A 142452-nucleotide genomic window follows, 5' to 3' on the forward strand; every position below is an offset into this window, starting at 1 on the left:
TTATTAAAAAGGAACAAAGTGCGGCTGTGTTGGGGAAAAAAAAAAAAAAAAAAAAAAGCCAGTGTGGCGGAATCACCATGCGGTTACAGGGTGGGAGATCAACCTACAACGCCACCTGGGGGAGTTTCATCCTCCAGAAAATTAATGTGGAAAGTAACACACAACAGACACAGGTTCCAAATAAATCCCGCAGGGCAAGAGACAGTTGGTGTATATCAAAATTACAATTTATTAAAGAAAAACAATGGGAAAATAACCTATAAGACAGACCCAGTTAAAATCCATCCATCCATCATCTTCCGCTTGTCCGGGGGTCGGGTCGCGGGGTCAGAAGCTTGAGCAGAGAAACCCAGACGTCCCCGGCCACTTCCTCCAGCTCTTCTGGGGGGAAAATTAAAAACAAAATAAATGCAAACAGAGCTGGAGCTTACCGGGCGTTAGGGGAAAACCAAACGACAAAGTTCAGAGAAAACACCCGTGCCACTGCACTCACTTCCACGGTGAGACAAAACCACCACCAGGACGGGACTGCTGCCGGAGGCCCACAGCACCTGTTCAACAAATCAAACAACCAATAGTTAAACAAACCTTCCAAACTACATGACGTCACATAACACAGGGATATTAAAACAATAATTGAATATGTGTGGGAAAAGATACAAAGTACCAAAACAGCAGTGCGTCGGAGCACTGGAGGTGACATGACACCGGCCGCTTAGAAGGCTGAGCGCCACGCATTACTTTATTGGAAATCCAGGCGGAGCACCCAGGAAAGGCTTCTGGTAATGCTCCTCTGCAAAATAGAGATCATAAATATCACTGAGCCCATGCACAATGGAGGACTGACAAAAGTACTTTACCTGCATGAAGGAAGTTTTATACACAGACACGCCAACAATCACCGGTGGAGACGGAAGTGCAGCCAGAGGGGGACACACCAGTGCAGCCACTCCCATATGTATGTATGTATGTATGTATGTATGTATGTACACACACACACACACACACACACACACACACACACACACACACACACACACACACACACACACACACACACACACACACACACACACACACACACACACACACGTATATATATATATACATGTATATATATAGGTGCAGGCACCTGCGCCACCCCTTAATTAGGGTGCACATCAAATTGGGACAGTGCTGCAGGTGGGCAGGAAGGGGACAGACAACCTGTCATACTAGGAACACAAAAGAAAAAATAATACAACAACTTGACAATGGAGAAAAGCAGAGCAGGCTGTAACATGATAACAGTGACAGCCATAAAAAAAAAAAAAAAAAAAAAAGCAAGGACAAAGAGTGAGCAAAACCAATGAGCTTAAATACAGAGGGACTGATGAGACAAGTGAGTACAGCTGTGACCGACTGACAACAGGTGAGTGTGGAAGAGACCTGGGGAAAAGACAAAGGCAACTGGGACATCTAGGGGTAATGATAGGCTCTAAACATTGAAGACAGAAAGCTGGGACTGAGAACACCAAGTAAGAACCGAAATACTAAGAAATGTTTAAACCAGAAAAAAAGACAAAGAAAAATCAAAAACCATGAATAGAGCCTATGCTATCTGTCATTGAGGGAGAGACCGTGTCGCCAGTCTATCACAGGGCCACACAGAGACAAACGAGACAAGCAACCATCCCCGCTCACACTCATTCCCAGGGTCAATTTAGACTAACCAGTTAAAAAACATGCATGTTTTTGGATTGTGGGAGGAAGCTGGAGAACCTGGAGAGAACCCACGCATACACGGGGAGAACATGCAAACAAGAAGGCCCCAACAGGGATCAGAACCAGCAACCCTTATGCCGTGAGGGGTGACGGCGCTAACCACCACACCACCGCGCAGCCCCCCAAAGTTCAGAAAGATCTGAGTTCAAACAAAAATACCAACAAAGAACACAAAACGGAGTAAATCAAAGAGCTAAGAAATAATAAAACAAAATTTAAAGGACTAGAAAATTAAAAACGAAACAAAAAAAAAACATGGGTCATGACACGGTCATGCGATTTAGTCTTAGTGAACAGTCACAGGATTTATTACACTGCATCAAGAGTGAGCACCACTATAAAAGCAGACGTTTTGTTAGTTTGCTGGTCTGGAGCATTCATGTGTGTGTTAACACGATGCCAAGGAGGAACGAGATCAGAAATAACCTCCGAGAAACAATTGTTGCTGCATGGAGCCATGTTTGGACAAAAACTAAACACAGCACAGAAACAAAATAAAACCCTCATAGCAATTTTTCAAGCATGGTGGTGGAGGGCTGATGATTTGGGCTTGTTCTGCAGCCACAGGACCTGGACACCATTGAGTCCACCATGAAATCCTCTGTGTACCAAAGTATTCCATTTGTCTGACAGCTGAAGATTGGCTGAAACTGGGTCATACAACAGGTCAGTGATCCTAAACACAGCAGCAAATCTACAACAGAATCAAGAAAGAAAGAAAAGAGTCAAGAAGTCTGCAATGACCCCAAAGTCGAGAGCTCAGTCTGACTGACACACTGAAGCTTGCCACAAGCTTCAAGAAGCTTTGCATTAAAAGATACCCACAAATCTCAGTGAACTCAAACAATGTTATCAACAGAAGTTGGCCAAAATTCCTCCACAATAATGTGAGAGACTCATAATGTCATACAGAAAGAGATTAATATCAACTTATAACTGCTAAAGATGATTTTTACAAGCAGTTGTTCTTTGCTTTAGTTAAAAAAAAGACAAAGGACAGATTGTAATATATCATGTATTGTTTATCTAATTTTATATTTACTTATTATATATATATAAAGTATATATAAAAGTATGTATGAAGAACATACAAAAGTGTATATTCACACTTTTGTATGTTCTGATACATAAAACCTAGAATTAAATGATGGAGTTCCTTGTCAATATATATTCTCAAAAGTATTAACTACATTTTTTCATTTTGTCTCTCTTCGTGTCCTTAGACTCTCATGAGTTTGTACCTGCTACGTTCTTTAAGAAACGTGACTATCCGTGTGTCTCAGATGAGTTGGGCTAAGGAAGTCAGCCATGGCTAACAGATGAAAACATGAGGGTGCGGTTTGGGAAATGGGTTAATTTGTGTCATGGGGTGTTTAAAAAGGACTGCTGTGTTTCTTTGCCCCAATCTCTTACGTTAACGTCTCCATATCACTGCAACCCGTTTTCAAAGGAGAGTTTTTACATTATATTAAATTAAAGTGGAAGATCTTTTGCTCTCATGCTGGAAGAATTACGGTTGAAGGGTGGTTCGTCCCCTCACTCGGGATGAATCCTCAAACTACCCCTATCGACACCTGACTGACAGCAGCAGTAGGATTAGATTATTATCAAGCTTTCCACAGGTGCTGTGCAGGGAAAGTTTAACAGAGTTATGTTAATGGGAGATGGAAAGGCATGCTCATTGATACTATCTCATCATCAGATAAGTCACAGTTTGAAAAAAAAAATGTTTGTTTGACAGAAAAAGAGCCTAAAAGGCTTGTTGTCATTTTCATCCAAAGGTTTATCATAGCTGTTATGGAGAAACAGCGTCACTTTTTAGTCCTACATCAGTTTTTGTTTTGTATGTGGAAATTTTATTGACAGAAAGTTAAACCTAAAGTCCTTATCTTTTACTTGCGGGTTCAAACAATGACTGACAGAGCTGAGTTGCTCAGCTTTCTTGATTTGTTTGAAAAACAGATTTTTTTCTGAGTGCCTTAAATATGGCTTGCGTCTTTGAAAATAAAGGTATTGCTCCTCTTTTATTTAAAAAATTCCAGATGAAGTCAGTTAGAGTTATCTCTAACCCTACCTATCTCTATGTGTGGAACCCTGGCAACATGCCCAGTCTATAATCTGCAATCTTTATGCACTGCTGCTGAATGGTAGCATTTAAACAGATCAACAAACAATAATAAATAAAAAGACTCAAGCTCTAAAGTTTGTTTTATGTTTATGCATTTGGCAGACGCTTTTATCCGAAGCGACTTACACTGGTAGGCTGGTAGGGTGAGGGGGTCTTGCCTAAGGACCCCTACTGGAGGTAGTATCTTTGATGCAGGGGATTTTAACCCAGGTCAACCACATGAAAGGTGGCAGTCTCACCACTACGCTATCCAGTCAGCATTCATCTGTCAGAACCTTTACAATACATGGATTAGAATGCTTAAAAGGTTGGATTGTGTCAAACCACATGGTAGATATCGATCAGCTGTGGGCTTGGCTTTCTCTGGAAAATTCTCTGGATGCTCGATGGGATAGGGATCTTTGGGGGGGAGGGGGGTGTGTGTGTGTTGAATGTGAAGTCAAGGCCTCAGGCAGCTTGTTGTGTTCCGTGAGCCATTCCCTGCTGTTTGGGGTGTGGGTTGCTCTGTCTGCAACAATATTTAGGTGGGGGTGTCTGCAAGGGCAAATCTTGATATTCCATGATTTTTGTGGGCTTTTCACGAAGCACCACTGCATCAGGAATCAAGCAACAGCGCAGGTGGTGCGTGAAGACACAGTTCCAGATTTTTTTACATCTGGTATATGATATATGGGACCTGGTCATGTTAACAGTAGTCTGATTAAGAATCCCCAGACCTCCGTCTCCCCAGCTATCTCCTCCAGCTCTTCTGGGGGGGACAGCGAGGCATTCCCAAGCCACCAGAGAGATATAATCTCTCCAGCGAGTCCAAGGACTCCTCCTGTTGTGACATGTCCAAAACATCTCCTTGTAGGAGGCATCTGGAAGGTATCTTGACCAGATGCCCAGACCACCAAAACTGACTTTTCTCCAAGCCCCTCTCTGATAACTGAGCTCCGCACCCTATCCCATTCTTTCATAAGTGGACGTTGGAACATAGATCGACTGGCAAATCAACAGCTGTGACTTTTTACCACCATAAACATTGTCTGCCCATTGTCTTCTACACTTAAACTCTTCCAACTGACGCATCGACTCCAACCTTGAGTGGGCGATCTACCCTTTTCTGCCCGAGGACCGCATGGCCTGAGGCTTGGAGTAGAAATTTGCATCCAGGCTGTTTCACATTCAGCTGCAAACTGCCCAGTCCCTGCTGGAGCTCTCCATTCAATGAGAGCCAAAAGGACCAATTCATCCACAAAAAGCAAAGAGGCAGTCCCAAGCTGACTGAACCTAAAGAGCTGGTCCAGTGTTGTTTCTCATGAGGATAAGGTTCAATTATTTGCCAGAGTCTTCTTTCTATACTCTCGCTTGCAAATGTGTACATATTTCTACTTACGTAAAGATAGTGGGATTTGTAACTTCCACTGTTAGACAGTATGGAATCAGTGATACCGGTGATAGAAAAAGTTTCGGAAGACTCTTTCCTTCCCACAAAGAGATGGCTTTCTCAGTTTTACTGACCCACACAGACGCTTGATATGAAAACAATCAGACGTTTTTTTGAAAATATGAAATGCCAGCTCCTGCCAGCTTACTCATACGGAAAAGCAACAAGTCTCTGCAGGGATACTTTGAAAATCTACATTAGACCGGGAAGTTACCACCTGGAATTATCTAAGTGCCTTGAGATGACATTTGTTGTATTCGGCACTATATAAATAAAAATGAATTGAATTGAATTGAATGACATATATCTAATGTAGTTGTGTCAACTGGGGGTCCATTTGTCCACATTTTCTCTTTACATCAGATTTTGAGATATCTGCCAATAAACAACCGACTTCTTTGACAGCTGGGATGGAAGGTAACCTGTTTGTGAGAACTCAAAGCTGAGATGTGAGCAGTTAACCGTCGGAATTCATTGCTTGACATGTAAGGACGTTGTCAGGCTGTCAGAGCAGAGGCAGGCCAGGGAATGGGGACACACCTATCCTCTCTTACAACATGTTACAGCAAGCGTTGCAGACAAAAAAAATCAATGGGAGTGTGGGTGGGGGGGAAAAGCTGTGAGCAAAAGAAGAGGAAGAAAATATAAGATCTGCAACAGACTCACACATCTTTTCCAGCTCTCTGAGCCTTCTTTCCTGTGCCGTGATTTATCGTTGATGACCGGGTGAGTCTGCCTCATTTTCTTGTCTCTCTGTCACGAGTGTGTTTTGGTTTCTGTCACTCACAACGTGGCAGTTTCAACTGGCAACATGCCTTTGGAATCAGAGCTGTGCTGCTGCTTTTGAAGCAGAAACTGACATTTTCAGTTACTTTTCTATCATGTGTGTTGTGGCATTTTGGTCAGGTTCGTCTGACAGCTGCGATTTGTTCAGATATGAGCGTGTCAGATGTAACCCAATCTGTGCACGTAATGCATTCATTCTAAGTCTTGTGTAGTTTCTGGAAGAGTGGCTTTTCTTTGTATGCGGAACAGGTGCACATTTGCTGGCATGCCTTTGAGTCACAGTGCACACAAACACACCTTTTCAGTCAGTCAGGTTTTATAGTCTTTGGGTTCACTGTTTGTTCAAAAGATAATGGTAAAAGAATCCCAGCAAAAGAAAGAACAGACGCACAGAAAGCCCAAAGTGACACATCAACAACCTGGTTATTGTTTTTCATCGTTGAATGATTGCACAATAAGGAGGATTTTACAGTGTGCTGCTGCTTTCATGGCACTGCCAGTGTGGTTTGACCGGGTTTCTGTAAACACAAGCCATGTGGTCACATATCTCTCTTCATCTTCTGAAACCAACTGAAAGAGCAGCTCTTTCCCCCCTTTTATTCTTATGCCAAGTAAAAGCAAGAAACTGGTTCGCGCCAGGAAACAAGAAGGAACCATAAAAGCAAGAAACGGCGCCAAATATGCGAATGTCAGATGTTTAAAGTAAACTTTTTACAAGCTCTGACCTCCACGTGTTCTTCGTAAAATTAGAATTTCTTGCTCTTTCTCTGAAGAATCTTGTTGTTGTATGTGTTGTATGTGTATTTGAGCACTACTAAATATACAGTGCTGTGCAAAAGTGTTCAGCCACCCCTCATTTCTTTTCATATTGACAGAAAAAACAGACAATAGGCGCAGCAGCTTATTGAAACATGCAAACAAAAATGATAAACAGAGTGAGGTGAAAACCTTTTGTAAAATTCTAATGGGCTTTAAAGTCAATATTTGGTGTGAGCACCTTTATTTCACAACACAGCCTGAACCTTCTTAGACAAGCTTTCTTGTCATTTCTTTAAGCAGTCTTCTAGAACAGTTCTCGAAGGACATTCCAAAGCTCTTTTTTGGATGTTTGCTGCCTTTTGTTCCGTTCAGCCTTTTGTCAGCATGATCCCACACTGCTTCAAATATTGCTGAGGCTCTGGTGGAGGGTTCATCTCTCCGTAAGAGCTTTTGACACTGATTTTCAGTCCAGGTCTTGTGCCATTTGGAATATCATTTCTGATGAGGCTTCGATGAACAGTAGATGTTCACTTTAGGGCCCCTTTGTCAGTTCTTTGTTGGATTTTTGTCACATTTCCTCAGGACATCACTTACAAATGCCACTCATCTGCTGTGGATTTTTTTTTTTAGGCTTGTCACTTCTTCTTTTGTCCTCCACTTGTCCAGTGTCAGGGGCTTTTTACAGTATTGTTAATAAATCAGAAACTCAACAAATAAGGCTGTTCTGTCAACATTTTGCAGTGTTTTTAGCTGTAATATAACCGTGTGTGTGCTTCCCTACCACTACAAGCTATTACAGCCTGAATTACCTGTGATCATCCATAATTACAGCAAGAAAAAATCAAACGAGCTGGTTTAGCGAGATCTGGATGCGAACCGTTGATTATATGCTAAAGAGTACGGACAGTGCTCTTGTGGGCGATGGATGACATCGAATGTGAAGGATGTGGTATTAAATAAGTAGTCCAAATATGTAGAACAAGTGTTGACTTGCTACTTTTTAAAAAAACCTTCCAGTTACATAAAATAGCTTCAGTGCGCACAGTATGAACCTTCTACGTGAGCCAAGGATAAATAGGAGGAGCAGTATGAGCTGATTGCTCTGCTAGTTTAGAAATGCTGTGGTATTTTCTTCATCAAAGCCCAAAACAAACAAAGCCAACGCTGTGCTACTCCGCCTAGTTGAGAGTAGAAAACATCAAATCAAATTTATAACATCCTCTTTAATGCAGATGCAAAGCTGGGTACAAGCTACATCTCAGCAAACCTTTGCACTAATCTCAGGTCTATTCTCAGCCACGGACTGACACTGACACATATGGAGAGGGGGTTAGTATACCATATATGGTAGCAAGGTGTGTTTGTGGCCCTGCATCCAAATAAAGGAACACCCAACGACAACATTGCTTGCAGATATATTTTCAAAACCTTACACTACCTTCTAGTACATTATGACAGATTATAAAGTACTTCTGAGAAGGTTCCTGAGAATAACTAAAAGGATCTTTACAACATCACAAAGCAGCAGCCCAGTGTAGGCAAAACAACAAATCCACATTTTTACATTTAGATTTTCTGAGATGTGTTCGTTGCAAAAAGATGATCTTTAAACTCTGTCGAGCAACTCTTTTTGCTTGCACATTTATGATGGTTGAAATCAAAACACTGCACATGCAGCGCCACTCCGTGAGCGTTTCTCATGGAAAAGCCAAAGGGTTACATTTGCTCAAATAACAGCCTCCACTCCGCTGGAAAAAGATTGGTTCAAGATTTTTGATTGCTGCAGGCAGGGATTTACCCCCCATCAAACCACTGAAGTGAATAAATACTTTCTGCCACAGTTACTCTCGTCTTAGAGATAAAAAGGCATTTAAAGGTTGTAGCTGGTCAAGAAGGCTTTAATTCAACAAGATTTTTTTTCACTCCTCGTCAGTTGCACTGGCTTTACATCATTTATCAAATGAGCATGCTTTGTGTTTAAAGCATTGAACTGTAGCTGTCAGATGAAGTCCGATATCTCCGTCTAAAATGCAGTGAAATAAAAGCTCTGCAAAGCATGTGAACAAACAAGGACTTTAAAAACTTTCATAAAGGCATTGTGTGAGCAATTACAGTTTTCCTAGCTGATGCCCAAATACTTATCAAATGTTTAATTCATTTAACTTTTCTATCAATTTTGCACGCTGCAAAACACAAACATTGTCCCTGTTTTGTGATGTTGCTGAACATTTTGAGTCATCCAGCTTGGAGCGCACATCAGGAAATGTGAATTATTGTTTAAATCCTGACAGCACTAGCGACTGTTGCTCACCCCTCATGTCTGGTCTTGTCCGGGATAGTAAGTGAGTCTCTGTGAAAACCTGTTACCCTCGCGCCACACTCCCACTCTTTTCTGCGTAATGTTGATACATCGAACGGATACAAAACGGAGTGCGATATAAAACATGAAGGCGAGGGCCTTTTTTAGTCAGAAATCTCTAAAAATCTTGCAAAATAATTTTGTTAATTTGAGCAGTCTCAATGGTATCTTAACTGTTATCTGTCTGAAGTTTAAGTGGTTGCTTAGCATGGAGAAATAAAAGCAATAAGTGAAGCCCTTGACAAAATCATTTAACAACCATCTCTCTTGGACAGGTAACAAAAATGTCTCAAACTAACTCGACTACAGACAACATTAACGAGAACATTGTGGACAATCATACTGCCACCACGATGGGGGCCCTTATCCTCTCCATGGTCTTCCTCTTGGGATTACCCGGAAACCTGTTTGTCATCTGGAGCATCCTGGCCCGAGCCCGAAAGCAGTCCGTCACCACCCTGCTCATCCTCAACCTCGCTATCGCCGACGGCTCTTTGATGGCTCTCACCCCGTTCTTCATCGCCTACCTGGTTTTGATGAACTGGATGATTGGGAATGTGATGTGCAAGATCATCTTCTACCTCTGTTTGGTCAACATGTACGCTTCCATACAGCTCATCATGCTGATGAGCGTCTACAGATTGGTGTCGGTCCTATGGCCGCAGCGCATCAGCACCATCACCGGCCACAGGACCATCGTACGTGTGCTGGCGGTGGTGTGGGTGTTGGTAATGGTCGCCTCTGTTCCAGCGCTTATGTTCCGAGAAGTGAGGAGCAAAGGGAATTCCTCGGCCTCGGTTTGTGACTCATACCACGATAAAAACAGTGACGTGAGTGAAGAAGAACTCGATGAATGCCATCTTACTATAAGTAACTAGAAAACATTTTCCTCAAATGTTCTGTACTCTCTCCCATTTTCTACTGTATTTCTAATGCACAGGTGATTATACAGTACACCGTGGAGCTTGTGTTTGGATTTCTAATCCCCTATGGGATCATCCTAGTCAGCTACATTTGCATCTTACGGCGGATCCGACAGACCAAATTCCGTCGCCGCATTCGCAGTGAGAAGCTCATCCTGGCCATCGTGTTGACCTTCTGCCTCTTTTGGCTGCCCTACCATGTGATCAACATGGTGCAAGTATGTCACATTCTTCAAAGCTAGATGAGCTGCTGAGCGCAGAGTTTGCTCGGAATGCGGTTATTCAAATTCAATCAACATTGACTGTTTTTGTATCCTACTCAGGTTACATGGGCTGTGTGTCCAGAAGGTGCAATGAAAGCAAGGTTAGTGATGAAACAATGTCATTTCTATGAATCTTATTTATTAACATTCGAACAGGAACCAATATCAGCCATCAAGATGTAGATTAGGGAGGACTTTCTTTTTCATAATTGATCTTGAATTTAATGCTCTGTTCACATTTCCTTCCTCCAGACTGGCTAAAATATGGCAAAGGAGTCGCGCTGTCACCTCTGCCATCGCCTTCATCAGCAGCTGTGCCAACCCGGTGCTCTACTTCTTCGCAGGGAAGTCCTACATCAGACGAGAAGGACTTGCATTCATGGCTCGCTTATTTGAGGGCACAGGGCTGGACCCCAGCAGGAAGAGCCAACAGAACAGCCAGAACAGCCGTGAAAAAGACAAAGAGGCAGAGCTTGTTACACTGAAAGACAAAGATCAAGACTCTACCACAAACTCAAGCTCAAACATCAAACCAGTGAAAAATTATAAATAGAGGACGCACGAGGCAACAGGCCTGATGTTGGTACCGCTGGAACCGTAAACCATTCAGAGTTTTAAATCTACCTTCCGTCCAATCACAGAAAAAGTTTTGGGTTTTTAGCAATCTCTGATGCACAGTCCGTTCCTGCTAATTGACAGCAGCATCGACCACAAATGATTCAACTGCTGTCTGCCATGACTCAAAATCAAATGTAACGTCATGCTGTTGTAACAACATGTTTGCTCCTGGAGGCACCATGAAATGGAGCTGTTGTTTTATGTTAATCAAGATGTGTGGGCCTAACTCTGGTCTGAAGAAAAAGCAGCGGAGCTTAATCCGCGATGCTCACACTCGTCTCCACCAGCAGACCCCTCGTGGATGGTGCCAAAGTCTTGACTGTATGTCCACTTATTTTTCATTTGCAACGCAATTCGTCATATTTTGCTTCAAATGTTCATAAAGACTGTGGCTTGCGCAGTAGTTATAAGGCGAGTTGAGAATTGACATGAAAAGACTACATTTTACTAATAAAATGCATGCTTTTTAAAAAAAAAATAATAATTTGAATTCTCTCTCGGTTCCTGTGTTATGTTTAAAGAGATGTGTGGAATCTTTTATCACCTTCCGTCTGAAAAGGTCAATTATTCCTTCCGCCTCTTTAAGACACCTCAGAAACAATGGCAGAAAAGCCTGGACTACACCTATTTGTGTCTCCAATGGGTAAGAATTTGGAATGGATTTGGGGTTAAAAACCTTTTAGGAGACTGTACAAGAACAGTAAAGGCTATAACGCTACCAGGGGTAGAAAAGCGTGTATCATTTTTGGGCAATCTATTGGCAGAAATGAAGCGATGCCTGCGAGCTGGTTCAGGCAGGCAACTCAAGCTGCTCTGCTGCCTCTCACAGGAACTGCCACTCCCACTCTACATGCCACTCATCATCAAATGTGTGTCTAGGTCTAGGCGGTCTATTTAAGCTGCAGTTGCTATTTGCTTTCTGCCTGCTTTTCAGCCCCTCCACCATCCCAGCATCCACCTGTGGGCTCCAGTTTCCTCCAGAATCCTGTAGGATTCAGTGTATATCTGCAATTTACAATGAATGTCACCAGATGTCACTACACCCTGCAAACTGGACCTTTAATTGTTTAATCTATTCGTGTTGTAGCCACTTGAGGGCAGTGGTGAGCATATTTGCAGATAGTCTCTTCACAAAACCACCACCTCAACTCTCGGAATTTGAAGAGTTTCAATGTGTGAAATAATTTGGATCATATCTGTAGCAAATTATATACAGTGTATCAAACTCATATAGTGTTCATAGTTATATGCACTATGTGTGTTTACCTCACTTAGTGTTGAACTCACAATATCTTAACATCACCACCTGATAAAATCCTGTGTCCTTCTGCTGACCTGTTGTGTTACACATAAAGGATCTAAGGGTTTTGGCAATAGATCCTATTGAAGGAGGCTGCCACTGTAAGGGGTTGCTGTTGCCATGTGGGGGTGTGACACAAAAATGTTTGCATTGAGCCTCAAGCAATTACAGCTGTAAATGTCTTGGGATATTTCTCTTTGAGATTGGAACATCCAGCTCTGGGATCCCCCCCTCCCCCATAGCTCAAGGCAAAACTACTAAAGCTCCTTCAAGCTATATGAGTTCATCTGTTGTAAAGTGATCTTTAATTCATGTGACAAATTCTTGTTCAAACTGCAGTCTTCGCTTGGAGTAGGTCATTCCAAGACATTTACAGGTTGCCTTTAAACCACTCCAGCGTTGCTTTAGCTGGAAGCTTAAAGGGATAGTTCGCCTCTTTTGACATGAAGCTGTTTGACATCCCATATTAGCAATATCATTTATGAACATTGACCTACCCCCCGCTGCGTCCTGTGAGCCGAGTTCCAGCCTCGTTTTGGCGTTGACGAAAGTAGTTCGGCTAGTTGGCTGGGGCTTAAAAAAATAAAGCGTCTTGCTTCTCAAAACAATATGCGTTCAAAAGAGTAATACATTAGCATCACAAAATCGTCCATCCAGAAAAAGTCAGACCTCACATCGCTTGGCGCTATTTCTCTCTCCCTTCGTATCACTGCGGGCTGTGTAAACTGTGCAGACCGAAGTGCAGACCGAGCAGTCCCCTGCTTCCGAGCAGCAAACACAGTAACAGGTGCGGCTATCGCTAGGTGGCTGGACGCATTGATATGAAGGGAGGCAAAAAAAGCGCCAAGCGATGTGAGGTCTGACTTTTTCTAGATCGACGAAAAAGTCAGACCTCAAGAGTCGACACTCTTTTGAACGCATATTGTTTTGAGAAGCAAGACGCTTTATTTTTTAAGCCCCAGCCAACTAGCCGGACTACTTTCATCAACGCCAAAACTCGGCTGGAACTCGGCTCACAGGACGCAGCGGGGGGTCAGTCAATGTTCATAAATGATATTGCTAATATGGGATGTCATACAGCTTCATGTCAAAAGAGGCGAACTATCCCTTTAAGACTGTTCTCGTGCTCTGGAAGAATGAAGCATGTCTTCCTTGAGAATTTGCATGTATTTAGCATCATCATTGTATATAGCATATCTCCAAGGCCCTGAAGATGGTGAATATTGCCACAGCATGATGCTGCAACCACCACGCTTCACTGATGGGACGGTGCTCTTGGGACGATGAGTGTTAATCCCACCATTGAACTCTTTATTACTTCTTTGATTAATGTCCTGACGTATATATAGTGATACTGAGTGACACTTAGTGTCAGGATCTGTATTTTTGTTCTGTTTTGTGTCTTTGTGTGTTCCTGAGCTCCATGGGCGTGGCGGCTGCTGACTCCTGCATTTACGCTCCAGTTCCTCCTCTGATCCGCGCCCAATTGTTGTTTCAGCTTCAGTTGATTCTACGCCGGCCAAGTACCCCAGTGTTCTCTAGTTTAAGTCAAGTTTAAGTCAAGTTGTTCACGGAAAATATCTCTAAAGGAATCTTGTGTCTATTTTTCAGTCTTACGGAGAACCCACTCAGCACCAAGGAAAGTCAGTCCAAGTATCAAAGCCTCAAGTAAGTGATCAGTACAATTTATCCTCTCCCAAAAGCAAAGACCCAGAACTATCACAGAAACAACACTGGACAATGGAGCTCATTAATTTGCACACATACCTTTATTTGCACCTTTGTAAATAAATCACTTGTCCCTCACTTAGCAGTGGGTCTCAGTCTCCTTCTGGATCCTGCCTACCGGTTAACCGTAACACTTAGATCACATGCACCTGGACGGAACTGAACAAATAATGTAATCCTTACAAGATTTGTGGTTGGCAGCACCACATCTTGGGAAGACAGAAAAGAACGAGGTGAACTCGGTGATCATTTTTTGTTCTTTAAAGGTACAGATGAATCAGACTTTGCAAGCCTGAACGGTAATGTTTTCAGTGTAGAAATACAGAATGAAGTAAAACACGACACGTCACACGTGTGGATACAGTGGAATACATTATGTCCCTCAACTTGACACAAACAGGCTATGTGGAAAGAGGTAGGCTGTATGCCGTAAAATAGCTGCCAAAAAGTCTGACACATCACTAAGAACAATGCAGAAGGCAGAGGTAGGATTTAAAACTCTTGTATCAACAAGTTAGACACAGTTTACAGGAATATTCTCCCCCTCACTGATTCGCCCTTATGACGGCATCTCATGCTAATCGTTCCTTCATTCCTCCTTTACTGTGAGGTACCAAATCATGTGTGAGTTATTGGTAAAAGTCCGACTTTTTTTTTTACAAACAGAAAATGTTCAATTTTTTTCCCTCCATTGAATTGGTGTGTCTGTCAGTGTAGTGTAGCACAATTAAATGAATAGAATGAACAATGACTTCCTCCAAACACAGTGACCTCAGTCTAGCTTCCTGTAGTCAATGTTTTTTTTTCCCCTCACATGACCCTTCTTACTCAATATATTTAGTTGTTTTTTTTTTTTCTCTACACACAGAGACTTAAGAGTAGACAGGGGAGTGGATAAGTTTGGTCCACGTGTAAGGGAGACTGAATCTTTTGGAGTGGATTTACCGTTTCTACTGACAAAAACAAGATCATCAGGTGAAAGTGAGTTTGAGAAAACAGTTTTGTGTCAGTGGGCCATGTGCGTTTGAAGATTAGAGATTTGAAAGAGGTTTTAAAAGGATCTTATGTTTTCTCTATGTGCTAATAGCCTTAATTTAATATTAAGAATAATTCAGTAAGAGTTTCCGATGAGTTCTGCATTCAGGTTTAAATGGACAACTAACAGAAAATGTTAATCTGTACTGATGAGATTTCAGCTCGAAGGTATGAAAAAGAATAGTTATGCAGCTTGTTATTTTGACTTTTCAGCTTATTCACATGTTGTTGTTTTTGGCTCATTACATTTTTTTTGGCTTATTTTTTCATTTTTTATTTTTTTCCCCTTGTCCTGTCCAGCATTATGGCAGCAGAATTGTAATCTGAATACCGTTTATACTAAACACATGTGCTATCCCAAGGAAAGCTTTATGAATGTAAAGCTCCCCTTGATGCCCATCAACTCGTCATTTTTATTTATTTATTTTTGTTACAATACTTAACATGATATGATAGTGTGATAGTGCCGAACCGGACCGGGGGACAGAGAGAGAGGGAAAGAGAAGAAGAGAAAAAAGGAACAGAAACATGAAGAGACAAACATAAAAAAACAATGAAAAATCAGACAACCAGCTGCTACACCTATAAAAACAAAACTGAAGACAATTCACGGCTTTTGTGGGGAATCCAGTCTTAGAAGCACCAGGAGCACCTGTAAGCAGACAAGCAGAGAACAAACACACAAACAAACAAAAAAGCACAAGCAGCAGCAATCTCATACAATACACAGGTGACCTTAAACCACAGGACAGCACAACAACTGCTTTTTTTTTTGGCTTATTAACATGTGTTATTTTTTTTATCTCCTCCTTGGAATTATTTGGAAGGCCTATTAACAGACAACAGAAACACGTGGCTGAAAACATGATCTGTCGAGGCTTAAACTCAACTGTGTGTTTTTGATGGTTGGATGCAGTTCTGCTCTCCACCATGTTCAATTCAAAGTGTAGAAAAAAGTGCGAAAAGTTTTGAAAATGGCACAACATCTTGCAGCACTGTCGTATTATTCACATTTCACAAATGTTTGACGCAACATCCTGTTTCCTGCCCTTCTCTCGTTTTAAAGGTTGTGTCAGTTTCACAGCTGCTGATACCGAGCTCACATTCCTCAGAGGTTTTATCGATGGCATCCAACATAAACTCCACCACCTCTACCTCCTTCCAGCAGTCCTCCCCTGCCTCCTTCTCTCTGCCCATCTCGGTCTCAGCATGGGTCGGTATCGTCATTCTGACCATGGCGTTTTTGCTGGGCTTCCCTGGGAACCTGTTTGTCGTTTGGTCGGTGCTTTGCCGAGTGAAGAAGCGCTCCGTGACCTGTTTGTTGGTGATGAATCTGGCTGCAGCCGATGCCTTTGTGCTGCTCAGTGCCCCTCTTTTCCTGCGATACCTGGCTGGAGGACGGGGCTGGGAGTTTGGCTCAGCAGCATGCAAGCTGGTGCACTACTTGTCAAATGTGAACATGTACGTGTCCATCTACCTCATCTGTCTGATGAGCATGGACCGCTGGCTGGCTGTCACCAGGCCTTTTGTGTCCCAGAGAATGAGAACCAAGCGCTCCCTTTTGGTTCTCCTGCTGGGGGTCTGGGTGTTGGCGTTCGTCCTGTCTCTGCCGATGCCGTTCTATCGCAGGTGAGACTCTGACTACACCCACATGAACCTATTATTTCTAAATGTGAAACGTTTCTTCTTCTTTTTTTTTTATGGTTGCTGCAAAGTGATTTTAATGAGAAGTTCCTAATAGCTTGAATCACTTTCACGGGCTTGCTGAGACCTTTAAACGACATGACATCACAGTAGTAGAGCGCATGGAGTGGATACTGGTTGGATACATTGCCAGTGACCGATTTGATTTGGTGTGATTGGATTCTGATTCAGCTTTTAATGTTTGCTTAACAGATTTATTCATTTTCTCATCTAAATCAAGTCATTTCTGTAAACATGGCATTGGTTAGCTGCGGTCAGAAAAGAGAACTACATTATTTCTGGTATGTGGCAAAAAAAAATCTCTTGTTTGGCTTCATTCTTTATTTTGATGCGCAGATTTATCAGTGAAATATTTTTTTAATTTGGCATCCTTCACCATAGCTTTAATGTTGCTAACCTGTTTGTGACAGGAAAGCTGTCACTGTCATAACATAAGCGTTACCATAGCAACCAATTGGGCAATAGATTATATTTGCTGCAAGATTGTGGTTTTCAAAGAACTTGTTTTTTTTATATTGTGTGCTGTTATTGAGTTTGCCAGTTTCCACTGTTCTCACTTGGCTGAGTTGCTGTTTATCTGTCACTGGTGCAATAATGGTGCAGGCTCACTCTTGCACTTTACTAACACCTTTTTGTGGAAATTTCACACTTGTTGTGTAAGCAGTACCTCAGGACTTCAGTGAACTCATATCAAACAAGGAAATTGTTCAGCCGATTTATAGTGTTTGATTTGATTCAGAGGTTCCTCTTCAAATGCAATTACAATTTTAGCATCAAAATTGGGTTAATTTTGCTTTAGTTAAACTTTGCACATCTACAACCAACCACTGCCACCTTCATCTAACATATAGCTAGGTAATTCTGCCGCCTCTTTCCTGCTAATGCATTTTGTTTGAATGCCAGAATTTACAGAACAACTCAACTCCCAATTTAAATTCCAAAGAGAAGAATAACACATTTCTTTTATTGACCCAAGTTTACATGATGGGCTACGTATGTGAAAATATAGCTGAAGTTACCACTGGTGGATTAGATTGTGACAAATATACACAGATAGTGAAATGAGGAAACAATTGACAAGTTTAGTGTGCAGCCGTGGCCTAGTGGTTAGGGAGGTGGACTTAAGATCAGAGAGTTGTAAGTTCAAATCACACCATTACCTCTCCCCACACCTCTATCCATGGCTGAAGTGCCCTTGAGCAAGGCACCTAACCCCACATTGATACCCTGTATCTAAATAGCTGTAAGTCGCTTTGGATAAAAAGCGTCAGCTAAGTGTAATGAAATAATGAATAATAACAATGAACTGATGTGAAGAGATGATCTCATGTTACTATTAAACTTAGTGAAATAAGTGTACAACTTCCCCTTAGTGGACAGCACATGTCCACTAAGGGGAAGTTGCCTTGCATGCTTAGTTTATTTGGTTCGGGTGAAAAAAACTGATTTGAGCTGATTCAAAGGAAACTAATTACCCTTCATATTAAACTGGATACTTTTCTTTGGTATAACAAAACTCACTACACATGCTTTGCGCTCAATTGAAAATATAATAGAAGTGCATAGTAGTAAATGGAAGCTCCACACATCCAAACACGGTCGCTGCCTCTAAACCTTACCTCTATATTAGTGCAATTTAAATCATTGTTAAAAACTCATCTCGTTTCCTCACCCTTCCCTTTTATTTCCCAACTTGATCACCTCTGTAATTCTTATATTTTCTGTCTTTTTTTGTTTTTATGGTTGTTGTATTCTATTTCTGTGAAGCGTTTCGGTTAAAACGTGCTGTTGTAAATAAAGGTGACTTGACTTGACATGTGATGGGAAGGGATGTTTGGTTTTGAAAAGTTGCTGGCTCATTCCGTTCCTATTTGTCTGAATCTCCCACTGTCTCTCCAACAGTAACTTGAAGAAGATACTGAAAAACAACATCACCTTGAGCTTTTGTGTCCCATACCACTGGCAAAGTGTAGGCCACCAAGTCTTCCAATACCTGTTTGAGACCATCATGGGCTGCCTGGTGCCATTCTCACTCGTCAGCTCCTGTTACACCTCAGTCATGTGTCGCCTTCAGACTGCCAAGTTCCAGCGCAGAGGACAAGGCAGCCGCCTGATCCTGCTGATCATCTGCACTTTTGCAGTATTCTGGCTGCCTTATCACATTGTCAACATAATTGAGGTGATTCTATTTAACTACATAAGATATAAACTGTTACTGACTGACCTACATTTTCAGACAAAATTGGTTTCTATTGTTCCAATCCAGCCTCTGATTTCTCCTCTTGCTCCCTCAGGTGGTTGGTCGTTTGCTGGGAAGCAGTTCAGTGATCAAGGCTGCTAGTACAGCCCGGCCCAATGTTACAGCGTTTGCCTACTTCAGCAGCGCAGTCAACCCTATCCTCTACGTGTTCGCCGGCAGCTCCCACATCCGCCAGGCTGGGCTCAGCTTCATGGGCAAGCTCTTCGAGGCCACCAACTCTGAGAGCAGATCCACTTCCACCTTCAACCGCAGCTCGTCAAGGGACGAGAGCTCTGTTCTATACACGCTGTCGGTTAAACTCGGGAAGCCATTCAAAGGAAAGAGCAAGGACAGGAGCAGCAGTGTTGCCGACAAAGAGCCTGAGCTCAAGACGCTGGCAACTGTTCAACAGCTAGAATAACACCTAGCTGTTTTACGTGGACAACGTTCCAAAATCTATGAACTACCTATACAAAGACATTATCATTTTTGAGTATGTACTTCCATTGAGCTTTATTGTATTGGGTTTTAACTGAGCATGTTGTTCATCCAATCATGAAACAGCACGAAGTTTATATAAAAAGTTTATAACTGTACATATGTGTGTGTGTATACATACATATATATATATATATATATATATATATATATACATACATATATATATATATATATATATATATATATATATATATATATATATATATATATATATATATATATGTGTGTATTAGGGATGGGACGATATGCTTTGGTCACGATTCGATTGTATCACGATTCTTGATAATTGCGATTCTACAAGTATTGCGATTCGATATAATCAGTAATTGCAATTTTCTTCCTCCTTAAAAAACAAACAAGTCGAATCATACTCTTCTAAAATGGATGTCGTTCCAATAAACAATGCACATCAGTCTGTGTCAGTCAGTCCAGCAGCTGACATTTATTTCAACTGAGACAAAAAGAGGTACTTAACATGTACAGCATTCTTTAAAGTTTACAGTTACAAAATTAATTGAAATGTCCACACAGCACAAATGTGGGCTAGTTTTAACATAACTTAATGTAATGAATTGATGAAGTTTTTCTGGACACGGATGTGACGTAATATAATCGATTCAGGGGAGAAAAATCAATTTTTAAAATCATCCAATAAAAAAAAAAAAAAAAAAAAAAAAAAAAAAAAAAATCGCGATATGTACATGAATTGATTTTTTTCGCCCACCCCTAGTAAGTATGTATATAAATATGTATAAATAGTTTTTAAAGAAGGAAAGGTTTTAATGTAAAACAAACACCGAAATACACTTATTTATATTTACTTGTAGCAGTTTGAACTGCAGAGTTACAGATGTATTTTTTCAAGTATAAGCGTGTAACAATGATTCTGTGCACATATTTTAGCTGAGATGCTGTTTTTTTTTTTTTTTTTTTAAATGAATAAAGCTTTCTTAAAATTTCAAAGTCTGCCGCCGTATTTCTTTTGTACGAGGAAATCCTCACAGACATTTAAAATACTGGCTTATGAATTGTCCTGTTCAGTTTGAAATACCATGGTGAGGTTATGCTGTTAGTGAGGCAACGTTCAGCAGCATGGACAGAACATTTCACAATAAAGATTTCACTTAAGTATCCTTCCTGTCATCATTCTTAGCATCACTCAGCTCTGTGTTACTCAACACCAACTGACAGGTTTGTATTGCAAGATTTCCTGTGGTTAATCTAATCTAAGGGGGAGAGCGCAGGCTGTACAAAAAAGGTTGTGTCCTTTCAGTCGTGTCTACAGTCTGGTAAATGGGTTAGAAGCATTTCATCACCTTGTTAAAGGTTTTATCTTTTTTCCTCTCTAATGTTCATACATACGGTCAAGTGCTATGGTAGGAAGCATATGAATGGTAGGAAAAGGGAAAAGAAGATCTGATTCGCGCTGCAGGCAGCGGTTATAGGCAGGGGTGTGCTAAACAAATACCTATACTACAAGTATGGCTTAAATGATTCAACAGTTAGCAAAAGTGAATTTGATTTGATGCTGTGTTTTGCTCCATTTTGAAATGAAACTTTGTTTGATCTTTGCCCGTGCTACAAAATATCATCATGTTACTTGGCATTAAAACAATCACTCAGACCAGATGAGACACTGCACCATTTCTGTTACAATACAACCTACTACTGATTGACTTAAGGCTTCCAGTTACCATTTAGACAATTTCTATCATAGCTATATTGAGTAAAGGGTCCACACTTACTATTGTAGCTTTTTTAAAATTTGTTAATGTTCTGCAAAGTGTCACTTTGGATGCGTGTCTAAACTAAAACATTACTATGATAAAACAAAAGAACAAAAGAACAAAACTGACTTGACAAACTTGACTTGGTATGAACAACTGTGGCAAAGGAGCATGAAGGATCTGGCAAACTGAAGGAGGAAACCTGGAAACTAAATACTGAGGGAGTGATTGGTGAGTGAGTGCAGCTGTGGGGAAAAACACAGGTGACGTGAGTGAAGGTGATGGCAGGGCAAAAGAAGCATGGCAAAAACTAAACAGGAACTTGAAACTTAACAAAACTAAGGCCCTGTTTACACGATAGGAAGACGCGGTTTGACCTCTCATTTACACCAAAACCCCGTTTTTATCACAGAAAACGATTATTTCTAAAACCTCCGGCCAAAGTGGAGATTTCTGATAACGGCGGTTATGTGTTGCCGTGTCAACTGGGAGAAACGGCGTTTTAGGTTCTTAAACGTCACATTATGTGCCAGAAAATGCTTAACGTCATGCGAGCGCCTTATGTTTACAGTTTGTTTGGCTACTGATCAGGATTATCATGGATGATGTTAAAGTTCTACTAATTTTTACGTTTGTGCAAACGATTCTGGCCTTATTGCATTTGCAACAACTGCTCTACATGGAGGAGCAAAGGCGAAGGATTACACGGAGGTCAGCATTTTTACTGCATCTTTCCCTTCCAAGACGTGGGTACATTGCCTACCAACGTCGCCGCCGCCGGTTTTGGATCCGACCTGGGCGAACTGTGGTCTGGTGGGAAAACTCCGAGAAAGAAGTCGTTTTTGTTGGTGTCGATTCTAAGGATTTTGATTGGCTTGCATGGCTTTATTCCTTTCCCTACACTGCCGCCGATAGGTTTGGCATAGTTATTATGGCGCTTGACGGCGTATTTATGCGGGTTGATTTAAAAGACAAGTTTTTTGAAAACTATGTTGTGTGCACGATGTTATTATCGAAAACGGAGGGGGGGAAATATTCGTTTCTCTAAATACCCGGCTATGTGTAAATGTGGCCTTAGACATGAAAGAAACCTAAAACATGACCAGAGCTGTAAAACATGGAAAAACTAAACAGGACCTCGAAACTAACAGACATGACACAAAGTACTTTACAAAGTGTTTTTCATTCGAATATTCACACAAACACTCATATAGCACTTATTGCTTATGTATCATTAGTATGCAACGCTTTTTCTCCTCTGAAGAATCTCACACCGGTTATCATATCAGGGGCAGTGTGGGGTTCAGCGTCTTGCTGAAGAGCACTTTGTCAAGTGGGCCGCCAACCCTCTGGTTTGAGGTCGACGCTCTACCCACTGAGACAAGCGCACCCATTGCTCTGATTTTGGGTCAGTTAAGTTTAAGGGGATTTTTCTTTTTTTAAATTGGGTAATATGAGGTACTTATGAGCAGTCAGTGTTTAACCTACGATAGTAGTCAGGGTATGGAGAATAAGAAGTTTTATTAACAGGCAAACTAAAACTGTAAGCTACTCAGAACGGGGCCACCAGAAAAGCAACAAACAACTCAAACCTATAAAATTTCATATTGGTCCAAGTGAAGACCATGCCACTTCACCATCAGTGTTGCACAGGGTGGGTTTGCGTCACACTGTCCATATTGCCACATGATGTTGCAACCAGCATTGTTTTTGAAGTCAAAGAGTACATTGTTGCTACAGTACACAGACGTATGGCACTGGAGGAAGTGTAAAAAACTGTTTGATGCAGAAGCGACATCCTGTAACTATCCACAATATTTCTAACCACACATCTGGTTTTAGATGTTTTGGATTGATATGGTTGTCTGTATTGTTTATCTCTATGTGGTCCTGTGATGGACTCTCGACCTGTCTAGGGTGTACCTCGCTGCTCCAGCCCATCTGCAACCATGAGTTGGATTAAGCAGGCATAGAAAATGGATATATGGATGGATGGTTGTTTTAGATTATGAATAAATTGCTCTTCTCGTCACTCTTAGCTTTAGCTCTCACATCGAGAATGCAGCGGATTTTCCACCCTAAAGGCAGTCTGAGTGCTGTCTGCTTAAGATAAGTACTTCATACAACCCCACTTGAAAAAAAACTCTAAATAATCCTTTAAGGCTTCCTTTACTGCCACTGTAAAATAAACAATGCCACGCATAATCTTTTAGATTTCTCTTCACTTTCTTGGTAATACGATTTTATGGTATTTTAAGTCCGGTTTGCTATAAAAAAAGAAAAAAATTCAATTGTGATCTCTTTAGCTGGTACTCCCGTGACATTTGCAACTGTAAGATTTATACTCCACCCCTGAAGTAGCTAGTGGTTTATGCCGATCACCGAATCAGCAGCAGTCAGCCGAGTAATACACAAACATTCATGTAGCTATAGTTAGCCTAGCTTAGCCTAGCACTTAGCCAGGCTGTTTAATCAACAGTAAATGATAGACTTTAGAATTTCTTTTTAATTTGTGGGATGCCATCATATTTGATCTATTCACACTCAATCAGTTTATAACAAACACGTTGCCATACTTCTTAACAGTGGAGGCTAGCTCGAACTAAAGTCCCTTTTTCAAAGCATGTATTAAACTGCTTTGCAATCGGATGTTTCAAAAGACTGTACAAAAAGGATCAAAATATATTTGTGCAATAGGTTGTGTTCATGTGGTACTTCCAAGTGTCTGCAATAAAGTTACAGCTAATTAAACACAGTCGATTGCCATAACAAACCTACCAAATTGCCAAAAGGAAGCCATCTCATGAATAAATTACAATGTAGATGTAAAATATATTTGTACCCACACATGCACTTACTTGCTTGCTTTTGACTCAATATCATAAACATGGCTATTGAGATGATATTCAAAATAGATGTGATGTGAACTGTCTAACTTTAGACTGCTTCAGTCTAATATATCCTTCAGGTGTAATGTTAGATATTCTTAACTGAGAACAATGACCAAAGAACACAGCTCAGTAAAGGTAACTCTAAAACTATTTCAAGGAGATGTCTTTGGCTCAAATCATATATCATTATGCAATGCTCAGTTTCAATTAATATGCTGCGACCACAGGTGTCGCCGATCCCGGACGAGCTTCTTAAAAATCTATAACCGATCTCAGACGGAGAACCCACAAACAGATAAGGTTCCTGTAAAAACAAGAGAAAGAATGAAACAGGTGACCGTTGCTTCTGTTCAGTGCAGCTTCGCTCAGCAGAATCTATTTACTGGCAAAGTATATCGTCTTTTCTCTTTCCATATAATTTTCAAAGTGCCTATGTTCAAAAATATATATCAAACTATATCAATTTATCTACCAAGGTAATAAAATACTGTCCCAAGAACATATTTTCAAACCCGATTACAATATGAACCCTAAAGGTTGGCTTGCTCATAAATGTTACTCAAAATAGTTATGAGGTCAGACACCTTGCCTGTAGGCTATTCCATTGACTGGCATCGTTGCAGATATTCATTGCATCCATTCATCATTTTAACTGCAGTTTGTCATGACTATTTCTGCAGGCTGGCTGGTTGCGAAGGTTAGTGAATAGTTGCCAAGAGAATAACTAAGGAGTTTCAGGAATATGACACCTCAAGCTGAGGTAATATTAAAAACCAGAAAGAATCAGACAGCACTCAGGGCCCATTTGGAAGTCCTCCATTATGACATTTAAAAAAAAAAGAAAAAGAACAAAGAAGAACATGACCAGTAAAGTTCACAATATTTTTGAAAAATTCAGATATGGGTCATGTAAATGCAAAGAGATACAATTTGGGCTATATTTGCAGGTAATGTGAAAAGCCTTTTGGTCAGCATCATAAATGACGAAAGCTATTCTTAGTGTATGTATAGACTTAAAAAAAAAGTGCTTTCCAAAAGCCAATCCTTGCCTTATTGACATCACGTGCTTTCTTGTTAAAACAGTAAAACAATGTCACCAAAAACTAATATAATGTGATTTTTTTTTAATCAGAAGAATATACTATCCTTTGAAGTTTTCGTATTAATGTAAAAAATGTATCTTGTTCCTTGACTCAACTTTCTGAAGGAAAGTTAGTAGAAATGTAATTTTGATAAATTGATAAATTCAATAAACTTTTATAAATTTAGATTTTTCTTTCCTTTTTTGAGCATTTAAGACTCAATGACAAAATGAATATGATGAATAATAAAAAAGTTGTAAGTTATTATTTTTTTCCTGTCCCATTTCAGTGAAACAATAATATGGTTTGCATTAAAATTTTGTGATATTTCAAAATATCTTTTGAAATTGACTTTTTTGTGAGATCAGACAGGCGGTTAGGCCAATGATCTGCGTAAGGGGAAACCAAACGTCATCAATGACAGATACATTCAGCCTCTTTTTCTTATGATTCTGCTAAATCTACCTCTGATGTTTTTTTAACCCTCTTTGTTGAAATGATACCTTCTGTGACTCAGGAGATCAAACGCATTATTTAGGTTACCACTCTGTTCAAGTAGCGCTGCTCTCATTTCCATAGAAGTAGGAAAAAAACCCCTCTGTGACCTCCTTTGCTGAGTTTGCATGTTTGAATCACATTTGAAACAGAGAATTCACTGAAGCAGTAAAAAATTATAGGCCAAAGAGCTCACTTGCACTGATCACAACTGTGTTGTATTGTCCCTCTTAGAATATCCATATTAAATAGAAAAGGAAATGCAAGGTCTTTAAAGACGAAAGAGCAAAGTTATTGCAAAGATTTAAGACTTTGACAAAGTAGCATTTTTTTCCCATTTTGTTATCTGTGCATCCACCAAAGCTAAACATAAAGCTGCGACTTAAGCAGAAGTTTATCACTGATGACAGGAAGCTGTTTGTAAATCAGACAAAACTATGGTGCAATGCAGAATACTCACCGCGGTGGTTCGTCTGATCTCATTTAGCAACATCTGACTGAAGTGGTTGATTAAAGTTTTGGATACGCATTTGGTAAAACTATGTCATGTTCTTGGAATTTTTTTCGAGCTTCTACACGAATGTCAGTTTTTTCATGTTGTGCTGATCCCGCGACATGTGCGTTTGCATTTTTGAATTTTATCTTTCTCCCCAAAGCCACAGGTAAAAGTCTCACTAATACTGTGACATTTAATTTATTCACAAACCGATATTACATTCATTTTCATTGATATTCACAATGTACTCTATACATCTCAAACTTGTTTTATGATATTTCCTGTAAAATACATGTGAATTTTCTCTTACTGTATTTGCAAACTTTGTTAAATTTTGTTAAATTAAACCTTTTTCATTTCACAGGCTCATTGATTTAGCCAACTATTACTATTAAAGAATATTCAGAACGTTAAATATACCCTCCAGATTGCCAGATCACAGTCATTCTTTTGGAATAAACTGAAAACACTGCAATAATTTTTCCTTTTGAAATCCTGAGTGACATGCTTGTGACAATGACCAGGTCAGTTTCCATGAGGGATAACACAACAATTTGAGATCACACTCACACTGATAAAATAAATATTTGAAAAAAAATATCGCTAAAAAACCTGAATTGTGATAGGCTGGGATATTGTCATTCCCTTTTCCTGCGATGTGCATTGCATTCAATACTTTGCTGCAAAGTCTTCTACTTCTTCTTAGGAACGGAGAAACGTGGCCTGCCTTCTCTGCCTCTCACTGGGTAGCTGCTTTCAGGGGATGGGTTGATCAGGTTTATGCACAATTTTCATACGGTTCCTCACTGCATGATATCAAGCAGCAGAAGACATTCGACACTGCAAATACAGTACTACTGGCCCATTTTAGGGTCAGATAAACATGGCACAAGCTCTCATTTATCACTGCTTATAACACAGAGTGTTTACCCTTTGCTCACCATTAGATCTAAAACATACAAAAAAAGATCAATTGCAGATCCGCTAGATATGTGTAGCAGATCTGCACTGAAGACAAACTCTGTAAATTGTTTTTTCACTTAGAAATATATTCCTCATTGCCAATTCAAAATCATCCTAAAGCTCGTCTCGTACTTTGCTAATCAGGCAGGTAAGAGAGTGGCAAGGAACAAACAGCCAGATCAGTGTATGGGTGTGGCATGCCACCCAGGTTTTCCCAGCAGTCCTTTTTCGGGTCATAGCAATGCACCCACTTTGTCTCTCTAGCTGTGTCTGCTGAAGACCCCCCGACCACATACAACCGTCCATCAAGCACAGTTGCTCCTGGAGACAGGTGAGGTTTAGGCAGGGCGGGAAAGAAGGACCAAGAATCACATTCTGGGTCATACAGCTCACAGAGGAGTTGGTCTCCAAAGCCCATCCAGAGTGGCTGCAGCCCTCCAGCGACCACCAACTTCCTCCCCAAAGCTAACATGACATGACCTGCACGTCCAGCTCCAACACTCATGGGGGCTCTGGGAAAGCAACCACGGGAAGGATGATAGATCCACATGGTGGAGAGGCAGTGACGGTGAGGGTCACAGCCCCCTGAGATGTAGATTTGCCCGTCCAGTACAGCTGCGGCATGACCACAGACAGCTGTGGCCAGACGGTGAGCCGGCCTGCAGGGAGAGAACACTCCAGAATGAAAGAGGGGCGATGGTGTCTCGCAGTGATTAGTATATTAACAACAACTGAGTAATCATTAAACTTTCTTTTTCATCAGTTACATCGTTTATCAGAATATTATTCGATTTTCTAAATATCCTGTCCCAGTGTAATAGTTTTTCAGAAAGAAGAAATACAGAAATAGTTCTTTATTAATAGAGAAATAAGATGTGATGGTTAAATGTCTAAACTTGATAAAAATCTACCCCAATAGAATTAGGAGAATTTTTGTGCTAATGAAAACTTAAAAGAGGTTGAATACTGCATGCAGAACTTGTGAAATCAACGTCAGGATTTTAGGGTGATGAAATACAGTTCAGACATTCCTGACTTTTCAGATTTGCTCGGTATTCTCAGTACCTCCAAGTGTTCTCCATAGGACTGTAGTACTCTACAGCATCCAGGTATTCACTGTCATCATAGTTACCGCCGAGAGCATAAATCTTCCCATTCAGGCACACAGCGGAAAAGTAGTCCCTTTGGCAGAGCATGTCAGGAAGTTGTTCCCATTTACCCTGCATCACGTCAAACCTAAAGAAAGGGAAGATGCTCAAATCTGAATGATATTTACTCGTTTTTTTTATCACTAGTACCGTCCCGTAAAGCCATAATTATGCTTGCTGCGTTCGTCATTGCGTGAACGAATTGTGACAACATAACTGTTTATGTGAGAGCTTGAGGCTACAGAATTCAAGGTAGTCTTCATCTTAAATAGTAGGTGACACTGCTGCACATTCTTCCCTCCGGCTCCAAATGTTTTTTTCTTACGTGCCGCTTCTGCAGTGCGCAGCAGGTTGCAAAAGCTGAAAGGTGCACGACCGGCCAAAACATCGTCTGAGGACCTGATGCACCAGCTAATGTGACAAGTTTGGCGAGTGCCTCTTTCCACAAGGTTGAGAATAGCGAGCATAAACTTTGCATTAGGGTCATTAGGATATTCAAACTCACATTTTATGACCAATAAAAAACACAAATGTTTTTCGATGACTTTTGATCGGATTGAACATTGGCATAAAATATCAAATAATAGCGTGTCTATTCTTTGTATGAATTCCTGTTTTATCTCACACAAAAATACCTTGTGGCAGACTTGAGGATATCCAGTGATCCATAGTACTTACGTCCTCCCAGGACATATAGTTTGTTGTTAAGGAGACAGACACTGTGTCTGAACCGGGCCAGTTCAGGGATTTTTGTGAATGGTTTCCACTGTATGCTTCTTATTAGACCGGGCCCCCGGTGAAACTGTTGAGCGAACCACAAAGTCCGGCTGGGAACCCTCTTCCTGAAGTCATCATCAACAGTATCCCCACAAACCAAAACCAGAACCTAAAGAGAGGAAAGTGGGGTTTCAAACCAACAATCTCGAACACATATGATAATAGAGTAATTATGAACATCAATGAGAAGTAATTACAAAGATTAATGCGCCAACCTGGTTTGGGGTGCGAGGTCGACATTCAGGACCAGTGTATTTGCCTTTCATGAGGCTTTGGAGGGCTTCTAGTGTTCCCCTTGCCCCATCACTCCTGCATAATAGGCTGCAGCTTAGTGCCTCCTGCAGCTCAGAGTAGCTTAGGAGTGGGATACGAACATGGCAGAGCAAGCTGGGGAGATATGCGAGTCGTTCTTTTGGGTGGTCCTCTACCCAGCTCACCACTGTCCTAAACACCGTGATCTAGGGATGAAGAAGGGACACTAATGTGATTTTGTAGAGTCTGAGGATCTCCTTTTGATAAAATGCAGATAATGATGCTGTATCAAGTCAAAAAGATTGCTTTCAGACTACTTCACCGGGGGAAAGATGACTTGAGGGGTTTGAGCAAATATTTACCACAACAAAAATTGCTGTGCATATAAAACTAATCACAGTTAGACAATGATTGTCACAGCAAAGTCGTTGGTTTCAGCGAGTCCTCAAACTGAGGCTGTCATATTCCATAGGTCATTTCTTTATATCCCTCAGTTTCGTTCATGCTGTTGTCCCGTAAAGAATTGCCCCTACAGATGGCAGAAGAGAAATACGACCTAAAATACCAAATGAGGAATATGTTGATTAGATTCTTTTAATGTGCTTGATGTAAATTTTCTTAGATATCTACACATACTATATATGTACATACATACATATTACACATGCCCCGAATATGAAAAAGTAAGTATCACTTGATCTTAAGTAAGTACATTCACAAACTAATTTCATATTACCATCTTAAAACAATCAGTTCTGCAAATTTTTTATCACAATCTATTTTAATAAATTTTCATAGTATTAGTTTATCAAAATGGAGCGGCAAGGTGATGCGGTGGTTAGTGCCGTCACCTCACAGCAAGAGGGGTCCTGGTTTGAATCCCAGATGGGGCCTTTCTGTTGCACATGCGAGGGTTCTATCCGGGTGACTTTGTGATTCTAAATTGACCCCAGGAGAGCGCCTGGGTGTGCATGGTTGTTTGTTTCTGTGATGGACTGGTAAATAAGAATGGTGTGTTGAAATGCTTTGCGACGATCCTTGCATACAAATGTTTCTGACAATTTTTTTTCACGAAAAGGAAAAGTTACTGATGAATTTAAAGATCAAAACGAATGATCAATTTTGACTTTGGGCCACGCTGTTTGTAGGAGCCATTTGAATAGTTTATGTTTATCATTTATTGTCTTTAAATGTTATCATTTACAAATTCCATTCATTCACACTCACTCACTCAAACTCATACATACTCAAAACAGGAATTATATTAGATGTAGAGAAACAAATGAAGTTCTGAATGTAAAAAAATGGAATTTGTAAATGATAATATTTAAAGACAATAAATGATAAACATAAACTATTCAAATGGCTCCTACACACCGGCCCCTAATTGTATGCATGGGCAACAATTATCAAACATAAATACTTAAAAGGAGCCTAAAAATGCTTCAATGCATTATTATTCTTCAATGTAAACATTAACAAAACATCTATCAAAATCATAATTAATTATACTCAACTTTCTGCACATTTCAATAGCAGACAGATTTTTTTTATGGTCTGTCATATACACCTGTCTTCGTTCTGATCTTCACTGTTCTCACAAGCCCTTTGGAGTCTGGTAGAACATCTTCAATTCTTCACACCAATGAGAGTGCTTGTCAGATCTGGGCCTTGGAGGAGTGCAGCATTGAGAGATGTTCCATGGTATGTGGCGCCACAGTCAAACACCACTCTGATGGTGCCTTTCTTTGGATGGAAAACACCGTGATGTGGGACATTCCAGAGCCTTCCATCAGCTCGTTGACTTCCAGCTTGTGGTACCACTTCTGCATGTCCATTGCTTATCACATTTTCCATGAACTCTGTAGCCTGGGAATTCCCATGCTGCTTTGCGCTCGATTTCATTCTCACTGCAAAGTCAGCCTGGAAACCACCGCCCTTATTTTTGCCAGAGTTTGGGAACCAATCACAGAACGGGGGGGGGCGGCAGCAAGACGATGACGACGTCTATGCGCTACACCGAAGCTTGTAGAGTGTTAATTCAACATGACAGCGGACACAACGTTACCGTTCAATGCAGCCTTAGAAAGTGATAGTTCGGAGTAGATTCACCCTAGGGTCATTTGAACCGTGACATCCAGCCAAGTAGCCCACCCGAAGTTTTTCCGATATTGGCTGAACATCAGCTGAGTTACTGAGTTATCCCGAATAGCTTAGCACAAGCGCTAACGGACCCTGGCAGTATCTCCAAAATTACCACACTAAAATCACATGTCATGAAACCAAACTTCTACAGTAGTACAAATATGGTCTGTACTCACAAAACGATGCATTTGGAAGTTTGTACATAGTCCAGGAGTTTATTATTATCATCAACACAAGCCTGATAGCTTTTCTGCTGCTAAAGCTACGTCGACGTCACTTCTGGGAGCTGGGAGCTTCAAAGTAAGATGAGGGTTGAGCTACTACTGTAGACAACAAAGCAAGGCTGCTCAATTTCTCCATTATTAAAATAAATTCACAACTCTACAACATAAAAATTCATGTAGAATATAGCATATAGGCCTACTTTGTTGTCAATTTAAGTAGCTTAGAGCGCAAGTTTACTTTTATTTTCCATTTTTTTCTTCTTCCTCGTCGAATTTCTGTCGTCATCTGGTATAAGTGATACAATTGGCTATGAATCGCGCGCAAAGCAGCATGGGAAATACCTGATGTCATTTGATAGACATTCGTAGCGCCCAATAAACGGCTCTAGGCATTCGTAAACCACGCCTCAAATACGAGAAAATGCACACCTAGTTCCCAGACCACCATCTCATCGAGATTGTGGACGCGTCAGCCAGGCTATGAACTCTGTGTAATCAAGTCTGAATTGTTCATTTCTTTTGAATTTCCTTTTGAGGCTCATTAGCCGTTGTTCTGCAACCTGGTAGTTGTTCGGCATCACTGGACAGTCACTTCGAAAAGGTAAGTCTATGCTGTAATGACCATTTTGCAGCTTGACTGACTGTTCAGCAATTTTCACAAACTTTCTGTCTTCCATTGACTTTTCTTTGTCATCCACTGTTTCATTAAAATCATGATTGTACTGCTGTACAAGTAAATTCTCCAATTTCTCAACAGATATTCTGTTTACACTCACAGCATGACACTCACCAGCATCTGCAGTGGGCGTGGCTTCTAGGGGACCATTGATAACCCACCCCAGTAGGGTTTTCACTGCATAAGGTCCTTTTCCACGGCTGTTGATTACGTTCCATGGTTCTAGAGCCTTAGGAGCATTGTTTCCAATCAATAGCTCCACTTCGGCATTCACTGTTGGAATATGCACTTCGTTCAGGTAAGTCCATTTTCTTAGTTCCTCAGTTTTAGGTATGTTTGTTGTATCCACAGGCATGGAGGACTGGGTGTATGTTTCTGGGAGTGCAATGAAGTTGTTCTCCTTTAACGCACTGACCTCCAGTCCTTTTACCAGGTAAGTATCAACAGGTTTTTCTTGGTTCATTGTTTTTAGCAGTATATTGGTCCTTTTTCCAGGGATGTTCAATTTGTGCATTAGATTCTCTGTGCAAAATGTTGCAGAGCTGCCAGGATCTAAGAAGGCATAGGTGTTGATGACTCTGCTATCTTTGTTGCACTTGACCTGCACAGGTACAATTGACATGGCACAGTTCGATGTTTTGTGTGTGCTACCGGCCCCAATATGCTCACCCACATCAGATGAAGACTTGATGGTACTGGCAAATGTCTGTTCTGATGTTGACACTGCGGATTTGATGTGTAATGCACTGGGGTGTCGCTTGTTGCAAATTGAGCAGGTAAGGCGCTTTGCACAGTCTTTGCTAATATGACCGGCTTTGGTCAGGCATCCAAAACAAATTCCACTCTGCTTGAGGAGTGTGATTTTGTCCCTGTGTGGCTTTGTGTCAAACTGTGTGCATGTCTCCAGGTTATGCTCACCAGTGCAGAACAGACATGTGGTGGCTGATGGTACTGCAGTTGACGTCACATCCACCTTTGTAGCAAAGCTTCCTTTGGCAGGTAGTTTCACTGGCATTTTGGGTTTCATTTTAGTGCTCGAATCTTGGATGTCACCAAACACTGGGTCAGACATAATGGTGGCTTGTTTTTCAATGAAGTTGACTAAGTCCTTCATTCTGACTCGGATATTCTGTTCTTGAATTTTGCATGCTTCCACACACCACCTTTCTCTCCATCTATAGGGTAACTTTAGCAAAATGCTTTTCATGTTTGAGATGGTGTCCAGCTCCTCCATGTATTCCACATTTTCCATGGCATTACAGCAACTCCTCAAGAACAATGCAAAGTCCTGCAGAGCTTTCACATCTTCTGTTTTAACTGTGGGCCATGAGAGTGCCTTTTCAATATAGGCGCATGAGATCCTGTACTCATTCCCAAAGTGCTGGTCTAACAGCTTTCTGGCCTTCCTGTAGGCTCTGCTGGCGTCATCAATCAGCTGGCAACTTTTGACAAGCTCTTGTGCTTTCCCCCTAGTGTACTGAATGAGGTACAGCAGCCTGTCATGGTTATTGTCAGTTTTGACCTCAATGATGTGATCAAACCAGTGAATGAATGACTTGTACTGTAATATGTCACCATTAAAGTTCTCAATGTTGCCTTTGGGTAGAGTAGTCAATGTTTGCTGCTTTATGAGCAGACTGGTTAGCCAGTTTTGCATTTCCATAACTCTGGTGATGGCATCAGTGCCCTGGTTTCCTCCTGGTCGCACTAGCGGCGTTTGAGGCAATGGGGTTCGGGGTGCTGGCCCACATAGCCTACCACCACCAATGGCTATAGGTGCAGCTGGTGTTCTGGCGGTTGCAGATGGGATTCTACTTGCTGTTCTAGCTGCTGCAGGGGTAAAAGGGAACTGGACAGTTACATTTTCCTTGAGTCTCACTGTACTTTGTTCAAGGTATTCATTCATTGCATCTCCTGCACTGTCACCAAATGGTTTTACTTCAGCATCTTTAAGATATTGCAATTTGCCTGAGTTTGCATTTAATTCTGCTTCCATGTCAAGTTTTTCTTTCTTTTTCCTTAATTCATCTTTTTGCAGCTGCATCTGCACTTGTAATTGTGCTTCTTCATTTGCAATGCTGTGTCTTTTTTCTAAGACTTTGGCCTTTTCAAGTAACGCAACCTGTTCAGCTTCAGCGACTACGCACACCGACTTTGTGGAGGACTGGCTGCGTGCTGAAGTTCGACTGCGCATTGAGGCTACAGAACTTCTGTCTTCGTCATCTAAGACGGCACCTGTTTGCAGTTCTAAAGGCAACACAGTCTCTGAGCTGGTTACATTGCTTTCCACAGCATAGATCCATTTAGACACATTTTCCATAAACAGATTCATTTCCTCCATTCGCGGATTGTACCAGGCCTTTGTGTCGTCGGTTTTGTCCTTTGTCCTTAAAGTGTGTTGGAATGAGACATGCAATTCTTTGAATTCTACCAGCTGCTGATTAAACTTGATCATATTTTCTTTTACTTCATCTAAGCCGTCTCTGTCAGCCATCAAAGTATCAACTATTCCCATTCGTCTCGTCAGGTGAGACATTTTGCCTTGGCGAGACAAGCGTATCTTTGCTGACGTATACTTCATTTCCAAATTTTCTTCCTCTAGCTCCAAATCCGCCATTTCGATTGCAAACAATTACTTTTTCGTTAAGGCAAAAATAATAAATCAAAAATGGGTCGCTACTTTTCAACAAAACGTGTCCATCAAACTCAAAAATCCTTTTCAAAAAGTTTCAGAAAGGTATAATGGCGTTTTCTTCTCGACCCGTCAAGTCAAACCAAAAGCGGAGCTTAAAACAAAAATATAGGCATGCATACTCCTTAATTCAAAACTCAAAAGTTTGTCCGTAAAAGGGTATTCAAAAGTTCAATATGTCTTCTTTAAAGTCCGACAGTTCAATTAACTCAAAGTTTCCATACCTTCGAAGGGGCTTTGCTTTTAAAATGTTTGTTCTCCGCTGTTTTCCTTTGTTCTTCAAGTTTGCGCTTTCCAAGTCCAGCGAGTTCCTTTCCACATAAATCCAAAGAATGTTCAGTGTTCCACGAAGCAGTTCTTCTTGCGTTCATCAAAGACTACATGTCTGTTCTGCACTGGTGAGCATAACCTGGAGACATGCACACAGTTTGACACAAAGCCACACAGGGACAAAATCACATTCCTCAAGCAGAGTGGAATTTGTTTTGGATGCCTGACCAAAGCCGGTCATATTAGCAAAGACTGTGCAAAGCGCCTTACCTGCTCAATTTGCAACAAGCGACACCCCAGTGCATTACACATCAAATCCGCAGTGTCAACATCAGAACAGACATTTGCCAGTACCATCAAGTCTTCATCTGATGTGGGTGAGCATATTGGGGCCGGTAGCACACACAAAACATCGAACTGTGCCATGTCAATTGTACCTGTGCAGGTCAAGTGCAACAAAGATAGCAGAGTCATCAACACCTGTGCCTTCTTAGATCCTGGCAGCTCTGCAACATTTTGCACAGAGAATCTAATGCACAAATTGAACATCCCTGGAAAAAGGACCAATATACTGCTAAAAACAATGAACCAAGAAAAACCTGTTGATACTTACCTGGTAAAAGGACTGGAGGTCAGTGCGTTAAAGGAGAACAACTTCATTGCACTCCCAGAAACATACACCCAGTCCTCCATGCCTGTGGATACAACAAACATACCTAAAACTGAGGAACTAAGAAAATGGACTTACCTGAACGAAGTGCATATTCCAACAGTGAATGCCGAAGTGAAGCTATTGATTGGAAACAATGCTCCTCAGGCTCTAGAACCATGGAACGTAATCAACAGCCGTGGAAAAGGACCTTATGCAGTGAAAACCCTACTGGGGTGGGTTATCAACGGTCCCCTAGAAGCCACGCCCACTGCAGATGCTGGTGAGTGTCATGCTGTGAGTGTAAACAGAATATCTGTTGAGAAATTGGAGAACTTACTTGTACAGCAGTACAATCATGATTTTAATGAAACAGTGGATGACAAAGAAATGTCAATGGAAGACAGAAAGTTTGTGAAAATTGCTGAACAGTCAGTCAAGCTGCAAAATGGTCATTACAGCATAGACTTACCTTTTCGAAGTGACTGTCCAGTGATGCCGAACAACTACCAGGTTGCAGAACAACGGCTAATGAGCCTTGGCTGCGGCAAAAACAGAAGAGAATGTTCGTCCTTTGCAACAAGACGAACTTTGTCAAACGTTGTCCCAGTGTAACTTCATAGACGTGTCGTACAGATGTTTGTAGAGGCACATCCTCTCGGTCACCGCGGTCTCTGCAGTGTTCATTTTTTCTTTTTCTTGGTCAGCTGTTTCCGGTTGAGCGCGCACGAAGTCAGAAAAAAAGTTGTGTGCGCGCCCTTGCGCCGCGTGAGGATTTTCTAGCTTGCGACGGGGGGCGTGGCGGAATTTTGGGTCACGTGACCGTTTGCGCCATTTGCGACCAGCTAGTAAGAGCGAGGTTGCGCCGAGTAAGAATCAGCCTTAAAGGTGACGTATCTCTGCCCCCTGTTGAGTACCGCATGACTGTGCATATCTTTGGAGCAGTGTCCTCTCCAAGCTGTGCAAACTTTGCACTAAGACAGACAGCTAAAGACAACATAGGCACTTGTAGTCCAGATGTGGTGAGCTCAATTGAATCAAATTTTTATGTTGATGACTGTTTGAAGTCTCTTGAAACAGAAGAACAAGCAGTGGAGCTGATGAGAGAACTTACCTGTGTCTGCCACAAGGGAGGATTTCACCTTACCAAGTGGGTGAGTAACAGCCGCACTGTACTTGCACATGTACCCAAAGAAGATAGAGCCACTGAAATGAAAGAGCTGGATTTGGACGGAGACAAATTGCCCACAGAAAGAGCATTAGGCTTGCTGTGGTGTGTGGAAAGTGACACATTCAAGTTTAATATCTCCATCCCTGACAAAGCACCCACAAGGAGAAACATACTGTCAATGGTCAGTTCTATATATGACCCTCTGGGTTTCCTGTCTCCTCTAACTCTGCCTGCCAAGTTGCTCCTGCAGGAGCTTTGCAGACTGAAGTGCAGCTGGGACCATCCAATACCCCAGGCGTGTGTGGAGAGATGGAGAAGATGGGTGGCTGGTCTGGATGAGCTGAAAGACTTCAGAGTGGCACGCTGTGTGAAGCCAAGTGAAGCTGGAACGTCTGTGGAGGTTGAACTCCATCACTTCTCAGACGCAAGTGAGCAAGGCTATGGTACAGTCAGTTACCTGCGCCTACATTCAGAGACCCACACTGTGAACATCGCCTTCATGCTCGGCAAGGCCAGGGTGGCGCCACTGAAGCAGATGACCATACCTCGCATGGAGCTGGTGGCAGCAGTTGTAGCAGTGAGAGTGGACATGATGCTCAGAAGAGAATTGGAGATGGAGCTGAACAGCTCAACACTCTGGACGGACAGCCAGTCAGTGCTGAAATACATAGCAAACCAACACACAAGATTTCGAACATTTGTAGCCAATAGAATTGCTGTTATATGAGAGAATACAGACATCTCGCAATGGAGATACATTGGAACTAAACTGAACCCGGCTGATGTTGCAAGCAGAGGAGTGAAGGCAACCACCTTTGTGAAATGCAGAGAGTGGCTGAATGGACCAGAATTCCTTTGGACATCAGAGGGTGAGTGGCCGCAGAACCCATTACAGTCATTGTCACTTTCAGAAGATGACCTTGAGGTGAAGAGTTCAACCACATGCAATGCTGCAATCCAAAAGTGTGACAATCCCACATGGCAGTTACTACATCACTACTCAAGCTGGAGCAAGCTGAAGAGAGCTGTGGTGTGGTATCTGAAGCTGAAGGATTATCTCACATTGAAATTGAAAAGAAAACAGCAGTCACAGCAGGTTGTGATCCCAAAGACACGGAGCAAAAGCACAGCCCCCCGTGGATCCTGGGTTCTGGGAAGAATTGAAGATGTTCTACCAGACTCCAAAGGGCTTGTGAGAACAGTGAAGATCAGAACGAAGACAGGTGTATATGACAGACCAGTGACAAAACTCTGTCTGCTATTGAAATGTGCAGAAAGTTGAGTATAATTAATTATAATTTTGATAGATGTTTTGTTAATGTTTACATTGAAGAATAATAATGCATTGAAGCATTTTTAGGCTCCTTTTAAGTATTTATGTTTGATAATTGTTGCCCACGCATACAATTAGGGGCCGGTGTGTAGGAGCCATTTGAATAGTTTATGTTTATGATTTATTGTCTTTAAATATTATCATTTACAAATTCCATTTTTTCACATTCAGAACTTCATTTGTTTCTCTACATCTAATATAATTCCTGTTTTGAGTATGTATGAGTATGAGTGAGTGAGTGTGAATGAATGAGTACGTCCGCTACAGGCAAAGGGGGAAATATGCCGACAGGTATATAGGTGTGCCATCCGGATGCCAATAGGAGGGTTCGGTGATGCGCACACCATCAAAGACCGTGGCAAAGAGAGGAAGAATGAATGGACATATGAATCCAGAACATTAGAAACTTACAAAGACACTTGAACCCTTGAAGTGTGTAATTTACATTATTTCTGTTAATAAACCACAATCAACTTCATTTTCGACTCCTCGACTGTTTAACACGAGTCAGTGATCATCACACCGAACCCCAGGAATTGTCAAACAAACAAAGGTCAATGGGACACCAAAATAACACCAAGGTTTGATTTTCATTTATGAGAAGATATAAAAAATACAAGTGGGATCATTAAAGCACCAGCCACAGAGTTACAGGGGGGAATGGACTGGTTAGTCTGCTTGGATATCTCTATGTCATTTTTTATTCAACCCCAAGTCAAAGTACAGATTTTCAAATTCCGTACATACTATATCAACGCTAAAGGATGTTGCTCAATGGGCCAAAGAACTGAAGTAAATGACAAAATTAAAAATTAAATCAAATTACTTGGGTTACTTGGGTTTCTCTGTTCCACAATTTGCAATTTCACTAAGTTTCAAAATAACCCAAGAGAGACAACTTTGCTATTTTATGACAATTTTAAATATTTTTGTTTTAGACCGGTCATCACTAAATGCATTGCAGAGCATCTAATAAGTTACACGAGAGGGTGTTTTTCTTCTTCTGGATTAGTAGGGGTTAAGCCAAGACTAAAAAGAAGACGATTCAGAAAGTTGTGATGAAATAAAGTACCACTGTACCTCTCTGTCTACACATAACGAGTCCTGCTCCAGCAGCCCGTCCAGGAGAGGAAAGGGGACGTCCTTGAACCTCTCCCCAGCCGAGATGCACTGAAAGTGGGCAAGAGTGCATTCCTCTGCAGCCTGCCTCAGCTGCTTCAGCCCATATGTCTCAGCCAGGACCAGCACATCCAGGCAGGTGCTTTCATCCATTCTGTTCAGCAAGAAGTCCATGCAGAGAGAGAGCGCCCCCTCCAGCTGAAACTGAAGCATTGCATCTGTCAACTCCCATATCTGGCTCCAGCCGAGCCTGAGCTGACCCGTGTAGAAGAAACAGAGTATGGCTTGGATGACCCAGGATGGCACGCCTCGCAGGCACACCTCGTCTTCTCTGGACTCCCGTAAGCCTCCACACAGCAGTGCCCGGAAATAGTCCCCACCGGCTGCTAACACTACACGGTGAGCTGAAGACAAAGAGTCAGAACTAAACAATGGATGACAGTGGAAGGTTTCATACATACACCAAGAGGCTTTCCGCAGAGCAAGACCGAGCCATGAAGAATGACTCCACCTTCTGACGTCCTTCCAAAAGACTAATTCATCAAAATGTCCTTTTCTGATCGCCTCTGTCATCATAAATAAAAGAGGACTATTTATCAACCGATGTCAATCACAATCTTGCATAAGGGGGCGTTTTTCACTCTGACCTCAGGACATGCTGCATCAGCATGTGTCATGGACAAGTAAGAGTTTCCCCCCAAGGCTACACATTCCTTTTAAATGCCTCTGTAAAAGGATTACACATCATTGCATGTGGAAAATTTCTCACTCTTTTTATCTGTGACACCACCCTCCCCTTTCTGCATAACCAACAGGTGAAATCTTCTGTCCATACTATTCTTGGAAAGGGAATCTCGGAAGTGCATGAAGCACAAGTGGATGTATCGCCCCATATGTCAAAGTGTGGTCAGATTTGGGTTTTTGTTGACCAAGTTTCTATAACAGTCTATTTTAAACGAGCAAAGTGTAACAAAGTCTGAAGTGACAAATGTTTACAGCGGTGGGAGGTCACATTCTTCTGTAATTCTAATTCTGTTCAATTTTGACATTGTTATGCTGGGACAGTTCTTTTTTATGCAATGTATTGCATACACTGATCACTGAAGGGAAACATATTTGACTTTATATGACACTACTTAAAAGAACACCACAGTGACCACAGTATATTATTATGCAAAGATTGCACATCAAACATTTTGATAAAATGTGTTAAAGTAAATGTGTTCAGTTTTCCAAAAGTCTGTCTAAAAAGCATTCACCTCGACACTGGACGATTTCAGATGAAAATAACATAAAGTAAAACAGGATGGAATAAAATCCATGGCATACAATAGCTAAACTGCTGCAAAATGAGCTCTTTTATTTTTGAAGCTTTAACTGTGTTTACAGATAAGATGTATGTACTTATCAGTACAGGTCCAGACCATAGGATGTAGTCAAAATTAGCAGCAAATATGAAGGACTTCAAACATCTGAATTATATATTATCTAATCTGTGCATTATCACGGAGAGGCCAATGACCAGCTGGTGACCCACTGATTTAGATACTCTCTTGGTTTAATATTAGCATGCAGAGGCTATCCATAAGCTTATCCAGCTTGGCAACCATCATGCCGAGGCTGACAACCCAATGGATTGAATGTTTTTGATTACTAGCATGTCGAAGCTAGCTGCTTATTTGGCTAATCTGTTTTGTTTTTGTTTTTTGGCCCTTGTACACATTCAGGAATCTCAGGAACAGTATCCCTTCTTTGAGTCAATAAATTCTTTTGGTCTGGTCTTTCCTTTCGGCGTGGGATTGCCATGCAACCACACAAGCGCACTTCCTTCCTTTTTCCAGGATAATGATTACATTTTTTTTTAAATTAAGAAAAAAAAGCAAACAACCTACAACAACAATTTTAAAAGAAAAATAAACAAGCAACTCATATCTGTGCCTTCTGATTTGAAGACCTTTCTATAGTTTAGTATTGCCTTTTAAAACATAAAGTGATCATTTGATTGTTTTCTGATCAGGTTTCTGTGAAATTAAGGCAAAAGAGAATATCTGAAAGTTTAAAGAAAAGTTTTGTTTACTAAGTTGCATGTATTTAAAGCCAGCTGTGTGCTCAGACTCTCAGTAGGGTTACATGGCACTGAAAGGATCAAATAATTGGTTAAATTACAATAAGATTGAGTTATTAAGTGCATGTAAACACCTTAATCTGACAAGAAATTGGGTCGAATCGAGTTACTCGCGTTTATCGGATTAAGACACCGAGATAACTCGGTTGAAAGTCAAATTAAACGTGTTTGCAGACGGGCGAAGCACGTGGTGAATTAGACTTTACGTTCTGCGCATGCTCGAGGTTTTTTCCCGGGGTCTGGAACCGGAAGTCAGAAGAGACGCTATTACTGTTGTAGTGGCCATCGGAAAAGAAAAACACCGCGATGGAGAATGTGTCGTTGTGCATCGTGTTTGTGCAATAAGCAGCTCACCATGAACGAAATGTAGAGGGACGTAGCTTCATCTTGCTCTTCATTCGCCATTTTCTCGAATGCCTGAGTTTGTCGTTGGTTTTGAAGAGGTCAACAGGAAGTGGCTCTATTAGCAATAGTTGAAATGGGCACAGCGCCACCTATCGTATCGGAGTATGACATGCTTTGGATATATGGCGATTCATTCACAGCCATATATCCAAGGATAATTACCCTTGCTCAACTCATTCTTATTGTATTTTGGCCAATAATCTGATCCTTTCAGTGCCATGTAACCCTACTGAGTAAGGATGAATAGGGACACATGGGTTTTTGTGTGTGGTTAAGTGGCCTTGCCTGCAAAAAAAATATTTTGAAGCTGTTATCTCATGATCATGAGTTACTTACTAAGTTGCCTCAAGATAACAAAGTTTGTTTTCTTTTTGTTTGTTTGTTTGTGATAAGAAGTTAATTTAGCATGTTTTCTTGAGACAACAATAAATAGTAACCTGTTCTGAGAAAGGGAACTTCGGTTTCTTAAGAACAGATGGTTTTGGTGATCTTGAAAGTGGGGGGTTCCTGCATTACACCTAATTCCATGTCATGACATTGTGTCTCATCTGTAACTAATCCATGTGTATGCGTCTTATTGATTACACAATGCAAATCGCCTCATTGTTCATCTCCTAGGGGATTTTAGTCCATTTTTAAACCTGAAAATGAATCACATAAACTGGGGGAAGACTGGGGCTTAAATGTGTTCTTCTTGTTGCTGTCCATCATTAAAGTTGACATATAACTTATTTGTGAAGGCCGATTGTATCAGTTATCATAGTGATGCTCAATGTATTAACCTTTGGACTCCTTTAGAAATGGTACATTATTCATGTGCTTGTGGTGTGTTTGGGTTAAACATAAATGTGGGCCCCTATAGCTTACCTGGGTATCTCTCTCCGGTCTCTGCTTGTATTGTGATATCACACCCTACTTCTCTGTCCCACATGTCCTTGATGAACCCCAGGCTCTTTTCTCGCTCGGCTGCAGCAGCGCTTTTGACCCCTGACGTGCACCTCTCCCTCAGCCTCTCCATCCGTAGACGCTGACAAGCATCCAGCACCTCCTCTGCTTCCCTCTCTTTACTCAAGTCCAAAGCCACTTCTCCGGAATAGGCGAACTGAAGAACAGCCCTTAACCCCACTGGAGTCAAACAGGAAGCTAGTTCTTCCACTCCAAGCTCAGGTTTTTGTTGTGAACCCAAAAATAAATTTGGGGTTTCAGTGGCTGCCGCCAGGATGAGTCTATGAGCTTTGAATGTGTTTCCTTGGATGGTAAAGTTGCAGTCCAGCAGTAGCTCTTCTTCCATAAGTCTCTGTAAGTGAGTGAAGAGGATATCCGAGTGTGAGGGGTGGACATAGGAGAGGATACCGGAATCTTTGGGGAAAGACGAAGAGGGGTGGGGGAGAGGGTGATGGGCTTTTGAGTTATGAGCATCTTGTTGATGCCTTGGTCCTGTAACGCGTTTTTTATTTTGAGGAAGAGTTTTGGGGGTTACTTTTCGTCGAACGTCACCCATATCTTCCAAACTTGATTGTGACAACGTCCCCAGACCTATTTGCTTGCCACCATAGAGATTTCCTGTGAAAGCACACTGCACAAGGAAAGAAGGGAAGAAAAAGGAGAGCCAAGATAAGGAAACAAACAGTGACATTAGGGACGATGATGTATTCCTGGAAATGTCACACTCAGAGTCACAGCACTTATTTACTGTGACATCAGACACGCGTCAGTTGCCCTTGTGACCCCTGAGGTGTCTTTTACGCTTTGTGAATGTCACCCAGCCTACAGAATGAACGGTAAACAATGTCCTTATGATAATCAGTCATAGCACCAGTGGCTTTCGGCAATGTTTCATGCAAGTTGACACAAGCATCTATCACTTACTCTTAACTTACAATTCTGACGAAAAAAGTTCCGAAAAAAAAAACCTTCTATACCACAAAATATGACAATGGTAGCACAATCTGTTGTAACTTTACACTTAAAGGAGTCTCTGGTTTCCTAAAAATGGTTAGTATTTCATTTCAGATCAAGACTCAGCACAGACCTACCTTGCTTTCTCCCCCTACAGTGTGGGTGTAACAAGGGACTTCGACCAGAGCACAATGGCATGTACGGCGCTGAAGATATTAGAGCAGGGTTTAATTATAGATGGGCACTCGCGCTTGGAAGAATACACTGCAAGAAGTTTCCACCTCGAACAAGTCCCCCAGCAGAGAGTCTTTTCAAATCGTCTATTTTTGCCAGACCAAAAGGAAAAGAAAGACTGCATCTTAAAGGGATAATCCGGAGTAAAATGCACTTTAGATCAATTTACGGGATGTTGGGAGTACATACGTTGAGTTGACATCAAAATCATGTCATTCGGATGTGTTTTGAGAATTTCGATTTGACCGTTTTTAGCCAAAAGTCGTTAGTCTGGAAGTGAATGGGGCAAATCATGTCACCGCTACAAAACGGTGTAAAAACAAGGTGTAAAAATAGCGTTTTGTAGCAGTGACATGATTTGCCCCATTCACTTCCAGGCTAACATCTTTTGGCTAAAAACGGTCAAATCGAAATTCTCAAAACACATCCGAATGACATGATTTTGATGTCAACTCAACGTATGTACTCCCAACATCCCGTAAATTGATCTAAAGTGCATTTTACCCCGGATTATCCCTTCAATAACTGAAGAGGGCACAATTTATTATCAAAATAGTAGTTGATTAGATTTCACCATTTCAATGAAATGTAGCCCATTGTTTCGGCGCTTTGATCTGACCATAGGCCTTAAAATGGAGTATTTGAATCTATAAAGCACAGCCAATCTATCTGTTTGTTTATGTGTCCTGTAAATGTGGCCAATGGAAGCTGAATTCTTTTCACTTTCCCTCACCACCTTTTCCATGCACAACACTGCATCAAACCAGACAATCTTTAGCTTGTTTTTGAATAGATATTGATCGCCACTGTCTTCTTTGGAAAATACAATTCACTGAAGTCCACGATGGTCACTGCTGAGAAGTTGGAGCATAACAGATCAGAATAGAAAGTCATAGGGGACCCTGATGCCGATGTATGCCATTAGAGTTCTTTCCCATTTCTTATATATGCAGACACTACGATCCCATGTACTGTCAACAATTCTGAAAAATAAAATGTAGGTTGAGTCTCAGGGCAACTCTTGCGTCATCCTTAAGTTGAATTATTTCGAATTACCACTTTTTTGAAAAACAGCAATTTTTAAGCTGTGCAAAAACACTTTTGAAACTTCAAATATTGATAATAAACTATATATGTAGATGTTTATAAGAGGAGCAAATTCATTTGTCATATAGTTTATTCCAAGCAACAGATTTGAGCCAAACAGCCTCTGCTATCATTTCCAAGAAAATCAAAGAAAAATCCATGCTTCTGTTTACGCCAAACATTGCTCCTGCCAAACACAGAGCACGCCACTTCTGCTGTTGTGTGAGTAGGATTTGCATTCCCAGAGAACGTCTTCTGGAAACTAGTTATGAAACAAAGGAAATAATCATAGTCTAAGTGTAGATTTGTGTGTGTGTGTGTGTGTGTGTGTGGGTTATGAGATGATAGGATGTGCAAGCGCGTGTGTCTGTGAGGAGGAGGGAGGAACATGAGGTACATGGGAGGAGATGTAACCTACCTCACTGAAGGTATAAATTACAAGACTTTCAAAGTGAGGTGATAAAAAGCACACATTTCATCTATTGACGACAGCTCCTTCACCAGCAAGAGAAAGCAACTGTGAGTATGGAAGATTTTGTCTTTTTGCTATTCATGTTCCATGTACCTTTATAGTGATGAAATGTTTTCATGTAAAAAAAAAAAAATGTCAGGGGGCAATATCTAAGGCTAACCCTTGCATAGAAAAAATATATATTAGTGCCACAAGCATTCGTAGAGTAAAAGTACAGCATTAGTTGAACTTATGATAACATAATGTATTACACAACTTATCGTTGCCTTATTTGGATTTACTGTATCACAGTATTATGACCAATTTAGATTAGATACTGTACAATCGTAACATTTAGTTCAGAGGGTCCCCATGCGGGAGTAAATGATCACATAATTAATCACGGAAAAACAACATGTGGGTTTACTTCAGTGAATGTTTCATATGCGAGCATCTTTCAGGCTATAATTCATTTTTTCTTTTGGGAAAATGGGACTTTCGCACGTTGACCCTTCATTCAAGACTGACTCAGCAACTAGCCTGCATCTGTTATTAGTCAAAGGAAACTTCCTTTTAACAAACTTAAAATTAACCTTCACCCTGCCAAATTTACCTCCAAAGCTACTCTAAAAAGTATTTCCAGAAGAAAAAAAATCCTTTGTTTCAAATGACTGTAATGTGAAATGTGTTGCTCTGAGGCTCCATTCAGTTCTTCTTGGAGCTTTCTGACTCTTTCAGTAGTTTGATTTTTATGTTTATTGTTCACTGTTCTTATAAACCTTATTTTCAGCACTAGAAGATAAGTACTGAAATAAAGATATGTTCAAAAATGCAAAAAATAAAGTCTAAACTAACAAAGTTGTCTGTATTTCTCATCATTAAGTGGCTTCTTTTTTTTTCTCTTTGCCCATTACTGCACAGGAGGCTGTAAGGCGTTCAGATGGGGCAGTTCACATCCAAATGTCACGGCTTGGGTGCCCGCTTCTCAAACAATGAATCGGGGCCGCCCATGTACTCCTCACATCAATTCAGTGGCAATAGCATGCGAGATCGTAACCTCCAAGTTCCTCCAACCATTGTTGTCTCTGATGAGGATTCATGGTGTGTGTTACCTACTTGTCTGTTTTCAGTTTTCAAAGCTAGATTTATTAATCCAGTGTGTAAGATTTCGGTTGATTTCTTATCTTTTCACGAGGACAGAATTACAAGGGAAAAACAATGGAGTTAAGGGTCAGTTAATGCAGCGGGAAACGTCTAATGTGAATTGATCTGATTTAGAATTTGAATGATCTAAAAAAACAATTGATGACAGTTTTATCCATCAGGTGAGTAGATATCAGCACCACCTAGGGGTAATTTAAGGAACAGCAAACTATGAGAATTGCAAACTAGTTGCAGCACTTGCCACATTATTGGCTTTTATATCTCATCATTTATTTATTTCGGATTTTCCTCAAATGACTCTGTTGCTTGTTACTCCTGACTGGCAGTACATCAGAGCGTCGGGGCTCCAGGGCAGAGCTGCGCAGACCTTCCCTGTATAGCAACATGGACCTGGTGCCGCAGCTGGAGAATTATGCCAGTACCCTGCCGCGCCAGCAGGCGAGGAGCAGACCATCTCTTGAAGCTCTCCGCAGGGCATTTGAGGTAAGTTTTTGTACCCTTGAAACAACAACTTGCCCCAAGTTGCAACTTTTAACCGAGCAAGCTGCTTATTAAGTACAAGTTGTATTATCTATAATAATATCATCATTAGGAAGTGGAGGGAGGGGATGGAACAACCAACACAGACTCGGGCAGCCTACATGGGCCAGATATTGGAAACGAAGAGTCTCAAGATTCTCAAACGAAAGCTCCTGTTAGATTTGGCTGGTTGATTGGAGTCATGGTGAGTCGAGCTTGTCTATATTTGAGTCTACTGCAGAGGAAGGCTTGTTAAATGTATGCACATGTATAAACTGAATGAGCTGAACACCCAAAATCTCTCACTGTCATATAAACATTGCACGGGTACTTTCAATGAACTTTGGCCACAGGTTCGTTGCATGCTGAATATCTGGGGGGTTATCTTGTTCCTCCGCTTGTCATGGATCACCTCCCAGGCAGGCATTTGTGAGTCACACCTTCATATTTTTTCTTCTTTCACATATTTATTCCTTTTAAGTCTATTTTTATACCCCTCTAACGCTCCCTACCTTGCTCCTGCTCTACTGCTGCCCTCTTATCTCTGGCTCATAATGATTTACATTGCTGTGGACTGATAACAGTCTGTGCACATTGCTGCTTTTGAGCATTATCTTAGACACAGAGTAAAACTGGAAATACTGGTGAGGGAAAGATTTTTTTCCCTTTAAAAGACAAAAAAGGCTGAAAAATTCCAGGGCAAATAAAAAAAAAATCAAAGGCATCTGAGACTTTATTAGATATTGACAAGTGGTTTCCCCGTCGGTATCCTTTAATCACGTTACAAAAAGTTCGTTATAAGATTCTGATCTTGGGATAGATACTATTGCATCACTGAAAAATTGCATGGGAATTTAGATAGCCCCTAAATGAAACCTGAGAATTAGTTGTGGGAATAGAAGTCAGATGATGACACGTTTTGGAAGAGTGAGTGGCTTTTAATCTACAAGAACTTGAAGGAAAGTTCCAGGATTTGTCAACCCAAAAGCCTGATTTTCCTTTCTATTGGAGTGTAAATTGGACATGTGCAGAAATCCATGACCATCCACTGCCAGATCCGAATTTTTAGTTTAGATCTACTGTTCGGATGAGGCACTTCATTCGAGATGGAGTGCTGAGAATAACAGGAGGAGGCTTGTGTGTCATGCACATTTACACTTTCTTCTGCGAGAAACAGCTAATTTCACCGTGAGATTTTACTAGTTTTTTTTTCCTTCTAATTATTAGCAGACACTTATTGAGATATCTGGCTCAGTATGGGTCTGGTTGCTCCAGCTAGAAAAACCAGCAACTAGAAAAGAGTGAAAAACCATGGAATTTCCTATGATACAGTGCAGTAACTAAGGCATGTGAGCTCAGTGAAGACATAAGATAAGATTGATCTGTAGCTGGGACCATAATTGTCAAACACAGGCAAAGTAGCAGAAACAAGCCTTTTTTTCTGGCTGAAGAGCACATGCAGGCCTCATTTATGACTAATATCTTTACTCTTCTCATGTCAGTGTTGACTTGTGTTATAATCCTGATGTCCGTGGTGGTGACCTCAGTGACTGCCCTCTCCATCTCTGCCATTGCCACCAATGGGAGGGTGGTCTCAGGTAAGTCTCCACACAGTCAGAATTCCAACTATCCTCCGTCATAGCAGCCTTGTTTGTGAATGTAAAATATTTTTCAGGTGGGGCGTATTTCATGATCTCCCGTTCTCTGGGTCCTGAAATTGGAGGACCGATCGGGGTGGTCTTCTCCTTTGCCAATGCTCTGGCTTGTGCACTCAATACAGTCGGCTTTGCGGAGGTGGTCCGGGATCTAATGCGGGTACACCTTTATTTTCCTTTCAAAAATGGGAACGTCATTGTGCTGTGTGAAATGAATTAAAAGTTTAGCAACTGAACACTACATTTTGTGTACAATCCCTTGATTGAGTTATAGGACAAAATAGTTTTGGATAAATGGAACTGCTACATTAAGCTGTTGAAAAACATGAAATTAGGAACATTAAATGTGGGCCCACGTTCAAAAATATCCAGGCATAAACAAAAGCGGTCGAATGATCACAGGTTAAAAGACAAGCAACGGGAACTCTCAGTTGTCTTGCTCAGCCTAAAGTTATAAAGCCTTAGAGTGCGACCTTTCATTCACAACTTGGAGAGGGTTGTGAATGAATGGCTGTGCTTCCTCAAGCTGGACCTCTATCTTTGTTTTCCGAGTTCACTCACACAGATTTCAACACATGCAGTGCTCAAAAATGTCTGGATGAGTCAGGGTGTATGAAAGTGTATGAGAGTCACTCCCGCTACCGTTTCACTCAGATTAAAAGCTCATGTCGGTGTCCTTCTGTGATCCAATTTGGTTGATTAACGCAGGAATTCAATGTCGTCATCGTGGATTCGATCAATGACGTCCGAATAGTGGGTGTGATCACTGTGACGGTTCTTCTGCTCATTTCAGTGGCTGGAATGGAGTGGGAGTCCAAGGTCAGCACATCTCCATGCATTTTGCTTTATTACCAGAAAATGATCAATTCATTTCGATGTCTTCACCACAACTATTCCTCTATTTACCTTTGCTTCTCAGACGCAGATCTTATTCTTTCTTGTTCTCTTGGTCTCCTTTGCAAACTACTTTGCGGGCACAGTAATACCTCCCAGCCTTGAGAAACAAGCTGTTGGCGTGTTTGGATACAGAGGTAAAGTACTGTTTTTAGCGCAGCGTTTAGGAAGCCTTACGCAGATTTATTGCAGCGGTATAATTAGTTTGAGCCAGTTTTGTGATGTTTTGGTGAGACTGTGACAAATCCGGGCTCATGTCTCATGCACACACAAATAGGTTTATTACTCAGAACAATGGAACTTTCCAACAACCTCAGACATGCAGTAGATAACGCAAGACAAGAGAAAAGAAGATAGAAATAGACACATGAAAGCATGTCTGACTCACCAATGGCCTTCTCTGCAGGTGACATCTTCCTAGAGAACCTGACACCAAACTGGAGAGGTGCTGAAGGCAGCTTTTTCCAGATGTTTTCCATTTACTTCCCAGCTGCCATTGGCATCTTGTCCGGAGCCAACATCTCTGGAGACCTAAAAGTATGACGATAAGAAACTGATAGATACACGCTGCATTCACTCAGAGGAACTACACGGTTGCTGATATGTCGATCATTTCCCTTTCCCAGGACCCTGCTGTCGCTATCCCCAAAGGCACCCTCCTGGCAATATTCTTCACTACTTTAAGCTACTTGGGAGTTAGTATAACCGTTGGTAGGTTACCCATTTATCATACTTTATTTATACTTAATCTTTCATTTTTCTGCCCGTGATTTGACTGGTTAATTATTAGTTTCCATCTAACAATGCCTGTAACTCACATTTGCGGCAATGCATGAGTGTGAGAGGAAAGTTGACAATATGGGATCGTTTTTATCTGTTTCAAGGATTTATTATTATTTTTTTTTAATGGCTGGAAGCAGAAGTTGGACAGTCTGTAACAGATGTGAACTTTTATGACAACAGTCGACGAATGAGGTGTTGGTGTTTTCCTCTGCATAAACAGGACTCTTCATTTTCCTCTAGGGGCATGTGTTGTGCGGGATGCTTCTGGAAAAATGAGTGACTATTTTACTGGAAACATCACTGATGGTTGTGTGGGACTTGGATGCAAACGGGGATGGAACTTCACAGACTGCATCCAGTCACAGTCTTGTGAATACGGGATCGCCAACAGTCCAAAGGTACAGGTCTATTCTGTTTATGAATTGTAATGGCAAAGTGTGCCAATGGAATAAAGGGATCTTTAAATGTGGATTGCAATCCTTGTTTACAAATCTATGGTTACCTTTAAAGATGGTCTTTTAAATACACATCTCCAGTGTGTCGTGCTCTTCATGAGTATTATTCTAAACAGGTACTGGGGCAAGTGTCTGGTTTCAACTACCTCATCACCGCTGGCGTGTTTGCAGCCAGCTTGTCCTCTGCTCTCGGATTTCTTGTTTCCGCTCCTAAAGTCTTTCAGGTAAGACATGCTTAGCTGCCTGCTAATTGAAAAAAAAAAAAAGCTTTTTTATCTCTGATAACACTCTGATAAGTGTTTGACATAAATGATTTTAAATGCAGAGTATTCCCATTTTTGATTGACCAAACACACATAAAAGACAACTTGTGAATCTACCAACACAAGCATAGCGCGTGTAATTTCATGGTACAGGCAGGCAGAAGACGATCTGTGAAATAGTCTTCTGCTTCCCACATGTTGTTCAGCTCTTTTATTAAGGCTGAGATTTCAGAAATGGATAAAAAGTGCAGCATCCAAGAATTATCGGGACATTTCTTAAGGATATAAGTTGTTACACTGACAACCTAAAGGACCAGAGTCATGCAGCAAATGTTCTGATTTCTAACCAAATTATGTAACATATCTTTCTTCTTTTCTGTCTTATTTTTCAGTGTCTTTGCAGAGACAAAATATACCCGTACCTTATTTTCTTTGCAAAGGGTTATGGGAAAAACGATGAACCCCTCCGAGCCTATCTTCTCTGCTACATCATTTCTGTAGCTTTCATTCTCATAGGTGTGTGTGTGTGTGTGTGTGTGTGATACAATATCTTTATGACAATTAAAAAAAAAGCTTCTTGACTCATTTTTTTCCAGCTCTGAAGAGATGTTTGTTTTGATTAACTTATTCATCTATCCTTTTCTCTCTCTCTCTCCTCTGTGTCACCACAGCCGAGCTGAACTTCATCGCATCCTTGATCTCCAACTTCTTCCTGTGTTCCTACTGCCTCATAAACTTCAGCTGCTTCCACGCTTCGATCACGAACTCCCCTGGTGAGTTACTTACAGGCGGAGTTGGCATCGGGTCACAACTCGCAACCGCACATTTCTTCCAGGATGAAAAGCAACACAGCTGCTTCAGCCAAAGCAGGAAGTGAAGCTGACGAAGACAGAAATAGCATGCTGACAAAGGGAATTTGTAACTCAATAGCAAGTAGTTCGAACGATTTACAACATGCGGCACACTCAAATTAAATTCATATGACTTGAGAATGTCTTTGGTCACATACTCTCTCCCCCCATCGGTGTCACTCAACATCTGTGTGACCTTGCGTCAACAACGACAGCCAAGTCAAGTGCAACGTTTGAAATGTACCTTTTGTTTATTGATAATGTTGAATGGGCAAGGCAATTTTATTTATAGAGCACAATTCATACACAGGGCAATTCAAAGTGCTTTACAGCTACATAAAATCACAAGAAGGCAATAAAACTATTAAAAAGGAATAAAAAATAAATAAAAGAAAGAAATTAAAAAAGAAAGAAATTTAAAACCCATTAAAATAATCATTAAGTAATTAAAAAGTGAAGAGTGCAGATAAAATACTTTCAGGTGTCATATGCACAGCTAAATAGAACTGTTTTCAGCCTGGATTTAAACATTGTCAGAGTTGAGGCCTTTCTCACATCTTCTGGAAGACAGGCCGTGTATTGCGAGAGCAAACCTTAGTGTCCTGCTCTGTATGATGAGTAAGATGTCTTAAGATCTTAAGGTCAATGCCTTAAGCCCCAAGTCCACGGGAATAATCCTTGTCAACTTAGATTAATTAATCAATTCTATAAGAAATGGCTGTACCTGCATTTCAATCCCCTCATCTAGATAAAATTGTGTTGGACTGAGGTGTGTTTTGCCAACCTCAAAACTCTCTTGTTGCTCCTTTTAGGATGGAGGCCGTCATTTCAGTACTTCAGCAAATGGACGGCTTTGTTTGGCGCAGTGATCTCTATCGTCCTGATGTTCCTTTTCACCTGGTGGGCTGCTCTCGCCACCTTCTGCATAATCTTCTTCCTGTTTGGATATGTCAACTACAACAAGCCAAGTGAGTCAAAAACCATCACTTCCAAGCTAAAATTCTGCACATGAATATAAGCTTGCAGAACAGAATCCCAGCTTTTATTTGAGGTCATTCTCATGCAGACTCTTTTTTTCAGCAGGTTTAGATATAAGTAGGCAATTAACTCAAAGCAGTTTCATGGACTGGTGTGGGCTCTTCCTTTGTTACTTATTCATGAATGAAATGAAATGGAATGAAATAGGTGATATATCACAGCTTGATTCCGAGCGTTGTAGCAGTTTTGGTTTGCAGCTTGCAACCAAATAAATGCTTCAGTGTCCAGATGTTTTTTAGGTCCAACTGTGTGTTCTCAACAGGCTTGGCTGGCTTGGCTCAAACAGTGAAATAAGTCAGAATTATTTAAAGCATTCGTTTTATCTGTAACATTTATCTCATGTCACAGAGGTAAACTGGGGTTCTTCAGTCCAGGCAGGCACATACAACATGGCTTTGTCATACTCTGTCTCTCTGTCTGGTGTGAAGGATCATGTTAAGAATTTTAGGTAAGTCATGTAATGTATTAGGTGTATCGAGCATAAGTAATATTACATATATTAACCACATCTTATATATAGAATAGTGCTTATTTGAATTTTCTATTAGAACTGATGATGGAGATTTATACAGAAGTTTTTGCTCTCTTCTGTCCTCTTTTAGGCCACAGTGCCTCGCCTTGACCGGGCCCCCAAACCAGCGGCCCGCACTGGTGGACTTTGTTGGAGCCTTCACAAAACACATTAGCCTCATGGTCTGTGGAGACATCATCATGGTAGGTGACACGGTCGACGGTCTTTTTTAAAAAGAAAACAGGATAAGCACATGAGCTCCTGAATCTATAAAGACATTATCGATTCCCTGACACTTCAAGGAGGAGGACAGGAAGACACGACTGCAGGATGCTACAGACGGGCTGGTTATGTGGATGAACAAGAGGAAAGTGCGAACGTTTTACACCCCTTTCACTGCCGACAGCCTCAGAGCCGGAGCTCAACACCTCTTACAGGTACACCATTTCTTTGAGCGGCAGCCTAATTCCTCCACAAAGGTCAGACAAATTAACACTGCTGTGTTTTTTATTGTTTTTTTTAATCCTCTACTTGGGTTTGTTAGCAACATAACACAAAAAAGACTGGGCCAAATTTCATGAAACATGGTTAAGAATTGCAGCAAGGGCAACCAGTGATGGACATGCTCTCTGTGCGCTCGAGTTTTGAATGTATGTCAGAGTTTAACTTTGATCTCTATATGGCGGTGCAAATCTGTCCATTCTGAATAACCTGCTGTACTAACATTTAAACAAAAAGTCATACGACCTAGACTGTTGATATTGAATATCTACACACACAGGATGTTTTGATTTGTCTTATTTCACTTTATCGTCATCTAACACAGTATTTTTCTTGTTTTTTTGGGTTAGGCTTCTGGTCTTGGCAAGCTGAAACCCAACACTTTGGTCCTGGGCTTCAAGGCAAACTGGAGGGAGAGTGCTCCTGAAAGCATTGAAGATTATATCAACACCATCTAGTAAGCTGGTCATTACATACTGTGTATTTTAAAGCCTAAACAGTTATTTTTACAATACACTTTCCCATGTGCAAAGCAGCACATTGTTTGGCATAAACAAAAGAAATTCCCTCATAATCCGATCCAACCACAGGCCTACTGCTGAGATGTAAAAAGGAATGAATATACAAGTCATTTCAAGATCAGATGGATTTGTTTGCTCTATTCTTTAAAACCTCCCCCTGACGTCAGTTCTCTTCTCTCACCGTTCTCCAGCGACACATTTGACTCCAACTACTGTCTGTGCATCTTGAGGATGATGGACGGACTGGATGTTTCGAACGATTTTGAATCAGGAGGTGCGATTCTGGACTTTTTTTTTGTATTTTCTTTTTCTTTCGCTACAACATGTCGAGGTAAACCTGAACAAACCAAAGGGGGAAAAAAGGCTTGATACTGTTATGTGTGTCCCTCAGTTAACCCTGGCTTTGAATCGGATGAACCTGTGGAAAAAGATGACCAGCACGAGGAGGAACCCGGTGAGAACTAACTCTACCCGCAGACACCTTCACATTAGGTTACTCTGCTGACTCATCCTTTTAGGAAAATGGGGAAAAAATATTTTTATGCCATCTTTTCCTCAGCTCAACATATTATCAGTGATTCTTATGCTTGGTTATGCTACTGCTACAACAATGCACTCCAAAGGATGTTAATGGCATGTTTAGATTCTTGATTAAACCAAACATGGCCACATGGTATTGTTTGACACCATCAAATTGATTCGTTATTACACTGGCACACTTCAGGGTGCATTTCCTCCTTCCTAATGAATATCTTCCACGTGGATTTTCAGCCGATGACGTCTCTGGTGAAGGCAACGCTGATCAGATCAAGACAGTGTTTCAGAATGACCAAGGGAAGAAGACCATTGACGTCTACTGGATAGCAGATGATGGAGGTGAGTAGTATAGAGTGTAGTAATGAACATAGAGTATTGGGACTGATTGATGAAATAAAACCTCAGTTTTTCAAAAGTTTTACACGGCTTAAATTTTCAGTAAATGTAAATGTACCTTATTTATACAGCCCTTTACAAACAATCATTACGATGTACCAAAGTGCTTTACAGTAGGTAATAAAGAAAGAGAAGAATAAGTAAAAACAAATAAAAACAATAAAAGAACAGTGAAAGCAATAAAATACAACAAAAGTGTCATCATACCACTGGGTATTAGGATAGTAACACCAATGAATAAGTTAAATGAAAGTAGAAAGTAGACGACACACTTTGAATCCCGTATTTCATGAATTTCAAGAAATCGCAGAACCACAGCTGTTCAAGTGACACCCAAAGCTGTATCAACATCTCGCCTGCTCAGTTCAATGGAAGCTCAGTGCAGCTGGATACCCTGGAAAGGCTGATGTCCACGAAACTTATTCTCTTCCCCTTTAATGTTGAGCGAGGTGGTGCGAAGACCGCAAGAAGAAGGAAATGGAGCGGAGGAAGAATGTTGTCTTCTCTGACTGACCATCCTTAGAATTTAAGTATGGGGGACATCGAAGAATCCTTTGAATAAGGAATTCTCTCAGTTCTGTGATCACACTGCATGGCAGGGTTACTTCATCCATTTTGGGTGTCCAATTATTTCTCAGTGAGGGTGCCATGCTGGGCAGATTTACACAACTAAAAAGAGCACAGCAGCGATGTGGAACACTTTGCTCCCACAGTCACTGCATCTGAAGATATGAACGTCTCTGGTGTAATTTTGAGCGGCAACTAAGGAAGTGGATTAAAACTCTGATTGGTTATGAAAGGCGATAGTTATTTATCACTGAGTCAATATTATTTTGTACAGCCCCTGTGTGTACTTCTTTAGTTTCTGGCACACTTCCTGTACTGGAAGAAAAGAAAGAAAAAAAGAAATTAGATTTGAGCTCGCCTTAATGTTTACCGTCCTTCTTCTCCTTTCAGGGCTGACGTTGCTGGTGCCGTACCTGCTCACCAGGAGGAAACGCTGGAGCAGGTGTAAGATCAGGGTTTTCATCGTGGGGGATGAACAAAACATGGAGGAAGGCCGCAATGAGTATGTTTTCATGTTTTCCGATCATTAAATTTCAACACATTTCTTTGGGAATTTCTCAAAACTGGTGAAAAAAAGTTTGGATGCCTTACGTTGAGTTATGCAGCTTCTGGGCCACGTGCAACAAATGGGCCACGTGCTCCTTTTGTGCACTTTTTGAAAAGTCATTCCTTCACAAGAAGGGGAAATTATGCATTTGAATGAGAATATAGATGTAAATACAAAGGGAACAAAAAGAAAGAAATCATCATAAAAATGGCAAATGATAACACGGTGCACCTAACTGTGCGTGTTTGTTGGATGAGGGACAAAATAAACCGGGTGAGTGACGATCTGTAAGGATGCTCTGACGAGGAAGATTCTGGTTCTTTTAGGATGATCGCCCTGCTGAAGAGGTTTCGTCTGGAATTTAATGATGTCATAGTCATGACGGACAGCGAGAAGCGCCCTCAAGCCAAGAAGTAAGTATGGATGGTCTTTGCAAGTCACAGCACACCTCAAAGGTGTGTCAATGTGTGTGGCTTTAATTCTACAAAGAAATCTCTAAGTGCAGAGTTTCAAAATGTCTGCACTATTATCTTAAGTGTTTGTTTAGCATGTTTGTTTAGCATGTTCAGATAATAAGTTCAGATAATAAGCAATAAAAACATAAATACCAATACATTGAACAGAAGATTAGTATAAGCAACATCCCCAGCTCTGGAAATTTCACCAAAATGTTTTCAGATATAAGCAACATACAGACTCATTTAGTGACATTTCAGCATTTTTTTTTTTTAATGACATCCTTTTCTTTATGGAATACTGACTTGCTTTTCTTGATGCTTTGCAGTATGAGCAGGTTTATGGACAACGTCGCCCCCTTCAGGCTGTACGATGAGCAGCAGGAAGGAGCCTCAGTGCAGGAGCTGAGGCAAAGTGCTCCGTGGAAAATATCTGACAAAGAGCTGGAGGCCTTCAAACTTAAGGTGTGTTTGGGCATCCTTCTTTTGCACTGTGGTTTAACGTCAAAGGCCTTTTGATGTCATCCACTCGGTCCACTGTCTATGTGCACGCGAACAGGCCACACGTCTCTTTTCCTTCACGTGATGCTCTTTTTCTTTTTCTTTACTTTCTTCCTTTTACAGTCTGAGAGGAAAGTGAAGCTGAATGAAATCATCCGGAGGTATTCTCAACATGCTGCTCTTGTGCTTGTGTGAGTACACTTTATCAGAAAAGTTCCCATTGTCAAAGGCTCATGAAGTATCAACATGTTGTTTGCAAATTGGGCATATTTTCAAATGGCATATTGCCCTGACACTATTAAAGTGAGCATACAAACATATACACTGTGCTGTCTATTCATCAGATGGCAGCATGCACTCTTTTAACATGTTTACAACAAATCTTTGCTCTTGTTGTGCCATTTTTTTTTTCATGTTCGTGTAAATGTGGTGCGGTTTTCCAGGAGCCTTCCCGTGCCACACAGCGACTGCCCCAGTGCTCTGTACATGGCCTGGCTGGACACTCTGACCTACGGCCTCCACTGCCCCATAGTGCTGATACGAGGAAACCAGCAGGACGTCCTCACTTTCTACTGCCAGTAAATCCCAACCTGGAGGGTTGGAGAAGTCTGAACAAGAACGAATTCCTTCTGTCAAAGGATTTGATGAATCCCAGCGGACGTCGAGAGAAACAATCCAAATTTTGTGTGGCTGTTGCAGAAAGACTGACAGAAATATGCCAGTAAACGGTGGCACAAATCTATTGACTTGTGCCACTGTCGAGAGAATTTTTATCGGCATAATGCCCATGCCATGTTAATTGGACTGCCCTCATTAACAATTGTGACAACCAAGAAAGATCCTGTGACCGAAACTGGAATTGAAAGCGATACAAGATGCGTTCAGCTTCAAGGATTTTTCTTCCAAGAAGAATGATTCTCCAGGATGCAGACTGATCATACAGAACGCCTCGTTCACTAATTCAAGGCCTACATCGGCATCTGCAGTCCCCTGACTGTACCAAAAATCATCAGGCAGCGTCTCGGTGGGGTGTTCAAAGACCTCAAGCTCCTTTGCTGGATCTCTGACAGACTCACAGAAATTTCACAAAAATAGAACTTTCTCCGAAAAAGACTTTGCATTTCGATGGTGGTATTGAACATCAGTTTAGAACACGTTGCTACAAAATTTCCTATTAATATATGGGTAGTGATGTGGCATCAGCGGAAGCCTTAGTATATAAACCATAGCCTAAGTCTCACGTTCAGCACATCCTCATCATCCTTTGTCTCTGAGCTGCAGATTACAGCATGCTGATTGTGAGATAAAATACAACTCAAAGAGTTTATGTTATTCACAGTTTATTCGTCTAAATCTAATCCTACAACGGGTGAAAAACAAGTCATGCAGCACTTTGAAACTATTTATCATAATCTAAGTTTATTAATTCCGAGTATATCAAAATAAATAAAAGCAAATAAATGAATATCCCTTAAGTTTTTGGACCACCATGTGCCACCTTAGACTGAACATGATTCTAACAAAAAGACTCTCCCTTCTTTAGTGTTCTGATAGCCGTAAATGAGGGGCTTTGAAGGTCACAGTGAATGATTCACATTACGTATTTATTAAGCCAATCAGCGACCTTTTGAGGCCCCAGATGGGAGCGCTGACATCCCGGACAGAAATGTTTCCTCATAAATAATCATTGTGATCATTGAGGACAACCATGTCAGAGAAGTGCAGCGTATCAGAGGCACTGTGGGGGTCGGGGTTCAGGCCTGGGTCTTTCTTTTGATGTGTGCTACTCTTGCACTTTTCCATTTGGCCATAATAGTGCATAGTCTGTTGACCGAGGAGGAAGAGGAGGAGTTTCACGCACTTATTGCACTAATTGCACATTGAGTTGCCTGTGGTATGAAATGCGCTATATAAATAAAGATTGATTGATTGATTGATAATGCGCACAGCACCACATTCACCACGCGTGTGGTTCTGATCATTTTCCCGCACACTGAAATGCAAACGTCACTTTAGTGAGCAGGGTAGAGAGACTCATGTTTCCCCCTTCGAAAACAATCGATGTCACAAAAATGGCAGTCCAGGTGATTTTGGGATGTTTTTGCCGGTTGCGTCCCTCCCAGTTCTTTAGCGACGCTGCAGCGATGAGTTTGTGAGATGGAAAGTCGCTGCAGGAATCTGTACGATCCATCAAAACCCACGAAGGTAGAGAAATTGTAAAAGTTGCAAAAAGATCAAAAATCTATTCAAGTTGAAACAAAGAAGTTCAAATTGTGTCTCTGTATTAGTGTATGCATATTGTACATGCTGTATGACATGTTCTAAAGCTATTCTCGCGGTGTTGGGAGTGCCATTTTCACAGAAATGAAAGAAGTCAGTGTCATCTGTTTGAGCAATTTTTCACATGCCACACGGGGATAAAGAATGCACTGTGCTTGTGGGGAAGCATCTGCATTTCTTTTCTACCTGCTCATTTATTTGAATTCTTTTCTCATGTGAACTTTATTTAAATGCTTTATGTCGCTGTAAAAGTCAGATAATTTTGCTTATCGGTTTAGGAGGTCTGCATGCACAATGGCTGTAAAACAATTGTGTCTGAAATATGAAATCATGTAATAATCTGATGTGACAGTTCTGCTAACTCCGTACAAGGACTGTTTGATCACTTTAGGATATGAAATTCTGCACAGTGAATATTAGATTCCTTTGGTGATTTATTCCTTCAGATTTAATTGAAATGCACTTTTTTGACTTGTGTAACACAGAGTTTTGTTTGTTTTCTATGTCATTAAATTAAGCGACAACTCTGCTGTCAAAAGACACTTTCCTGTCAGTGATTGAGATTCAGTGCTTTACGATTCAAATACGTGCATCAGTGCTCACCATGGAGCATGTATGAAGAACAAGCTCAGTGTACCACTGTAAACAGACCTATCAACAGAGAAGGGACCGGAGGATGTAAGTTAAAGGAGAATTCCGGCATTTTTACAAACATATCCCATCTGTTGGAGACCAAGGAAAGTTGGTCAAAGGGAAAAACGCGAGAAATTTTCATGCCGCTGCGCAAAGTTGTCCGATTGCGCTGATTTCCATGAAAGCGGGCTCTATCGGGCAATCTTTTAACCTTTCCTGAGGCTCTTAACGTGTATCAAAATACTTTTTACCGAATTGGCCGTGGTGTTAGTAGCAATACAATTCAACCCAGGGGCTAACCATACCATTAGCTAGCACAGACATTATACATTTTGAGATTTCAAAAACAGCGTACTTACCTTTCTCAGCTTCCGTGTTCCACAGGCGCGCGCACAAATTAATCGATCGCCGAACCGAAGTCATACACTATAGTATTCCAAAGTACTGTCTTCCTCTGTGGTCAGTGCAATACAATGTCCACATCTGCACCACCATGTCTCCCCAATGCGTGACCTAGCAGCAGCTCCCGTTTCTGGATCATCGTTTTGAGCCATCCTCGCTGCATCCTCTTCATCAGTGTATTCTGGTTCAAAAAGATAACCCCGACCATCAAACTCGTCAAACTCTTCCATTCCAACATCAGAATCTGACGAACTATCCATGTCTAAATTGCTTCCAATAAAATCCCGAGGGTTCTTATCTCCCGCAGCTGAATAATGGGCGAAGGTGCGCTCTTTCAAGCAGTCATGTGACACGTCATGACATCACGGCGAATATGGGTGTTGAAACGAGTCAGCTGTTCGATAGGAAACAATAACAAACATCGCAATGTGTAGTTCGGTTCCCAAGGGTCGTTTTTGGTGGACAAAAAGACAATTTTGGAATACTATAGTGTATGACTTCGGCGATCGATTAATTTGTGCGCACGCCTGTGGAACACGGAAGCTGAGAGAGGTAAGGTGCGCTGTTTTTGAAATCTCAAAATGTATAATGTCTGTGCTAGCTAATGGTATGGTTAGCCCCTGGGTTGAATTGTATTGCTACTAACACCCCGGCCAATTCGGTGTGTTTTGATACACGTTAAGAGCCTCAGGAAAGGTTAAAAGATTGCCCGATAGAGCCCGCTTTCATGGAAATCAGCGCAATCGGACAACTTTGCGCAGCGGGCATGAGAATTTCTCGCGGTTTTCCCTTTGGCAAACTTTCCTTGGTCTCCAAAAGATGGGACATGTTTGTAAAAATGCCGGAATTCTCCTTTAAGACTTGATATTTTCCATCCTGAGGTTTAAAGTGTTTTTTTGTCATTTTTCTTTTCTAATAACAAACTGTTGCAAAACCTGAAGACAGAGGAAGGAACACGGCTTAGGTGTAAAGTTAAAGGGAAAAGTATCCCTGATATGCTTTCCTGATTAAACTTCATAAACCTTTTCAGTTAAAAGATAACATATTTACAACACATTGGTGCAATTCAAAACCACTCTTAAAGGTAGGGTAGGAGATCCTGGATTTTGAGTCCAGCGAAGCTGCATTTTGAAAATACACAGGTAAAAAGTCCCAACCCTTTTCTTCACTTTCCCCCCGAAGGCACGCCTCTAGAGTACATGAACGCGCACGAGCACGAAGGTGCACGAGCGCTGTTCTGACAGGAAGCATCGATCGTTGTCGTATTTAGTATTTAGTTCATGCTAACTATACGTTTAATAATGCTAGGTGCTAGCCAAGCTGGCTCTAGTTTAGCTTCCTGCCGAGCTTCGTTCACGGAGCAGGGTACGCGCACAGGGAGAAGGAGGGGGAGGGGGAGGGAGGAGCAGATTGCAGTTTGATAGACGGCATCAGTATCCAATCATTGTGAACGGTCCGTTCACAATGATTGGATAGTGTTTTTCCTAGATTGTACGTTCTAGAGGCCACTAAAACTTTTCATATTTGTGTCAAAACTTTTAATTAATTGGTTGCAATGGGGGTGTGAAGAGTATTTCAAGCAATATGTAAAAAAATGTTCCAGAAAAAGATCCCCTACCCCGCCTTTAATAATGTACGATGAATGTTTTTTTTTGTTTTTTTTTTAAGATTTTGTAGATTTATTTTTCTGCTTAAAGGTGGGGTAGGCGATCTTTTTCTGGAACATTTTTTTTACATATTGCTTGAAACACTCTTCCCCCTGTGCGTGTACCCTGCTCCGTGAACGAATTATATGGAGTAAAGTAGCTTTCAAAATGTTCGTGTGCATAAAGTAGCTTTCAAAATGTTCGTGTGCATAAACTGGAAATGCATGCATATGTTTTGATGTTCGTGTGAAATGCATGCATATGTTTTGATGTTCGTGTGCATAAACTAGAAATGCATGCATAAATGAGTCCAAAAGTTTTGACATCAAGAAGTAAGTTGAAGTAAGGGGATGATGATGGTGGTGGTCGTCATTTAGCTTTCCACCTGCGAGATGTAACGATAACGTTGGCGTATTGCCTTAATGTACAGTGTTTGTGAAACGTTAGAATTGTGCAGTAGTCGCAGATAGGGCTGGGCGATATACCGGTAGTTGGCGATATACCGGTACAAATTTGAAAGCGATATGAAGTTGAGACAATATCGCTTTACCGGTATAGGAGGGTTTCACTTGACGTCACTTCCGTATTTTTCTAAGCGCGCGAACCCAGGTGGTGGGCAACCTGAGCTGGAGCCCATTGAAAACACTGTGTTTTGTCTGGCACTTTTTGCCCAAAATGCCTCAGTTTTGTGCCGTTTTTGGATGTAGCAATCGGTCTAACCGAGAGAAGGGAAAGGGTTACTATCGGGTACCGAAGGTAATCGCCCATAGAGGTGAGAAATGGAAAAAAAACTCACAGAACAACGCCGCAAAAAGTGGATAGCTAACCTACGTTTACAGACTGGAGGGGCTGAATCTGCAAATGCTCGTGTCTACGGTGACCACTTCGTCAAAGGTATGCGCGAAATCTAACTGTTTTGTAGTAGTGCAGTAAAGTATTATTATGGAACAGTCTTCCAGAAGATGTGAGAAAGGCCTCAACTCTGACAATGTTTAAATCCAGGCTGAAAACAGTTCTATTTAGCTGTGCATATGACACCTGAAAGTATTTTATCTGCACTCTTCACTTTTTAATTAATTAATGATTATTTTAATGGGTTTTAAATTTCTTTCTTTTTTAATTTCTTTCTTTTAATTTTTTTATTCCTTTTTAATGGTTTTATTGCCATCTTGTGATTTTATGTAGCTGTAAAGCACTTTGAATTGCCCTGTGTAAGAATTGTGCTCTATAAATAAAATTGCCTTGCCTTGCCTTAAATGCCAATCAACAGTAATGTAATAAGGGCTACGTTTGGGCTTTGTTTTGAAGGCTGTCCCAGCGCGTTGTTGGCTACTGAGTCAGTGGACTGGGCTCCGACGGTCAAGCTGGGTTACCAAAACACAGAGCTAAAGTCACCGCCATCGGTGTTTCATGCGATCTCTGAGAGTGGTTGATCTAAACAAAACAAATTTGTCACGTCGTCACAATCTTCACGTTTCAGTAGTATCCACGAAGTGCTTAAGTGCTAACAGCGCACATTATCTCCCAGGTTCTTGACAACAGAATCGCTCTCTCTCTCTCGTGCATTACGCTAACAAAGACACAATGTCAGCATTTGGATATTTGGATCTCGGCATTTTATGAGCCGCGGTATGAGTTTGTTTAAATCCACTGTGTCTTGGTTATTGGTTACTTTGGTCACACTGATGTTAAACGTTGTCTGTTTAATAGGATCCAAGGGTATATTGCAGTAAATCTTTAAAGAGTAGCGTCTTCACATCACACGAGTATACTTCCTGGTTGCGGTGCAGGCTGGGTAATGTAGTCAAATGACTTTACATAGATAATGGTTCGCTATGCTCAGCATTGCTATGTAAAACTACACTCACTCACCAACATACTGAGAGCACTGTTGTGGATCGGGCTTTGGGTTTAATGTGTAGTATTGATATACAGTTGTTTTAAGCATTTAATGTGCATTGTGGCTTTTGTATGGCAGTGCAGTGGGTTGGTGTATGCTCCAGTATTTGGTGTGCAATGTTGCTTGTGTGGGGAAAGTTGCAAAATCTGCAATTGTTGTGATATATTTGTGAGCAAAAATTAAACAAAACGAAACCTAAATAAATGGTTCATGGTGATTAAATGTATCGTGGAGTTACATACATATTGTTTATTATCTTCTCTTGTATATATCTGTGCTTTCTTGAGCAAAAACAACTCAAAACGACTTGTGGCTTGGAGTTAGAACTGCACACTTTACCCGTTTTTTTTCTCCTTTTAATATCGTTATAATATCGGATATCGAGATATTGAGATAAAATATCGAGATATGAGTTTTGGTCCATATCGCCCAGCCCTAGTCGCAGACACTGTTCGGTTCAACACTGTCTCGCACAGAAATCCCCTGCTACCGTCGTTGACTGGGCAACTTCAAGTGTTTAGTCGGTTGTAAGCAAGTGATTGTAGCTGGTTTGATGAACTTGCGCCCATGGTTGTACCACAATAGGCTAATATTTGATTTGGTGGCATTGTTTGTGCGGAACAGTGTTCTGCCCAAACTTGGCACAGACTTGCACACATCACCATTGACAGTCGTTAAATCACATTAAGAGACCATGGGCTGTTTAATATGCGTACTCCTGGTTCATTATTAAAATATATATATATATAATAACAATAACATAACTATTTAACATGTAGCTTATGGGGACATATGATGCATTTTTGTCTAACACCTTAAAGGAAAAGTAGGCAAACAGAAACAGCCTTGTCCCAACTTCCGCCTCCCCGTTTACTGTGAATAGGCTTGTAATGTATTTCATATACATAACCCTATTAATACATTTTTGTTAGGTCCACGACATCCTCAATACAGCGCGAAGCCTCCTGAATTTGCTGAACAACAGCAATGTAAATGCACAGCCTCAGGGTCAAAGACAAGCTGACGGACTGAGACAGGCCACAGGACAGAGGCAGGTTGAGGGACAGAGGCAGGTTGAGGGACAGGGTCATACATCAAATAATGTGCCGCCTCACAGTGTGTCGGTCCATCAGGAAATGGCAAGGTATGTCTTGTGGCAGTAGCACTGAGCAAAAATGCATACAGTTTATATATTATAGCTGGGAAAGTAACTACAGCAAAGTTTAAATTAAAGCAGTGTTTAAAAAACACATTTAGCATTTCAAATAAGTCATCAATCTCTATTAAGAATTACATGTCTTGTTCATTTGCTATGCTTTCAACTCATTTCACTGTCTTCCAATTAAATTTGTCATTTCTATGTTTCAAACAACTAAGTTTGTATGTTCGTGTGTTCAGATCTTTTCCTGGATTCTTCCGACGGGAGGCCCGGGGAAAGAAAAGATTTGCGCCATACCTTAAGCCACAAAAATCACTTGCAATCAATTTTTACTTGCTGGATGAGCAGCGGTCAAAGACTCCGAAAGGAGATGAGGAGCTTCAGTTCATACTGGCAGGCCTGGGAAAGCGCTCTGTCACATTGGCAGAAAATGCTACACATGCTGAGGTATCTTTTAGTATTTTGTTAGTTTGTCACTGCTGTTGTTATTTTAATTGTATTTCAACTGAGTGCATTGCCCAGAGAGATGAGCAGTGGTATGAGAAATGTGTAAATCCAACCATATGATGAAATGTGTTGTGCAAGTTGACAGATTCACTCCTGGAGGCATATCCCAGGCTTGCCAGCATCTCTGGGGGCTGGATGCTTCATAAATCACCAGGTATGACTGCTTCTCTACACTCAGTTCAGAGGGCTGTACTGTTTTATGGGTGAATAGGGCAGAAGTTTTAATTGATAAATATCCCCTGAACTTCACCAGCTGATTGTCATCATGTAATCAACACTTTTTTTTGTATGGAAACTTTTCTGAAATAGTTTGTACATACATATAGATGAGCCATTATCTGCTGACATATGTGATAGTTTGCACACACTGTAGGCCATGGACTAGGGCAAACAGACCTTTTGTAGCATTGTTCATGGTGCGGAAGAATGTGGCACTTGTCCCACTGCATATTAAATCACATCTACAGGATGTAGGCTTCTAGAAAATGTATTTTTTGTTAGGCTCTTTAACTTGTTTACCCTTATGGTACAGTCCAAAATTCATAGAATGGTTGCTTTTTCTGCATTCAAGCATATAAAACATAATTTGCACATTTATACATGACATTTCTGAAAATTTCCATTACAAAAGATGTAGCTTTAATTGGAATCTACCTTGAGTAGTACTAATGGGCCAAAGTTGGCAGTCTGGTTTAAGGAGTATAATAACAGTGGCTGTTTTACCATTTTTTTTTTAGGCGGTGGTGGGCAACGGAAGTTGCTTGTAATTCCTGCTGACGCAGAAGGGTACAGTGGGAAACAACTAAAGGGAGTTTCTGGAAACGGAAAGTGCACACTGTACATAGCACCGTTGCAGGATCATATTGATCTTACTCCGCTACCTCCCGATGCGAAAGAATTTAGGCTCATGCCCAAATCTCCATGTGCCATTTGCCATATGATGATACCTCTACAGATTCTTCCAAGCCATGTCGAAAACTGCAGGGAGAAAATGGATCTCTGCAGTTCATCAGCGGTTGTATGCTTAGCCTTGTGAAATTCTGGTGCTAAGAAAAATTGTTTTTGTGGAATAATCTTATCTTTTACATGTTCCGTACATAGGAAAGCATCACTCATGACCTGCGTCCAAATCAGGCAGAAATGGTGAGATTTCTATGTTCATTAAATTGGAAATGAAATGGAATAGTTGTTTACTTTGAATTTTTTGCATTAGAAAAATTGGGTAGCAAACCAATTAGCATTGTTCAAATTTACATTTCATCATGCTGTGTTAAATAGAAGGTAAGTATTCATCTTGTGTCATGCAAATGTTTTTTTTGTTGTTGTTGTTGTGTTAGTTAGTTAGGTTGTTTATTGGTCTCCACCAGGGAGAAATTTGTCTCGGAGATGGGGTACAAAATACAGAACAAACCGTACAACATGCAGCAAACATAACATCAAATAAAAAAGACAGAAGTGGAGTAGACACAGGATAACATTAGACATTCTCACTCACTGTGGTTGTTGTTGTTAGACTGCAGACTGTCCTGTGTGCAGAGAAAGCTTTGACATTAAAATCATTGAGGCCCACGCATCAGACTGTGGATTAAGGTACTTTAACAGAAAAATGTCTTAATCTTAAAATGGCTTTGGCTCTGGTAATAGGTTTTTTTAATTTTTTTATTTTAAATCAACAACATTTTGTCTTTTTTTTTTAAGAAATGCAACCCATGAAGCAAAGAGCAACTTCTCACGAGATGCAGTGACTACTTTTCAAAGGTAAGGCCTTTGTCCCTGTTACTCTGCAAAAAATTTTTTCGCAACAGATAACGTGTTTTGTGTATTACATTTATCATTTCAAATAAGTCATCAATCTCTATTAAGAATTGCATGTCTTGTTCATTTGATCAGTACCAGTCAGTCAGATCAGTATCTTTCAAAGGTAATATTGTACATTAGGCAATTATGGTGGCAAATTATGACATCTAGATAATATACACTTTAAAGAGATACTGCGGTATCAATCATCTTTTTCCTGTTGGAAAGCTTTGTCATATGTTGGAGTGTGATCACAGACAAATGTGGTGTGTTTATGAAATATTTTGCTTGCACCCCTTAAGAATTTCACCAGTACAGGAGGTGTCTATTTTAATGGTCAATTTTTTTCTATTTTAATGTTCAATTCCAGTTCTGAGGAAATATTGGATTGGATCGCTTGTCAAGTGAATGAAACAGACACATTTTCCATCTGTGTGTCGCGAACTGACCTCTTCAGCAGAGGCATGCAACAGTGGCAACGGCAGAAGAAGACATCTCCCAAATGTAGACTTAAAGTCACATTCTTTGGCGAGGCAGGCATCGATACTGGTGCCCTTAGCAAAGGGTTCCTCACAGGTATAAATGTTTGTCTATATTTAATTTCACAATAAGAGAACATGTGTGCACATCAAACTCTTTCAAGGCCAGGTGCAGGAGAAAAGATAAACGATAACAAAAGAGAAAGGAATGATTTATTTCCAAGAAATTTTATTGGACTGATGCACAGATAATTCCTCTCCTTCCTATAGTCAAATCAGACACACTTGACACACTGTCAACATGGGTCCACTGGTGGTGTAGTGAGCTCAAATGCTAAATAAATGGGGGGAGAGACAGAAGAGACCTTTTGAATCTCCTGTATTTGCTGTTAAGCAGAAATGGTGGCAGAGATCGAAAACAGACTCTTTGTTGGAGGGCCAGATAAGAAAGGGAAGAATCCTGTGTATTGTCTCAACAGTTTGGACTCTAACTACTTCAGGTGCGTAGTGAAACTTTTGCTTTTAGCGTATTAATTGCATTACTACTTAACCCTGTTTTTATATAATTGTAACTATATTCAGGCAGTTCATATGCTGTGTTGTTTTGTTTTGGTTAGGAGTGCAGGAGAGGTCATGGCAGCTAGCCTGGCACAAGGCGGACCTTGCCCTAACTTAATGCGCAAGTGGTGCTTCAGATATCTCTGCTCCGGTGACTCTGATAGCATACAAGTGTCTGCCAGTGATGTAACAGATTTTGAACTGTCAGAGCTTATTGAGAGGGTAAATACAATTTTATCAAAGTTAGTCATTAACCTCATTATGATATGGCTTGCTTTACTTTACTTTTTTGGTTTGTTGCCTGTAGAGAACAATGATGCAATGCAACTTAATTTTACTTGACACCTACTGTTTTCAGATAAACAGCGCCAGTAATGACAACATCAGTGATTTAGCTGACCATATTGTGACCTGCGGATACACTGGAATCGTGTCTATGGGGGAAAAAAGACAGCATGATAAGGTATGTTGGAGACATTTTTGTTTTCATTAAGGCAAGGGTCTATTGTACAATAATTTATGACTTGAATTAGGCTACTTGTTTGGTCATGTCTAAAACATGGATTAAAAGTAACATGGCATTTATTTCATGCTACAGGTTTAACACTAAAGCGTTCCTGATCAAACATTTTGTCCATTAGAACTGTTGTACTTCACTCCACCATGAGAGTCATTCCGATACTAGACCAGCTGAGAAAAGGCCTGCAGCTGTATGACCTACCAAAGGTCATGAAGACCCATCAAGATCTCTGCCTATCACTGTTTGTTCCAGGGGAAGATGATAAGGTATATTCTTACGTTTTTAGACTGCTTTTAAATTGAACATGAATGTCTTCTGCAAGAATTACAATGTTGATGCAGACTGAAATGCACCTCCTTCTTAAAGGCAGATGCAGCCTTCCTTCTGGAGAGGAGCCGCCCGTTTTCAGTGAGATGGGTACGGCCAAGCACCAAAAGGAAGTAATGATAATGAACTTTTTCCAGGACTACCTTCAAGAACTTGAGGATTCTGGTATGTTTAAGCCAAGAAAGGGTAACTTTTCTGCTATCCTGCAGTACATTTTATACAGTGTAGTAGTTAATGGTTAATTGATTCCAACTATACAACCCATGAGGCGTTTTTGGAAACTTGGTCCCAAATGAATAATAGATGAAATGCAATATTGTGACCTCTAGGATAACAGTTTCTTGAAACTAGACATGAAGGGCTTACAGATGCATAGTTATAATGACAATAACTGGAGGTGTCTGAACAATTGCCACAACACAATGCCTGTCATCCAGTCACTAACATTTATTATTTTTCAATTCAAACTAACATTGTGTTAATTTTTTCATTAAGAACAAGAAGGGGGTCCCAGCAACAACAGTGTTGCTCCCGAAAGCTTGAATGTAGGACGCGTCATGCAATGGATGACAGGACAGCGGCACAAGCCTGTTCTGCCCAGCGACAAGAGGGACTTTGTCGTCAATATAAAAGTCTGCCATGACTGTGACACGCAACACACGGTTTGCTTTCCCACTGTAAGCGCCTGCAGTCGCACGGTCACATTCCCCTCAGCTCACCTGGGAACGTACAGTGAGTTTAAAAACATTTTGACGCTGGCCATATGCCACGGGCAAACGTTTGACAGAGTGTACCCTTCCTGTTTTTGTCAAATTTTTTAGTTTTTCATGGCTACAAAACCATTGCTTTTCTGTTGGTGCATGTTACTCTTCAAAAGCACTGTTGGGCATTCTGAAAAGTAATGGAAATTTCTTTTTTCAATAAACATGTGTGGGACTCCTGTCTCATAAAATTGAACAGATATCTGAGCAAGTGTTTTTTTTTTTTTTACAAGTAGACCGTCTGCAAATGTTAATAAATATACCATTCATTCTTTTGCAAGGTTTTACATCTCAGGCATTTCTTGTGCTGCCATTAGACTTTCAACACACTGAACCATTGTTACATAAACGTCTCTGCCAAATGATTCTGATGATGCCAAGGGATTTATCATGGACTGTACAGTATCCATAATATCTGGAGTCAGAGGGCACTCAATTTCCTGGACTTGGACTCCATATGGTTCCTCATCCACAGCATCAAACATCTCCCACAATTTCAGCTTGGGTCTTACCCAAACCTTTGCCAGCCACTTTTCAATAAGGTGCTCCTGCAGTCCACTAATTAATGACCTGGAGATCCTTTTCTCGTAACTGCATACATAGGAATAGTGTATGGGGCAAATGAAACATTGAGCTAGTAAGGTAGAGCACCGGCAGTTAATGAATGAATTAATTGGTTGGGCAATGGTGTGTGCAGGGACACATGCAGTATGTACTATAGCAATGCAGTTTGCCATTTTGGAAAAGGCATACTGTGTCTGATCAGACGTGAAGAGGTATTGTGTATTTGTAGAGCAACAAACCCATCTTGCCCAGTGAGAATAGGGACTTTGCTGTTTTTGTTAATTTCAAACATGATTGTGAAGGATTAGGGCTGGGCAATATGGACCAAAACTCATATCTCATTATTGAATCTCAATATCTCGATATCCGATATTACGAGCACCTTCGTGCTCGTGCGCGTTCATGTACTCTAGAGGCATGCCTTCGAGGGGAAAGTGAAGAAAAGGGTTGGGACTTTTTACCTGTGTATTTTCAAAATGCAGCTTCGCTGGACTCAGAATCCAGGATCTCCTACCCTACCTTTAAAGGTGAAGAATGGTTGACTGGGGCATTAATACTTGTTCTGTGATGTGATATGTAGCCCAAAAAGAATTGGTTGGGTCTGTAATGGCTCAGAACCTCTCTAAGGCTATGTACACACGTAGCCGGGTATTTTTAAAACCGAATGTTTCCCCCCCTCCGTTTATAAAATAATTTGTATCCACATTACCTCGTTTTTGAAAAAAACACCTTCCACACAAAACCGAACATCTGCGTTTTCATCTGTCTTGACAAGCCAAATGCATTTGCTGTTTTGCGCAATCTGCCGTCGTCAGGTAAATAATAAAGTGTGCACGCAACTTTTTTGAGCACACTGACAGGTGATCGTATGACAGTGGACTGCCCCTCGATATGAGGACGTAATAATTCCGACAGCGACAGGAGTGAGTACCGGGACATGCGAAATTGTCACGCCATTCCTCTGGGAGTACGACTTGGGCGTGTAAAATCAAGGCAGTAAACAGCGCCTGCACAATAATAACCACCACAGTTCTCAAGGCATCCATGCTTCTTCAGTAAACAAAGGTCGAACTTTAGACTTTAAAGCAGATTTATTGTTGTTTTGGCGCATATTGTGACGTTCGAAAACGCAAATCTCCGGTTATCTCCGTCTATACGCAGCTGCATAAACGGAGTTTTCAAAAATCTTCACTTTGCCCGGAGTTTTTAAAAACATTCGTTTACGATGCGTTTTTATGCGTTTTCATGTGGATGACAGGTCCAAACGTAGAAAAATATATTTGTTTTAGCAGATACCCGGCTACGTGTGGATGGGGCCTAAAAGGCTGTCTGAAACAGCTATGTTACTATGCTGGGTTTAGAATGCGTCGTTTGCCCTTATTGGCGTCGTTTCAGAGCTTATCTGGCAACCTCATTATGAAATGCAGGTAGGTGTTGGCGCTATTCGGTTGCCGTTGCTTGATTGGCTGCCCTTGCTCTCACTGAAAACAGAGCTATAGAGTAATACACTGACTGAAAAGAAAGCTCATCAGAATTCGTTTTATTGCCATTGTTAGTGAACAGTGTTCACTAACTAGGAATTTGCTGCGGCGTAAGGTGCAAACATGTAACATAGGATATAATGATACAAAATAAAGAATAAAAATATATGAATATAAAATGTACAAGGTGTGTACAACAATACACAGTATCCAATATACAGAGCAACAACAGTGCAGCTTCATTAGTGCAATTTTAATGATGGTAAAGTGACTGGGGCAGGTTATGAGGTGATTATGAAGTGTTCATAAGTCCAACTGCAAGGGGGAAAAACTGTTTTTGTGACGGGAGGTTCTGGTCCGAATGGACCGAAGCCTCCTGCCCGAGGGGAGTGGTGCAAATAGAGAAGGGTCAGCTGTGATCCGACCTGCTCGCCCCATAGTCCTGGAGACGTGCAGGTCATGGATAGATGGGAGGCTGCAGCCGATCAGCTTCTCAGCGGAGCGCACAGCTCGCTGCAGTCTGTCTGTCCCTGTCGGAACTGACCATCTACTGAGCAAAATTCCGACTGAAGCCTGCTCGGAATTGTGTGAAACCGTACTCCGTGAAATGCGCAGCGCAAAGGAAAAGTCGGCGGTTGGGGATGCTGTTAAAAATAAATAAAAGCCATTGATCACAAACATTGCTTTCCGGGGGGAAGAATATGTAACAATCGTAGTCCGCTTTCACAGCCTTGGAAGGCTTTTTCACAAAAACGGATTGGCACTTTTTCTGGGGGATATTCAAAAAAGGGGAGTACTTGAAACAGAGGTTCTGAAACTTGCTGGCACTTCGTGTGTACTCCCCACACTCAGAACTAACACCAAAAACGTAAATGATAAACGTGAAAATATGGCTTCATTCTCCTCATATGACTCTGCAATAAAAGGATAAAACACATAAATTACACACCCACATAGACTTAAAATAGAAACATTAGTGTGCCGTCACTTCAGAATCTGAGTACTTCATCCCTCACTGCTCTTCATGAAGCCTGTGGAGGGGGAGACATTGTTCACAAATACACTTTTGCTGAGCAGCAACAGGACTACAGGCAGGGCCGTGCAGAGTACTTTGGAGGGGCAGGTGCTCAAAGTAAAAAGGGGGCACATGGAGCACGAATTTGAAACACTCCTTTTTGTTTTCCTTTTAACGTCCTCTCCGTCAGGATTTCCTGTGTGTCCTGACCGGAGGTTGGTCTGGAGCTGGAACCAATTACCTACACACCTGCAATCAATGGAGCCTCGTCTACATCTACTCTCTTCACCCACAAAGTCCTGGTTCAGTCCTCCACTCGTCACCAGATCGTCTGCTTGCCTTCAGTGGTATTGTGCCTTGACTCTGGTCTTTTCTGCAGTGTTTTCTTTGCATTTTACTGATCTTTATTTCCCTGTCTTCAGCTCCTGGTCTCAGCTACTCACCTGCTCCTCCGTGTTCTCCCTGGAATCCTTCTTCTACTCCACCAAGCCGCCAGCCTCCCTCACAGCAGATCTGTCCCTGTTTTCCCCTGGATTCCCCACCTACTGGTTACTGGTCCATCTCCACTGTCCTGCGCCTCTGTTCCCACCGTGTCTTGCCAATAAACCGATTTATCACCACCACCTCTGAGCCTTTTGGTTTGTGTCTGAACTAGTGTGTCCAGTTATACAGACTGTATGACACTCTCCTTACGAGGCATCTCTGCAGAATGAAATATGATTGATAAACTATAATCTAATGCACATAAAACACACACACAGGGACATTTCAGACTTTTTTTAAGACATATAATGTATAGATACGAATTTCCATGGTGCTGATTCATAATCTGCCCTTTATTGTTCATAGTGCTGATAATAAGGTAAATAATTAAATGATATAGAAATCATGTATTTAAATGTACTTGTACTTGACAATCTACTTTGCACAAGACAGCAAGGTTATAAAAGTTACATTTTTTTTTTTGCATATTATATTTAATTTGTGCGTATCCAAATATTATAAACAAGTACAGATTTTTTTTAATGAGGTTGAGAAAATCACAATTCAAATTCTTCTAATTATTATTGTCGTTGTTGTATTTATACTAATATAGTCCACAATTATGGGAATAACCATGTAGGCTACATTGCATAGTTTTAGTGAAATAACCTGTGCCTCATTGCCTCTAGAAATATACATGTAGGAAAAGCACTGCAACTCACTGGACAGTAAAATTGTACATCTCTCTAATGCACTTTGCCCATGACAAAAGAAACATAGAAACAAAAAGAAGCCATTCATACAGGCATACAGACACAATTTTACCCCTCAGCACGCTGTGTGTGGTTAATTAGTGGCTATAACTTCTGAGAGTGTGTGCAGAGTCAGACGCACACACACAGGATGCTGCTCGCTTCACTAACTTCGTCAGTCATCTTGCAAGAATACACCGTGGCGTGCTCAAACAAATACCGCTGCAGAACCTACTCAGCGGACCGTCAGTTGTGCTCTCTTCGTCTCTCTCGCAGCTTAGCAGCGCCAAGCTGCGGGACAAGTCTCTGTGGATCATGTGACCGACCGAGGGTAGATCTAAATTATTATTATTTTGGGCCACAGAGACAGACTTTCCCACACACTTTAAAAAAAAAAAGTAGTATGGCACAGCTCCATTAAAATAAGAGAGGATCACTCCATGCTTGAAAGGTTTATTGAAGATTAAAGACACAAATCTAATTTGGAATTGTACAAGATACAAATAGCAACTTGACAGATTGAGTACACACTTTTGACAAAAAAGATAAAATGGCAACTTGAAAAAATAATCTTGAATGGTCAGTATAGGTTGTTGGCGGGAATTTTTACTAACATTGCAAAACTTTGTAACGGACTTTAATGTCAATGTAGAACTTTGTCTTGTTTATACAATATATAAGCAAGTTTACGGATAAACGTAAACTTGCTCAAAAAGCAAAAGAGAGATTTAAGACTTAATCTCTCTCTACAATACATGACCTTATAGAACATAAACATCACCATTTCAAAAACTAAGCTAACATTTATAGTTAAATATCCATCGGTAAATTTCCCTCAAACAACTTTACCTCATTGCTTTGAGAGGGCACACATATGACATGAGAGCATATACTCATGGAAAATAAAGCCTAACCCATAAATTCAACTCTACGGTTATTGACTGAATTGGCTCCACTTCAATTCATTATTTCTACATTTGCCAGACAACTTTAATAGAAATTTAAGGAACACACAACCAAAATCACACAGAATAAATGAATAACAAATCTGGTACCAGTGAGCAGAGAGGGATTTAAGACTTAGAACAGAGGAAATGAAACTCCTCAGCATCATTCTTTTTGAACCACTTGTGCTGTCCTCCCTTTTCCATGGCTCCAGACATGTTACACTCATCCATCTCTTCACCGGAGGCCCAGTTCTTATAGCTGACCGCCTCGTCGCTGACCCAGAACCAGAAATCCAGGGTGCAGGTGTAGCGCACTCCCGTCCAGACAAAAGGAGTCGTGGCGCTCTTGGCTTTCTCCTGGACCCATCTCTGCTCGTCAAGGTTACTGATGGTGACCAGGTCATGGTGGTGATCTCTGCAGTAGTACAAGGCGTCCTCCCAGCTCATCTTTTCCTTGATCAGGATCACGTTGTCTGTCGTGGAAGTTACAGAAACAAAACAAAGCATCAACACTTCAGTTCAGTTCATTACTCCAAACTCAGGCCAATGGGAAGGCCTTAAGTGTTGTCTTCATTGATAGAAAACCTCTTACCTTCATAACAGAAAAAGGTTTTTTTTCCACCACAGTCAGCAATCTTCCACCTGCGTTGCTCGTTCAGTTGGATCATAGCACATTGGTTCTTGTTTTGCTGAAAACTTGTCAAATGATCTTCAGGATCCCAGTGTCTGAAAGAAAAACTGCTCCCATCTGACCACTTCCAGGTGTCTCTGAACAGACCGATGAAAACCTGTTTGTCATTCCTTCCTTCCCCATTGTTATTTTGCTGCTGGTGCAGTTTGCTGATCATTCCTTTCACTTTGTCATCTTGCAGCTGGTGCAGTCCGCTGATCAGGTCTGTGTGCTTCTCTCTGCAGTAGCGCTGAGCTTCCCACCAGTTTTTATTTTCTTCAACCAAATGGAATTTCTCAGGTGTTTCACTTTCTGTGGAGAAGACAGACAAACTCACATCACAGTTTTAAACAGCAATTAAAAAGTGTGCAACATCAACAACCCTTGTTAAATGTGAGTTGTTGTTTTTTTTGTTGCCTTCATGCCCGTGACATAAATAAACAAAGAAGTGCCACAGAAAAAGTTTTTGCAAGATTTTAAGTGAAAAATGTATTTTTTTTTAACTTGTTAAAAACTTTTTGAAGCATTCATGTGAGACATATGATAATGTTGCCACAAGTACAGTTGCTTGCTGTTCATCACAAATTGTTTGAGAATTGAAAAAAAACGTAGGCACGTTCTCGTCAGACTTAATGAAAATGTGGAATTATCATCGTAATTCTGGGAAAATCCCTTTTCCTAAAAGGAAATTGTGATGATAAAAGATGGGATCCCTTTACCAGTTGTCTTTTTTTTTTTTTAAGATATTGATGATATTATTTATGTTAACACACACATTAGTAATATTTGCCAAATATTCTCACCATTGTAGCAGATAAAACTGAATTTGTTGGTACATTGTACATCGTTCCATCGATTGTTCTTCCGCACAACCCCACAGTTCTCATCATTACCACCCCCATTCGGCTCTCCGTCGTCCCAGGTTTTATTTTTTTTTTTATCATTATCATACTCCACCCCTGGCAGAGACCAGTGCCACGTTTTGTTGCCATTTTCTTCGATGTGCAGCCCAATCCAGGCTTCCACGTCGTTCTGTGCAGAGTACTCTAGTCTTTTCACATCCGTCATATTAGACAATGTAGCCAGATCTGTATGGTGCTCTCTACAGTATTTTCTGGCTTCACTCCAGGGTTTTTTCGTCTCAACATAATGGTATTCATAGAGTTCCCATGCAAAACAGGTCATCAGGCCTAGAAATAGACAGACAGATTGGACAAACACTTGGACACACATGCACATTCAAAATGTACAGGAACTTGTGTCCAGACGTGACTGGTGATCTCCAAATTGAAAAATACACCCAGAAGTGTTTGAGTTAGCACAATTTTGGCTTATGGAAATTCTAGAGACATATAATGGTAAATGGACACCATATATGTGAATCTTTACTCATTTTGCTGACCACCCTTAATGCTGCTAAACTACAAGCCACACGAGGTGACATGTTTATGCTTGGTGCAGATTTCCTTTTCATGTTGCATAACCTAATTCAGGACTTTCTTTAGTTTGGCCTGTGTAACCCTTTGCAAGTCAGCAGCTCAAAGAATTGGCCTCATTTTTTAGATAGTCTTAAACTGGAGATGAGTACGGAAGATTAAACCTAAACTGAGATCAGAATGAATATTACTCCTATCTTCTCAGAAGATTGCATGAAATCTTTTGAAAGACTGATAATATTACCACCAAAAGTACTGATAGACTCATGGAATTACTCCTGGATAATCATACTTGAATTTGTTGAAAGACGAGTTGTGGGATCAAATCTATCACAGAAAAATGTAACACAAGCCGGTGAGACATTCTACTTACCCATCAGGATGAGCAGGTACACACTCCGCTGCATCTTTGCTCTGTTGAATGAAATTGCTGTTTTATTTCAACAGATTCCTTGTGGATGATGATACACATAAGATAACCTCAGGTGGATAGCCCAAAGGTCTTCCGCTGACATTACAAAACATTCATGAACACGGACGAGTCTGTTACCGGAAGGCAAACTTCAGATAACGCTATCTAAGGGCTACATTTGTGAAGCATTTGTCCTTTCAGATTGCTCCCAGAATGTTTCCCAAAGGTTACATAAAGGTTTTACAAAATCAACCTTTCTAATCATTCTCCCAACACCTGCAAATAACAGAAGAATCAGTTACTTTCCAAAGATTGTTTTTATTAACGATGAGGAAGGATTTTGTGTTTAACAAAGCAAATAACCATGTTGCATGAGCTCCAACATTTTAAAATGTTACACCCTCAATGTCACATCATAAGAATGTGTTACACAGCTTATTCTATCGTATTGTTTATATCGTGCAATTAAATAATTGTCACAAAATTTGATCTGACTTCATTAGTCGGAAAAAATTGTTATTAGTTTGTTAAAAACTTCCAAGCTGAGAAGAAAAAGTATCAAGTGTCACCAAAAGATGAGCTGAAATGCTCTGATAGATTACTCAAAACCTGAAACAAGCTACAGTTCTGGCAAAATTCTCTGTAGAATCAAGATATTTTCAATCTTTCACCTGTTAGTTTGTGTTTATCATGAAATACAATACGATAAAATCCTAGAATGTCTGTGTGCAGAGGTGCAACTTTAAAATGGTGATAAAGATTTGAAACTTACATCTGCATCTGCTTCGTCTCTCCACTCAGTGCACAGTGAAGGCAGGTCCCAGTAAAATGGAGCTTTATGCTGTCTTATTAAAGCTTCCTCGAGGATTTGCATCCCAAGAACATCCCAAAAACAAAAGCCACACAAAGCTGTAACTGCAGTCCCATCCTGCTTTGCTTACCAGAGCTAAAAGCAGAGATGGTAATAATTTGCAACAGCGACCACAGAAAATGATACCATTGATTCAGTAGTCCAGTAGAATCCCACCAAAAGAAGATTCTGAATACGGCCCATTCAAAGAGCAGATCTGGGTCCCAAAGTCAAGAGCTATAGCGTGGAGCTAAATGACTAGTGTCATATCAAAAGGTCTGTTTATTTAGGAAAATGGGATATATCAGGTTTTTAATTTAGATTAATTGACAAGGTACTCTCTCTCTCTCTCTCTCTCTCTCTCTCTCTCTCTCTCTCTCTCTCTCTCTCTCTCTCTCACTATATATATATATATACATATATATATAAATCATATATATATATACTTTGCAATAATAGAATATTGTATAACGACTGTGAGTCTGTGTTATGCAAAGTTATGCAAATTTTCGTTGTGCTGCTGGTGAGGACGGACCCGGACATACAGTATGTTAGGGAAATTTTTTGTTTTGACCCTACCCGGTGCAGATATTTGCATTGTAAATATGTACCGAGGTGTTATGAAATGACAGAGTCCACTGCCGTATTTTCTCTGACGTCTTGTTTATAATGATTTTTTATCTAATTTCTTTTTCTTTTTTTTGATACTTTTTATTTAGTTCTTTTTAGTTTAAGGGGACACAGGTTGACAACAAACTGTCAAAAAACATAAAACAAAACAACATACAGACAGGAACATGGGGGCTCCTCTGTCAATCTTGTGTTTAATGACCAGTGTCTTTACTTGCTAAACGTGTAGCGTCCTCAATTGTTTTGATGAAAGCAGTCCATTTCTCCCATTTCCTGGGAAAGATCTCTCCTCTAGATCTGAGAGAGAAAGTTATCTTTTCCATTAAACATATTTCCTTCACTCTGTCCATCCATTCTAATTTCTTTTTCATCTGTTTGCCTCATTCCCAGAGCAGCGTGACTGCTGCCAAAGCCGGTCAATATTTCAAAGCTGGTTAAAAAAAATAGTGCTGACATTGCACTTTCATAGTATATAGAACTATTGAACAGTAACCACAAATTGGATTTAATATGTCTTGTGGTAAATTAGTCTCATATCCAAAAAAATGTCGGTACATTTCCAGGTTATTTTGAATATTGTCAGGATCTGGGTGTTTATTGGTGTTTTTGTATTTAGTTATTGGTTATGTTTTTGCTCAGTGCTCTCGGTTCTTTCTGTTTTAGATCAGTCTTTGTTTCACCTTAGTTCTGTTTTTCCTCATATTCAGTTCTGTTTTATTACTGCTTGTGTGTTCTTTGTGTTAGTTGGATTATTTCTCCGTTATTATTCTGGTATGTTTTCCCTTTGCTTTAGATTCATTTTCATAGTTAGTGTGGTCTCCCTCGCCCCCTGTGCCATCTTTCTCTCTCTCCTCAGTCCGTCTTCATTAAATCTTCATAACCTACCCCCCCCTCCCCCCCCATGTGTTCTGCATTTGGGTCCAACTCCACAACTCAGCATTATGACAGATATAGTGGATTATATCTTCTTTAACTTATTATGACTCGAGCAAACAGTTTAAAATAGCACCAGAACCTAAGCAGTGTTTGAAAACTAGCTCCTGAAACCTGAGGAGTCTCTGTAAAACTTGACAGAATTGGCAATGCGCACTAAAAATCCTCCTTTCTCAGCCTCCGATTAATGCGTGTCTAGTTTGACTCGAGTCCAAGTTATGTGACCCTCTGAAAGTCCTTGCCTCAACCCTATCAATACTTTTTTGACCAAGTTTAACCATTCAACGTGCTGCTCTACCATTTGGTAGAGCACATTTTTCACTGACTGTACTCTGTCTTATCAAAGATTAATGGAGGTGAACCTGCAAAAACCATCTCTAAAACTTAGTTTAGGTATGTAATGCCAAAAGAAAGCATGTGTTATGATGTTAGTTTTTCAAAATGTCATATTCTTACCAGAAAGTGTCACCCCAACCATGTGTGAAAAAGGCAAAAAACAGTTATACTTTGATAGATTATACGGTAAATGGAGTTTCATTCACCACTTTGAAAAGTGCCATTTAAGAAAGAAGGAGAGGTTTTGTTGGTTGGTACAAATCCTGTCCAGATTAATCCTTTTTACAGTCCTTTCACTTTTCTACTTCCCTCCTGACCCACTAATGGCTCTTCTTTAAAAGAACATGTTTAATTTGGATTTAGAATTGGAGGTTTGGATATTCAAAATGATATGATTATCGTTAAATAAATATACATTGTCACGCACAACAGTTTAATGCTCATTTGTCTCAGTACCTATCACATGAAGCTATACAAATCCAACACAAAACATCCCCCGAAAACTTGAACTACGAGGTATTGTACAGGTGGACAAACATTCCTATCTCCTGTCCATTCTAATATTCAAATCAAACTTCCAGAGATTGATATACAATGTTTATTCTCAGCCCACATCAGCCACTCAGCACAGTTGGTCGAGACAGGTCAGGGCATCAGACTGAGGCCAGTGAAGACGGGGAAACAGAATGTAAGTCAAGATCTGTTGTCGTACTTTGGATATGAAGTTGATTTAGTTTACCCAATATTTTCAAACGTTTCTATAGTTTTGAGAAATTCTTATTCAGTACTCTATTAACCCCTTTTCACCTGATGCAAATGGTGTCTTGTGCAATGCTGAAGTTTTACAAGAGCGTGTTTTATATTTAATGAAAACATGAAACCTATGTCCCCTGAGGAGAATAAATACAACCTGCTCTATCAGGGGTTTGGCAGTTAACTTGTGTATCTAAGGCAGGGATCTCAAACTCTGGTGTCCTGCAGATCTCTTCATCCAGAGACACTGGCTGCTTCTCTCTGCTGTAGCTTTGATGGCCAAATGCTGGCTCTGATCCCCTAAAATGACTAAATGTAAATATATCTACTGGGATAAATAGAATTTGTCAATTAAAAATGTCAATTTAATAATAAAAGCATTTTAGTTGTGTATTAATTTAACTGAAATGATCTGAATATTTGCATTTAGGAGACGCAGGACTTTTACAAACCTGTAAAGAAAAAAAAAACCCTGCTCTGCGTTACTGAAAGATTATTTGGACTGTAACCTGTCAAACCTCCACACATTAAGCTTGTGTCTGTCTGTCGACTGCAAATATCCTTCGACGATTAAAACACATCACTCCTTATGCTGATGTGAAATGAAGAACTCAAACTTTAAAATTTTTATTTTTATTTTTTAATTTTTAACCCCTTGTCCTGTCCAGCATTATGGCAGCAGAATTGTAATCTGAATACTGTTTATGCCAAACACATTTTATATGCCAAGGGAAGCTTTATGAATGTAAAGCTCCCCTTGATGAAGAACTCAAACTTTAACACTTAACATGACTAACTGAGGCCTGTGGAATCTGAAATGTAGCTCTTGGTTTTTTTGGCAGCTGTCTTCAAGGTTTTTTTCATTTGTGAGTAATCTTCCTCCCTGTATAATTGGTCTTACAACATTTCCCAGACTGATGGGGCAACAATTACTTCTCTAAGACCCTCGCTGATGCCTTTCCTCCTTGGCTTTGTGTTAACACACACCTGAATGCTCCAGACCAGCAAACTGCTTAAACTTTTGCTTTTTTAAGAGGTGCTCACACTTGCTGAGGATCATTTAATCGGGTGCGTTTGATCAGCAGCACCCAGCGGCTACTTACCCTCCTAATTTCTATAGAATCAGCGATGCTGGACTTAGTTTTTCTCTCTGTGATTTTGCATTTTGCGGTAGCTTTTGTTACTCGCATGTGTTTAACTGGAATGAAAAAGCTGGCAGATTTAAATGCTCACCGCTCGTTTTCCTTTTCTCTAAGGTTATCAGCCTGTTGCACACCTCTTTTAAACAAACGATAGGTTTAATGCAAAGCCAAGTAGTTAACATAACTGCATTTTCTCTCCTCAGTTTAGAATATAACTGACTCCATCCAACAGAGCAAAGATGCAGCTGAGTTTGTTTCTGCTCATTCTGATGGGTAAGTGGATCTGCAGCAATGCTACAGTTGAACACTGTCTGGAGTGTAAAAAAAAAAACAATGCTATCATTTACTAAACTCAGAAGCTGATATATTATTTTTGGTAGAACATAGAAAAAAATACCAAATGCTGAAAGTGAGACATTTGACTATTTTATGCAAAACATTAGCTCATTAGTATTAGTTGCCATTGTGAATGATATTCTGGGCAGTTTTGTTTTACAATCAGCTTCAATGGTTTTTCTTTATTGGCTTTTAGGTCTGTGGTGTTTCACCACATGTCAACTCTACAACTATCACTTTATTAAAGAAGAGAAGAATTGGTCTGACGCCCAGAATTACTGCAGAGATAAATACACCGACCTAGCCACAGTGTCTAACATGACAGACATGGGCAGACTCCTTGCGAGGGGGAAAGGAGAGAAAGGACCAGCTTGGATAGGTCTGTCCAACCAAACAGATGGCAACAGAACTTGGCACTGGTCTCTACCTGGGATGGAGTTCAATGAAAACGAAACTGCCTGGAATCCCGGAGAACCGAATGCTGGAGAAACTGTAACCGCATGTGCGGCCATAAACTCGGACCTCAAATGGGTAGATGTGTTATGTGTGACTAAACAACGCTTTATCTGCTATAAAGGTAAGAATAGTTTGCCTGATGTGTAAATTCAGCGCTGCACCAGATAAAAGTCTTTAATAGGCATCGTGTTTTATTTTCACACCTTTTCAGAAATTCAGTAACTGAACCAAGTAATGCTAAGATGAACATTTCTGTCACACTGGTATCACAGGCAAAGTTTCATAAGGGTTTGTTGATGCCAGTCCTGATGTTGCACACTTTTTAAACTGCTGTTTAGAAAGAAAAAAAAAAACATGTAAACTGTGATGTGAGTTTGTCTGTTTACTCCACAGAAAGTGAAACACCTGAGAAATTCCCTTTGGTTAAAGAAAATAAAAACTGGTGGGAAGCTCAGAGCTACTGCAGAGAGAAGCACACTGACCTGATCAGCGGACTGCACCAGCTGCAAGATAAGAAACTGAATGGAAGGATTAACGGTAACAAACAATATTTAATCGGTCTGTTCAGAGACACCTGGAAGTGGTCAGATGGGAGCAGTTTTTCTTTCAGACACTGGGATCCTCAGGATTATTTGACAAGTTTTCAGCAAAACAAGAACCAATGTGCTATGATCCAACTGAATGAGCAACGGAGGTGGAAGACTGATGACTGTGACAAAGAAAACCCCTTTTTCTGTTATGAAGGTAAGAGGTTTTCTATCAATGAAGACAACACTTAAGGCCTTCCCATTGGCCTGAGTTTGGAGTCATGAACTGAACTGAAGTTTTGATGCTTTGTTTTGTTTCTGTAACTTCCACGACAGACAACGTGATCCTGATCAAGGAAAAGATGAGCTGGGAGGACGCCTTGTACTACTGCAGAGATCACCACCATGACCTGGTCACCATCAGTAACCTTGACGAGCAGAGATGGGTCCAGGAGAAAGCCAAGAGCGCCACGACTCCTTTTGTCTGGACGGGAGTGCGCTACACCTGCACCCTGGATTTCTGGTTCTGGGTCAGCGACGAGGCGGTCAGCTATAAGAACTGGGCCTCCGGTAAAGAGATGGATGAGTGTAACATGTCTGGAGCCATGGAAACGGGAGGACAGCATAAGTGGTTCAAAAAGAATGATGCTGAGGAGTTTCATTTCCTCTGTTCTAAGTCTTAAATCCCTCTCTCCTCACTCCTCATTTATTCTGTGTGATTTTGGTTGTGTGTTCCTTAAATTTCTATTAAAGCTGTCTGGGAAATGTAGAAATAAAGAATTGAAGTGGAGCTAATTCAGTCAATAACCGTAGAGTTGAATTTATGGGTTAGGCTTTATTTTCCATGAGTATATGCTCTCATGTCATATGTGTGCCCTCTCAAAGCAATGAGGTAAAGTTGTTTGAGGTAAATTTACCGATGGATATTTAACTATAAATGTTAGCTTAGTTTTTGAAATGGTGATGGTTATGTTCTATGAAATCATGTAATCTAATAACAGTTTAATGAGTTTTGTTCTGACCAATAATGGAATTCCTCTTATGCTATACAAACATAGTTTCCAGTGAAGAAGTTTTACAAACTGCAACAACACTCGTTTTTTTTGTGAATGACGTTTTTCTGAAACAAATGTTTCTCTTTGATACAAAAAGCATTTCCACCTGGACAACCAGCTTTGGCAGCAGTCACACTGCTCTAGGAATGAGGCAAAGGGATGAAATAGGAATAAGATGAAAATGAATAAAAACAAGACTAATACCAGAATAAAATACGGCAGCGGGCTCTGGATTTTGCAGCGCTGTTACAGAGTCCATGGAAGGCTGCTGATTCTCATTCATAGGCTGATGCTTACGGAGGCTAGACATTTGCCATAATATCTCCATGTCTTAATGTACATTTCTCTTGCTAAATAAAACTACTTCTTTTGCACGTTACTTTGTTGTCATCTCTGAAATCGAGACGCTCAGTGGCTGCTTCATGACATAATAAGATTAAAATCATTATTAAATTAAAGCAGCAATCAATGATCTTCTGTACATTTGCAAAATGTTCTGGCAAAATAGTGATGATTTAGATAACCTTTGATGCTTAATATTTGTGGTTGTCATAGGCAACTGTGTTTGGCATTTGTATCTAAACCCGGCAATTGGTCTACTTTCAAGTCTGTTACATTAAAGCTTGTAACGTCAGAAAAAAAGTAATAAACACTGTTCAAACTGCACAGAACAGCTGATACTGAGAGAAGACCACAGATAGACACTGGACAAACATGTCACAACACCTTGCTACATATTTACAATGCAAATATCTGCACTGGGTTACGTCAAAGCAAAAAGAGTCAGGGTCTGTCCTCACCTGTAACATTTTGTGCTAAATGAAAATTTGCATAGCTTCTCACATTATACCATTTTCCTAAATAAAGAAATGAAACGAGTCTTTGAGCTCCACAAAGTATCTGTTGAAATTAAACAGTAATTTCATTTAACAGAGCAAAGATGCAGTGGAGTGTGTACCTGCTCATCCTGATTATGGGTTATATTGGGTTATATTTTGTGTGATAGATTTGATAAATAACCTGAACATTTCATCTCATAAGCATGCATCAGATGGTAGCACAGCAGCACCCAGAATCCATTTGAATAAAGGCAAATGGTGGCAGTAGCACCCAGACATGCAACTGTTGCTGTCTCTGCTGCTATTATTTTAAACTTATTTTAAAGTTCAACAGCTTTGAAAGGGTCAGTGTCAACAGGCAAAGCTGCTCTCGTGCTCTGCAAGTTTTCTTTAGTTTGTTTAACAGGATCAGGAATCATTTGGCGTCTAAGGCAGATTTTTAAAACATCATAATCACCATTATTCAGTCAGCAAAATAAATCAACTAAAACGGTGCATTTTGGCAGTTTACTGGTGTGGATCATTCAGATACCAACTAGATTATATTAAACTGGCAAATGGGTTAGGGTTAGAATGATCTGAAGCAGGAACTATTAAAGCCATTTTCTTTTCACTCAAACAAATCAAAACATTTGTTACAACCTCAATTCCCAAAATGTTTGGACCCAGTGGAAAATGTCAAAACAGAATACAATGACTTCCAGATCTCTTAATCCAGGGCTCTTCAACGTTTTTCAGGCCAGGGACCCCCAAACTGATGGAGAGTTGGAGCAGGGACCCCCCTACTATTTATATGGCATACAATTGTGTTTTATATTTAACGGGGCCTAGTGCCGTGTATAAACATAGCTACTCTGTTATTGTACATTCAATACTAAGCTATTCAAATAATACACAGGTTAATATATTCATGTTTTTATTTTAAACATGTGCAAGGTACAGGGTGGCCGTGCCACTGCCATTTATAAACAAACATCTTGCATACAACACTGAGCTATTCAAATAATCCACAGATTTTTAAACATGCATGTAGATGGGACAATGAATCCTCAAACCATCTGTGGATGGCACACGTTTGCACACAATTTGTGAGAAAAAACTGTTTGAAAAAAAAAAGAAATGTTAAAAATTGTCTAATCAACCAAAGATTTCGCGACCCTCCTGCAGTACCTTCGCGGACCCCCTGTTGAAGACCTCTGTCATAAACCAATGCTTTATTCACAATAGAACGTAGAAAACAAAGCAAATGCTGGAAGCAAGACGTTTGACTTTCTGATGAAATATATTACCTCTACTTGACTTTAATGGCAGCAACAGGTACATGACAGTAAAAGCAACAAACACTGGCAGCCCGGGAAATCACGACTTCAGGTGAGCAGAAAATTATGTACAGACGGACGCATTTTATTTTTGATATTCTCCTCCATGTTTCTCTCCCAACTCTCTTTACGGGCCTGAAATCAAGTGAAAATAAACACAAGTATGTATAGAGAACCAGTCAATAGTACAGAATACACAGTCTAATACTCTGTGATATTATCACGGCTGTTTTCAGCCAGCAGTAAAGGTTTATCAGTACCTGTGCCTGAATCTGGACTCACGTTACAAGTCAGAGCTCCTCTGCTGACCATCACATGTTTCTGTAAAGATGAACACAAGGGAAAAAAATAGTACACAGATTTCATTCATACCACATCCTTTAAGCAGGCTACTAGCTGAAAGGAAAATCTCAATACAACAATGTAAAGCTTTACTGCACACCAAACTGCGCACAATCGTTACTCTTCTGCAGTTTCACACTGAGGGTACTCACTCCTCTGACCGACCCCTCTGAGCTGAACATGAGGTCCAACATCTCCGTCCTCATCTGCCCCTCCACCTGAAATCGTGACAGTTTACGTGCTTGGAGGTCAGTTACCGAGTTGAAATCGGTTTTAAATGCAGGCCTTCATCATCAAATACAAGTACTGTACCATTTCCAGAGCCTCCGATTGACTCGTAAACGCTAGCATCACCTGTGGGCCAGTGAAAATAAAGGAATTTGTCACCCAGAAGCCCATGACATTGTTTTACACACTAAAAACTAGAACTATTAGAACGCAAACTAGTATTAGACTGAAAACTGACCGTGTAGAAGAGAGGAGTATATTTGCTGCGGACTGTCTCCTTGGTTACCAGTTTGGACTGTAGCAGAGGCCTGATGGGTTCTCTGAGACTCAGTGACTCTGGCACATGAAATGAAATTTTAAAGGAGCATTACTTTTTTTTTTTAAAACCTGCTTAAAGTTAGGCAAAATAACAAGGAATCTGTTGGGTATTGCTGTTATGCAGACAATTAGGACGGAAAGCGTTGCACGGACCTCTTGCAAAATGTCTCTGTGGAAGAGAGAGTAATTATTACGTTAATGTGATACTGAAATGGCAACTTTAAGAAACAGAGTGAAACGACTGCAGCATCTCACCGTTTGATTTTGTGCACCAGCAGATAAGCGACATTGTTAGGATGACGGCCAGCAATCCACCACTGACCAGTCCAACAATCAGTGACACAGGGGTGGATGCGTTGAGTTCATCTGTCAGTGGATGGCATGAAAGAAGACCTCAGTCATTGTAGAAATGAGACCTGTTCTGATCGGTTTTTATTTGGCGGTTCATGGAAAGACTGATATTCAATTATATTGTCTCTCATTAACTTAGACAAAAAAAATGTGGCAACCTTCCAAGTTTAGACTAATAGTCATACTCACATTTCACTGACATCCAACTCTGTGGGGAAACCTCTCCTGAATGCTCACACTTGTAGAAGCCTTCGTCTGACTTTGACACTGCAGAGATCGTCAGCTCCTCTTTGTCGCCGTTTTGAATCACCTCGTCATTTTTGTAGAAAGCAACAGCGGAGGTAAAGTTTTCTTTCCTCAGCTTGCAGCTCAGCGTTACGGATGATCCCTCATTCACTGGATGGACAGGACTCACCAGGAGAATATGTCCGTCTGCAGAAGAGTACAGCAGCAAACACGCATTCAGTGTTGTACCGCGCATTCGAAAGATGCATCTTTGTGTTTTTCGTCTTCTGTTTTGAATGAATCCATTTCTTTCTAAATGTTTCACCAAGGATTTGTCGACAATTGGTATTCATTTTTACGGCAGTACAAAACTAACGAGGTATCACACTAGCACTTTTACAGTTAAAGTTTAGCCATTTAATAGATAAAAGAAAAAGAAAACCTGCCATGTATGGTGATGTTGACTGCATTGCTGAACTCCCCTGATGTAGACTCACACCAGTACAGTCCATTATAGGGAGAGTAACTCTCTATGTCATACATGGATAGATACATTTCCCACATGTTATGTAATAATTCTTGGAAATAGTTGTGTTCTATTGGCGACCTCATACAGCTCCACTCAGCAGAGTCTCCACCAAACCCCAGTGAGACAGACTCAGAGGTGAAGTGCTGCACTCTGCCAGGATTCACTGTGATGGATGCTGATGGATGAAAACCTAAGGGAAAAAAAGCAGTGAGGAGCAAAACAAAGAGCCAAACAAAAATCACAAGCGGTCCTTCGATGACACGATGACACCCAGACAGTTTTGTACAATGTGTGTGACAGTTACTGTTTGTTGCCTGAAATGTTTGCCCATAGGTGCGACTGTCTTTACTGCTGTATGGATGAACAAGCTGAGTCTTTGTTCGACATGAGTCAAAGGAAAGAAAGCAAACGACAACAACAAAAAAAAAAAACTGACCTCCAGACCACACAAACTGCGTTTTGCTGTAATCAGTGTAAAACACTGGGTCTCCTCTTCCAGCTCTACATCCGTACCCTGCCGTTTCTGCTTGTCCGTGAATGATGTAGGAACTTTCTTCAGTCTCCCTCGTGTTTCCAGGTAATGGCTCATATGTGTACAAGTAGCCATGTCTATGTCTATGTCGAGCAGCATGCCTGCCAAACCAATCAGGAACAGCTTTGTACCAGTAGAACCTCCATCCTGCAGATGGATGTTCCACCTGACAGCTCAGAGTTACTGAGGCTCCAGGACTCAGCCACGATGGAGACACGGTGAGGACAGGGCTGGGGTGATCTGCTGGAGAGAGATTTGGTTACATGCAATGCTTGAATACACAAGTTGCGATATATAAAACTACACCATTGCTTCAAATTTGAGAAGAAACTGTTAATAAAACTGAATTGTCCTACGGTCAAATCTTGGCAGTTTGAAGGAGAAACTCCACTCGGTCGCATGTTGCGGTGCACTTTTCATCCTGCCTTTGCACCAGTAGTGCTGACCGTCTGATGAATAGTCTGCGGTAAACCTGACTTCACTTTGGGTCGAAAGTTTATCCGACCCGGTCGTCAGCCATTCATAGGTCCACTCCGTGTTTCCCCCGTGGATCTCACATCTCAGAGAGATGGTCTCTCCATAGTAAGTGGCAGGCCAGTTGGCCTGCCGCATCACAACAGGCCGATTTGTGTCTGTGTTCAAAATTCACCAACAAGATACAAAATTGCACATGAAATATCAAGAAAAAAAGTTAATCTATATGTAAAATTCACAGACATAGTACTTTAAAAAAAAAAAATTTTTTTCAACAACAACTCTTTGCCACACACCAATTCTGTTAATACTGATTGAATCACTGTACTCTGTGTAGTACAGACGGTCTCCCCTTCCTCCTCTGCACCAGTACAGTCCTCCCTCTGAGACACTTATTTCCCCAGCAGAGGAGGATTCTACCTCTTCAGCTCCAGAGGTCTTCCTGCCTCTGTACCAGTAGTATTTCCAACCAGATGATGACGGTCTCACAGAGCAGATCAGAGTCACACTGCCCCCTACTGGAACAACTCCTCCGGAGGCGCTGAGGTGTGCCTTTGGTCTGCATTCTGTTCAGTTCAGAAGAAATAAAAGACCATTGCTATTGTCCCTGTGTCTTAGCACATTGACAGGGTTGAATAAACTCTCTTAGTTCTTTGTAATACCAAACCAGCAATTCTACTGTGTGTTAAATATTCAATTCTTGCAGATTTTAACACATATAGTTAACAGTAATACGCAGGGCTGTAGTGGTCAAATTAGAGGTGGGTAAACTATGAATTTTTTGATCAGACAGACCGTGACGCGACGCAACACAACGTGACGCGACACAGCACAAAGCAACGCAAGGTGTCGCGAATCTGTATGGCTGTCCTGGCCATATTCCATGACGTTATCAGTTAAAGTCATATTAAATCAATGACAGTCAACAAATGTGTTTGTAGTTTGTAGTTTATTAAATTTCAAATTTCAACAGTAAAGAAAAGTATGTGTAGAGTAAGAACTATCTACAGTAGATATAGTGTGTGTGTGGTTGTTTGTGTGTGTGTGTTAGTATGCATGCTTTTTAAAGTAGTGCCCAGAGGGCCTCCTTGTCCGCTACGTCAGGTTCTGCCTTGCAGGGGCGTGTTCTGGGGTCCATGGCTCCCCTGTGCTTCACCAGCCAGGACTTCATTTCCAGGACACCAAATTTATTTTGGATTACAGTGAACCCTCGTTTTTCGCGGGGGTTACGTTCCAAAAAGAACCCGTGATAGGCGAAATCCGTGAAGTAGAAACCTTTTTTTTTTTTTACAATTATTATACAATGAAATACTGCATAATGCATTGAAACCAAAGAACAAAGCCGTTTTACAGGCCCAAGCATTTGTTTAACAAATAAAAGTACTGTATAAACGTTTTTTTTTTTTTTTTTTTTTTTTACAAATAACTACTGTAGCCTACTGTAAAATAATCATTTTCATCATCAAGACGAACTGAAGGCTTCAAATTGTGGAGATCAGCACTGCCCCACCGCGACCCGAGTCATTGGATTAGAACGGGAGAAAATGAAAAATTATTTTGAAAAAAAATACAAAGTACAGTGGGACAAATAGTGACTCATGTGTATTTCACTGCTCTTCTGACTGAGCCGCTGCATCCTGACTCCGCTCTGTAGCGTTTTTTTCTTCTAAAGCCCGCGGTGCAGGTGTGTTTTTTTCGAGAGAAGAGCATAGATCGGTAGTTGTTGTCGCCCTTTTTTTCTTCTGGGCAAAAATATTTATATATACCGACATGCCACCATCGATTATGTTTGAGAACTGTAATGAACGTGTACGTGTACATATTAAACCACAACGTTATTGACACACAGGTAGAGAAGAAGCGGAGAGACCGTGAAAGATGAACCGCGTTATAGCGAGGGTTCACTGTATTCCAACGGCAGATTACAAGGCGCAGGGAACTTTGACGTGCGGAATTGCCATTAAGAGCTGCGTAAACGCTATTTAGAGGTGGGTAAACGCTATTTCCTAAATTCCAGAGGTGCGTAAACGGCGTTTACGTGCGTTTACCCTCCACTACAGCCCTGGTAATACGCATGAACTTTGGTTATGGGTGAATCATGGTTTTGGTTAAATGTTGATGAACTCATACTGTAAGTCACTGCGACTGAATTGCAGAAAACAAACATAAACAAATACAATTAGTCTTGTGCTGCAATTTCATCAAACCTTAGAGTCTCTCAGCACGTGTCTCATGACACAAACAACACATCAATAGGTGATTCAATTTAGCCTTGGCATCAGTCAATGAATCACCGCAGAAGGCGTATTTGCAGAGTTTTACAACAAGCACTCCAAAATGATTAAATTACTACATTTTTAAGGTAAAAAAAAACATTGCAAATTATACTGTAAAACTGTAACAAAATCATTAGTTAAACGGGTTAAATCTGAATATTACTCTTAGAAACTTTGAAAACTGGGCTGACTGGGTAGGTTTGGGCAACAATACTTTTTCAAGGTTGGCTAAAGACCGCAGAGACCAATCCTTCGCTGGTTCCAACAGTGTCATTATGTTTTTTATTTGTTGTGACCGGGCATTTTTATTTAAAAAAATCAAATTGATTCCCGCTTTCAAGATTTGTTAATTATCAATGCTTCCTCGTCATAGTGACAGAAAATGAAATCAGAGCAGCCGCTATTTTCTGCTGCTTTGCATCGACAAAGAACATCACAACAAGATTAAAACTTAACATTTCGATTTGATATGAAGTCCTTCTCACCCAAAACTGTCAGTGTGATGGCGTCACTCCATTCTGTCGTGGAGAACAAGTCCTGCTTGTGTCTACCCATACAACTGTAGTTTCCACTGCTGGAAGCTGAGGCATTAATGATTGTGAATCCCTTATTTGTGGGAACTGTGTCTGAGTTGGGTTTGCTCCATCCCACCACCCAATCAGCGTTTCCACCTCCATAGATCTCGCACGTAACAGTGATTGTCTCACCAGCAAATATCAGAGGGCAGTTGGGGTGCAGGGACACAGCAGCCCTGTTGGAAACTGTTTCAGAAAAGAGGGGTACAGTTTTTAGAGCTGTTTCCGAAACATGGAATTCTCAATCTAAAGCCATGGCACTCACCTCTGTTTTCAATGGCGACAACATCACTGTCGTCTGTGAAGTCAACCGGCTTCCCTCTGCTTCCTCTGCAAGAGTAGAGGCCTCCCTGTGAGATGCTAAGAACTTTATCTGGTTTTCCACCTCCATTAACCTGAATTTCCGAAAAGTTGGAGGTATGCCGGAACCAGTAGAATTCCCACTCAGCAGAGTTTTCCATGGAGCAGGTCAGTGTTGCGTTGCCCCCGACTGTTATGGTTCTTCTGTCGGCCATCACTCGTGGTCTAGGTTTATCTGTTATTAGTTTGGTTGTGAGAAAGAAAAAAAAAGTATTTTTTGTTGATGGCGAGACGAAACCCAAAAGGAAAAACATGACAGTTTACTTACAGGATACTTGGAGTGTCAAGGCTTCGCTCCAGTCTGTAGAGGAATACGAGCCCCTTCTACCCTTACACCTGTAGTCCCCGCTGTCAGAAACAGATACAGTGATGCTCTGTTCTCCCTGTGTTGGGGGTGCGTTTGGGCTCGTTGTTCTCCATTCATACTCCCACTCATTGTTTCTTCCTCCCTGGATCTCACACCTGATGGAGACCATCTCACCACTGAATACCTGAGTCCAGCTGTGTTGCAACTTTACAGCGATGCGGTCGGACACTGTTCGTATCAAAAATAGAGTTAATTGGAAACATTACTCACCCTGCTCATCGTGAATGCATACTTTCCTGTTTTCTATCTTAAAAATCGAATAAACTCACATTTCTTTTCAATGTAAAAGGCTTCGCTGTGCCCTGTGAAGAAAGCCGGGTTTCCCCTTCTTCCTCTGCACCAGTAGATGCCTTCCTCTGAGATGCGGATGAAGTTTTGAGCAGCATTCGTCCAGTTTGCAGCTTTGTTGGCATCTGGGGCTCGTGTGAACCAGTCGTATTTCCAGCTGGCGGAGTCCTCAACAGAACAGGTGAGTTTCACCGTGCCGCCTTGTGGAATGGTGGCCATGTTGGCTGTCACAGTGGCTGTGGGTCTGTGGGCTGTTTTGTGTCAAACATACCTCACATACATTACTTTGTTAAACCTCTCACTTCCTCTTTCGTTTCCAACATTTTGAGTATCAATATAGAATAAAAAAAAAAAAAGAAGCTTTAATGTAAAAACAACCACAGATGAACAGCAAGGCATTGCATGTTACACTCAGTGGGGTTACATGGCACTGAAAGGATCGGATTATTGGCTAAATTACAATAAGACTGAGTTATTAAGTTCACAGTCAAATTAAACTTGCTTGTAGACGGTGTAGCACGTGGGGAATTAGACTTTGCGTTCTGGGCATGCTCAAGATTTTTTCCCGGGGTCGGGAACCGGAAGTCGGAAGAGACGATATTACTGTTGTAGTCGCTGTCAGAAAGAAACAAACAACGCGATGGAGAATGCGCCGTTGTGCATCGCATTTGTGCAATAAGCAGTTCATCACAAACGAAATATAGAGGGACGTAGCTTCATCTTGCTCTTCGTTCGCCAGTTTCTCGAATACCTTTTTTTGTTGTTGGTGGTGGTGAAGAGATCAACCGGAAGTGGCTCTATTAGCAATAGTTGAAATGGGTACAGCGCCACCTATCGTATCGGAGTATGACATGCTTTGTGCCTATGATTCGATTCATTCAGCGCCATATATCCAAGGATAATTACCCTTGCTCAAATAAGGAGCAACTCAGTCTTATTGTAATTTAGCCAATAATCCGATCCTTTCAGTGCCATGTAACCCCACTGAGTGTGTCATTATTTATCTCATAAAGTCTAAAATGTAGTAACAGTGTCAAGAACTAAGTATACCCCATGATTCAGTAGCTTATAGAACCACCATTCGCAGCAATAACTTGGAAGTAATCATTTTCTTTATGACTGTATCAGTCATTTTGGAACATTATTTTTTAAAGCTTTGCTTTTGTACATTTAGGCACACCTAAGGTCCCAGCACAGCATTTCAATCAAATTGAGGCCCAGACTTTGACCGGATCACAGACAACACCTTCGCTCTTTGTTTCTTCGTCCTTTTTCAACCATTCAGTTTTAGATTTTGCTGCTGTGTTTGGGATCTGTGTCCTGTTGAATGACCCAATTTCAGCCAAGCTTTAGCTGTCTGACAGATGGCCTCACATTTGACTCCAGAAAATAACTTAACATTTAATGGACTTTAACATTTGACGTGTATTTAACCGTTTCATTGACCTAGCCAGGAGCAGATGATTTTTAAAGGAGACATATTTTACCTATTTAAACAAGTTAGAATTGGTCTATGAACTATACAAAACATTTTCATGAAGTTCTTTGCACAAGATCACTCTCACATAAAGAGATTTCACCAGCCCTATTCTTGCCAGTTTCAGTCTCTCCCAAATTGAGCCGTTTAAAGGGCTCTGTCACTTTTATGCAAATAAGCTGTTTTTGGCCACGCCCCGCCCCGCTCATGAGAAGCCTCTGGCTGCGTGTACTGTTTACCCTTTTGTTTTGAGGGTCCAAACGTACATATATGTACTCAAGTGATAAAAGGTACATATATGTACCTTTTTTGAGGGTCCAAAAGGTGCATATATGTACTCAAGTGGTAAAAGGTACATATATTTATCTTTTTTTCTACATGCTGGGGTACAATAGACATTCTGTGTTTGGCTACTTCAGTATAAGGGTACAAAACTATACCTTCAGAGGGTACTGCCCCAGTGACAAGCCATCATACCCCTAAAGGTACAATTCTGTACTTTATTTTCTGAGAGTGTAATTTTAAACTGTTTTTTTATTCTTAGATTGTTTTTAAAGTGTTTATAATTGTATAAACATTTTTATTATTGCTTTATTATGTCTTGCTACTGGATGCTTGAATTTCCTTCGGGATCAATAAAGTATCTGTCTATCTATCTATCTATCTATCTATCTATCTATCTATCTATCTATCTATCTATCTATCTATCTATCTATTCCCTATGAATTAAGGGTTCATTTGTTTTCAGTGCAGAGCTTCTGCAGTCTCCAGCCTGACTCACCTGTGGTGCGTTTCTGGAGCTCCAGTCTCTGCCGGTGATACCTCCCGGTGGTTTTCACAGCCGCGAACAGGTCAGCCTGTGTGAGCTGCTCCACCGGGGCCGAGGGGGAGCACTCCTCCACGCCGGGCCAGCCGCCTGAAATAAGTTGAGAAAACATCCGTGCCCCCTGCAGCCGGCAGCGCCAGTGAGCACGAGAATCCCGGCCGCCAGCAGACAGGTGACCGCGGCGACAGCAGCGCGAGGTCCCGCTGAGCTGAAGGCGAGCCTCGGTCCCCCGGCAGGCTTCCACAAGTTCACTGCCTGGATGGGTTCACCACTTCGCTCATGGACAGGAAAGAAGTGTTTTCTCAACAGCGGGACCTCGCGCTGCTGTCGCCGCGGTCACCTGTCTGCTGGTGGCCGGAATGCTCGTGTTTTCTCAACTTATTTCAGATGGCTGGCCCGGCGCGGAGGAGCGCTCCCCCTCGGCCGGTGGAGCAGCTCACACAGGCTGACCTGTTCGTGGCTGTGAAAACCACTGGGAGATATCACCGGCAGAGACTGGAGCTGCTGCTGGACACCTGAGTCTCCAGAAACGCACCACAGGTGCAGCCAACAACACAACACTTCATGTGTGATTTTCCTTTCGTAGCCATTGCGCTCGTATGCTCGATTCACGATGGCGGATCTTCAACTAATGTAGAGGGTGGGGAGCGGGTGGGGAGTGGGTGGGGACTCGACAGGTATATGCAAATTCCCCTATTGTGACGTCACAATAGGGGAGCCATCCAAATGGCTCACAGAAGCATTTTTTTCTTGACACCAAAGTCTTTCTACTGACCTACAGAAAATGGATGGATGGGTTTTTTCGCGCTTGGAGTGTTTAAAGGAACAGTAGAGACCCAAATATGAACACAAAGTTCGCAAAAAGTGAGTTTTGCATAATATGTCCCCTTTAAAAAAAAAACTTTCCCTCTTCCATTTTCCCAATCCTCTCCTTCTGAATACAGACACAGTCAATTCAAATTCAATTCAATTCAAAAATACTTTATTTATCCTAGAGGGAAATTAAATGTTGATGTAGCTCAATTAAATCAAAGAGTTATTATAGATGCTGATGGCTGTGGGCAGGAAAGATTTCCTGTAGCGGTCCGTTTTGCATCCAAACTGAAGAAGCCTTTGACTGAGGAGACTCTGTTTTCTGATAACAGTCTCATGGAGAGGATGTTCAGGGTTGTCCATAATTCTCTTGATTTTATGCAAATTTTATGCAAGATGTCATGTGACAGTTCATGCCACATGCCAACATGTTGTAGTTGCTGATAACCAGTCACTTTTCTTTTCAAGCTTCGCCCCAGTCTGCCACTGCCTTTGAAAATAAATTCCCTTTGAACCTGCACCAGCCTCGGTGTCTGGATTTTGGGCATAAGTCTTGCTACATTATATTTTCTTGATACGCACTGAAACTTTACTGAAGTCGTTTGGATAAAATGACTTGTTTTTCTTATGATACAGATCTAAAGAGAGGCCACGTCTCCCGCATCACCGGCTTTTTTCATCACTGCATGGTCTTGCCATCCGCTGTTCACACATCTGTGGTCACACTGCTCTCCAAAAATACTCACAGTGCTGATCACGTCATCACTTGCCTCAACCTTCTTTTACAGTCTTTCAAATGCTCCACCTCCAGACCAGCTTTCACAGATGGGTCCTGAGTCCACATTACCCTACAAGGCAAGCCGTAAGCAGTGCCGCACCCCTGCTCTGTGCTGCACTGAGCGTATCTCGATGATGACGATGATGATGCCAAATATAAACTTTGTAGTCAAATAACCAAAGATAAGATACAAAGAATGAATGAGAGCAGAAATTTGTCATAGCACTGAGTTCTTGTGCCTTGCACAAAAAGTTCATTTTTAGCTCATTTGCAGTTAACACGACTCCCAACCCTTCTCTTACATTGTTTTCTCTTGATAATGTCTATACCACTTTTTAGGTGTGGCTAAGCTGCATTTGATGATAAAGTTAGCAGCGGTGACAGAAAATGCTTACCTGATACTGACAGAGTGAGGTTGTTGCTCTCTTTTGTAAAACTCTCTGAGCCCTTCCGGTGACCAATGCACTGATAATCCCCCCTCAGGTCTGCCGTTAGGTTCATCGAGAAGGAGTTATTTGCCATGATGGGAGCAATTTGTCGACCATTCCGGTTGAACTCATAAAGCCAGTCTGTGACACTTCCATTTCTTATGTCACACTTCAAGGTAACGGACTCTCCAGCAAATAAACGAAATGAGTCGTGTTCGAGGGACAACTCAGCATCTACACTCAAATGAAAACATACAGGCCAACTGCAGTGAATGAGTTATTGATATAAGCCTTAACGAGAAGAAATGTGTTCCTAGGAGTTAAATGAATAGAATGCCATAAAAAGATTAAAAAAAGATTTTCAATCACCTTGAGTATGTCCACAGTAGAGGAGTGTGTTCAGCGCTAAAATCAAAGATTGATATCTCAAATTATCTACGGTCGCATACAGAAAATCTTCAACCGAAGCTTTTTAACGATGCAGACATTTCATCACAGGAGGCTGCAGTTCAAACATTTGACATTTTGTTATTACTACATTTTATCGAACCTGTTTTATTGAAAGAAAGTAACTTCTGTACTCACAGAATAAGGTCAGTACACAGAGCACAGCGTACCTCATCCTCACATCAGACACTTTGCCTCTGAACGTGAGTCACATGAAAGAGAAGGAAGAGAAATGGGGAACTGCAGAGAAAATAAGTAACATGTCATTTAAAGAAGAGAAGAATTCAGCCCAGCCTCTTTTTCATCTCATTTCTGCTTCCCTTTTTTAGAGTAAACTCAGTACTACGCCGATTAAAGGGGCACTAGGTAGCATTTTCACCTAAAATTATAGCCTTCAGGAGTTTAACAAAGGTTAAACAAGTCAATAGTAAGCGAATGAAGCCTGTCTCGCTCCCAACAGGGGTCTGTATGCTGAAAATCCCATATGTAACTTCGGCAGGAGCGACCCGCTTCTGAAGTGTCGTGATGCGCGAGAAGAGTCGTTTGTGTTTACGGCACTTAGCTAGGTACTGTATGCTAGCTGTAGTTGTAGGCTATGTGTTCGCTTGCGTTGAAGAGCCAACACCAAGCGTTTCATATTCTGCCTTTCACAGACTGAATATGAAACGTTCGATGTTGGCACTTCCCATCTTTGTGAAATTTCTCCAAGCGTGATCTTGTTCATCTACCATAGTGATCTGCGTTTTAGATCGCAAAGAGACAGGTGATGATGGTGCTCTAATTCCTCCTGAGTTCGAGACGTAGCCTAGCTTCAGAAATACACGGACTGACCTGATTAGAATAAGAATAGCGTTTTGATCCAAACAAGAATTGTTATGTACAAATGAAAATTGATTAATTTGTGATTGTAATCGGAATAGTGTAGAGCTAGTCTGCGTTTATTGCGGCGTGTGTTGGTAGTGCTTGCGTGCATCTGTCTAAGATCTAACTTTTGTAAGTGTCTGCTAATACAAAGGAATCACTCCACGAATACACCATGATGAGGGAATAATCCCATTCAAGATCAGCAACAGTCCATCCATACATCCATTATCTGCCGCTTGTCCGGGGATCGGGTCGCGGGGACAGCAGCCTGAGCAGAGAAACCCAGACGTCCCTGTCCCCGACCACTTCATCCAGCAACAGGATTATAGCATATTATCTTGAGTTCTCTCTTCAGAAAAACTCTGATTATAGTATCTTACGTGGACAGTCTACACTTGTGAATCAGATGACCTAACTGCACTGACTAAATAACACAACAGCAGCATTCGCCACGATGGTTAGTTAGTGGGTGTGTACAGGTGGGCATTTTTACGACAGTGTAGAATTTCAGTTTGACCAATAGAGATTGCTATACTGCCACTAAACTACCTTGTATCCCTTTAAACAACATGCTTCTTGCACAGTTTCTCAGAAGAGAATTTAGTGTCTTAGTTTCCCATGTAATGTTCACTTTGCTGTCATCATCGCTTTATTCAGTTTCATTCTGTTAGTTTTGGATCGCTTTCTCTGCTTCTGTTAAGTTTAACGTTTTGGCTTCCACCTTTGTCTCGTCAACCAATAAACACAGCAATTCATGCAACCTGCTTTCATTCCTGGGGTTTTAAATCAAGTGTTTTTTATGTTGCTTGCCTCATTGCGATGAGGCATCGCACAGTTTGGAATTATGTCTCATCATACAGGAACTGCTTTTGTCACAATGAGACTGCCCCAATTAAAGGCTGCCTATGTTAAACAGGAGATTTCACAGTGGCTTCATTCACTCCTTGAATAAAATTCATGATTAAGAGCTGATAAAACATCTTTGCCAAAGCGCTATCGTATTTTGGTTTGGCTCAGAGAGTAATTCGTATTTCACTAATGTATTGTTTTAGTACAGTCAAAACATGTTATTTTCTCCTACTGCATGGTACTACTGGGATGTTACACGGAACACAGGACATAAAACATCAGGGGCAGAAGTCTGAAGATTTAAATGCAATGCCCGTCTCCTAAAAACCCCTAAAACTTTTTTTTGTTGCTGTTGTTGAAAAAAAAAAGTTGATTTTTCATAGGAATGCTGCAAACTGTCGCATTTAGATGAAGAGGGAAGATGATTCGGAGTGACACAGGTTTGTGATCGCCTCAGTGAATAATCAAGAAACAGAAATTGTGTAATCACAATGAGTGTGTTCCTCCTTGAAGCGTTTGTTCGTCTCCAAAAGTTTGTTAATGAGTCAAACTAAAACGTAACAACCACAATAAAAAGCTTGCTTACCTTGCTTAGACTTTATCAACATTAAGGTGAGGCAAATAGGTGCCAGAATTTTCAGAATTCTACTTCAATAGTAGATGAATTATGAGAGCAAGAAAAGATGAAACCATTTTGTGAAAAGTGAAGCTGAAATATGGCACCGGCACAGATCATTTTCTGTACGTTACTGTTACAGCCTGGCTCACTGGCTGCAACAAAGAGGGAGACGGACACGAGGTGGCGGGCTAGAAAATTTAATTCATTTGAATAAAGTGATAAAGAGTTGAGAATCACTACCAACACCTGCCTCATTTTTTACCAGGTAGTTTTGCAAACTTTTAACTGAGACAACTGGCATAAACACATACATCAATGCATCGCTGAGACTGCTACACTGAGTCTCTTTCTCCACCGGCGCTGTGCTCACATGCACTGACGTATCTTGGCTAAATCATTGGCAGGGCATACCAACCAAGAGAATGTAAGCTGCAATTTAACAATGGTAGTAACAAAAGCTGAAAAGTGACCCAAAAGTAGCCTTCTGCTGACAGAGGTTACAAATTCTCATACCAGTCATAGACCATCATGCTGAGAAATAATGGATACATTTATTCAGTAGAGTACATTGAATTGAACTTACATGCATACTAAAAAATTGCTAAAATATCATAAAGGAACAGAAACACAGCGTAATGCTAAACAGAAGCTTATTACTGCATAAAATGGTGTAATAAAAAGCATTTGAAATGCTAACTAAGCTGTTATGTTCTAGTAAAGTTTATGCAGAATACACTTTGAAAATAACATTTCTTCGAAACAGAAAACAGGATGCACTCCTTTTATTGGAACTTGAAAACTAATATACAGAAAGGCGAGAAATGCAAAGAAGTTTGGTTAAAGAGGCAAATCATAACTTGTACAGTAGCCTACTGGCAGTATCATTACCAAGAACCTTTCCTATCGTTTGACTCCAGAATAAACTGTTTCAGCAATGTCGTCGGGAGAGCCGTTTCCTGTGAATGAAGACAAGATTCATTTGAAGAGCTGAAACAATCGTGTTCCAAAAAGAGAGGTTACAGATCACAACTGCAGATTTCAAACAAAGAAGCCAATTTACAATTAATTTGGAGAACAACCTCAAACAATAGCATGGCATTTGAATTTAATGTTGCTTTTAAATACCTTTATCATTGTTGTGCGTATCTTTACTGATGAAATTAATCTCAGCATACAGCAGATTGTCCTCTGGAACAGAAGAAAGACTTTTTGAGGGTGCCAAAAAAAAGTAAATGTTTTTTTATGTTAGTTAGAGCTGCGTATCACTTTTCTTCTTTATATTGTGCATCCCACCCAGAAACGACCATTTCCTGTCATGTAGAGATGAGTGATAATATTCCCTTCGTCTACAGCATATTTAGCAGTCGGGCCGGTCTTGCATCCATGTTAGTGCATGTTAGTGTCTGCCATGCATTACGGGTTAAGCAAACATAGATTTTTCCAGCTAAAAGTCTTGTTACTGTATAAAAAAACAGGGTTTGAGCAGTGTTTTTCAATGCTGGCCCTCTGCCCCCTCTGCCCCCACTGCCCTGCATATTTTAGAGGTTTCCTGCTCCAACACACCTGTTTTAAATGAGTGGCTCGTTATCAGGCCACTGCAGAGCTTGATGACGAGCTGATCATTTGAATCAGGTGTGTTTGAGCAGGAAACCTCTAAAACATGCAGGGCTGTGGGTGCCGAGGACCAGCATTGAAAAACATTGGATTAGAGCATGTATGAATCTTGAATATTCACCCTTCTCTCCAGTGCTTTCGGGTTTAAAGTGTGTGACATTGTATGATTGATCTGCAAGTGACATATCACAGTACAATCAGTCATCAAAATTGAGCATTTTTATTAGCCTGATAAACCAGCCTAAATGGATTGGATGTCTAATTTAGTCTGGCTCCGATGAATGGATACAACGGAACATTGTTGATGAGCACAACCCGTTGTCTTTCAAACCGTGTCTGTGCCTATAGGCCAGTGCTTCTCAAAGTGTGGGGCGCGCCCCACTGGTGGGGAACGGAGACATGGCAAGTGGGGCGCGACAAACGGGAGGAAATTTTAAATTTTATGCCCATCTTAAATGCTTTTCTTTATTGACAATAAAGATAATATTTGTGGCTCGGACCAAAAAGGAGCCAGCACCATCACAAACACTATCTTGGTCGAGGATTCACGGTTGCAATGGTCGGTGCAGAGGACAGACCGATGTGTGCTCTGTGTCTGAAGCCGTTAGCAGCGGACAGCATGAGGCCAAACAAATTAAGGAGACACCTGGAGATAACACGCTAGTGATGTGCGATTCGTGAGTCAATCGTTCAAAACTCGAGATTCTTTTTACTGACTCAGGAGTTATGAGTCATTGTCTCCATTAACTCGTTCACTGACTCACCGCTGCTACTGTCAGCTAACTGTAAAGAGGAGACATGCCACACAACTATTATTCTAACTGCAATTGCGTAAATGTATAAAGCTAATTGCTGTATTAGCTCCGTGGCTGAAGCGGCGCTAATACAGCTCGCGCTCCCTCCCAGCTCGTAGAGCCCCTCCCATACCCGAGAAACTCGCCAGCTCTCTGCTCCACACAGTTCAGGACTCATGATTTACACTCGACTCACAGTTCACAGGCAGCTCACAGCTCCCTCTCCCTTCCGGCTTTATTTTGAAGGAAGCGGGAGTTCATTCAGTCTGTACATAATTATTTTATTCTAATGGTGCAGTGTTGAATGTTAGAATATTATTATTTTTGCACTATTGTTTAGGTTATTTAAATGTTCTATTCGTGCACAGTTTCATACATTTTATTATAATTTTGCACTGTTTTGCAATGAATGTTAATTCATTGGCTATTTGGGTTATTTGAATTTTTTTAGAGAGAAAGAAAGAAAAATAAATGTTTGGCCTTGGAGACTTCTTGATTTTTAGCCTTTTTCACAATGATTTGGGACGTGGTTTGGAACTTGTTTGTACCTTCCGTGGCGCACACTCTGGGTGATTGATTCAAGTGACTCGAAAACCCGATTCATTTTAGTGAGTGACTCATACAAACTCGAGTATCCCATCACTATAACATACCCCTGTCACGTTAACAAGCCACTGGATTTCTTTAAAAGAAAATCTACAGCAGGAGCAAAGCACGGTTAACAGTCAAGCACAAATGGCCTCATACAAAGTTACATACAGAATCCAGAAATGCAACCACATGCTTCTCAGCTTTGGCATCTCTGAAAACAAAATACAGATCTCAGCTCAACATTGAGCATGACTTGAGAGTGGCAGTTTCAAGCCTGCAACCACGTTTTGAGAAGTTGTGCAGTGCAAAACAGGCTCATTGCAGCCACTAATGCAGGGATACATTTTAGTTGTTTTTGTTTTTTGCACAGATTGCAAATTAAACGCTTTTATTTTCTCTTTTTGAACTTTGTGTTATTTGATGTTATTGATTTTGATTCATTATAAAATATGATGTTACTTGGTGTTAGTTCAATCGAGTTGAAATGTAATTTATCAATATTTTTGTTGGGGCGACCGGGGCAGGTGGGGCTTGGAAATCCCCACTTGTTCAAAGTGGGGAATGACCAAAAAAGTTTGAGAACCACTGCTATAGGCCAACGCTCTGACCCTCTGCCCCGCCCGCGTTGATTCAAAACACATCTCTGCGTTGTGATTGGTTTAGTTGCCATCTGCCAGATTCAGGGCAGTATTTTCAAAATGAAAAGTGGTTCGAAGCCAGACCCAACCGCAGGCAAAACATTTTGCCGTCCAGCAGGTGGCGATGGTTTTCCAGGCTACATTTTTATGGTATTTTTCATCACTAAATGTTTGTAAAAGTCTACTCCACCGCTGTTGTAATGCTTTTTTTGGCACTATTGGGGATTTAGAGCGGCACATTTCACCAACAGGACAATAAATATCAGTCAGGGTATGATTAATGTATCTAATACCAAGACGAATTCTTAGGCGTAAGTTTATCTCTTCTTAGAAACTTTAGAACCTTAGAAAACAACAAAATAACACAATAATCTGTCAATAACAAGCAAAGAATCATTTTAGTTCTATTTAGTTAGTCAGTGAACAGTGAAAATCTTTGTCCTTGTGTCTGGTAAATTAATTTTTTAACTTTCGGCTGCATGTTGGAAAGCTTCCAAACTTTTCTGGGCATGGGGTTTGTCATTTATAGCCCTCAAGAATCTTCTATCACCTTTTTCCATCTCAGATAAAACATAGTTTCCTCAACCCATTGTCAAAGCCACCTAAAAGCAATTATTTCAACAAGATAGCAATTTCCATGCGAAGTAGTTATATTATTACTGTTTCAAGAATACTATCCAATAAATATATATTTAGTGTTACATTAAATTTTTTCATTGGAACTGGAAAAATAAGACAATGGAATTTTAGTGACAGCTTTGATTCATAGATGTGTATATTTAATACATCAGATGGAGAAGAGCTCACCCTTTGATTGGCTGTGGCGACAGAACAGCAGCAGCAGAATCAACACAAATCCACTGATCAGTAAAATTCCACAAACCAAGCCGATGATTGGCTGTCCACAAAAAGATGAGCTTTCATGCCTTGGTGCTGCTGCGATTAAAGAATTCCAATAAATTTCAAGTAAATAGCTTTTAACTGAAAGTTTGTTTTCATGTAAGCTATAAGGGGAGTTACATAAATGTCAAATAGGTTGACATAAAGGTTCTTATAAACATACTGTTCACCTTTACTACACTGCTACATACTCCATGACTTTCACAAAATGAAAGAGCTCAACAATACCAGTATCATATCAACTTGAGAAAGTACTTCAAACTTACATTTTACTGACATCCAGCTCGTTGTTGATACATTTCCCGAGCACTCACACTTGTAGAAGCCTTCGTCCGACTCCGACGCCGCACTAATGCTCAGCTCACTCTTGGAATGATTTTGAATGAGACGATCGTTTCGGTAGAAAAACACATTGGAATCAAAGGCTCCATCATTCAATCTGCAGATGAGAGTCACAGCTTCACCCTTGGTCACCGGTTGAACCGGGCTCACCAATATAATATCCTTTCCTGAAGAAAAAAAACAGTAAAGCAAGCAAAGTTTCATCCAAAGATCAGCTGCTGTAGAATTTGTAATGCCTTTTGTGTTTTTATAATATGAATGGATTGCAAGTTATTTAATTTAATAACCACACAATCCATATTGATTTAAACAGTGTGACATTTTTCATTGATGATCTTACTGTCTACTGAGGCTGAACCTACAGAATAACCGTTAATGGAAGTTTCCATGTCACATTAGTATTCAATTCCTTCCCAATAACATGAAAGAACAATAATATGATGAGTGAAATCACAAGTAAAATGTAACCCTGAACACCTACTTTGAAATGTGATGTTGACTGCATTGCTGAAACCGGATCCACACTCACACCAGTACACTGCCGTTTTCCTCGTAGTGTTTCTGATTATGCAGGTGGATCCGGTCATCGTCCCCCAGGCGGAGCAGTTTGAGGAGTGACCGGTTGCGGTCGACCTCATCACTCTGCACTCAGAAGATTTCCCCTCGCAGCTCAGTGAGATGGTCTCCCTGGAGAAGTGCTGCACACTGTCAGGACTCACTTTGACCGATGCAGATGCCTGAGGAGAATCTACTACAACAAATAGCATGAATATTTGAGTGGGAGACATATTTTTAAATTTGTCATTATGGTTTACTGAACGTGTCAAGAGACTAATGAGGAAAAGCGCAAGTTTTGTCCAATTACTCCAATTAAACTTTTAACCTTAAAAATGATTGAGTGTTTAAAAAGTGTGCTGTGTATTGTGGTGTATATTTCTACCACTGCATCCCAAAGACAGCAAACAAACTTACTTCCAGACCAGACAAATTTGGGGTTCCTTTGCAGAGCGTGATTCTTTGTCCTCGCAGCTCTACAGGCATAACCCGCTGTTTGTTTCTGTCCACGAATTATGTAGGAATCCTGTGCAGTGCCGCTGATACTACCAGGCAACAGCTCATAGCGATAGGAGTTGTTTGAGTATACGGGAACAGCTTTATACCAGAAGAATTTCAGCCCTGCAGACTGAGCTACACTGCAGTTCAATACTACTGAGGATCCAGCATTCAGCCATTGCGAAGACACTTTGAGACAAGGTTGGGGTTTAGCTGTTGGAATAAAAACATGCTCTATTAGTGTAATCTTTCGCAATGTTCACTTCCTACACATTTAATATCTTACTAAATATTTTGACCTTGTGTGATGGTGATCATCAGTATTACCACCAGTCCACCAGTGCATCCAAAAGTGAAATCTTTGTATGTGTTGATGGATGCTCCTTATTCTGTCAAAACATTCCTATAGTGTCATCCCTAAGAATTTTTTTTTTTTTTACATGTGCATACTCATGGAAGGAAAAGATCCTTTTACTCCCCAGGTAACCTGCTCGGTCTTTCTCACTGCACTTAGCATGGCTGCTTTGGACTTGCTCCCATAGTAACCGGACAGTCATGTGTCATGCTTAAGGAGTCTCTGGATTTCATCACAAATATAGCCAGCTACGACAACTGATGTACTGAAATACTGTTTTAACAAGTTGCAATCCAACAGTTTTGCAATTTAACCCAACAGTTACTTTTTCAGTATACAGTTACTCTCCAGAGTTTGAAAATGTCATGGTACTTTTGTGCCCATAAAGCAAACTGCTACAGGTAATTGTGCACAAGAGGTATGGGAGGGACTGTGTGTATATGGAGCTTAACTACAACATGGAAATGGAGCCAGCCTCCATGATGGAAATATTAGCATCGATTTTAATGAGTAAAAATATATATATATATATACATATATATATTTGTTTTATGAGTGACTCAGTTTGCAAAGAGAACAACTACTAATTTGAAGAAGCCCCTGCAAGCTCAGCAGAGCTCCACAACACTGGCTGTAAGGCCCACTGAAGGAGGGATTTGGCACTGTACTGATCCCAAACAGTAACCTGGGTGTCTCTGCACAATATCACCAGAATGTGCCATGAATTGCAGTTGTTCAGCAAGTCAAACATGAGTGTTCTAAAAAGTTAATTTCATCAATACTCAGAGAACATAAACCAGGATTTTAACTTTGGGGTTTGGTTGAACATTGGTTGGGTCGCAGTCTGGACATCAAAGAACGTTTTTCATCTAGTTTTCCGTCGCTGAAAATGTAGTTACGGCATCAGTGTGTCAAAAAGACATAATCGGTTTGTTTGGTTGTGAATTGAAAGAGAGACAGTCAGAATGTGGCTCTATGGCAACAGAAGCCTTTGGGCAGTACCATCTTCTTCTTTACTCTGTCTCTCTTGCCGGGACATTAACCACCTGGGTCCAATTTTGTCTCTTTGTCATCGTCTTAGAAATACATAGGACTGAAACAATTAAGTTATGGCCAAAAAAAGAAATGTTGTGTGGAAACATGATGACTAAACTGCGGCCCAATCTTGACAATGGATGGTGACATAGCTGGCTACGATAGGTCTATTATCACACATGAATCATGTAAACCCAAGGCAAACGTTGGGTAGGTTTGTCTTTACGTTGTTTGATTTCACAAGTCATATTTGCTCATGGCCACAGCTCACTATCCAATTCTGATGCATTCACTGATAACTTGTGGCCACGCAGTAATATCTCATCCCCATGCCTAAATATCTAGTGTCAACACAATGAAACATTTTCTATCCGTGTCTGTGGAGAAGTTCCATAGATAAGTTCTGCATCTGCCACCTTTTCTAACTTACCTCCTACGGTGAGATTGACTTTATTGCTCTCTATGGTAGTATTTGTGTGATGAGCAGTGCACTGGTATTCACCACTGCAGTTCCCAAATAGCTTGAGAGAGCAAGAGCTTTCGGTACCGCATAAATCAAATTGTTTGCCATTCCTGCTGAATGTATATTTCCAGTCTAACTCTTTCTGCTTGTGCAGGTTACAGGCCATGTTAACAGAGTCTCCAACAAAAAAAGGGGACCAGTTTGGCCTAAGGGTCAGCTCAGCATCTAGAAACCAGCACGAAAAATTATAATTAGAGCAAGAGAAAACAAGAAGGTGTGAACATTGTCATTTTGATCTGCAGTAATTAAATGGTATGGCTATTAGTGTGGCACATGATGATCTGCGATGCAAATGTGAATTAATCTGCAGCGATGAAGCAGAAAAATGAGCAAGACTCACGCTGAACAGGTTCACAGTAGAGGAGAGTGCTCACAGCTGGAATCAAGAACAGTTCTGTGTTAGAGTGCAGTAAATATAAGCAAATATATTTAAGAACTGCTGGAGTTTTTACTGACGGGAGCTATTGTTTGATGAAGAAAATCATGACTGCTTTTCGATCAAAACCATTTCAACACAGTCCTCTGCCAACTTTAAGAATTTTTACTATGTAAAAAAAAAAAAAGACACGCCGACAAAAGGTGTAAGACTTTGAAACTTTTTTGTTTGTTCATTTTTAAATATATACGTATGTTGTTGTAAAGAAATTACCATGCCCAAAAACTAACATAAATGAACAAAATGTAGAAATGCTGCTGCCTTCTCAGGGCCAGACTGAGCAGAAGTGGAAATCTGCTGACATGTGACGTGTCAGTTGCGTGTTGTCAGTGATTAACAATCATGGATGACAAACAGCAGAAAAGGAAGTGGATTATGAAAACAACGCTGCTCAGATGATTATTAGGGCTGCAGTTTCATACAAGATGTCAATCAAGTTGATCAAATCCGTTGACAATCCGCCACTGTTGAACCACCCCACGAAAGACAGAATTTATGTCATGGGGAAAATGACACGTTGCTTACATCATTGTAGAACTTTTGAAATGATTGAAAACAAATCAAACCCCAAAAATGCCATCGTGGGCCAAGCAAACACCATGTATAGTGAATTTTATTAGTGAAGCGATTTTGAATGTTTTCTCAATCACAAGAGCGTCCTTCTTGTCACTGCACGCACAGTGACTTAACGTCCCCTGCTGCTGATCAAATATGTGATACAAATCTAAAGTATATATGCAGTAAACAACTTTTTTTTTAAATTTATTTAAAATAACCGAAGAACACAATACAAATCTATCGTTGTCACCATTTTTCGAGTTGGTGTTCTGCAATTTTTTAAAAATTTAGGGTTTGAAATATTTACAAGTTGCCAAATTGTGTTTTCATCCACATTTTACACTAATAAACCCGCTGTGAAAACTGTGACAAAGGACTACAGCCCTTAACCATCAAAAAAACATGATCAAAACTTACAATTCCCAACAAAACCTGGACACAACACTTGGAAATGATCGTTGATGTACTCACAGAAAAGCAGCAGCACGCAGAACCAGTTGTGTCCCATCCTCACAGCTGGCCCTGCAACCGTGTCAGTCTGCTTCTGAGCAGATGAGCAAGACACTGAACAAAACTGGAGATAAGACGCAATGCCTCATACCAACATGAGATCATATGCTTTCTAAGCAATGCTTTTTTTCTGTCAATAACGTCTCTCTGCTCTTCCTTCCGCTTTGTTGAAACACATCCAAAATTAGTTTGACGTGTTCACTTCCTGCTAAGGAGTCACAGATGGTTATGACATCTATAGTCTGCTAGACATGCTAATGTTAAGTGGTGATTTCGCAGATGTGATGTGGGCATAGTGGCGTGGAAATATTTCATTCCAACAAAGCTGCATATACGTCACAGGATAATTCGAGTCAGTAGTCAAAACTGCTTCTTGTTATTTTTAGCCTCATATTTACTGTGATGGTTGAGATGAGCAGACAAACTGAGTCACAAACTGATCTGTCGGGGTTTTCCCAAGTGATGGAACGAGTCGATAAAAAATTAAACACACCATATTCTGTATACTGTGCCCGTATGACTTGCAATGATCAAAGTTAATTCCACTGTATAGTAATGTAGTATAGTAGTGAGAAAATCAAAAACAGATAGTGATGTAACAATTTACACCAGTGCAACCAGTGTTTGTGTGTGTGTTTTAGTTTCAAAGCATTTGCCTGCTCATGATATCCTGGAGTTACAGTCTGAACAGTGAGTGCCGTCCTCATGCGATGTCTATATTCTGAATTTACTTGTTGCAGTGTTTCATTTTCAAAACGTGTAAATGTGACGTAAGCTTTATGAGGAAACTGCTCATGAGGAAGTGGGAGGAGGTGACAGAGGCTCTTGAAATCTCCGTTGACACTTAAGAACCTGATTTCAGATCAGGTGTTATGCTGAGAAGTGCATGCCTGCCGAGAAATGCATCCCCATTCGTGGGACCAGCAGGGGATGCATTTCTCGGCCGACTTTTGCCGAAATATGCATCCCCTGCTCGTCATGCTTTAAAGAGAGTCTGGATTGGAATGATATAACTACATCATAACTTTGTTTATCTGATTGAATTAACAGATGCGAACTTCAACAAGTCCAAAATTGTCTTCATAGTTTTAGGTTGGTTTTTATATTATTTAATTTGTGCTATACTGAGTAAAGACAACGTCTCCAACCGTCTTACTATAAAAGTGTTAGTCACGGCCCTTACTTTGGAATATTTGTACAAAAATATAATAATAGGTGAAAGAGATGCTCTAAACTGTATAATTGTAGGATTATCATAATTGTACATGTAATATTCATCTACATGAAGAAATGAGAAAAAAGATTAACAAAATGAAACACCATTGTCAGCTCAATATCGTCACTGTAACTTTATGGGTTAAATGTAATAATCCACACCTAAAGCGGTTTACACGCGCTCCAGCGAATGGGGATCATGGATGTATTGATTGGGGATGCATTTCTCGGCAGGCATTCACTTCTCGGCATAACACCGGCACTCTTCTTTAAAGCTTTGATAGATCAATGTTTGACTTTGTGGTGATACTGTCATCGATGTTTCTTCCCTCTTTATTCTGTAAAGACTTTTCTTTGGTTATGTTTCCTACATGTTGAAAAAAAAATTCCGTACCTGGTTAGTTTTATTGAGAAAAACAAAAAGCTGTCCAGAACTGGTGTTGCACCCCATTTCCCAGGAAGTGAGGAGATGGTGTAATATCCAAATAAAAACAGAATGCAATGATTTGTTAAATCTATAAACCGATATTTAATTCAAAATGAAAGACAGAGAACACATCAAAGGTTGAAAGTGACGCAAAGGCCCAGCTGCTGTTGAACATGCAGCTTCACGTATACACAGCAACCCAGAGAGGAGACTCCTTAAAGGAACAACAACACGATGATATAATACAAAAAAAAATGCAACAAACCAGAAACTCCCACAACTTGGAACAGTTCAAATCTTCTTTTCTTTCATAAGCAAATTTTTTTGTATGAAATAGTACATTTGACCATTCTTTCATTGACAGAGGATAAACGTAACACTTACAAAACACTGTGAGGAGGCCTATCTGATTTAAAGATGACAAAAAAAGAACAGCTGAAACTAATGACTGAGCTGAAAAAAGTTGCCATTGATTCTTCTCATTTGGTGGCCTTTTCAACCTAAATTTGGCTACAAAGGTGTTAGGTTGACAATATTCCATCAAATGAGTCCTTCAAGGAACACAATTGAGCCATTAAAGTCGTTCATTTGTCATTTTTGTAATATGCAACAACTAGCATCTAAAGCTTCTCGGTGTCATGATAAATATCATTCCTCATAATGTATGCTGTCCCATAGATAAGCAGTTAAAATGAAATAAATAAGATGCATTTTCATTTGTAAAATCTGCATCATATGCCTCAGAAAAAAAAGAGCAAAAAACAAAAACGCTAATAACAAGTTATTAATGAAGAATAATCTATGGAGGCATAATATTTTCAAAACAACAATATATTCAAAAGAATAATAAAAAACAAGACCTATCTAACATTTCCTACATTTTCACAAGAAGCCCTTGATATACAAAGCAATGGTAAATGCTGTCTATGGAGGAGCTTCGTGTCACGTCTGGGAGTTTTTGCCATGTTTTAGGTCTCTCTCATGTGTGTGTTTTTAAATTCAGGTCTAGTCTTTAGTTTTTCCATGTTCCCCATTGTTTCTGTTGCCCTGCCATCACTTTCACCCACAACACCTGTGTTTTTTCCCCATAGCTGCACTCACTCACCAATCGCTCCCTCAGGATTTAGTTTCCAGGTTTCCCACCAAAGCCAGATCCCCCCCGCCACCCATGATAGCCACTGTAAGTCAAGTCAAGTCACTGAGCCCACATTCCGAACTCGTCGCTGCTGCATTTCTCAGCAACATGCATTCACAGATCAATAAAAGCCCTAAACTATGTTATAAGTGGAAGTATACAAACAACAATTCCAATTCCAAAAAGGTCAGGACAATGTGTAAAATGTAAATAGAATTAAATGATTTTCAAAACCATAAACCAACAATCTGTTCACAGCAGAACATAGAAAACATATCAAAAGCGGAATGTGAGACAATTTACTATTTCATGGAAACTATTAGCTCATCTTGAACTTGTGGCCTGTAGCACATCTTATAAAGATAAACCTAAAGAGAACCAGCTGGAGAAAAATGTCACAGCTGATGAGGATAACTGACAACAGGTGAGTAACATGACTGGGTATAAAAAGAGCTCCGAAGAGGGGCAAAGGAAGCCATATGTGAACATGATCCAGAAGAAGAAATGGCACCTTGAACCTCTGCAAAGGTACCATCAATGTTGAAAGCTATACACAGGTTTTAGAGCCACATATGCTTCCATCTAGACAATGTCTTCTTTGGGTTTGGCTTTCCATATTTCATCAAGACAATGCTTAACAGCATACCATATCTATTACAACAGGGTGGCTTCGTAGTATCGTCCAGGTCTTCTGTCCAGACCTTCCACCAACTGAAAAAATGTGGTGCATCAAACAAAACGTATGACTATGACCCAGAACTGTTGAGCAGCTATAATCCTATGGGACAACATTCCTTTCTCAAAGGTCCGGTAACTGGTCTCCTCAGTTCCCAGACGTTTATATACGGGATGTTCCACAGTGGAAAACATGGCCTGCCCCAGCTTTGTTTCTTAACGAAATAGTAAAATGACTCACTTTCAGCATTTGATGTTTACCAAGTTCTATAGTGATTGAAATATTGGTTTATAGCTTGCACATTCACAGAGAATGGTTTAAGACAATGCTTCGGTTTGGTTTCATCAATACAGCGTGCAGGATAACCTTGTCGGAGAATCCCAGGAAAACTGTAGACTCATCTGAGATGTAAGGATGTTCTTAAGAGTCGTAACACATTTGATATGTTGCAAAATAAACCACCACAGCACGCAGCCTACATCGCAGCATCGTTATCCAGAGCTGATCTCGATCTGACCTCGGAATAAACGACTGCATCGGATGATGCAGGAATCGATTTGCCTGTGGATGAGGAGACGGGTTGAGTCAAACTTTTGCCGCTAATGTCACCAACATGACTTGGGGTCATATGAAAAGATCTAACCAAAGCAGTTGGTTAAATAAACTGCATGCTGACCCGTTTTTCAGTACACACACTGAGTGTTTAAATGACTTTACCTGCAGCTCTGGTCTTCACATGGGAGTAAACAACAGCCTCATCTGGTTCATGACTCCTCCCTGATTGGATCATCACATCAAAACGTAATTATTAATACTTTGAAGTCAAAACCATTTGAAGAAATTGCCTTTTTTTTTTTATTTGCCCAAACTCACTGGTCTTTCCAAAGTTGTTTGGATCAATGAGAGAGTATGTGGCATCTGAGGATTCGTCTGCAACTGAAATTTCAAGAATTTATATCAGTCATTTATATCTATTGCTTTTCTAACTGCTTAAAAAAATATAATTTTTTTTTCCAGGGTTTATGGGGTGTTTGACAGATCCACAGAGGTTAATCATACACACAGAAATATAGATACAAACAAATTGAACAACATGAAATTAAGTCAGGACAGAGTTCATCTTAAATGCCATGAGAAAATGAGCAGGTGTGATCCTGGAGACGTTGCTGAGAAGTAGCATCTATCTAACCCTACCCTAACCCTAACCCTAACCTTATCCTAACCCTAAATCTACCCTAACTCCCCGGATTGACTGATCAATTGATGGATGGCTGGATTTTTTCTCAATAATTCATTCTGCATTAATATAATTTTCCTGTGGCAAATGATAAAGTGTTATTTCATTCAGTTCAGTTTATCATGATGATAGGGAGGTACATTAATATGGTCGATCGTTTCTGTCAAGTTGTTCAGCTTCAGTTTTAGTTAAATCAATGTAAAACTGGAAGAAAAAGTTTCATTATACAAATTATTGAGACAATTTGTCCAACTGATATTCCAAGAACATGTTCCAGTCTGGTGAATTTTGGCTTCTGAGTAATGTTCCTTAAAATCATCGAGTTTAAGAAATGTTAACTTGAAGAAGAGTTCGTGGAAGTTCTAAATTACTGATTAAAGTAATACGGTATGATAATAGCAACCATAATGCTAATGACTGATGATCATAATGATCAGTTGAAGTCCTGACCGTTGAGAGGAGAGCTGTGTTCATGAGTTTCTCTCCGGCTGACTCCATGACATGCCGTTTCACTGCTGCTCTCCGACTGAATCGACCTTAAACATGACAAACACAGTATATTTAAAACAGAGTATGGTTGATTTCTGTTTGAGACGAGAGGAAATGAAAAAGTATTGTACTGACCTGCTGCTGCAGGAGCCTGTAAAGAAGACATGCATTGACAATGATTACATATCCAGAAGACAGATAATAAATTATATAATACAGCATAAGAAGAAGAAGGTCTCACCCCTGTGCCTGAAGTGGCACAGCAAGAACAGGAAAATAATGAATATGATTCCACCAACTGTCCCAACGATCAACAGCACGAGAAACAAAGAGCTTTCTGGCCTGGACACATCTGTCTTTACTGCGGTAATTAACAATAACTATTGATTAATAAGACCAGATCATATTAGACTTCCACAACAAATCATTTAATGAATAAAAACCGTTAAAAGTTTTAATCCTACTCACCCCTAACTGACATCCAGCTCGGTGGTGAAACCTTTCCTGCATGTTCACACTTGTAGAAACCTTCGTCTGACTTTGACACAGCAGAGATGTTCAGTTCTTCTTTGTGATCATTTTGGAGGAGTTTGTCATTGTGATAGAAAGATACATTGGAAAGTGGAGTTTGTCCTCTTTGTCTGCAGCTCAGGGTAACAGAAGCTCCCTCGGTCACAGGATGGGCGTGGCTCACCAGCATAATATCTTTGTCTGTCAAACAAGTCAGAAAATACTAGTTTTTAGCCGTAGCAGAGCTTTGGAAAGCTCTTATGTTCAATTAGAGTTGATTACACACATGATTTTTTTTATCAATATTTGACATTTAAACTTGTGTACCAACCAACTACTGCATGTCTAAAAAACCTTTTACCAAATAAACAGCAGATTTTTACAGCATCCTAGAGTAAATCAGAATGTATGCAGAACAGTATTTTCATTTAGCTGAAAAAAGTCACATTGATCTAAGTATCAGTTTCTGTAGATAAAAAAGTTTAATTCCAGAGGCTGAAATTACTGGAACGAATACAAACAAGTTTTAAATTGATCAAAATATTTTTTTCTGTAGTTCATTCTGTTTTTTTTCATTTTTACTTCTTTTCGATATGTTGTTATCATGGTCGGTGGGTTTGTTCTATCTTTTGTCTTTTGGTTTCAGTGATTGCCTGTTTGCTCTGTAGTTTTCTTCACTTCCTGTTTAATTTTGTAGAATGTGTGTGTTCATTTTCTTTCCTGCTTTCACACACCAGGGGTCCGTTTCACAAAGCAGGTTCAACCAACTCTGAGTCTATTCCTGACCTCTGAGTTGATCTACTCTGAGATAGAAAACCCTGAGTTTTCGGTTCCAGAAACGCTGATTTGAGTGAGGTTAATCAACTCTGAGTAAGTTCACCTTGAGTTTTGCGTGTGCGCCACAACTTTAAAAAGCCAGCATCAATTGAGCCCCGATTCGACGAGTCACCATGGCAACGGGAAAGAGGAGGGGCTACGTTTTTCACCAACCTCGAATTGGAAATCTTAATGCGCTCATAAGGCGAGTTTCAATACGTTTTTAGAAATAAGTGCAACACCGCTGCAGCAGCAAAAGTGTAAGTTTAAATGTAGTCCTTTGCAATCACAATAATATTACAGGGGAAACTGCTTGAATGGTAGCCCATTCATTTATTTAATTTAGGTGCAATCTCGCGGGGGAGAAGCGCACTCTGCAGCAGTTTAAGATGAAATATAAAAACATTGTTCAAAGGTGAGACCTCGGCATGGAGGTACCTCATTTTGATCATGTTTTACACTGTAACATAAATATTAAGTGGCTATTTCACTGTGCAGTTATTTTATTCCCAACATATTGCTGTTTTCACACACATAAACTATTTCTTCTCATCTATATCATGTTCTGTTAAATACTTATGCCTATTTAAACTAACACAGACTTCTACTGAGCCAACAGAAAGAAGGCAGATGCCCGTAAAACGGGTGGTGCCCAGCACCACCACCTCTAACGGGAGGCCAGTGGCTGAGGGAGTCCACCCCCAAGAGACAAGTGCCTTTATAAAATATAATAGGCCTATATGTCTTTTTTAAGCCTATTCATAAAAATATTTATTTGTCTTTTATGTCTTTTTTTTCTTTTGTCCCAACAAAATTGTGATGGTGCCGCTCAAAAAGATAATTGTCTGTAAATGCAAAAATCAATGCGCGGTCTGATAACCATCTCCGGCGAATATTTAATTATCTGCGCAATAATGCTGCACCTTCATCCACGGGATCGTTGTCAAAAAGACATGTTCGTGAAAAAAGTCGCCTCCTACTGTGCCTAAAGGACTTCGAGAAGTAGAAGAACTCGCTCTGCTGACTGAATGAATGAGAAAATCAAATGGCGTGTGTGGCTGAAAGAGGGCGGAGACAGAGAGAAACTCGAGGTTTCTTGAGGAAAACCTGGTCCCGACCAGGTTAGGTTCAGAGATTCTGTTACTACGGTAACTGACCGAGAGGTTAAGTTACCTCTCTTTGTGAAACAGGCTAGAGTTACCCCTCTTTCTCGGGGTTGAGTTACCTCCCTTTGTGAAACGGAAAACTCAGGGTTTCCCTCATTTCAGGGTTAACCTACTCAGAGTTTTCACTAAACCTGCTTCGTGAAACGGACCTCTGGGGTCTGTACCACAAAGCAGGATTGGTGGCTTTGCAAGACAACTTCGGGTCGGCTTTGGATTTTCAGTATCACAAAGCTGGTTGGCTTCTTACTGGTTTGAATCTCCATGGCAAGTAATGCTAAGAGACCATTACAAGTAAAAGCCTCCTAAACTCCCACTGTTGTTACCTCACTTTCTACATGTTAGGGTGCTTTGCTTCCACTTGGGGGCATCTCATAAATAGGGGCAACAGAACTCAGGCTCAGAACATTTATACATACTTATTTCCAGAAACAATCTCAAGATAAGTGCACATATTAATAACAACTGAGCAAAAGATGAATGAGTTATTGCTAATTTCCCCTGAGGCCACGCCCACTGCAACACATCTCCATCTCTGTCTCTTGTTCTGTTTGATTGATTTTGTCCATTTATCAAAGAATTATATAAATCAGTCCAACGATGGTGCAAACCAAAACTGGTGAAGTAGATGTCAATTTACAGTTTTTCACATTATGCAAATGAGCTCAATACTCATTATGTTTTTGTTCAAAAGGTATTTTGTAGAAAACTTTGAGCTTGATATCCATGGAAATTTTAAGTCGATCAGATATACTGTGTGGACTTCATGTGGACTAAATATTCACTTTTTGGCTGTTGATCATTTTGCCATCATGGGTTTTATATGGATCCCAATTATTTTGGAGTATTTGTCCTTCATCTCTAATAATGCTGGCAGATTAGACAAAGATAAAATGATAACATACGCTGTGCAGTGATATTGATTGCATTGCTGAACTCTCCTGATCCAGACTCACACCAGTACACTCCATTATGGTACCCGTCAATGCTGATGGTACATGCGGATGCATTTGTTTTCCACCAGCTGGAACAGCTTGGTAAATATGACAGATATCTTGTTTCTGTAGACCACATCACTCTCCACTCAGCAGAGTTTCTGTCACACTTCAGTGAGACAGACTCAGAGGGGAAGTGTTGAACTCTGTCAGGGCTCACTGTGAGAGATGCTGCTGGGTGAACATCTGAAAAATCAAACATGTAATGTGGAGTAAAGCTAAGCACACTGATATTTAGTGTAAAACCATCTCTTCTCAAATATTCTCAGCAACTTCAACTTTGTCTTGTTGAAGATCAGAACAAACATTTCAAACTAATAATCATTTATACAATAAAAACAAATTAATTACAAAGAATATAGATGTTCTTCTATGTATTTTGTATTTTGTACATTTGTCATTATTCCACTGCCTCACCTGATCAGCTTTAACTTCTTGTAAAGATTTTAAACATAAAATAAGCTAACAGCAAGTATTTTAAAGTAAAATTATTTCAAAATCTCATTCAGCTTTTGTTTTTCAAACTATCAGTTTAAATGTGTAAGAGCAAAGGTCATTTTTATTCTTGTGGTGCAGTGAGAACAGAAAGAGAACTGACCTCCAGACCAGACAAACTCTAGTTTGCTGTAATAAGTGTAATGCTCTGGATCTCCTCCCCCAGCTCTACACACATAACCTGCTGTGTGCGTCTGTCCATGGATTACGTAGAAGTCCTGTGCAGTCCCATTGGTGGTTTCAGGCAGCAGCTCATAATTATATGAGTTGTGTGATTGATCAGGAACAGCTTTGTACCAGTAGAACCTCCATCCTGCAGACTGATGATGAACCTCACATCTGAGAGTTACCGAGGCTCCAGGACTCAGCCAAGATGGAGACACAGTGAGCCTGGATACTGTTGGAGAGAGATTTCCTTCTTTTTTTTTTGTATTGTTTTGTTTATATGTTTTTATTTCCCACTGAAAGCTTGTTCTGTCCAGTATAATGTCTCAACTCTTCCCATGTGTACAACATGTTACAACAAATAACAATTGTGTTTAAATTATTTGAATCAAAGAAAAAAAGTATCATAGCTTACCATTCATAGTGAGGTTAACTGCATTGCTGAACTCTCCTGATCCAGACTCACACCAGTACACCCCGTTACGGTACTGGTAACTGTGTATGTTGCATGAGGATCCAGTCATTGTCCCCCAGTTGGAGCATTCTGACAGGTAGCCTATTCCTGTAGACCTCATCACTCTCCACTCAGCAGAGTTTCCGTCACACTTCAGGGAGATATCATCAACAGTGAAGAGATGAAGTCTGTCAGGACTCACTGTGAGAGATGCTGCTGGATGAGAACCTGAAAAACAAGTAACAAGGAGTCCACCAGATCACAGAAGAATTACTGTTAAAAACGTGTCAAAGCAGTTAATCATTTGCTTTCTTCATTTTTTTATCACCTGTTGGAGATCACTGAAAAATCATAATATCATATATTAATATAGTTTTCAAGAGAGTGTTCTCCTGGAATACAAACAATGAACCAAGGGGAGAATATAACAGTAATTAATGAACAGAAATAAACTGACCTGCAGACCAGACAAAACGTGGATAACTGTAATAGCTGTAATACTCTGGGTTTCCTCTTCCAGCTCTACACGCATATCCTGCTGTGTGTGTCTGTTCATGGATGATGTAAGAACCATGTGCAGTCCCACTGGAGCTGGCAGGCAGAAGCTTATAGCTGTACAGGTCATACTTGTTTGTTAGATCAGGAACAGCTTTGTACCAGTAGAACCTCCATCCTGCAGACTGATGATCGACCTCACAGCTCAGAGTTACTGAGGCTCCAGGACTCAGCCGTGATGGAGACACAGTGAGGACAGGCAGGGGTTTATCTGCTGGAAAGAGATTTGATCTGAGTGAAAACATGTCATGAAGAGTTTGGTTTCATAAAATTTAATTCAATTTTTGTTAAGATGTTATCTTCAGATAGGTAAAAAAAATGCGATATCACCGCATACCGCGCTGTTGAGCGGCTATGAGTCACCGCGGTGGGAATTCCCTCACCGCGACAGCCCTAGTTTGGTTTCATAAAATTTGATATAATTTTTGTTGAGATGTTATCTTCAGATAGGTAACAACAGGACTTAGATCCTTAATCTAAATGTCTTTGATATTTCAATTCAATTACACTAACCACGCACAGCTTTGGTTTTGTAGCTGTTCAGTTTACAACAAAGACATCCATCCATCTAAAAGGATGCAACAGGTGAATATTAAATATCACCAGCCCTTAATAAGTGAAATATAATGTAAATGTATTATGTACACACAAATATCTTAATTCCTCTGTCAATTGTTTTTCTTTTTTCTTTATTAAAAATTAATCCCATTGGTATATTTCAAATACACGTGAGGATAGAAAGTTCTCAGATACTTACAATTTCTTTTGACATTTTAGTGGATTTCATTTCTGAATAGAATGATTTTTTTCTCTCGTCAGTCTATACAGACTGAAAAGCAGCTTTGGTAGATAAACCAGCCTGTAATCTTGAATGATCTTACAAGCTTGATACACTTTTCATTCTGATTTTTCTTCCATTCTACTTGGAAGAATTGTTCCAGTTATCTGCAGATATTTCCTCACTCTCTTCACTCATCTTTTAATTTGCTGGCAGCTGGATGAATTGAAAGTTCCATTAAAAACTGTTACAAAAATCCTCTTTTTCAAATTTCCATTTTATATCGATCTAATGGACAGTAAAATGATCTCATCTCATCTTAAAGGTTTCCCTTTTTTAGGTTTTCCTGGTTGTATGCCTGCAAACTGAACTACAAACCTGTACTTTTCTTTTTCCTGGAGTAAGAAGAGGCCTAGAGGAGACAGATGCTGCTATTGGAGGACAAACTATATGATTTATTGAGGAGAAAGGTGACTGGGTTGTGTAACTCAAGTCCAGTTATTCTGTCATATATCAACTACAATGAAAACTAGTCCACAGCCAGCACCACGGATAAAAGCTGGACTCACACCAAGTTGTAGTCAGACTACTGGTGATACTTCAAAAAAGAAAAGAAAGAAGCACTGTTGGAATGCATTAGGTCAAACCACTATGACCCCCCCCTTCCCACTATAGATATCACCAGTTTTATTGCATAAGTAGGAAAAACAACACTGAATGTCCATAATTATTGACTTTGACTTTGTCCACCTGCTGGTCACATCAGACTCACCAGTGTATCACCACCATGTTCATAATGACATGCATTCACCTCTTCCTGGTAAAGATATGACTTCCTTAACTAAAACTGTTTGAGCGCTAATCCTAACTTGTAACATGATTGTTGCAGCAACACAACAAACTACAGACACAAAAAGAAGATGCAGCTCAGCGTGATGAAGATGATGGTAAATGAGCGAGTAAAAAAACAGTAAAGAGAAGGTTTTTCAGTTACCTTGAGCATGTCCACAGTAAAGGAGTGAACTGAACGCTGAAAGGAGGATTGACACTTCATTAGATATCAAGCTGAAAGACACAGAATCACTGAGAAAAAAAAACATTCAGAACACAGAGATGATGGCATCAGCTGTTCATGAATCAACAGCATCGCAAACTGACAACAAAGTTAGAAATGAGGAAGGAAGCATCATGGTAGAATGCAAAATTAGATACAAAGAGAAGGAACTGTTTTTTAATAAAGAAATGTAGCACTGAGTAAATGAAGTATTATAGATTGGCAGTCGTCTCAGTATTGTGCAAATCTCTTTGTCGAATGAACCCACAACATTCTGATCTGACTGCAAATAATTGACTTCATCTGCGCTGCTCAAACAGAACAGAAAGTGATGTACTTACACAGAAGCCCCAGCAAAAGCAAGTTCGGCCCCATCCTCACATCCAGCCCTGATAATCTGTCCCTCTGCTATGTCTGAATATTTACTCTTTGTAGCAGCATACAGGCTGAAACTGCAGCGTCTAAACGGACACAGAGAACGTCAGTCAGACGGTATCGACGAGTTCTTTTTTCTTTAGTATTTCCTCTTTCTTTTTTTTCACACCAACCACAGTCTCCAATAGAGTTCTTCTACAGCACACTTTGTCACTTCCTGACCAGTTACTGCAAATAAAGATGAACTCATGGTGATCAAAAAAAAAATCTAAACAACATAAAAATGAAAATAAAGTTATGAGTGGAATCAAATATACATCAAATAATTTATTTTTATTTTTAAAGTTACATGTTCCTGTCCCTGAAAAACTCCCTGATTTTTGGTTTTTACTGCTTACTCTGAGCGTACATTATTGTCACACAGCAGGGGGTCTTACAGCCATGCAAACTTAAACATTCAGACCTCAGTAGTTCCACACATTAGTCAGGTAGCTTTGGCAGCAGCTGACTCCCCTGCACCAGCTTTGCTTTGGTAAGTCTGCCCATGTAATCAGAGGAGAGGAAGAGAGAGGAGCTCGTGTCCAGGAGGGAGAGGACACAGAAAAAGAGGACACAGACAGGCCTCCTGTCACCGCATCGCTTCCAAATGAAGGTTTAAAATGTTCAATGCAAACTGCCACAAAAGAGTGTTTAGTCTGCAGAAAAGAAAAGTGTAGACCCTCTTCACACCTTCAAACTGTGTTGCTAAATACACTTTTAGACAGTGTCATCACCACACAGGAACTGGAACTAGATCTTTTATCAACGGCCCATTTTAAAAGTACACAGCAAAGTGCAGTTAAAGTACCATGTAGTTGTGAGATATATTCTCAACACAGCATTAAGTACTTTTATTCCTGTTACGTTGAATCAAGTGTTTCAAGTCGTTGAAAAAAGTGAGATGATAGCTAAAGTGATCCTTTCAGTAGACAGATAAAGAGCTCATTTCAAGTTCCTTGATTTAGATGGTTTATTTTGTACAAATAATGCAAAAAAAACAGGTCAGTATCAGCAATCTGATGGTGATGTAAAAAAAAGATGCCTTTTTTATCTCTAGTAGGTAGAAGTTTACATTTATCGAGAGCTACTCCCTCATGTAGAAAAAGAGAAAAGAAAAAAGGAGTCTTCATTCAGGCAATGCATACATATTCTTACCACTACATGTGTAAACAATTCAGCTCATTTTACAGCTAGGTTGGTATTATGATCACAAAAGTTGAAGTCATATCAATGTTAACCACAAATATTATGAACTGTTTCTCACATACACACACAATCACACACTGAGACACATCATCAGACCTTACGGTCATGCTCTCAGATAAACTAACCTTATTTTTTCTGCAGTACATCAGACTCCTTCTTACAGTTTTTCTCGATTGCTTTGACACATTTTGCACATCATGGGTCAACTTTATCTAATGCTCACACCTTCTTTGCACAGCAAGAGTCCTCTCTGGTGAATCAGTTAACTATTTCTCATTGCTTTCACATAATTTTCTTTGACTTTTAATACACTTTTCAAAACAGTTAACACACTTCTCTCAAAGAGACACGAAACATAACTGATTTACCATGGCAACACATTGCAGACACTCAGTAGCAGCCAATTGGAACTGCTCTCTCAATTCTAAAAATTATCAGCACCTGTGTGAACTCTCTTTGCAAAACAAAGCAAGTAGTTCTCAACCTATCAAAGAGGTCAATAGCTTGAAGTTGACACCAAGCATGGATCGAGGAGGACGTGGACGAGGACAAGGAAGAGGAAGAGGTCGTGGGAGAGCTAGACAGGCCCCTGCCAGGGGAGGTGGCCCTGGTGTTAGGAGTTCCAATGAAATTACAGCAACAATCATTGACCATGTTGTAAATCATGGTCTCTCCATGAGAGAGGCCGGACTAAGGGTGCAGCCAAACCTGAGCAGGCATACGGTGGCATCAATAGTTCGTACTTTCCGCAATGAAAATAGGTAAGTCACTTTGCTGGTCAATTTACGTACTGTACTGTGTTTCACTGTATTTGCACTCTTGGTAACAGCCATTTCTGTACTATTGTAAAGTGTTGCCATACAGCAGTGGTTCTCAAACTTTTTTGGTCATTCCCCACTTTGAACAAGTGGGGATTTCCAAGCCCCACCTGCCCCGGTCGCCCCAACAAAAATATTGATAAATTACATTTCAACTCGATTGAACTAACACCAAGTAACATCATATTTTATAATGAATCAAAATCAATAACATCAAATAACACAAAGTTCAAAAAGAGAAAATAAAAGCGTTTAATTTGCAATCTGTGCAAAAAACAAAAACAACTAAAATGTATCCCTGCATTAGTGGCTGCAATGAGCCTGTTTTGCACTGCACAACTTCTCAAAACGTGGTTGCAGGCTTGAAACTGCCACTCTCAAGTCATGCTCAATGTTGAGCTGAGATCTGTATTTTGTTTTCAGAGATGCCAAAGCTGAGAAGCATGTGGTTGCATTTCTGGATTCTGTATGTAACTTTGTATGAGGCCATTTGTGCTTGACTGTTAACCGTGCTTTGCTCCTGCTGTAGATTTTCTTTTAAAGAAATCCAGTGGCTTGTTAACGTGACAGGGGTATGTTATAGTGATGGGATACTCGAGTTTGTATGAGTCACTCACTAAAATGAATCGGGTTTTCGAGTCACTTGAATCAATCACCCAGAGTGTGCGCCACGGAAGGTACAAACAAGTTCCAAACCACGTCCCAAATCATTGTGAAAAAGGCTAAAAATCAAGAAGTCTCCAAGGCCAAACATTTATTTTTCTTTCTTTCTCTCTAAAAAAATTCAAATAACCCAAATAGCCAATGAATTAACATTCATTGCAAAACAGTGCAAAATTATAATAAAATGTATGAAACTGTGCACGAATAGAACATTTAAATAACCTAAACAATAGTGCAAAAATAATAATATTCTAACATTCAACACTGCACCATTAGAATAAAATAATTATGTACAGACTGAATGAACTCCCGCTTCCTTCAAAATAAAGCCGGAAGGGAGAGGGAGCTGTGAGCTGCCTGTGAACTGTGAGTCGAGTGTAAATCATGAGTCCTGAACTGTGTGGAGCAGAGAGCTGGCGAGTTTCTCGGGTATGGGAGGGGCTCTACGAGCTGGGAGGGAGCGCGAGCTGTATTAGCGCCGCTTCAGCCACGGAGCTAATACAGCAATTAGCTTTATACATTTACGCAATTGCAGTTAGAATAATAGTTGTGTGGCATGTCTCCTCTTTACAGTTAGCTGACAGTAGCAGCGGTGAGTCAGTGAACGAGTTAATGGAGACAATGACTCATAACTCCTGAGTCAGTAAAAAGAATCTCGAGTTTTGAACGATTGACTCACGAATCGCACATCACTAGCGTGTTATCTCCAGGTGTCTCCTTAATTTGTTTGGCCTCATGCTGTCCGCTGCTAACGGCTTCAGACACAGAGCACACATCGGTCTGTCCTCTGCACCGACCATTGCAACCGTGAATCCTCGACCAAGATAGTGTTTGTGATGGTGCTGGCTCCTTTTTGGTCCGAGCCACAAATATTATCTTTATTGTCAATAAAGAAAAGCATTTAAGATGGGCATAAAATTTAAAATTTCCTCCCGTTTGTCGCGCCCCACTTGCCATGTCTCCGTTCCCCACCAGTGGGGCGCGCCCCACACTTTGAGAAGCACTGCCATACAGTAATACAATGCATTACTGTAGTTTTACTAGAGTCACTTCCAATAGAGTACTGTAACTGACTTTCAAAATATACAGTAGAATTCTGATTACTGTACATTTACAGTATTTACAGTCATTGGCACTATTTTCACAGAATCAACACACTGGCCCACACTGGTGGCAGGGGAAGAATTTTCTCTGCTGAACAGGAGGCTGCCATTGTGAACATGGTAGTTGCTAACAATGCCATCAGATTGCGTGAGATAAAGGCAGCGGTCTTAGCTGACCAGGTGACTTTTATGAACATAAACAGTGTCAGTCTGGCAACAATAGACCGCATCCTGAAACGCAATCTGGTGGCAACCAAGCAGCTATATAAGGTGCCATTTCAAAGAAACAGCGACCGCGTCAAGGCAGCACGTGCACTGTATGTACAGGTATGGATCTGTCACTGCATTTGGATTTGTCTTGCTGCATACTGTAAAATTCAATTACAGTAGAAAACAGCATCTTCTGTATATGTTACTGCATGATTTACTCTGAATTTCTTTTTGAATGTAGAGAGTAATGGATCTGGAAGCAGACGAAAGGCAGTATGTCTTCATCTACGTCGATGAGGCTGGATTCAACCTCTCCAAAGTTAGGAGACGTGGCCGAAACATCATTGGTCAGAGGGCCACAGTAACCGTGCCTGGACAGAGGGGAGCAAACATCACCATGTGCGCTGCTATTTCCACAAATGGAGTCCTTTGCCATATCCCATCTATAGGCCCATACAACAGTGATCGCCTAATCACATTCCTCAATGCATTGCATGAGCGGCTGGTACTGCCACAGGAGAGAGGCCTGTTCAGGGCAAACATGTCCCATTTTGTCATAATTTGGGACAATGTGGCCTTCCATCATTCAAGGTTAGTGAATGACTGGTTCACGGCTCACCCACGCCTGACGATATTGTTTCTCCCTGCATACTCTCCCATGCTAAATCCAATCGAGGAGTTTTTCTCCTGCTGGCGTTGGAAAGTATATGACCATAGGCCTCATGACCAGATGTCATTGCTCGATGCAATGAATGCTGCATGCTTGACAATCCGCGCAGAAGACTGCCAGGGGTGGATTCGCCATTCAAGACGTTTTTTCCCTCAATGTATTGCAATGGATGACATACTCTGTGACGTGGATGAGAACATGTGGCCTGATCGTCAGGCCCGTGTCGACAATGCGTAACTTTCCTGTATTTTTATTTTTTTCATATTTACAGGGTTTCATTTCATTGTGTTTCATTTACAGTACTTTCTTTTTTGAGAATTGACCTTTGTTGTACTGCATATTGAACCCTGTCATTTTGATTGCTTACAGTATGTGCATGTGACAAGTACTGCAAAAAATATTTTTCTGTCAGAATCTTGTCAGAATCTTGCCATTTTGTACACAGTAGAACAAATGTAAATCAATGGTGTTGACAGGTACTTCAGCAATACAAAAACAGATCTACAATATTTTACTGTATACACATTTTCTGATTTTACTGTAAATACTCTGTGACAGTATATTTCTAAGTTATATAACTAAGATAGAGTACTCAATACAAAACCCAAATTGTAGTATGTTGTCAGTTGTAAAATAGTCAATACTATGAGGGTGTTGAACAAAAGCTGATATTGATAGCTGTAGTTTCAATTTTGTTATCCATTATTAAATAAATGAGAAAACATACATGTTCAATTGAGCACAAATTGTAGGTTTTGATGGAAAAGTTTGGTTTTGATGGATGTGTGACAAGTTTTGAGAAAGTGGTGTCATTCTGCAAACATCATAAAGTGTTTTGGTTATTTCAGCTTCTGTTAAGGGCTTTGTGTGAGCTGTTTTGAAAAAGTAAACTGTGAATGGAAAAATGGGCCAAAACGATCGGGAAAAACTGTAAAGGTTACACACACACAGACAACAACAACAACAAATATATATATCTTATATATCCTCATTTAAGTATAACAAGTCATACAAGGAAAAGTAATTCAATCAGATGCTAAACAGTAAAGCAATCATCCACATTTTATATAGCTAGTTTCAGAAAGAGGAACAGCACAACTATTGCAGAAAGTTGTGGTTGTGGTGCAATGTACCACACGTAAGCCCAGAGTCTGGATGCTGGTGGTGGTCATTGGTTGAGACTCTATCTTCGGCTGAAGGAGGAGGTGGATTTGAGGAGGAGGCGGGTTGTGCGTCACACGACCTTCGGAGGAAAATGACAGCAGAAGTGAGATTTCAAAAGGAGCGGAAGAGAGACTGATTGGCTCAGAGAGAAAGGAAGACTGTTGGACCAAAGCAATGACTGCAATGTCTGTGTGTGAAAAAAAGGGTGAGTTGCAAGAAAGAGGAGGAAACCCAAGCGGTAAGACAGAGTGAATGAAACGTATTACGTCTTCCTTGTTGAACTTTCGCTAAAGCTTCATTTAAATGTTAAATGAAGAGAGAAGCAATAACACAACAGACTCCAGAGAAGCTGTGAAGAGAAACTATCACTTTCTCCTGAACTACTAGCTGAGCAAAACAGACTGAGTCACGAATTGTAGGCGTATATATTTTATATTGTACAGCAAGATACACGACAGCTGGGAGTTCTTGAAAGAGATCAGTCAGACAAGTCAGGTGTTTAGTCTGGCAAAAAGTCTTGCAGTGTGAAAGCTCCTGCCACAGATCAAACTCTTTGAGGTGAAAACACCCTGGAAGCGCTTTCACTCAAAGTGAGTACAATGTCATGTCAGGTATTGAAAAGAAAGGACCTGATCTTTGCCTCTGCTTCTGTGTCCAGATTCCAAGCCTTGTGACAGAAGTAGACGAAAAAACTACGGAAAACTGTACAATCATTAACAATAAATAAATTGATAAACCCCTATTGGTCCTTTGTTTCAGCCTTCTGGTTTTATGAAGCTTGAGATTTTTGAGGCATTAACTTCACTGATTAAAAACAATGTTCTTCATCAGTCCGGTTTCAGCTTTCTTGAAACGCAGTTGACAGAAACACTTTGCAGGAGGAAACCTTGACTGGGATCCAGACTGCTTGGCGTCAGTGAGATGAAATGTTTTCCCTGAGGTTTGAACACTGTTTGCTCCACAGCTGGATGCATTATCCTGAAAAGTGACCTCATCATCAACCAAACCTTTCCATGAATGGAATGAAAAGTTTCATGTCTCGCCTGGTCCTTTACCAAACATCAACCTCATATCATCAGTGACTACAGAAAGAACTTTGCTTGTTTTCTGGTGGCATGCATCTTTGTATGTCATTGGACCTGCACCAATCTTAAGTCCCTCTATCATCACTCAATATCACTTCCACCCAATCATCTACAGCCCATGACTGCTTCTCTTTAGCCCACTGTAACCTTGTTTTCATCTGTTTAAGTGTTAGTGATGATTTACATTTGTCTTATCTGGATGTAATTCCTTCAGCTGGTTTCTGACAGTTCAGTCACAAACACTGACTCCTGTCTCTGCCCATTTGTTTTTTGTTTCATTTGTTGCACAATTTTAAGACATATTGCTATACATTTTCTGTCCTGACACTCTGGCTTCTTCCTTGGTTGACCTGTTTGTTTCCCTTTTACAACCTTCCTCTTTTATTCGTACATGCCGCTAATTTTAGACAATGCCCAACCTTTTTTTACCACACTTTAAGCTGAATCACCTTCTTGAAGGAGTTTTATAAACCTTTCCATTGTGTCCTCTGACAGCTCTAAAGCTGAGGCCATGTTTCCTGCATATCATTCAGGTTCAACTGCCCATTAACTTTTCGCAAGCTCTCCGTGTTAACTGCAGACTCATTTGCACATTTAGACTTGGACAGGTATTGGTTTTAGACACGCAAACTAAGCGGGTGATTCCACTTTTTGCCTCCTAATTTAATGGATTCCGTAGATTTTCCTCTTTTTCATCCAAGAAACATGGCAATGACCACAAAAGTTTGATCGAAAAAATTATCAGGTATGTTTTACTGAGCCAGGTCCAGCTATTAAACCAAATTGTACAGATTATTGATGATAAATATCACATTTAACATTTTTTTTAATACTCACTCCTCTTGCTGAGATCTTTGAGCTGATTTGGAGATTAGACGTTAGCGTAATCACTCCCCCCTCGGTCTGAAACAATGTTATTGACTTTCATGTTAATCACAGTTTTTGTATGATTATAAAGCTTCCACCAACTCTGTGTTTATACTGTACCATTTCCAGAGTTTTCAGGCCCTCTGATTGTTTCATAGACACAAAGGTCTCCTGCAGGTTAAGTGAAAATACAAAAATACAGTAAAAACCTTTAAAAAAAAAAAGGTTACTAATGTCCTGTCTTGATTAAATTTAACAGTGTTAAAGCTGCAGCAGATAAAATAAGTAGTCTTGGAGAAGTGGATGTGATAGAAGGGAATATTTCCTGTTGGTGTGATTATGAACTCCTGAGTGTTTCAGATATTAAAGTATATGAAATAACTACTAATACTTTTCGTATTCAAGTGAAATATAACTTTGTTATGTGTTACAGAGCACAAACGTGAACAAACAAGGTGAAAGACTGACCATGGAGGAGGGAGGAGTATACTTGTTGCTCATTTTCATACTGGCCGACTCTTTCATCTCCAGTAGAACCTGCAGATGAGAAAAGAGTTGAAACTGTAAAATGTCATGCTGTTCCCCCAGATCATGACCTCATGAGGAAATGTTTGCTTGAATACTGACAAGGTGATATCAAATCAAAACAAATCACATGTATTTGTATAGCACATTTCATGTACAAAACAAATCAAAGTGCTTTACATAAAATAAAAGCATTGCAGCGGGGAGTGGAAGAAGTATTAAAAATACATAAAAGAATATAAAGAAAAACTATTTAAATAATTTAAATTAATTTAAAAATAAGCAACAGTCCAGATGAATTATAAGATTAAAAGATATTGTGCAGATATATATATATCGGAAATCAGAGGAGGAAGGTCTCACCTGCAGATTGTCTGCAGCGATACGGCAAGAACAGGAAAATAATGAATATGATTCCACCAACTTTTCCAACCATCAACAGCACAGGAAATAAAGAGCTTTCTGGCCTGGACACATCTGTTTTTACAACTTTAATGAACAATAACTATTGATTAATAAGACCAGATCATATTAGACTTCCACAACAAATCATTTAATGAATAAAAACCATTAAAAGTTTTAATCCTACTCACCCCTAACTGACATCCAGCTCGGTGGTGAAACCTTTCCTGCATGTTCACACTTGTAGAAACCTTCGTCTGACTTTGACACAGCAGAGATGTTCAGTTCTCCTTTGTGATCATTTTGGAGGAGTTTGTCATTGTGATAGAAAGATACATTGGAAAGTGGAGTTTGTCCTCTTTGTCTGCAGCTCAGGGTAACAGAAGCTCCCTCGGTCACAGGATGGGCGTGGCTCACCAGGATAATATCTTTGTCTGTCAAACAAGTCAGAAAATACTAGTTTTTAGCTGTAGCAGAGCTTTGGAAAGCTCTTATGTTCAATTAGAGTTGATTACACACATGGTTTTTATCAATATTTGACATTTAAACTTGTGTACCAACCAACTACAGCATGTCTAAAAAACCTTTTACCAAATAAACAGCAGATTTTTACAGCATCCGAGAGTAAATCAGAATGTATGCAGAACAGTATTTTCATTTAGTTAAAAAGTCACATCGATCTAAGTATCAGTTTCTGTAGATAGAAAAGTTTAATTCCAGAGGCTGAAATTACTGGAACGAATACAAACAAGTTCAAAATATTTTATAATATCAAAATATTTTTTTCTGTAGTTCATTCTGTGTTTTTCATTTTTACTTCTATTCGATATGTTGTTATCATGGTCGGTGGGTTTGTTCTATCTTTTTCACTTCCTGTTTAATTTTGTAGAATGTGTGTGTTCATTTTCTTTCCTGCTCTCACACACCTGGGGTCTGTACCACAAAGCAGGATCAGTGGCTTTGCAAGACAACTTCGGGTCAGCTTTGGATTTTCAGTATCACAAAGCTGGTTGGCCTCTTACTGGTTTGAATCTCCATGGCAACTAATGCTAAGAGACCATCACAAGTAAAAGCCTCCTGATCAATCGATTCGCTTAGAAATAAAAAAGACATTGTTGTGTGGACTTAAGCGCTGATCATAGATCTCTAAACTCCCACTGTTGTTACCTCACTTTCTACATGTTACGGTGCTTTGCTTCCACTTGGGGGCATCTCATATATAGGGGCAACAGAACTCAGGCTCAGAACATTTATACATACTTATTTCCAGAAACAATCTCAAGATAAGTGCACATATTAATAACAACTGAGCAAAAGATGAATGAGTTATTGCTAATTTCCCCTGAGGCCACGCCCACTGCAACACGTCTCCATCTCTGTCTCTTGTTCTGTTTGATTGATTTTGTCCATTTATCAAAGAATTATATAAATCAGCCCAACAATGCTGCAAACCAAAACTGGTGAAGTACATGTCAATTTACAGTTTTTCACATCATGCAAATGAGCTCAATACATAGTGGCCCTCATTTATCAAACTTGCGTAAGACGAAAAACATGCGTAGGTCGTGCGTACGTTCTTTTCTGCGCAAAGGTTGGCATTTATCAAATCCATCGTGAGCGCAGGAAAGATGAAATCGCCACGACAGGTCTGAGGCCGTGTACGCACTTTTCCATTTTGACTTGCGGTGACTGCAATAGCATACATAAACAGCAGCGTCACTAGTGCGTGCCTCATGAGTCGCAACAAATCCCTAGGTTAAAATTACAGACTTATCACTTCAAAGAAGGCCCATGTTTTATTTGACTTCAACATAAATATAAACATAAACGCAAATTAAATAAATTAAACAAGTACAACTCCGTAATTGGAAGAGTGATGGCTCATTATTCAACCGCGCACCCTCACACCGAACGCATACGCGCACGCGTGCCACTGTGGAGAGGTTAGGGCTCCTAAAGGGCAGGTGGATCTGTCTCTCAGCTGCGGGGGGAACCCTTCTATATATGCCCGAAAAGGTATGCAATATTATTATTGCATGCGGGGTTCTCCATACATTGCCCAAAAAAAATGGAGTGCCATTTCCAGATGTACATCCAGAGGACCCCGTACCCAGATATCCCACCAGCCTGCACAGCCAAGAGCGCTCAGGAGGAGAGAGGAACTTATTCAGCGATTCTGACTTTTGGTAAGCATTCTGTTATTCAAGGAAAAAGGACGTAGCTCCAATCAGGCCAGCCACCCTCTCCTCCAAGGCACTCAAATCCAAACCTGTATCGGAGCCCCCCCCCCCCTGTTTGTGACATGCTGCGTCGGAGAGCTGCGACCTTCTTTGGTGGCAAATTTCATATCGGACCACTTCTTCCTGATCTTATTGGAGAAAAAGTAAAACATCGTTCAATTTTAGATTTCATTTAATCTGGAGTTTATCACATTTTATTGACCATCAGAGTAGGGGAAAATACATAACTCGTCCGGTCTGCGATTTACATCGCCAACGCTGTTGACAGCCGTCCCAGCTGTCAACAGTTTGCCGCCTTTTGTCTATCCATGTCGCAAATTCTAGAGGTGCAGCCTCTCAACCCCCTTTTGTAGAAGGCGTGATTAGGATAATTACGATGGATTTCAGCTGCCGGATTTATCAACAGCCGCTCGGTCTTACGATGGGATTGGTGTGGTACGCATGTTCTGTGAATCTCACTTGAGCCTCTGCGTACAACGAGTTCTCCGCTCATATCAACGATGCTTTCTACGACGGCTTGATAAATGAGGGCCATTGTGTTTTTGTTCAAAAGGTATTTTGTAGAAAACTTTGAGCTTCATATCCATGGAAATTTCAAATCGATCAGATATACTGTGTGGACTTCATGTGGACTAAATATTTCAATTTTTGGCTGTTGATCATTATGCCATCATGGGGCTTATGTGGATCCCAATTCTTTTGGAGCATTTGTCCTTCATCTCTAATGCTGGCAGATTAGACAAAGATGGAAGAAAAATGATAACATACGCTGTGCAGTGATGTTGATTGCATTGCTGAAGTCTCCTGATCCAGACTCACACCAGTACACCCCATTATGGTACCCGTCAATGATGATGGTACATGCGGATGCATTTGTTGTCCTCCAGTTGGAACAGCTTGGTAAATATGACAGATATCTTGTTCCTGTAGACCTCATCACTCTCCACTCAGTAGAGTTTCCGTCACACTTCAGGGAGACAGACTCAGAAGTGAAGTGTTGAACTCTGTCAGGGCTCACTGTGAGAGATGCTGCTGGGTGAACATCTGAAAAATCAAACATGTTATGTGGAGTAAAGCTAAGCACACTGATATTTAGTGTAAAACCATCTCTTCTCAAATATTCTCAGCAACTTCAACTTTGTCTTGTTGAAGATCAGAACAAACATTTCAAACTAATAATCATTTATACAATAAAAACAAATTAATTACAAAGAATACAGATGTTCTTCTATGTATTTTGTACATATGTCATTATTCCACTGTCTCACCTGATCAGCTTTAACTTCTTGTAAAGATTTTAAAAATAAAATAAGCTAACAGCAACTATTTTAAAGTAACATTCAAAATCTCATTTAGCTTTTGTTTTACAGTCTATCAGTTTAAATGTGTAAGAGCAAAGGTAATTTTTATTCTTGTGGTGCAGTGAGAACAGAAAGAGAACTGACCTCCAGACCAGACAAACTCTAGTTTGCTGTAATAAGTGTAATGCTCTGGATCTCCTCCCCCAGCTCTACACACATAACCTGCTGTGTGTGTCTGTCCATGGATTACGTAGAAGTCCTCTGCAGTCCCATTGGTGGTTTCAGGCAGCAGCTCATAGTTATATGAGTTGCGTGATAGATCAGGAACAGCTTTGTACCAGTAGAACCTCCATCCTGCAGACTGAGGATGAACTTTACATCTGAGAGTTACCGAGGCTCCAGGACTCAGCCATGATGGAGACACATTGAGGACAGGCAGGGGGTTATCTGCTGGAAAGAGATTTGATCTGAATGAAAACATGTCATGAGGAGTTTGGTTTCATAAAATTTAATACAATTTTTGTTAAGATGTTATCTTCAGATAGGTAACAACAGGACTTAGACCCTTAATCTAAATGTCTTAGATATTTCACTTCAATTACACTAACCACGCACAGCTTTGTTTTTGTAGCTGTTCAGTTTACAACAAAGACATCCATCCATCTAAAAGGATGTAACAGGTGAATATTAAATATCACCAGCCTTTAATAAGTTAAATATAATGTAAATGTATTATGTACACACAAATATCTTAATTCCTCTGTCAATTTTCTTTTTTTTTCTTTATTAAAAGTGAATCTCATTGGTATATTTCAAAGGATAGAACCGGATAGAAAGTTCTCAGATACTTACAATTTCTTTTGACATTTTAGTGGATTTCATTTCTGAATAGAATGATTTTTTTTCTCTCGTCAGTCTATACAGACTGAAAAGCAGCTTTGGTAGCAAAACCAGCCTGCAATCTTGAATCATCTTACAAGCTTGATACACTTTTCATTCTGAGTTTTCTCACATTCTACGTGGGAGAATTGTTCCAGTTATCTGCAGATATTTCCTCACTCTCTTCACTCATCTTTTCAGTTGCTGGCAGATGGCAGCAGAGATGGTGGATGAATTGAAAGTTCCATTAAAAACTGTTACAAAAATCCTCTTTTTCAAATTTCCATTTTATGTCGATCTAATGGACAGTAAATGATCTCATCTCATCTTAAAGGTTTCCCTTTTTCAGGTTTTCCTGGTTGTATGCCTGCAAACTGAACTACAAACCTGTACTTTAGTTTTTCCTGGAGCAAGAAGAGGCCTGGAGGAGACAGATGCTGCTATTGATTAAGATTAAGATCCGATTTATTGGTCATGCATACACACAAAATTTGTCCTCTGCTTTCAACCCATCCAGGCTGGCACCTGTTGACATGCACATGGTCACACACTCAGAGACATGAAGCGCCCGGGGGGTACGGTGCCTTGATCAAGGGCACCTCAGCCGTGACAAGTAAGTGGACTGACACCCCTCCAGCTATCAATTCCACCAATCTTTTTTTTTGAGTGGCGAGAGTGGGAATCGAACCACCAACCTTCCGGTTATTGGACAACCGACTCTAACCACTGAGCCACGGATGCTTGGAGGACACACTATATGATTTATGGAGCAGAAAGGTGACTGGGTTGTGTTATGTAATGAACTCAAGTCCAGTTATTCTGTCATATATCAACTACAATGAAAACTAGTCCTCAGCCAAGCACCACGGATAAAAGCTGGACTCACACCAAGTTGTAGTCAGACTACTGGTGATACTTCAAAAAAGAAAAGAAAGAAGCACTGTTGGAATGCATTAGGTCAAACCACTATGATAAAAAGATATGACTTCCTTAACTAAAACTGTTTGAGCGCTAATCCTAACTTGTAACATGATTGTTGTGTCAACAGGTGGATCAACGCTTTTTATCGTATTTTTTTATGCATTTTAGATTTGTTTTAAAGCATGCAGGATCTTTTACTTTTGAGATTGTTTTGTGTGTTGCATGATGTGTGGTGGACATTTTTGCATGCCATTAATGTTTTAATGTGGACTTTTAAATGACTTAAGTGCTTGATCTGCCACACCCTCACCCTGTCTCACTGGCTTGTGCAGAGGAGCACCAGTAATTGGGAAATGGATATCAGGTGCGCTCACGGATTCAGACGGCATATAAGGTGGGAGGTTGAACACAGTAAGGAGAGGGGAGAGCTAGCTGGTCGACGGACGTGACGTGACGTGACGTGACGTGACGTGACGTGACGTGACGTGACGTGACGTGACGTGACGTGACGTGACGTGACGTGACGTGACGTGACGTGACGTGACGTGACGTGACGTGACGTGACGTGACGTGACGTGACGTGGTGGGGATTTGAATTCGTAGTTCGGAGGAGTTGGAGGTTTGGAGTGACGTGGCGGTTGGCATAAACTGATTTGTGACTGGATTGTATGGCGTCTCAGGGTGAAGACGAGGGAGATGATGAAATGGATAATGGAGATTGGAGTCATGTATGTGGTAGTGGTAGGTCAGGAAAAGAGAGAAGGACAAAGGAAGATAATATGAGGGGAACGCAAAGTAGTAAGCGAAGTCTCGAAGGAAATAGCTCAGACGAAAATAATATAGTGTGTAAGAAGGTTGTCAGGGAGGAAACCAAAATAATTATAAAATTCAGGAAAGAAGATGAGGGTATTCAACTAAGTCCAATAAATTTATCGAGGGAACTAAAAAAGAAGTTTGGTGAGTTGATTCTGGCTAAGATTCTAAGAGATGGAAATCTGTTGATTATAGTGGGGAGTGAAGAGCAGAAAAACAAAGTGATGAATAGTCAGAACATTTGCAAAAAAATGGTGAATGAGATAAAGATATTGGGAGAAGCTAAAATAGCTAGAGGAGTAATTTATGGAATACCGGTGGATGAAGATCTTGAAAAGTTAAAACGTAGTATTAGTGGAAATGAGATAAGCAACATTAAAAGATTGATGAGAACAGTGGAAGGAAAGAGAGTGGAAAGCCTGTCAGTGATGTTAGAATTTCAAGGAGAAGTTCTTCCAGAAAAGATAAGAGTTGGATGTATGGTCTTTCCTGTTAGGCCATACAATTCTCCTCCGCTAAGATGTTATAAATGTCAGAGATATGGACATGTAGCAGCAGCATGCAAGGGGAAACAAAGATGTCCAAAGTGTGGAGGGGAGCATGGATATGAAGAGTGTAAAAATGAAAAGGATATTTGCTGTAACTGTGGAGGGCAACACAGGGTGACTTATGGAGGATGCGAAGTTAGAAGAAAAGCAGTGGAAATAGAACAAGTTAAAGTCACTCAAAATATAAGCTATGCAGAAGCTGCAAAGAGAATGAAGAAGCCAAGACAGGTGTCAGGGGAAACAATTATAAATACAACATCAGAACAAAGACAGATGAGAACAGATACAGTGATGACAGCTGAGATGAATACAACAGCAGAACAAAGACAGATAAGAACAGATACAGGGTTGACAGCTGAGAAGATTATGTTGTTCATTGCATATGTAATTAACTGTACAGAGCAAGTAAAATATAAAACAGAAAAAATCAAAATAATAGTGAAAGGAGCAGAGAAATTCTTTGGGATAAAGGACATATCTTGGGAGCACATAAATAAAAAGTTGGGGGGAGAAGGGAAGACAGGAGGACAGGAAGATAGAATATAATGTTCATCCTGCAGTGGAATGCCAGGAGTTTAATTGCTAATGGACAGGAGTTTAAGGGATTTATTAAAGAATTTAAAAAAGAGTTGGATATTATATGTATTCAGGAAACTTGGCTTAAACCAAGTTTAGATTTTGTTATTAAAGGATATGAAAGTGTGAGAAGAGATAGAGAGGGAGGGTCTGGAGGAGGATGTATAATATTTATAAAAAATGGAGTTCAATTTAGAGTAGTAGCTAAAGGAAAAGAATTAGAATATATTATTATTGAAATTTGGACAATAAATGGGAACATTAAAATAATAAATTTTTATAATCCATGTAAAAAACTATCTTTAGAGGTAATGGAGGAATTTGGGAAGTATTTAGAGGGTAAAGTGATTTGGTGTGGGGACTTTAATGGGCATAACTCATTATGGGGTAGTTATAATGATCATAATGGGGAAGTAATTGAAGAAATAATGGATGTTAAAAATTTGGTAGTATTAAATGATGGGAGTGGAACAAGAATTAATTTTAGAAATAATACAGAGTCAGCCATTGATTTGACAATAGTGTCAAATTCTTTAGCAGGTAAAAGTTTATGGAAAGTACTTAATGAAACAACTATAGGAAGTGATCATTACCCTATTATGATAGAAGTTAAAATGCATATAGAGAAATATTGTATAAATGAGATGAAAAAATGGTGTTTTAGATCTGCAAATTGGAAAATTTTTAGGAATAATAGTGAATTAAAAATACGAAAAGTGGATGTAAATAGTAGTATTGAGGATTTGAATCTTTATATATGTAATGCTATAGTAGAAGCGGCTCATCAAACTATAAGGATAAAAGGAGGGAAAAAGGAAAGGAAGTTGGTACCATGGTGGACAATGGAATGTACTGCAGCTATTAAGAAACGAAATAAAGCGTTTAAAGTATTAAAGAAAAATCATAACCCTCAGAATTTGAATGAATACAAAAAATTACAGGCGATGGTAAGAAGAACTGTTAAAAATGTTAAAAGAGATTATTGGAGGAGTTTTTGTAACTCAATAGGGAGGGAGACAGAAATATCTAAGGTATGGACAATGATTAAAAGAATGAAAGGAATTAAAAGAGTGACTGGATATCCAGTATTAAATAATGGAGAAATAGCAGCAGTGACAGATAAAGATAAGGCAGAGATGTTAGCAAAAGTGTTTGTTAAAATTCATAGTTCTGAAAATATCAGTGTAGACGGGAAAAAAGGGAGAGAAAAAACAATTCTGGAAAATAAGGAGCTATTGGAAAAAATGGTAGAATCGGATGATGTATTGAATATGGCATTTACAATAATGGAATTAAATAGGGCACTTAAAAAATGTAAATTAACAGCACCAGGGAAAGATCAGATTTGTTATGTAATGGTAAGTAATTTAAGTGAATTTTCTAAAAACATATTATTGGAATTGTATAATCGAATTTGGGAGGAGGGAGAAATACCAAAAAGTTGGAAAGAAGCTGTGGTTATACCAATTAGAAAGCCAGGGAAAGATGAATCAAAACCAGAAAATTATAGACCAATAGCGTTAACATCCAATATATGTAAAATAATGGAGAGAATGATAAATGAAAGATTGATATATTATATAGAAAGTAAAGGACTTATAACAGAGGTTCAAAGTGGATTTAGAAAAGGGAGGAGTACAATGGATCCAATAATAGGTTTAGAGCATGAAATTAGGAAGGCTCAAGTAAATAAAGAGAGTGTAGTAGCAGTATTTTTTGATATTGAAAGAGCGTATGATATGATGTGGAGGGAAGGGTTATTAGTTAAAATTAGAAGAATGGGTATAAGTGGTAACATGTTTAAATGGATTAAAACATTTTTAGAAGAAAGAAAAATACAAGTGAGAATAGGGAAGGAATATTCTGAAAATTTTAATATAGAAAATGGGACACCACAAGGAAGCATAGTAAGTCCAGTATTATTTTCTGTGATAGTAAATGATATGTTTAAGGAATCAGAAGGAGGAATGGGTTGTTCACTGTTTGCTGATGATGGAGCAATGTGGAAAAGAGGAAGGAATTTAAAATTTATTGTAAAGAAGCTACAGGAAGCAATTTCAATGGTGGAAAAGTGGTCATATAAATGGGGATTTAGGTTTTCTGTGGAAAAAACTAAAATAATGTTTTTTACAAGGAAAAGAGTGGATGGAGAAATTAAGTTGAAAATATATGGTCAGGAATTGGAAAGAGTTAAGCAATTTAAATTTCTTGGGTTATGGTTGGATGAAAGAATGACTTGGGGTGTACACATTAAGAAAATAATAGATAAATGTAGGAAGGTTTTGAATATAATGAGATGTTTAGTTGGTACTGAGTGGGGGGCTGATAGAAGGTCATTGAAAGCTATTTATACAGGTTTAATTAGGTCAGTATTGGATTATGGGAGTATAGTGTATAATTCAGCTGCAGATACAAATCTAAAAAAGTTAAATACTATACAATATCAGGCTTTAAGAATATGTACAGGTTCCTTTAAAACATCTCCTATAGCAGCAATACAGGTGGAAATGGGTGAAATGCCTCTAAAAATGAGAAGGGAACAATTATCCTTAAACTACTGGTCAAAATTACAAGGTCAGAAAAAAGATAATCCAACAGTAAAAGTGTTAGAAACAGGGTGGGAAAAAGGAAAAAATAAAAGTTATGGAACAATAGTAAA

At 40.3% G+C, this 142452-nt stretch overlaps 9 protein-coding genes, 1 long non-coding RNA gene and 1 pseudogene across 16 annotated transcripts; 4 read left to right on the forward strand and 7 right to left on the reverse strand.

Annotated features, from left to right (window-relative positions):
- Positions 1-5939: 5939 nt before the first annotated feature.
- LOC142368578 (leukotriene B4 receptor 1-like) lies at positions 5940-12755 on the forward strand. Its single transcript, XM_075450782.1, has 5 exons — positions 5940-6047; positions 9501-10055; positions 10166-10366; positions 10472-10512; positions 10664-12755. Exons 2-5 carry the CDS (start codon positions 9510-9512, stop codon positions 10962-10964), a joined length of 1089 nt encoding a protein of 362 aa, XP_075306897.1. The 5' UTR covers positions 5940-6047; positions 9501-9509; the 3' UTR covers positions 10965-12755.
- Positions 12756-13442: 687 nt separating this feature from the next.
- ltb4r (leukotriene B4 receptor) lies at positions 13443-20501 on the forward strand. Of its 4 annotated transcripts, XM_075451327.1 has the most exons (6): positions 13443-13852; positions 13941-13997; positions 14926-15038; positions 16159-16721; positions 18699-18975; positions 19091-20501. In XM_075451327.1, the coding sequence occupies exons 4-6, from the start codon at positions 16216-16218 to the stop codon at positions 19454-19456; spliced, it is 1149 nt and encodes a 382-aa protein (XP_075307442.1). In that variant the 5' UTR covers positions 13443-13852; positions 13941-13997; positions 14926-15038; positions 16159-16215; the 3' UTR covers positions 19457-20501. The 4 variants fall into 4 exon arrangements, with proteins under 4 accessions (XP_075307442.1, XP_075307444.1, XP_075307443.1 ...); XM_075451329.1 differs by having other exon boundaries at positions 13443-13997; positions 14926-15032; XM_075451328.1 differs by lacking the exon at positions 14926-15038.
- Positions 20502-24955: 4454 nt separating this feature from the next.
- On the reverse strand, positions 24956-44271 carry LOC142368877 (kelch-like protein 33). Its single transcript, XM_075451079.1, has 7 exons — positions 44213-44271; positions 43044-43752; positions 39608-40050; positions 29331-29573; positions 28974-29224; positions 28256-28426; positions 24956-27849 (listed from the first exon to the last, which is right to left on the reverse strand). The coding sequence occupies exons 2-7, from the start codon at positions 43675-43677 to the stop codon at positions 27327-27329; spliced, it is 2265 nt and encodes a 754-aa protein (XP_075307194.1). The 5' UTR covers positions 43678-43752; positions 44213-44271; the 3' UTR covers positions 24956-27326.
- A 1568-nt stretch (positions 44272-45839) lies between these two features.
- Positions 45840-60837, forward strand: slc12a10.1 (solute carrier family 12 member 10, tandem duplicate 1). Its single transcript, XM_075451881.1, has 28 exons — positions 45840-45914; positions 46768-46947; positions 47337-47493; positions 47603-47734; positions 47883-47958; positions 49032-49127; positions 49205-49344; positions 49893-50003; positions 50104-50215; positions 50485-50615; positions 50705-50789; positions 51102-51259; positions 51433-51540; positions 51972-52095; positions 52251-52352; positions 53243-53398; positions 53817-53916; positions 54071-54182; positions 54282-54416; positions 54831-54937; positions 55193-55275; positions 55393-55455; positions 55773-55877; positions 56892-57003; positions 57375-57461; positions 57833-57968; positions 58128-58195; positions 58448-60837. The coding sequence occupies exons 2-28, from the start codon at positions 46787-46789 to the stop codon at positions 58584-58586; spliced, it is 3096 nt and encodes a 1031-aa protein (XP_075307996.1). The 5' UTR covers positions 45840-45914; positions 46768-46786; the 3' UTR covers positions 58587-60837.
- A 14868-nt stretch (positions 60838-75705) lies between these two features.
- On the reverse strand, positions 75706-79571 carry LOC142368554 (macrophage mannose receptor 1-like). The gene is made up of 5 exons (XM_075450762.1): positions 79506-79571; positions 78695-78735; positions 77689-78075; positions 76808-77197; positions 75706-76688 (listed from the first exon to the last, which is right to left on the reverse strand). Exons 1-5 carry the CDS (start codon positions 79511-79513, stop codon positions 76342-76344), a joined length of 1173 nt encoding a protein of 390 aa, XP_075306877.1. The 5' UTR covers positions 79514-79571; the 3' UTR covers positions 75706-76341.
- A 2530-nt stretch (positions 79572-82101) lies between these two features.
- On the forward strand, positions 82102-86120 carry LOC142368909 (C-type mannose receptor 2-like). The gene is made up of 5 exons (XM_075451118.1): positions 82102-82170; positions 83581-83650; positions 83910-84290; positions 84563-84913; positions 85033-86120. Exons 2-5 carry the CDS (start codon positions 83617-83619, stop codon positions 85377-85379), a joined length of 1113 nt encoding a protein of 370 aa, XP_075307233.1. The 5' UTR covers positions 82102-82170; positions 83581-83616; the 3' UTR covers positions 85380-86120.
- Positions 86121-87489: 1369 nt separating this feature from the next.
- On the reverse strand, positions 87490-88851 carry LOC142369284 (uncharacterized). Its single transcript, XR_012767565.1, has 5 exons — positions 88718-88851; positions 88564-88605; positions 88404-88469; positions 88170-88230; positions 87490-88044 (listed from the first exon to the last, which is right to left on the reverse strand). It is a non-coding gene; the product is annotated as an uncharacterized LOC142369284 (long non-coding RNA).
- Positions 88852-88925: 74 nt separating this feature from the next.
- On the reverse strand, positions 88926-94993 carry LOC142368704 (Fc receptor-like protein 5; annotated as a pseudogene).
- A 7133-nt stretch (positions 94994-102126) lies between these two features.
- LOC142369071 (uncharacterized) lies at positions 102127-109879 on the reverse strand. Of its 2 annotated transcripts, XM_075451310.1 has the most exons (8): positions 109628-109879; positions 107727-108020; positions 107236-107505; positions 106679-106921; positions 106320-106448; positions 103611-103661; positions 103001-103063; positions 102127-102831 (listed from the first exon to the last, which is right to left on the reverse strand). In XM_075451310.1, the coding sequence occupies exons 1-8, from the start codon at positions 109824-109826 to the stop codon at positions 102776-102778; spliced, it is 1305 nt and encodes a 434-aa protein (XP_075307425.1). In that variant the 5' UTR covers positions 109827-109879; the 3' UTR covers positions 102127-102775. The 2 variants fall into 2 exon arrangements, with proteins under 2 accessions (XP_075307425.1, XP_075307426.1); XM_075451311.1 differs by lacking the exon at positions 103611-103661.
- Positions 109880-112968: 3089 nt separating this feature from the next.
- LOC142368874 (Fc receptor-like protein 5) lies at positions 112969-121222 on the reverse strand. The gene is made up of 10 exons (XM_075451077.1): positions 120963-121222; positions 120486-120779; positions 119798-120073; positions 116872-117114; positions 116645-116764; positions 116539-116554; positions 116365-116450; positions 115551-115613; positions 115395-115454; positions 112969-115238 (listed from the first exon to the last, which is right to left on the reverse strand). Exons 1-10 carry the CDS (start codon positions 121120-121122, stop codon positions 115153-115155), a joined length of 1404 nt encoding a protein of 467 aa, XP_075307192.1. The 5' UTR covers positions 121123-121222; the 3' UTR covers positions 112969-115152.
- Positions 121223-124809: 3587 nt separating this feature from the next.
- LOC142369177 (uncharacterized) lies at positions 124810-138376 on the reverse strand. Of its 3 annotated transcripts, none has more exons than XM_075451439.1 (9): positions 138167-138376; positions 136201-136506; positions 135524-135799; positions 132707-132949; positions 132477-132590; positions 132057-132125; positions 131709-131759; positions 131559-131624; positions 124810-129715 (listed from the first exon to the last, which is right to left on the reverse strand). In XM_075451439.1, exons 1-8 carry the CDS (start codon positions 138243-138245, stop codon positions 131593-131595), a joined length of 1170 nt encoding a protein of 389 aa, XP_075307554.1. In that variant the 5' UTR covers positions 138246-138376; the 3' UTR covers positions 124810-129715; positions 131559-131592. The 3 variants fall into 3 exon arrangements, with proteins under 3 accessions (XP_075307554.1, XP_075307553.1, XP_075307555.1); XM_075451438.1 differs by having other exon boundaries at positions 132477-132602; XM_075451440.1 differs by lacking the exon at positions 124810-129715 and having other exon boundaries at positions 131622-131759; positions 132477-132602.
- Positions 138377-142452: the final 4076 nt, after the last annotated feature.

This window comes from Odontesthes bonariensis, chromosome 19 (genome assembly GCF_027942865.1).
Source record: "Odontesthes bonariensis isolate fOdoBon6 chromosome 19, fOdoBon6.hap1, whole genome shotgun sequence".
Taxonomy (NCBI): domain Eukaryota; kingdom Metazoa; phylum Chordata; class Actinopteri; order Atheriniformes; family Atherinopsidae; genus Odontesthes; species Odontesthes bonariensis.

Coding starts and splice junctions, on each gene's coding strand:
- LOC142368909 (XM_075451118.1), top strand. CDS start 83,617: ATGCAGCTGAGTTTGTTTCTGCTCATTCTGATGG. Junction 83,651..83,909: donor GTTTCTGCTCATTCTGATGG/GTAAGTGGATCT, acceptor ATTGGCTTTTAG/GTCTGTGGTGTTTCACCACA. Junction 84,291..84,562: donor ACGCTTTATCTGCTATAAAG/GTAAGAATAGTT, acceptor TTTACTCCACAG/AAAGTGAAACACCTGAGAAA.
- ltb4r (XM_075451329.1), top strand. CDS start 16,216: ATGGCATCCAACATAAACTCCACCACCTCTACCTCCTTCCAGCAGTCC. Junction 16,722..18,698: donor CCGATGCCGTTCTATCGCAG/GTGAGACTCTGA, acceptor TCTCTCCAACAG/TAACTTGAAGAAGATACTGA. Junction 18,976..19,090: donor ACATTGTCAACATAATTGAG/GTGATTCTATTT, acceptor TTGCTCCCTCAG/GTGGTTGGTCGTTTGCTGGG.
- LOC142369071 (XM_075451310.1), bottom strand. CDS start 109,826: ATGGCCTGTAACCTGCACAAGCAGAAAGAGTTAGACTGGAAATATACA. Junction 106,449..106,678: donor GAGCTGGATGTCAGTAAAAT/GTAAGTTTGAAG, acceptor CTTTAATCGCAG/CAGCACCAAGGCATGAAAGC. Junction 103,064..103,610: donor CGAAAGCACTGGAGAGAAGG/GTGAATATTCAA, acceptor CTTCTGTTCCAG/AGGACAATCTGCTGTATGCT.
- slc12a10.1 (XM_075451881.1), top strand. CDS start 46,787: ATGGGGCAGTTCACATCCAAATGTCACGGCTTGGGTGCCCGCTTCTCA. Junction 51,541..51,971: donor CCGCTCCTAAAGTCTTTCAG/GTAAGACATGCT, acceptor CTTATTTTTCAG/TGTCTTTGCAGAGACAAAAT. Junction 58,196..58,447: donor CATGCTGCTCTTGTGCTTGT/GTGAGTACACTT, acceptor GCGGTTTTCCAG/GAGCCTTCCCGTGCCACACA.
- LOC142369177 (XM_075451438.1), bottom strand. CDS start 138,245: ATGCCGTCTGAATCCGTGAGCGCACCTGATATCCATTTCCCAATTACT. Junction 132,950..135,523: donor AATCAACATCACTGCACAGC/GTATGTTATCAT, acceptor CTTGTTTGACAG/ACAAAGATATTATCCTGGTG. Junction 131,625..131,708: donor GCCTGAAAACTCTGGAAATG/GTACAGTATAAA, acceptor ACATTGTTTCAG/ACCGAGGGGGGAGTGATTAC.
- LOC142368578 (XM_075450782.1), top strand. CDS start 9,510: ATGTCTCAAACTAACTCGACTACAGACAACATTAACGAGAACATTGTG. Junction 10,056..10,165: donor ACCACGATAAAAACAGTGAC/GTGAGTGAAGAA, acceptor TCTAATGCACAG/GTGATTATACAGTACACCGT. Junction 10,513..10,663: donor GAAGGTGCAATGAAAGCAAG/GTTAGTGATGAA, acceptor TCCTTCCTCCAG/ACTGGCTAAAATATGGCAAA.
- LOC142368877 (XM_075451079.1), bottom strand. CDS start 43,677: ATGGGTGACGTTCGACGAAAAGTAACCCCCAAAACTCTTCCTCAAAAT. Junction 40,051..43,043: donor GACCGGAGAGAGATACCCAG/GTAAGCTATAGG, acceptor CTTTGTCTTCAG/CTCACCGTGTAGTGTTAGCA. Junction 28,427..28,973: donor ATCCTCAAGTCTGCCACAAG/GTATTTTTGTGT, acceptor CCCTTTCTTTAG/GTTTGACGTGATGCAGGGTA.
- LOC142368554 (XM_075450762.1), bottom strand. Junction 77,198..77,688: donor CAGTTTTATCTGCTACAATG/GTGAGAATATTT, acceptor TCTTCTCCACAG/AAAGTGAAACACCTGAGAAA. Junction 76,689..76,807: donor AACCTTTTTCTGTTATGAAG/GTAAGAGGTTTT, acceptor CTTCCACGACAG/ACAACGTGATCCTGATCAAG.
- LOC142368874 (XM_075451077.1), bottom strand. CDS start 121,122: ATGAGGTCTACAGGAATAGGCTACCTGTCAGAATGCTCCAACTGGGGG. Junction 116,765..116,871: donor GAGCTGGATGTCAGTTAGGG/GTGAGTAGGATT, acceptor TAATTACCGCAG/TAAAGACAGATGTGTCCAGG. Junction 115,455..115,550: donor AAACAACTTTGGAAAGACCA/GTGAGTTTGGGC, acceptor TGATCCAATCAG/GGAGGAGTCATGAACCAGAT.